We start from the raw sequence: 143324 nt of genomic DNA, 5'->3' as shown, positions 1-143324 counted from the left end.
CCCACCACTCTTCAACTCTGTGTTGGAAGTAGTGGCCCGTGCATCCAAGTTGTTGTTTTTTTTTTTTTTAAATCAAGGGTATAAGAACTAGAAGAGGAAAAGAAAAAATGTCCCCCATTTACAGATAATATGATAGTATTCTTAGAAAATCTGAGAGAGTCATTTATGTGAGTAACATAAATAACAGAAGAATTCAGTAAAAATACCAGGATACGAAATTAACATACAAAACCAATAGTCTTCATAGATACAAAAAATAACCAAGTAGGAGATATAATGGCAGAGAAAGTCCCACCTATAGCAACAATAAAATAAATACTTATGACAAACTTATTGACAAACATGCATAAGGTTTGAAAACTTTAAAACACTCCTGGAAGCTCAAAATGTAAAAGGGAAGGCATCCCTTTTTTGTGGATAGTACCACTGGCCATGGATGTTGCATTCATAAAGATGCTGATTCTCCCCAAGTTTGTTACTTACATTAATGTTATACCAATAAAAATCTCCTGACATTTCTCCTAGAGCTTAATAAATTAATTCTAAAGTTCATAAGGAAAGGTAAACATGCAAGAATAGCTAGAAAAGCCCTGAAAAAGAGGAGCATTAAGGACAGAACTAATCCCAACAGATATTAAACATTCTATACCATCTCTATAATTAAAACAATGTGATATTGGAGCATGAAAAGACAGACCGATGGCACAGAATAGAAAGTCCAGAAATAGATCCAAACACATATGAAGATGCAGAATATGATAAAGATGGCCTCTCAAGCCACTGGGGAAAACGATGGACTTCTAAATAAATGGTGTTGCGACTACTAGGCAGCATTTTCTAAAATGAGTTTGTACTTTTTTTTTAAGGCCTGGTGGCACATGCCAAAGTTCTCCCAAGATAAACCCTAGTTCCCCCGCTAGGACAGCTCTCTTAAAGGCCTGACAAGTGAAATCACATATATATGTATATATATATATATATATATATATATATGGCCTGTGTCGCTCTCAGCTTTCAGCATTTGGCAGGGCTGATCCCAGCTCGTGGCCCACAGCTGTCACTCCCACTTGGCAGGGGTACCAGGGGCTGGCAATGTACTGCCAGTGGGCTCTGCCTTCAAAGCTGCTGGATTTTCCAGCTGCCATGGCACATCCTAGGATTTCTCCTCCTGCCGGGAAAGGGCCTGGTGCCATGAGCTACTGGCCATTCCCCCACAAACCTCGCCTCCTGGGGAGCCAGGAATGAGGGTCCAATAGAGGCCAGGTTTGGAGGAGGGAGCCCAGCCCAGGGGATGGGAAGGAGCCAGGCGAATCCCCACTGACCTCATCAAAGGTGATTTCTTCAGAGTCCCAGTTCTCAATATTGAAGAGCATGACCACTCGGCCATACTTGTCCCGACTGGAGAGGACACCAGGGTAGCCAGCCTCGACAGTGCAGCGGACAGCCTCCAGGGACAGGCTGTCAAAGAGCTCTGGGTACTGCAGCCGGAAGTTCACATAGCCTGGCAGTGGGGGAGCAGAAGAGGCCCCTCAGGGAGCCAGCCCATCCTGGGGTGGCACATGGTGGGCATCCAGAGACCCAGGCTCCTGCCTGGCTCCTCCACCTACATGCTATGTGTAACCCAGCAGGATACTCAACCTTTCCGTGCCCCATATTACCTCTCCAAAAAATAGGACGATAATATTGGCCTATCTCACCAAATTGCTGTGGTAATCAAACAAGATTCCAGGTACAGATGCCATGAGTAAACTGTAAAAACACAAGATGTAATCCTAAATCTAAGGACAATTACTATTTGGTATTTTTCTCTTTCCCAACCGTAGAGGCACAGGTTTCTCAGTTGGGCACAGGGCTAGCTGAGTGGGGGGGGGGGGGAATGACCCCCAGATAAAACCCAAAGCAGGATACAGAGGCCCTCTCTGACTCCAGCGGCACTCCCACCACCCACCCTGACCCATCCTGAACAGGTCCCCGCCTATCTGCGATTGTCTCTTCCACCAAACCCCGGAGGGACCAGGCCCAGAGGAGGTTTGGGGAGGCATTTGCCAAGGGAAAGCCACTGACCTCCTTGCTGCTCCTCCAACACTCCAGGCCCGTTCCCACCACCTAGCCTTCGTCCTTGCTGTACCCTCTGCCCTACTGCTCTTTCCCCAGGCATCTCATTTCCTTCGAGTTTTTCTTTAAGAGTTCTCTTTGCACTGGAGCCTTCCTCGCCTCTTTACCTAAAACTTCGACCCCTCAGTCCTTTGTATCCACCTTCTTTTTTTTTTTTTGCGGTACGCGGGCCTCTCACTGTTGTGGCCTCTCCCATTGTGGAGCACAGGCTCCGGATGTGCAGGCTCAGCAGCCATGGCTCACAGGCCCGGCCGCTCCGCGGCATGTGGGATCCTCCCGGACCGGGACACGAACCCGCGTCCCCTGCATCGGCAGGCAGACTCTCAACCACGGCGCCACCAGGGAAGCCCCATATATCCACCTTCTTTATTTTTCTCTGTATATTTTTATTTTATTTGTCTGGTTTATTATTTCCACCATTAGACTATAAGACCCACGAGGGCCGGCAGTTCTTGTCTGCTTTGTTCTCTGCCACATCCTTTGGCCTAAAACAGCGGTTGGCAAAGCAAAGCAGAGAATTACCATTTGCGGAAGGAAGGAAGAAGTAAGGAGAATCATCAGCCTGCATAGGGCCTGCTCAGACACCCCTTCCCTCCACCAGCACCAAGGACTTGATTTCCTTAAGACACTGGTCTTCATCCCGTGGGCACGGCCAGGATGGTTCTGTCCTTGGGACTCACCCCCAGGGCTGGCACCATCTTCAATTCTACTATGTGTAAGGTTTGGATACCTGAGGGGAGTCAAGCTCATACCCACCTTCCCTGCAGTGCTCCAGAGCCAAAACCTAGGCTGGGCGGGTGGGGAAGGGGAGAGCAGGGGTGAGAGAGGAAACTACCCCAATTTGGGTGACTCAGTTCTGCTTATTGAGACTCAGGAGAGTGGAGAGGCGGGGCCAGACCTCTAGGAATCTGGTCCTGCCAGACTCATCCATTTATTGTCAGAGCTGAAAGGGATCTTGAAGTCTATGTAGTTCACACACCCATTTTACAGGAAAGGAAAAGGAGGCTCAGAGAGAGTGACTTGTATGGCACAGGGAATGGGAGGGAAGTGAAGGAGTCGGTCTCAGTGCCCGGGTGAGGGTCAACGCCCTCCTCGTGACCTTCCCCCCTTCCCCCCTCACTCCCCACCCCCCCGCAGCCTTCCCAGGGCCACCCATCCGGCGCAGGCCTCACCTCTGAGCAGCTCGTAGGCTCGGCCCACGTGGAATTTGCGCGCGCGGATGAAGCGCAGGAAGAAGGCGCTGTCCTCTCCCTGCACCCTCTCCGCCACAGCCACGGCCAGCTCCTGCCCCGAGGCTGCCTCCCCCTGCACCAGCTCCTGCAGCTCCCGCACCGCCTCCTCCCGGGTCTCCTCCCTCTCATTCAGCTCGTCCTTGGCCTGGAACAGGGGTGGGGTGCAGGCACGAAGTCAGGTAGGCGCGGGTGCGGGAGGCTCCTCCAGGTGCCAGACCGGCTGAGGGGCAGAGGGCACGGCAGCTGGGGCCATGGCTGCTCTGCCCACAGGGGCAACTTCTGCACTGGCAGCACCTCAGACTGCCAATTACATTTGGAGAAAATTAAGTCAAACTTTCATCCTGGGTTTGTTTGAGGAGACAGCCAGAGAGCTAAACGTTTCTAATCACAACAGCCTACTGGAGCCCTGACTTAGCACACTGCTAAGTCCTTTAGATACATTATGTTTTTAAATCTTTGCCACAATCCGTCACAGGAAGGTTGTCATCTTATCCCCATTTCTCAGGGTGAGCAGACTGAGGCTGATAGAGGTCAAGGTATTCTTGACCAAGGTCACCCAGATAAAAAGGGGTGAAGCTGAAACTCTTACTCAGGTTGGACTTTTAATCGCTTCACTCTGCTGCCTCCCAGGCTCATTTCTGATCTTTCTAAAATCAAAGATACCAGGCAGATGGCAGCCTGTCCTCTGCCTCCTATTCCTCCCCTTGTCTGAGCCTGGAGAACTCCTCAGCATGCCAGGGGCAGCTCTTTCCTTGGATGTCATGAGGGGGAAAGGCAGGTCTGGGGGAGCTCAGAGCACCTTTCCCTTGAGACGCCCAGGGAGCAGAGATGGAAGCCAGGAGCCCGGGTCCAGCTCAACCCCAAGACAGCTCTGCCACGCTCCACAGAGCACAGCCTGATAAACTCTGAACTGGTTCAACAACTTTCTTTCACAGGTACAGAAAGCAAGACCCAAAGAGGGAAAGAAGTTTGCTCAAGGTCACACAGCAAGTTGGAAGTCGGTCTGGTATTAGAACTCAGGCCTTTTCCTATCCAATGGGGGCAGCAGGTGGATCCCTGTTCTCCAAGACCATTGCAAACCAATGTTCCTCACATCTGAGTCTAGGATGATCCCTGGTCCAGAAGTCCTAGGTCTCGGCATTGGTTTCAGGGAACACTATTGGTGCCATAGTCTTGGAATAGGCTGGCCTGGACATCTGGTCACCCCAACTGCTGCCATGGCCCTGACCTTCAGAATAGCCCCTAGAACAAGCCAGTCCTTTAGGTCCAGAATGACCTGGAGAGCTGGTGCTGGACCCTTTCTACAGGAGAGAGGATGCTATCAACATTCCCCCTTGTTGCCTCTCTACCCTGTCCCTCTGCACGCCCCAGGGCCACCTCACCTTCTGCAAGGTGTGGCGGGGCAGCTGGCTGCACTGGCCAAAGACAGGTCCGTGGTCTTTGGTTGTAAGCCGCTCCAGTTGGGCACGGAGCTCTTGTTCCTCTTCAGGGACCATGCGGAATGTTCCCGCCTGGGCAGAGAGAAGTCAGGAAAAGACAGGAAGAGACCCCCAGCAACCTGAGCAAGCCAGTCAAATGGGTCTGCTCAGACCTTAAACTAGTGCTTTTGCCCAAGCTCACCGTCGAGCTTCCTCCCTTTGGGTGGGGTCAGGGACCACAGAGAGGTTGTAGGGGTGAATGCCCATAACCCTGAGCAGACCAGATGACAGAGAAACAGGAAGGGAGAAAGGGAAGGAGGGAAGGTGGATGGAGGGGAGCCCCAGGGCACAGGGGTACTCACCCCCTCTGACATGCTGCCTCTGGAAGACTCGGAGTGCTCGGAAAATGAAGGACCCCGCTTCTTCTGTCCTGGCCTCTCCAGGCAACCTCCTTCCTAGGAGAGGAAGTCAGGGCTGCAGTGGTATGGAGAAACTGTTCTGTTATTGTCTCAGAACAGTGGATCTCAAACTTTTGAGTGCATCAGAATCACGTGGGGCATTTGTTAGAAATGCAGATGCCTGGGCCCTGCACCTGTGATTCTGACTCAGGAGGTCTGAACTGGGGCCCGGGCATCTATACTTTAAAACAGCACCCCCGGTGGCTCCGAAGAAGGTGGTTCTTGGGCTACACTTTGGGAAACACCCCTTTGAGAAGGAACACACACAAAAATACCTCAAACCTCAGTTCTTAAGATGAGTTGGCCCAGCCAGGGAAAAACTAGGATCAGCCTCCATTCTCAGTTACATGATCACTGCAGGATAAGGCAATCCATCCTCCCATTTGTGACCCTCCTTTTCCAGCCCAAAGGGGCACCTCAGAAACTTTCCAGCCTAGTGGATGGCCCCGTTCCAGTGAATTAACTCTCCAGAGGGGTGGTGGCTAGTTACATAACCATAACTGGGTGCGTGTTCTGTGCCTTGTGATGCACTATTTTCAAATCCATTGTCTGGGAGCCAGCATTATTACTCCCATTCTACATAGGAGGAAACAGGCCCAGGAGAATAAGTGACTTGTCCAAGGTCACACAGCCCTCAATAGCCAGGGATCGGGACTTAAGACCAAGCTGTGAACTTTCCATCAGCATCAAGAGGCAGCCTGTTGTGGCAAAAGTTAGACCTGGGTTCGAATTCTCTCTTCCATTTGCAAGCTTTGTGATTTAACCTGTATATTGGCTGTCTCCTGTAAAAGGGAGATGGAAGTTTATGAGGATTTAATTAAATAATGAACACAGAAGCAGTGCCTGACCACCATAACCAATTTCGTTGTGCACATGACAACCCACTGAGTATTTTTGGAGACAACTCTTCTATTTCCAGATTTTCCCCTCTCCTACCTAAATGTCCCCAGACCCGTCACCACCCTGCTCCTGCCTCTGACCAGGTTTCCGTTGGTCAGTTCTGTCATCTGTTTACTGTTGATTAGTAGCAGAGGTGGGACTTGAACCTATGTCTGCCTGAGACCTAGACTTGCCTTGACACCTAGAGCCAAGACATCTCCAGGCAAACTCCCTAGGAGAGCTGGTGTCACAGAAGACCCTTTAGGGTCAGAGAGAACCAGGTTTGAATCAGGCTTTGTCATTTACCACCCATATGAGCTAGGGCGGTAGGTTATTTAACCTTTCTGAGCCTCAGTTTCCTCATCTGCAAATTGGGGATAATAACCACACCTACCAAATAGAGTTGTAATAAAGATCCTATAATTTCTGTAAGGTACCTAGCACAGTGTTTTGCTCTAAAACATAGTTCCCCTTCCCTTTCTTAGCATCATACTGATCATTACCCCAACTTGCACAGAGAGACTTAGAGGATGCCAGGGAATATCTGAGGATCTCCCATTTCCTGCCTCTCCCACTCCACAGACCCAGCAGGGCAGGGATGTTCTGGGGGCTGTCATCCACCAACAGGAATAAAATCTAAGTCAACTTTCTAGCAGGTAGACTTCCAAATATGCAGGCATATATACAAGACAGACTGAAATACGACTATGCTCTCCCTTGGATTTTGCTGGAAGAGAAAGGGAGAGGCTGATAGAACTCCCTGAGCAAGGGGCTCAGACAGGAGAGACAGTGGCTAGACACCCCCAGCCAGTTAGGCAGCTCATCAGGACAAGATCCTAGATCTTAGAAATGGAGGGTTAAAGTCAGTACAGCAACTCTTTTTAAAATATGCCCAATCTACTAACTCTGATTTTTTAAATATTGATTTATGAGCTGTATACAAGAAAATATACCCACCCCTCACTCCGTGTCGAAGCTGTTCCCTGCTGTCTAGGGTTGCCAGTTAAAATACAGAATGCCCAATTACATGTGAGTTTCAGATGAGCAAAAGTTTTTTTGAAGTGTTTAAGTATGTGCCATACAAATTTGGGACATACTTATTCTAAAAAATATTTGTTGTTCATCTGAAATTCACATTTAACTGGGTGTCCTATATTTTTATTTGCTACGTCTGCCATCAGGTTGGTCTGGCTCAACCTGAAAAATGGCTAGCTGGTTTCGGTTTTTGAGCAGCCTGAGATGTGGTCTCCCCACCGCTGACTCCTCACCCTAGTCCTGGGCTTCCTGGCCCAGCCAGGCCCCTGCTACTGACTTACCTGCCAAGTCAGCGGCTCCTCCTTGGGACACCTGGTGCCTGTGTCCTCCAGGGCCTGGAGGTTGCCTCCTCTGGGGGCGTGGTCCAGTCAGCAGGTTGGAATTAGCGTGTCACAAGGAACTTCTCACGGCCCACAGTTTCCCGTTAAATCAGGCTCACAGGGAGGCCCAGATTGGGGCAAGTGACGCACCAGGGGGGAGAGGGGATCAGCCTGGGCCTGGCTGGAGCCACCTCAAAGCCCTCCTTTGTGTGCGTCTGCTCCAGAGTTCCCGCTCAGCCATGTGGAAGCCGGGCTGTGGGGATGGGATCTGGGCCAGCCCCATACGCTTCTCCCCATCTTCTCTCTCATCGCAGGGAGGTCTGAGAAAGCACACCGCTGGGTAAGACATGCTCAAGATGGAGGGAAATTTTAAATGTGATTGTAGATGAAATGGCGGCTGTGGAGAATCCCGGCCTGTCACCCTCTCCCCAAGCCCAGCAGGGCCTGGCGTGGTCGGGCAGTGAGTGAGGCCAGCTGGGAAATGTAGCTGGTTAAGATTGAGTGTGGAAAGGACAAGACAGGCTGACCCACTTTTATATCCTAACTCCGTCACCTTCTAGCTGTGAGACGTGACTTCACCACTCAGTGACTCAGTTTCCTCCTCTGAGAAGTGGGAATAATTAGAGGAAGTCCTATCTCCCAGCATCTCAGAATGGGACTGTATTTTGTTGTTTGTTGTTGTTTGCTTTTGTTTTGTTTTGTTTTGTTTTTTGGCCTCACCGCGTGGCAAATGGGGATCTTATTTCCTGACCAGGGATCGAACCTGAGCCCCCTGCAGTGGAAGCATGGAGTCTTAACCACTGGACCGCCAGGCAAGTCCCAGAATGTGACTGTATTTGGAGATAGGGTCTTCAAGAGGTAATTAAGGTAAAATGAGGTCATCAGGGTGGGCCCTAATCCAATATGACTGGTATCCTTATATGAAGAGGGAATTTGGACACAGACAGTTACAGAGGGAAGACGATGTGAAGACACAGGAAGAAGGCACTGTCTACAAGCCAAGGAGAGGGGTCTCAGAAGAAAGCAGCCCTGCAGACACCTTTACCTTGGACTTCTAGCCTTCAGAATTGTGAGAAAATGAATTTCTGTTGTTTAAGCCACTCAATCTGTAGTACCTTGTTACAGCAGCTTTAGCAAACTGATGTAAGTAAGTGGGTTGTTGGATTTTTTTCCCAGGTATTTCACAGAGTGTGAGGCTCATGGGAGATAATGGAGGTGGAGGTGAGGGCTCAGGCTCCCCACAGGAAGGAACTATGGAGGCCACAGAAGAGGCTTTGTCAAGCTGGGTGATGGACTCTAGCACAAAAAAGAACGCTCCTGTGCACCAAGAACACTTTCGAGTTGATGGCACAGCCCCGATGGAAGTGAGCTACTGTTCCCACAGATTTTCAGGATGCTGGCAGGCCGCGAGGCCCTGTTTAAAGAGCAGAGCTTTCTATGACATTCCTCTGCTCACAGCTTTTCTCTGCCTCTGCCCTGCCCTTCCCCCCTCCCAAAAGTCACGTTCATGTCCAGTCTCTCTGGCTGGAACAATAGTACCAGTGTGTGAGCAGAGATGCTGCCCTCATTGGCCCAGACACCTGTGCTGGCCACATTGGCGGACTCTGTGGGCTCCCTGGCTCTCTCTGCCAGGCTGGAGGGAGGGAGGGAGGGGGCTTGCATTTGCTGTGCCCCCCATTCTGTACAGTGGCAAGAGCCTTACCAGTGTTATCTCATCCAGTCCTTTCAGATGTGAAGTAGAGAGTAAATTCCCCCTTTCCACAGAATAGGGAACTCAGAGTCAGAGAGGTAAGGAGACCTGCCCAAAGCCACACAGCTGGTAAAGAGTCAAGTCCTGGTATCTCTAAAGCCCTCTCATTATTCAATGCACAAGGCTGCCCCCTTCTCCAGAAGCGAGAGCGACACAGGTGTGACTGCCCAGAGAAGTCACACCTGCCCCCTGGCTGCTGGGGAAGGTGACATCACCTCACCTTCCTGGGAGCAGCTTCAGGGGGCAAGTCTGGTCATTGCCATTCCCTCTTGGCCAGTACTAATACTCCTGGGCCAGGGAGGACCCCAAGGGGTGCCTGGGCCTCAACCCCTCCTTTGAGAGATGGGAAAACCCAAGTCGAGGAACATTCTGCACCTTCCTTAAAATTACCCAATGGTATTGAGTGCCCCGACTAGCATGGGCTGACCCACAGGGCTTGCAGCCACCTCGTGCTCTAAAAAGCTCCAGTTCCTCCGGGAGCCATGCTCATTCCATGAAAAAGAGTCTGCCCTGTGGCAGTGGCGGAGTGAGAGGTGTCCGAGATTAAAGTAATGAGGAGCAGAACAATAAAATCAATCTGTATGCTTGTTGAAAGAATATTTTCTAACTAAGTAGGTTTAACAATATGAGGAAAAAACAGTTGGTGCTTTCAGATGGGAAGTTGGCTTTAGCTCCCCACCACTAAAGAAAAAGATGTAAGTGTTTGCTATGGACTGAATGTTTGTGTCTCCCACCAGATTCTTATGTTGAAGCCCTAACCACCAATGTGTTGGTATTAGGAGGTGGGTCTTCTCGAAGGTGACTAGATTTAGATAAGGTCATGAGGGTGGGGTCCTCATGATGGAATTAGTGCCATTATTAGAAGAGGAAGAGACACCAGAGCTCGCTCTCTCCACATGAACACATGGAGAAAGGCCTCATGAGCACACAGTGAGAAATCTGGCAATCTGCAAGCTTGGAAGAGGGTCTTGACCATGCTAGTCACCTGATCTTGTGTAGTGAAATGTAGTGGAATAACTGAGGACATGGAAAGGAGATGTGACCCATGAACCCCTCGGCAGACCGAGGGCTGGCGAATAAGCCAGAACCCCTTGGCAGACCGAGGGCTGGCGAATAAGCCAGAACCCCTCGGCAGACCAAGGGCTAGCGAGTAAGCCAGAACTGCAGGCAGTCCTGGATACTTTGGGCGCTGATCCATGAAATGATCTCAGTATAATCAGAATGATGGGAACACAAGGAAATGTCCTTGTGCTACTTTAGTATAATCAGAATGATGGGAACACAGGGAGATGTCCTTGTGTTGCTTGTGAGCTCAAGGATGAAGCACAGCATGTCTTCAAGAAAGCCCATTGTTGCTTGTATAATCAATAAAAGCATATGTTGCTGCTTTGGCATTTCTGGAATGTTAAGAAAACAAGTCTTAAGATGTAAACATAGATAATGCCTAAATAAAAGCTACCACAGCAGGACAGACGGTGCTGTTTTGCCTGAGCGAGTGGCAGCCCTCTACTGCTGTTTCGGCACAATTCATCTCGTGTGATGAGCTTACTTTCGGCCCTGTCATTAGAAAACTACAACATCTTGTGCTTCCAGCCTCCAGAACTGTGAGAAAATAAGTGTCTCTTGTTTAAACCATCCAGTCTATGGTATATTTTTATGGCAGTGTTTATAGGAAGGAAGCCGTAGAAAGGGAGAGGTTAAAGACTAAGGTCAGAGAGGGGTAAGTGATAGTAAGTAAGGTTCTTGGTGAGAAGATGGAACAGAGAGGGAGTCATTGCTCCAGCAGAAGTACCAGCCTTGGCTGGGTTGGTCAAACACTCTCCTATTGCTACAGAAAGCTAAAGAGAAGAATTTGTGCGGATGACAGTGAGTTTAAAGGTTTGGTGTAAAGTTAAGCTGACCTGCTGTGAGTAAAGGAGGATATAAGAAAGTTTGAAATAATTCTCATGAAGAAAAAAAAGGTTAAACTTACTAGGGAAGATTGGCTGTGTTGAAGGCTTGAGATTGGTTACAATGACTTCTTCTTTTCAAACTGAAGTATAGTAGATTTACTATGTTGTATTAGTTTCAGGTGTATAGCACAGGGATTCAGTTATATATATCTATATATTATATATAATATATAGCTATAATATATGTATTATTTTTCAGATTCTTTTCCCTTATAGGTTATTACAAAATATTGAGTATAGGTCCCTGTGCTATACAGTAGGTCCCTGTTGGTTATCTATTTTATATATAACAGTGAGTATATGTTAATTCCAAACTCCTAATTTATCCCTCCTGCATCTTTCCCCTTTGGTAAGCATAAGTTTGTTTTCTATGTCTATGGATCTATTTCTGTTTTGTAAATAAGTTCATTTGTGTCTTTTTTTTTTTTTAGATGTCACATATGAGTGGTATCATATGATATTTGTCTTTCTCTGTCTGGCTTACTTCACTTACTATGATAATCTCTAGGTCCATCCATGTTGCTGCAAATGACATTATTTCATTCGTTTTTTAATGCCTGGGTAATATTCCACTGTGTGTGTGTGTGTACATATATATATATATATACCATATTTTCTTTATCCATTCATCTGTCGATGGACATTTAGGTTGCTTCCATGTCTTGGCTATTGTAAATAGTGCTGCAGTGAACATTGGGGTGCATGTATCTTTTTTTTTTTAACATCTTTATTGGAGTATAACTGCTTTACAATGGTGTTAGTTTCTGCTGTATAACAAAGTGAATCAGCTATACATATACATACATCCCCATATCTCCTCCCTCTGTGTCTCCCTCCCACCCTCCCTATCCCATCCCTCTAGGGGGACAAAAAGCACAGAGCTGACCTCCCTGTGCTAGGGGAGGACACAGCGGCTGCTTCCCACTAGCTATCTATTTTACATTTGGTAGTGTATATATGTCCATGCCACTCTCTCACTTCGTCCCAGCTTAACCTTCCACCTCCCCATGTCCTCAAGTCCGTTCTCTATGTCTGCATCTTTATTCCTGTCCTGCCCCTAGGTTCTTCAGAACCTTTTTTTTTTAGATTCCATATACATGTGTTAGCATACGGTATTTGTTTTTCTCTTTCTGACTTACTTCACTCTGTATGACAGTCTCTAGGTCCATCCACCTCACTACAAATAACTCAATTTCGTTTCTTTTTATGGCTGAGTAATATTCCATTGTATATATGTGCCACATCTTCTTTATCCATTCCTCTGTCAATGGACACTTAGGTTGCTTCCATGTCCTGGCTATTGTAAATAGAGCTGCAATGAACATTGTGGTACATGACTCTTTTTGAATTATGGTTTTCTCAGGGTATATGCCCAGTAGTGGGATTGCTGGGTCATATGCTAGTTCTATTTGTAGTTTTTTGAGGAACTTCCATACTGTTCTCCATAGTGGCTGTATCAATTTACATTCCCCCCAACAGTGCAAGAGGGTTCCATTTTCTCCACACCCTCTCCAGCATTTATTGTTTGTAGATTTTTTGATGATGGCCATTCTGACCAGTGTGAGGTGATACCTCATTGTAGTTTTGATTTGCATTTCTCTAATGATTAGTGATGTTGAGCATCCTTTCATGTGTTTGTTGGCTATCTGTATATCTTCTTTGGAGAAATGTCTAATTAGGTCTTCTGCCCATTTTTGGACTGGGTTGTTTGTTTTTTTGATATTGAGTTGCAGGAGCTGCTTGTATATTTTGGAGATTAATCCTTTGTCAGTTGCTTCATTTGCAAATATTTTCTCCCATTCTGAGGGTTGCCTTTTTGTTTTGTTTATGGTTTCCTGTGCTGTGCAGAAGCTTTTAAGTTTCATTAGGTCCCATTTGTTTATTGTTGTTTTTATTTCCATTTCTCTAGGAGGTGGCTCAAAAAGGATCTTGCTGTGATTTATGTCATGGAGTGTTCTGCCTATATTTTCCTCTAAGAGTTTTATAGTGTATGGCCTTACATTTAGGTCTTTAATCCATTTTGAGTTTATTTTTGTGTATGGTGTTAGGAAGTGTTCTAATTTCATTCTTTTACATGTAGCTGTCCAGTTTTCCCAGCACCACTTATTGAAGAGGCTGTCTTTTCTCCACTGTATATTCTGGCCTCCTTTATCAAAGATAAGGTGACCATATATGTGTGGGTTTATCTCTGGGCTTTCTATCCTGTTTCATTGATCTATATTTCTGTTTTTGTGCTAGTACCATACTGTCTTGATTACTGTAGCTTTGTAGTATAGTCTGAAGTCAGGGAGCCTGATTCCTCCAGCTCTGTTTTTCTTTCTCAAGATTACTTTGGCTTTTCAGGGTCTTTTGTGTTTCCATACAAATTGTGAAATTTTTTGTTCTACTTCTGTGAAAAAATGCCATTGGTAGTTTGATAGGGATTGCATTGAATCTGTAGATTACTTTGGGTAGTATAGTCATTTTCATATATTGATTTTTCCAATCCAAGAACATGGTATATCTCTCCATCTATTTGTATCATCTTTAATTTCTTTCATCAGTGTCTTATAGTTTTCTGCATACAGGTATTTTGTCTCCTTAGGTAGGTTTATTCCTAGGTGTTTTATTCTTTTTGTTGCAATGGTAAATGGGATTGTTTCCTTAATTTCTCTTTCAGATTTTTCATCATTAGTCTATAGGAATGCAAGAGATTTCTGTGCATTATTTTGTATCCTGCTACTTTACCAAATTCATTGATTAGATCTAGTAGTTTTCTGGTAGCATCTTTAGGATTCTCTGTGTATAGTATCATGTCATCCACAAACAGTGACAGTTTTACTTCTTATTTTCCAATTTGGATTCATTTTATTTCTTTTTCTTCTCTGATTGCTGTGGCTAAAACTTCCAAAACTATGTTGAATAATAGTGGTGAGAGTGAGCAACCTTGTATTGTTCCTGACATTAGTGGAAATGGTTTCAGTTTTTCACCATTGAGAAGGATGTTAGCTGTGGGTTTGTCATATATGGCCTTTATTATGTTGAGGTAAATTCCCTCTGTGCCTACTTTCTGGAGAGTTTTTGTCATAAATGGGTGTTGAATTTTGTCAAAAGCTTTTCTGCATCTATTGAGATGATCATATGGTTTTTCTCCTTCAATTTGTTAATATGGTGTATCACATTGATTGATTTGTGTATATTGAAGAATCCTTGCATTCCTAGGATAAACCTCACTTGATCATGTTGTATGATCCTTTTAGTGTGCTGTTGGATTCTGTTTGCTAGTATTTTGTTGAGGATTTTTGCATCTATGTTCATCAGTGACATTGGCCTGTAGTTTTCTTTTTTTGTGGCATCTTTGTCTGGTTTTGGTATCAGGGTGATGGTAGCCTCGTAGAATGAGTTTGGGAGTGTTCCTCTCTCTGCTATGTTTTGGAAGAGTTTGAGAAGGATAGGTGTTAGGTCTTCTCTAAATGTTTGATAGAATTTGCCTGTGAAGCCATCTCACCCTGGGCTTTTGTTTGTTGGAAGATTTTAAATCACAGTTTCAATTTCAGTGCTTGTTATTGGTCTGTTTATATTTTCTATTTCTTCCTGGTTCAGTCTCAGAAGGTTGTGCTTTTCTAAGAATTTGTCCATTTCTTCCAAGCTGTCCATTTTATTGGCATATAGTTGCTTGTAGTAATCTCTCATGATCCTTTGTATTTCTGCAGTGCCAGTTGTTACTTCTCCCTTTTCATTTCTAATGCCATTGATTTGAGTCTTCTCCCTTTTTTTCTTGATGAGTCTGGCTAATGGTTTATCAATTTTGTTTATCTTTTCAAAGCACCAGCTTTTAGTTTTATTGATTTTTGCTATCATTTCCTTCATTTATTTCTGATCTGATCTTTATGATTTCTTTCCTTCTGCTAACTTTGGGGTTTTTTTGTTCTTCTTTCTCTAATTGCTTTTGGTGTAAGGTTAGGTTTTTTATTTGAGATGTTTCTTGTTTCCTGAGGCAGGATTGTATTGCTGTAAACTTCCCTCTTAGAACTGCTTTTGCTGCGTCCCATAGGTTTTGGATCGTCATGTTTTCGTTGTCATTTGTTTCCAGGTATTTTTTGATTTCCTCTTTGATTTCTTCATTGATCTCTTGGTTATTTAGTAGTGTATTGTTTAGCCTCTGTGTGTTCCCAATTTTTACAGATTTTTTCCTGTAATTGATGTTAGTCTCATAGTGTTGTGGTCGGAAAAGATACTTGATACAATTTCATACTTCTTAAATTTACCAAGGCTTGATTTGTGACCCAAGATATGACCTATCCTGGAGAATGTTCCATGAGCATTTGAGAAGTGTAATCTGCTGTTTTTGGATGGAATGTCCCATAAATATCAATTAAGTCCATCTTGTTTAATGTATCATTTAAAGCTTGTGTTTCCTTATTTATTTTCATTTTGGATGATCTGTCCATTGGTGAAAATGGGGTGTTAAAGTCCCCTACTATTATTATGTTACTGTCAATTTCCCCTTTTATGGCTCTTAGCCATTTGCCTTATGTATTGAGGTGCTCCTATGTTGGGTGCATATATATTTACAATTATTATATCTTCTTCTTGGATTGATCCCTTGATCATTATGTAGTGTCCTTCTTTGTCTCTTGTAATAGTCTTTTTTTTAAGTCTATTTTGTCTGATATGAGAATTGCTACTCCAGCTATTTCTATTTGCATGGAATATCTTTTTCCATCCCCTCATTTTCAGTCTGTATGTCTCGCTAGGTCTGAAGTGGGTCTCTTGTAGACAGTATATGTATGGGTCTTGTTTTTGTATCCATTCAGCCAGTCTATGTCTTTTGGTTGGAGCATTTAATCCATTTACATTTAAGGTAGTTATCAATATGTATGTTCCTATGACCATTTTCTTAATTGTTTTGGGTTTGTTATTGTAAGCCTTTTCCTTCTATTGTGTTTCCTGCCTAGAGAAGTTCCTTTAGCATTTGTTGTAGAGCTGGGTTTGGTGGTGCTGAATTCTCTTAGCTTTTGCTTCTCTGTAAAGGTTTTAATTTCTCTGTCGAATCTGAATGAGATCCTCGCTGGGTAGAGTAATCTTGGTTGTAGGTTTTTCCCTTTCATCACTTTAAATATGCCCTCCACTCCCTTCTGGCTTGCAGAGTTTCTGCTGAAAGATCAGCTGTTAACCTTGTGGGGATTCCCTTGTATGCTATTTGTTGCTTTTCCCTTGCTGCTTTTAATATTTTTTCTTTGTATTTAATTTTTGATAGTTTGATTAATATGTGTCTTGGTGTGTTTCTCCTTGGATTTATCCTGTACGGGACTCTCTGCACTTCCTGGACTTGATTGACTATTTCCTTACCCATATTAGGGAAGTTTTCAACTATAGTCTCTTCAAATATTTTCTCACCCCCCCCCTTTTTTTTTCTCTTCTTCTTCTGGGACCCCTATAATTCGAATGTTGGTGCGTTTAATGTTGTCCCAGAGGTCTCTGAGACTGTCCTCAATTCTTTTCATTCTTTTTTCTTTTTCTGCTCTGTGGTAGTTATTTCCACTATTTTATCTTCCAAGTCACTTATCTGTTCTTCTGCCTCAGTCATTCTGCTATTGATTCCTTCTAGAGAATTTTAAATTTCATTTATTGTGTTGTTCATCATTGTTTGTTTGCTCTTTAGTTTTTCTAGGTCCTTGTTAAACGTTGCTTGTATTTTCTCCATTCTATTTCCAAGATTTTGGGTCATCTTTACTATCATTACTCTGAATTCTTTCTCAGGTAGACTGCCTATTTCCTCTTCATTTGTTTGGTCTGGTGGGTTTTTACCTTGCTCCTTCATCTGCTGTGTGTTTCTCTGTCTTCTCATTTTGCTTAACTTACAGTGTTTGGGGTCTCCATTTCGCAGGCTGCATGTTTGTAGGTCTTGTTGTTTTTGGTGTCTGTCCCCAGTGAGTAAGGTTGGTTCAGTGGGTTTTGTAGGCTTCCTGGTGGAGGGACCTGGTGCCTGTGTTCTGGTGGATGAGGCTTGATCTTGTCTTTCTGTTGGGCAGGACCATGGCCAGTGGTGTGTTTTGGCGTGTCTGTGGACTTATTATGATTTTAGGCAGCCTCTCTGCTAATGGGTGGGGTTGTGTTCCTGTCTTGCTAGTTGTTTGGCATAGGGTGTCCAGCACTGTAGCTTGCTGGTCGTTGAGTGGAGCTGGGTCTTAGCATTGAGATGGAGATCCCTGAAAGAGCTTTCGCCATTTGATATTATGTGGGGCTTGGAGGTCTCTGGTGGACCAATGTCCTGAACTCGGTTCTCCCACCTCAGAGGCTCAGGCCTGACACCCAGCCAGAGCACCAAGACCCTGTCAGCCACATGGCTCAGAAGAAAAGGGAGAAAAAGAAAGAAAGAAAGAAAGAAAGAAAAATAAATAAATAAAATAAAGTTATTAAAATAGAAAAAAATTATTAAAAATAAAAAGTAATAAAAAAGAGGGAAAGAAAGAAGAGACCAACCAAACCAAAAGCAAATCCACCAGTGATAACAAGCGCTAAAAACTATACGAAAAACAAAAAACAAACAAAAAAATGGACAGTCAGAACCCTAGGACAAATGGCAAAAGCAAAGCTATACAGACAAAATCACACAAAGAAGCATACATATACACACTCACAAAAAGAGAAAAAGGAAAAATATATGTATATAAAATAAAAAAAGAGAGCAACCAAATCAATAAACAAATCTACCAATGATAATAACTCTAAATACTAAACTAAGATAAACATAAAACCAGAAATAAATTAAATGCAGAAAGAAAACCCCAAGTCTACAGTTGCTCCCAAAGTCCACCACCTCAATTTTGGGATGATTCGTTGTCTATTCAGGTATTCCACAGATGCAGGCACATCAAGTTGATTGTAGAGATTTAATCTGCTGCTCCTGAGGCTCCATGGAGAAATTTCCCTTCCTCTTCTTTGTTCGCACAGCTCCTGGGGTTCAGCTTTGGATTTGGCCCCGCCTCTGCATGTAGGTCGCCTGAGGGCGTCTTTTAGGAAGTCTGAGGTCTTTTGCCAGCGTTCAGTAGGTATTCTGTGGGAGTTGTTCCACATGTTGATGTAGTTTTGATATATTTGTAGGGAGGAAGGTGATCTCCACATCTTACTCCTCCACCATCTTGAAGGCACCCCCCATATATCTTTTTTTTTTTTTTTTAATTTTTTTCCATATATCTTTTTGAAGTATAGTTTTGTTCAGATGTATGCCCAGGAATGGGATTGCTGGATAATATGGTAACTCTATCTTTAGAGTTTTCTACAATGACTTTTAGGGTCCCCGTGAACACAGTCACGTGAAGCCTCCAGCACAACCAAAGCAATCCAGATATAGCCACAACAAAGAATATGGCTGGCCTCATACAGGGTTAGGATTTGCCAGATGGGTGGGATGGAAGGACAGACAAGGTGGCAAGTTGAATTCAAGATGAAGGAGGAGTGAGGGACAGCAAAAATTAGAGAATAGGTAAGTGGGAATAATTGAGCATTGAAACTGGACAAAGAGGAAGCTGCTGTCTGAGTAGTGATTCTGCTCAGGCTGTGTCCAGGAGAGTAAGTGGCTGAGGTGACATAGATGAGGAAGTCAGGGAGATGGGAAGAGAAGCACCAAGACGCCTCATGTAGGATGGAGGATCCACCTCAGTTTTGCAGCCACCTAGGGTGACAGCAGCAGAGGGTCACGTGAAGTGGAAGATGAAGAAGAGGCATCTACCTGTCGTCATCAAAGGGGCAGAGATGGCTGCTCAAAGTTTGCTGATTATTTACAAGCCAGAGCAGATCACTAGGTTCACAACTGGCCTGATATTTTCAAAAAACTTTTTTATTTTGTCATAATTTCAGAATTACAGGCCACAAAAATAGTACAAAAACTTCCCATATGCCCTTCACCTAGAAGTTAACATTTTATCACATTTGCTTTACAATTCTCTGTCAATATATACATACCATATTTTTTTTCTAAACCATTTTAGAGTAAGTTGCAGACATGATGCCCCTCTTCTCCTAAATACTTCAGGATATATTTCCTAAAAACAAAACATTCTCTTAATTAACCACAGTATGAATATCCAAATGAGGAAATGAACACTGTTATAATACAATTGGATAGTCCATAAACCTGAATCAAATATCACCAGTTTTAAGGGACCAGTTTTTTTTGGGTTTTTTTGGCTGCTTTGGGTCTTCGTTGCTGCGCATGGGCTTTCTCTAGTTGTGGTGAGCGGGGGCTACTCTTCATTGCAGAGTGCGTGCTTCACATTGAGGTGGCTTCTCATTGCAGAGCATGGGCTCTAGGCGCACAGGCTTCAGTAGTTGTGGTGCATGGGCTCAGTAGTTGTGGCATGCGGGCTCAGTAGTTGTGGTCTGCAGGCTCAGTAGTTGTGGCACAAGGGCTTAGTTGCTCTGTGGCATGTGGGATCTTTGCTGACAAGGGATCGAACCCATGTCCCCTGCATTGGCAGGTGGATTCTTAACCACAGCGCCACCAGCGAAGTCCCCAAGGGGCCAGTTTTTAAGGATTACTTTCCACCCTGCTTCCCCTTTCCCAAGTCCTCTTCCTGTCTTCCAGGCAGGCCTCTGAGAAACAAGAGACGGAGCAGGGTAATGGAACTAAACTTTTTGTTTGTTGTTGTTTTTGTTGTTTTGAACTTTTAATCTTCAAATGACTGCCGATTCACAGGAAGTTTCAAAAGCAGTAATGTAGTTTTAAGTCAAAATTTTCATTTTGAAATTTAACATTTCATTGAAATAATTTAAAAACCTATTTTTCTAAGGATGTGTTCATAATTTTGTACCTATTTAACAAATATCTGAAGCACCCACTGTGTGCCACTTTTCCAGACCCTGGGATTACAAATGGTGAGCTGTTAAACCTCTACCTTAAACCCTACTAAGTCGGAATTTCTTCAGGATGGAGTCAGATGGTTCTTCTTAACAATCCTGTGACCTGCCCACGTAGTAGGATCTTTTTTTTAATCTTAATCATTTCTAAGTATACACTTCAGTAGCGTTAAGTACATTCACATCGTTGAGAAACAGATATCCAGAACTTTTTCATCTTACAAAGCTGAAACTCTATACCTATTAAACAAGAGCTCCCCAATTCACCTTCTCCCCAGCCCCTGGCAACCACCGTTCTACTTTTTGTTTCTTGGAGTTTAAATCCTTTAGATACCTCATGTGAGTGGAATCATACAGTATTTGTCTTTTTGTGACTGGCTTATTTCACTTAACATAATGTCCTTTGGTATCATCTATGTTGTAGCATGTGAAGGGATTTCATTCCTTTTTAAGGCTGAATAGTATTCCACTGTATGGATACACCACATTCTGTTTATCCGTTCGTCTGCCCATGGATGTTTGGGTTGTCTCCACCTTTTCACTATTATGAATAATGCTTCCTTGAATATGGGTGTACAGATATCTGATTAAGAACCTGATTTCAATTCTTTTGTATACACACTCTGAAGTGGGATTGCCGGAGGGAGCTGAAACTATTCTTTTTTAATTCAAAAAATACTTTATTGGTAAAAAATACTAAACATCTGAAACTTCAGTGACTTGTAATCTTTTTGCAATAGTAACATCAACACGGATCACCAGACCTACACTATTAAGTGCTCCTAAACACTAGGCTCCTTATACATGCTACCTTGATTATTCTCTCAAGCAATGCCGCCCTTAAACCCAGGCAACTGGAGTGCTTGGACTGGGTGGGTGCCTCAACAGCTCCCTTCCTAGATGATGAGGAGTCCAAGAAACTTGGAGTGTGAACGCACTGAAGCCCACGTGCCCTCCTTTAGACCATGCTTGGGGTACCTTCCCAAACATCCCCAAGCTCAGTTCCTCGGCCTATACAGGCTCCTTCCTAAGTCCACCCTCCCCAGAGTGGACCTGCTAGTGTGCACAGCATAGTCAAGGGTAGCCGAGGGCAGCTTTAGAGGAGAGACATGGTGTGGATTTTCAGGCTGGGTGTCCACATGCAGGCATATGAAGCCCCTCACACTGCAGGATGGAGTGGGGAATGATAGGGGGCCTCCATTTGTACTTTTCTCTGGACTCCTGCAAATACCAGTAGCTATAATATTATTATCCAAACATGAGCTACTGACAAGGTCTGAAGAACATTTGATTCCAGTGTTGTAAACCTGTTTTTAACTGGCTGTGTTTTCTAGAATCAGTGTATCACTAGCTGACCAGTGTATGGCGTCTAGTTGGTTGAAGCAGATTGGTAAGATTTGCTGCTTAGTAAGGAAGCCTGCACCAGGGTGAAAAACATTGTTATGAATCTAAGTCTGTTCTCTTCCTTTGCATATGTAACACCCATTAGCACTAATGGAAAATACAGATGATACATTCATGCAACAAGGGGAGGCAAGACCCCCTGCCGCAATTGTCAATGCCAGTGGGTAGATGCTCACACAGGCAATGCAATAAGTGCACCTGGGATGCAAAAATGGAAGTTCAAAAAGGCAAATGAGCCCTTTTGAGCTACACAAATTCATGGCTGCCTGGCTCAGTCCCAGAAGCAGCCTGGAAGGGTGGTTTTGTGGGGAGAAGATGAGGTAAAGTCATCTGATTCCTTGGCAAGCTAAAGGATTCCTCTCAGGAATAATCTTCCAGCCCCACTGCTGTGTTTTAGCCAAATATCACAGCTTAATATTGGGCCAGAAACGTGGTAGAAGTAAAAAGTACTTAAGTAGTGTCATAGGCTTCCCTGGTGGCACAGTGGTTGGGAGTCTGCCTGCCAGTGCAGGGAACGCGGGTTCGAGCCCTGGTCTGGGAGGATCCCTCATGCCGTGGAGCAGCTGGGCCCGTGTGCCACAACTACTGAGACTGTGCTCTAGAGCCTGTGAGCCACAACTACTGAGCCTGCATGCCACAGCTGCTGAGGCCCGCCTGCCTAGAGTCCGTGCTCTGCAACGGGGTAGGCCACCGCAGTGAGAGGCCTGCACGCTGCAGCGGGGAGTGGCCTCCACTTGCCGCAGCTGGAGGGGCCTGTGTGCAGCAACGAAGACCCAGCACAACCCAAAATAAATAAATAAATAAATAAATTTATTTAAAAAAAAAAGAAGCGTCATAAACAAGTAGCAGACCTAGGCACCTGAGAGGCATCATTCTCTTCCAGCAGTTATGTTTCTTCCAGAACTGGCCAAATAGATCCATCCTACCCCTGGGAACTGGGAGACAGGCTCCAGACTGAATGCCCCCTGATCTTAGCATTCCTTCACATGCCATCCCATGGTCTCACATTTGGCAAGTCCAAATCTGAAGGCTTCATCATCAACTCAAACTTTCATCCTTCCCTGTGTGTCAGTCAACTGGCAGTATCACCAGGGTGCACCCAGTCACTCAAACCTGAATATTCCTCAAACCCCTCCCATCTCTCCCCAAGGTTGGGCCACGACCACCTATGTCCAGGACAACTTAGAGACTCCTAAGGGGTCTTGCCTTCAACTTTCCTCACCTCCATCATCTCTTTTTTTTTTTTTTTTTGGCTGCATTGGGTCTTCATTGCTGTGCATGGGCTTTCTCTAGTTGCAGCGAGTGGGGGCTACTCTAGTTGCAGCGAGCGGGGGCTACTCTTTGTTGTGGGGGCTTCTCTTATTGTGGAGCATAGGCTCTAGGTGCGTGGGCTTCAGTAGTTGCAGCACACGGGCTCAATAGTTGTGGCACGGGGCTCTAGGGCACACGGGCTTCAGTAGTTGTGGATTGCAGGCTCTAGAGCGCAGGCTCAGTAGCTGTGGTGCATGAGCTGAGTTGCCCCGCAGCATGTGGGATCTTCCTGCACCAGGGATCGAACCCGTGTCCCCTGCATTATCAGGCAGATTCTTAACCACTGCACCACCAGGGAAATCCCCACCATCTCTTTTAAATAACCTCTGCAGCACTCACCTGCCAGAAATATTGTTCTACAAAGTGAATACAATCACGCCCTTCCACTTCAGCTGTTCCCCCACTTGCTCCTGATGTGAAAAAGATTAACAAGCCCCTGCTTTCCCACCCCCACCCGAAGCACCTGCACCTCCCGAACCAGTCAGACGCTGGATTGCTTGTTGCTGTCAGGCCCTTTGCACAAGCTGCCCATTCAACGTAGTACAGGTTCTCGAACCTCTCCTCCATTTCTCTTTGCTCTACTATCAGTTGTTCATTTAACAAATGTTTACTGAGCATTTACTGCTTTGCCAGGCTTTGTGCTAAATGCTGAGATTTTGTATGCAATAAGCCCCCGGCCATAAGAGGCTTACATTTTAGGGCTGTCGACTGAAAGAAAAGTGCGTAACCTAAAAGTTGTGAGTTAAGTTTTATCCAGGTACCTTACTGAGGACTATAGCCCAGGAGACAGCCTCTGAGATAGCTTTGAGGACCTGCTCTGACGAGTTAAGGGAGGAGCCAGGATATATATGAGTTTTCGGGGGTTTTTTTTGGGCGGGGGGGGGGGGGAGATCCATGTAATCAAAGATCAAGATTACTGATCACAAAAAGACAGATATTTCAAGTTAATGACTTAAGTGCTTTCCTATGTATGGGAAGATGCAAGAATCTGGGTTCATTGAAACTTTTCCTTAGATATGCATCTTAACTATCCAAGGATCCTTACATCCAAAGCACAAAATGTTTCCTGTTTTTCTCCATCCTGAGCTCCCCTCAGGCACACTGAGGCCAACGACTGCAGTTGCTACAGCCTTGATCCCTATAGAAATGGAATGGCAGGCAACCCTTTTTTCCTTTACAGGAGTTACACCTCCACTGGCACAAGGAGTAGAACACCTTCCTGCGCCTTCCAGGCACTTCCAGTGCAAAGACCTCTACAGCTATTACTAGATTCATCCCCTTTCTCACTGACCCTTTTCCCAACAGTACACAAGAAGGCCTTAACTGGTCAAGGCACCGTGGTGGCCACACCCAGGCCACACTGCCCTGGCTCACTCTGCGGTCCCGAATTGGAGATCTAAGGCTGCCCCCCCCACAGTGAGTGGGATCGTCCCAGGAGTTTCCCCCTCCCTTCTGCCTTAATGGTACGCCCCATGCGCATGCTCCCGGGCGGCGGAAGTGAGCCGCGGGAGGCGGGAGCTGCTGCTCCCGGTAACGGAAGTTCGGCGGCGTTGGGTTGAGCGGACTTTTTGGAAGCTTTTGGAGGAGGTGAGGCTGAGGTGACTGTCCGGAGGGCCTTCGCGCGTTGCAGGGGCGGTGGGACTCAGCCCCGGGGAGGTAGCGGGTGTGGGAGGACAGGAGGACACCACTTCCATTGTGACGTTCTGGCGTTTTCCTTGGTTTGGAAGGGTCGATGTGCCCTGCCGTCTCCCTCCGCGTTGGTTGGCCCTCCCTGCTCCCCGGGCGTACTACACTCTCGGCCCTCTTGTTAAATTCTTCCTCTCCATCAGCGCTTAGCTCCTACGCCTGAGAAATTTCTCTAAACCTGTTTCACCTTTTTAGCTCGGTCACAGCGCACATCACCAGCTGCCTCATTTTATAGTTTCCCTATTTGTGTTTACTTCTTGCTCTCTGTGGAGCCCCGGCGCAAGACCCGCGGCGTTTCACTTCTGTGGTGCGTCACTAACCTCACGGCCTCTTGACAAAGAATCTGCAGCCACCTATCTGTTACTCATCTCTGGTTTTAGGAAGAATTTAGCAAATGTACCTGCTGAAATAGAGTTCAGCATCTTCCCCTTAGGGCTGGACGTCTCTTTTAGTCGGTATACCTTGTTTGCATTCTCTACTAACACCCAGCCCCTAACAGAGGGTAGCGGGTAAAAGCATGGGATTTGGGGTCCGGAGCTGGACAGACTCGGATTTCAGTTCTGCTTCTACCCTTACTAGCCTTCTAACTTTGGGGATTTGGGGAAATTCCTTAATCTCTCTGAATCCCAAAAGATCTTTATCAAAATTGGGAGTAATAACACAGACCTCATAAGGTTGGTGTGAGGATCAAATTAATGAGTGTAAAGTGCTGGGCCCAGGGTCTTGCCCATTGTAGGGATTCAGTCATTCATTTGTTCAGCAAATATTTATTGGGCACTTTTTATGAGCTAGATACTGTGCTAAGTACTGGAGGTTCAGTGTTAAACAAAACCAGACAGGTTTCCCTGCACTCCTGGAGTTTGAAGTGGAGTGGGAGGTGTAGTTCTTAAGCTAATAATTACAAATGTAATGTTAAAAGTGTGATGGTGAGAGAGATTACAGTTGCCTTGAAAGAATGTAATAGGGGAGTGTTTAATCTAGACTGAGCTTCTAAGGAAGTGTGGATTGAGCTGAGATCTGAAGAATTTGTAGGAATTAACAATAAAAGATTGGCAAGCAGCAGATGAAAGGAGGGGTGTTTGTATAAGTTCCAGACAGAAAATCATGTGTAAGGGTCTGTGGCGAGAGGAACTTGGGGGTTTGAAGGACTGAAAGCAATTCAGTGTGCCTGGAGAATAGAGTGAGGAAGGGGAGTTAGCATGGACCAGACCTTTTTATCCTGAATTCAGGATTTTGGACTGATACGAGAGTAATGGAAAGCCACTGAAGAGTTTTAAGTTGAGGATGGAGATTGAGGGAGGATAAGTCACATAATCTGGTTTGTGTTTCAAAAACATTATTTTAGCTGCTGTGTGGGGGACAAGTTAGGAAACTATGCAGTAGTTCAGGTGAGAGATGATGGTGGCTTTGGAGTAATGTGGAGGTAGTGGATCTCAGAGAGAAGTAGACTTGAGAGATGTTTTAGGGGGGTAACATCATCAGGACTTGGTAGTGGATGTGGAGGATGAAGGTGAAGTGGTTAAGAATGTTGTCCAGGTTTTTGGTTTCAGCGGCTGAGTGGATGATGGTACAATTTATGGAGATTGGAAACACGAAGAAATGCAGGAGGAGGAGCAGGTCTTCTTTCCATCAGTGTGCATTTCCCCCTTCCCATAATACTCCCATAGCTACACACTAACTCCTGTCTGTCTAATGTGCTTCCATTTCACCCTTTCCTTTCTACTCCCCAGAGTCACCACCCTAAGACAGGCCTTTGTCACTACCACTAAAATAGCCCCCAGTAGCCTCTTAGCCTCTGTTCTTCCTCCTTACTCCCTCCCTGCTTTAATCTGCACATTGATGCCAGATTCAGTTTCCTCAAACACTGTTTCAATCTTGTCAGATTATCTTTTACTACAGAAATTTTTGTTGCCATCTATTATTTACAGAATAAAATCTGAATTCCTTAACCTGGCTTTTAAGAGCTTGCACAGTTTAGTCCCACCCTTTCTTTCCAGCTTTCCTACTCACTACTCCCCTACTTGAACCCTCTACTACTCATTTTCCCCAAATAAATTTTTCAGATTCTCTTATGAATGCCTTTGTTCCTGATACTCTCCTTCCCAATAATGTATACCATGTGGTTATCTTGACTGTCTAAATTTAATCCTTAAGTTCCAGTTTAAGCTTTCCTCTGCTGGGAAGGCTTCTTGATGTTTGAGCACACATTTATTTCTTAGCCTTGTTAACTTCTCATTTGTTTTTACACCATTTAATTGGTATAAATGCATTTACAGTGCTGTTGATTTATTCATTTATCTAGTGTTACTTTATTATATGTTATAATATTCTTGTGTATGTGTCAATAATAATTTATTATATATTTGCTATACTGTTAAATGATAGCTTTGTTCTGGGCAGCATACTGGGTAGATGCTTAAAAAAAATGATAAAAATGTGACTTGGAATTAGGAAACCACTTGATTAGACTACAACTTTCTAATAAGGAAATTCCAGGGAATTCTCAAGATTATTTTGGTTTGGGTAAGAATCACCTACTCATACTAGTTGGTAATCCGTAGCCTGTTGAGTACCCACTGTGTACGTAGTCTATAATATGTATGAAATACTCAGTTAACAGGTAGAGAAGGGGAAAAAAATCAAACTTGTTTCCTTCTGGAAGTTTCATCCAGCTCTGACATTTTCCCTTTCCAGTTTCTTGATATGTGCAACAATGGACCAGAAAATTTTATCTCTAGCAGCAGAAAAAACAGCAGACAGACTGCAAAAATTTCTTCAAACCCTGAAAGAAGATGATGTGAGTATTAGGAAGGATGTTCTGCCAAAAGCAAATGTCAAGCATGATAACAAATTCAAGGGACATGTTAGAAAAATTAATTCTGCCACTTCATCTATCCCCCACTCTCCTTAGGAGACAAGGATTTATTTGATAACAACTCATAGATACAAAGAAATGGGAGAGAGGAAGAGATATGCACAACTTAAGGGCATTTATGTACATTTATACAACTGTATTTATTTGTTTGTTTGTTTGTTTATTGATTGATTGCTGCAACATGCAGCATGCGGGATCTTAGTTCCCTGACCAGGGATCAAACCGATATCCCCTGAAGTGGAAGCGTGAAGTCTTAACTGCTGGACCACCAGGGAAACCCCTACAACTGTATAATATTTAAATGACATTTATGCAACCGTATAAGCAAATTAGTACACTTTTTAGTTCTTAGAACAATCCTATTTGAAAGCAATATCCAGACTGTAGTTATTGATGTGAGACATTAGATTTGCCTGTTGATGCTTCATTTATGTTTTTCCCTAAAGAAGATAAGTTCATAAGTAGTAAGGTATTTTGAAATTATTAGTAAAAGTGAAAACCAACCAATTTACATTGTGTCTTCACTATAAGTATATGATTATAAAATGGGACAATAATTACCTTCTGTGTTAGGCTTTCTAATCTTTCTCTCCTGATATACTTCTCCTTATTCCATTATAAATGATCTCAGCTTATTCAGATCCCTACATGGAAAATAATCCCTCCTTAAAATTAACCTTAAACATTAGTATATATGTATAGACAAATTAAGACTTTGAGTATTATTATTTTTTTAATTTCTTTAATGTTATATCTATTTATTTTTGGCTGCATTGGGTCTTCGTTGCTGCACGTGGGCTTTCTCTAGCTGCGGTGAGCAGGGGCTATTCTTTTTTGTTTTGTTTTGTTTTTGCGGTACACGGGCCTCTCACCGTTGTGGCCTCTCCCGTTGCGGAGCACAGGCCCAGCGGCCATGGCTCACGGGCCTAGCTGCTCCGCGGCACGTGGGATCTTCCCGGACCGGGGCACGAACCTGTGTCCCCTGCGTCAGCAGGCGGACTCTCAACCACTGCGCCACCAGGGAAGCCCTGGGGGGCTACTCTTTGTTGCGGTGCACGGTCTTCTCATTGCGGTGGATTCTCTTGTTGCGGAGCACGGGCTTTAGGCGTGCGGGATCTGTAGCTGTGGCTCACAGGCTCTAGAGCACAGGCTCAGTAGTTGTGGCGCATGGACTTAGTTGCTCCACAGCATGTGGGATCTTCCCGGACCAGGGATCAAACCCATGTCCCCTGCATTGGCAGGCGGATTCTTAACCACTGCGCCACCAGGGAAGCCCCGAGTGTTATGTTTTTAAGGAACTTTTTATGTGCTAGTTTTTGTGGTCATTGAAGCTAGGTGCATCTTAATCTTTGTTACCTTATGCTAACTGGGAATTGATACAGGGATGCGCTCTCATTTTTTTTTCTTTGAAATTATCCAGAAATTGCTTTTTGTGGCACTTTTTAAGACAGCCTTTGCATGAGTTGAGAGTTGAATCATCCTATAGACAAGTTAAAATTTGGTTGAAACCTGCTTTCTATTTATTTATTTACTTAGAATTTTTATCTTACCTGCTTCCAAAAGGAATTTGAGGCGGCTTTAACATTACACTATAAAATAAGTAAAAAATAAGAACTAGAACAAAACCCATGATAGATGCTATGAATTACTTCTCTGATTCATGCTTATCACAAAAAGAATTCCTATCCTGGTTTTTGTGAGGATGAAATGAGATACTGTATGCATCTAATAGACCCTCAATAGGCATCCAGTAGACGCTGAATAAATATTAGAAAAGGTCCTTCAGCTCTTCCTATTTTAAGTTTCTTCGCCAACATGAACACAGCCCTCTGAACATTTCTGTTTTGTTAACATTACCTTTAAAAGTTTTGTACCTCGAACACAGGGCTCCACATGTTCTACCACTAGAGTAGAGGGGCACTAATATTTCCCTAATTCTTCCATTAATGCAGAGTCAACTTTTTGGCAGCAATATCATATTACTGTCTCATTGCTCTTACAAGCAACTAAAAACCCCAAGTCATTTTTGCATATAGGCTAAATTTCCTTCATCTCCAAACTTCAATAGTTAGTTCTTAGAACCCACATTAAAATTTTTATTTTAAATCTGTTACTTATCTTTTTAGATTAATTTGATTTCACTCCATCAAGATCTTCTTGTTGTATCCTGATTCTGTTGACCATTGTATTAATCATCATTTTATATCCTCTATAAATTTGATAAGCATTCCAGCAATATATGCATTCAGTCCATTTGATAAAAATGTCCATAGAAGATGTGCTTAAGAGTACAAAATTATAAAACACATAAGTCCATGACAAGGAAGACTGACCTATCCAGCAGTGGGAAAATTTACATTCAAAGGTTTAGAGAGAATAGAGGAATCTAAAAGGGACTGCTAGAATAAAAGTAGAAGTTAATAAAGTGGAGAACAGTAGATCAAATTAATACATAAAAATCCTGGTTCTTTGAAAAATAGACAAAACTATTAACTAATCAAGAAAACAATGGAGTAAGCACAGATATACTAAATAAGAAATGACATGGGGGAAATAACTATTCATATAGAGAAAAATCTCAAAAAATACTAAGAGACTATATATCTACTACAAATATCTACTCTATATATCTACTACAAATCTACCATTATGCAATGGATAATTTCTTAGGAACATACAGTTTAATTAAACTGACCCAATTTGAGATGGAAAGCTTAACCAGATCAATTTCTATAAAAGAAAAAAGTTATCAAGCAATTACTTGACACAAAAATACCAGGCCCAGAGTTTCATAGGAAACGTCTACCAAATCTTTAGAGATCAGAGGTAAGAGATAGTCCCGTTGCCACATAAATTGTTTTAGAGTATATATACTACATAAGAAAAAATGTGCATATATAAGGAAAACTTCCAAGTGCTTTTTATAAAGTATAACATTGATATCCCAAACCTGATAAAGACAGCTTGAAGGGGCTTCCGTTGGTCAAATCTGAACATTGAAATAAGTTCAGTTATGAATTATAAACCACTGAAAAATATAGAAATTTGTGAGTCTGTATTGATAATAAATGATGAGGAGGGCTCTTGCTTACCACAGAGTTAGAAAATCATCATTTGGCAACCATCATGATAAAGATTGGATCAGGCAGGAAGCATCAGTGGATGCTAAATCCAGGAAGAATTTTTTAACTCTTTATTTTGAATTGATTTTAGACTTACAGAAAAGTTGTAAAAATAATAGAGTTTCCACCTGTCCCTCTCTATTGGTGTCTCTTTTTTCTTTACATTTTCTCCCTGGATGATCTTACATTTTCTCACTGAGCTCCACTTTGGCATATTCAGTTATCGATTTGCCATCTCCACTTGGATATCTTAAGAGTAACAGTTCTGAGCGCCACATCAGATCTGCTGAATCAAAAACTGCAGGTGGAGTTCTCTGTTTTAACAAGCCCTCTGGATGATTTAGATGCTTGCTTAATCCGAAATTTTCACCATATCTGTAAATGGTGCCACCATCTACCCAGCTAGTTGCTTAAGCCAGAAATTTGAGTCCTCCTTGATTTCTTCTTTTCCTTCATCATCACACCCATTTCACGCCTAAAGCCTGAGGAAGTCTGTCTTAGTCCATTCAGGCTGCTATAACAAAATACGGTAGACTGGGTGACTTCTAACAACAAACATTTATTTCTCATAGTTCTGGAGACTGGAAGTCCTAGATGATGGTGCCAGTGTGGTCGAGTGAGGGCCCTCTTCTGGGTTGCAGACTTCGCATTATACCCTCATATGGTAGAAGCAGCCTGGGGGCTCTGTGGGATCTCTTATAAGAGCACTAATCCCATTCATGGAAGTTCCACCCTCATACCTAATCACCTCCCAAAGGCCCCACCTCCAAATACCATAACATTGGGTATTAGGATTCTAACACGTGAATTTTGGGGGGACATAAACATTCAGACCATAGCGAAGTCCTACTGATCAAGCTTTCAAATATACCTTCAGTCTACGGATCTTCCCCAAATTTTGATGGGGTTACATCCCAATAAACCCATTTTAAGTTGAAAATATTCTAAGTCGGAAATGCATTTAATACACCTAACCTACCAAACATCCTAGCTTAGCCTAGCCTTACCTTAAACGTGCCAAGAATGCTTACATTAGCCTACAGTTGGGCAAAATCATCTAACACAAAGCCCATTTTACAATAAAGTGTTGAACATCTCATGTAATTTATTGAATACTGTACTGAAAGTGAAAAACAGAATGGTTGCGTGGGTACAGAATGGTGTATCGGTTGTTTATCCTTGTGATCCCGCAGCTGATTGCTAGCCCAGGAAAAGATAAAAATTCGAAATACAGTATCTACTGAATGCCTGTCACTTTTGCCCCATTGTAAAGTTGAAAAATTATAAGTTGAACTGTTATAAGTTCGGGGCCATCTGTACTTTTCTTCATCTTACAAAGTACTACAAACTGAGTACCTTAAACAATAGACAGTTATTTTTAAAGTTGTAGGAACTAGAAGTCCAGGATCACGGTGTTGGCATTGTTGGTTCCTGCTGAGGGCTGTGATCATCTGTTCCGTGCGTCTAGCCTAGCTTCTGGTGGTTTGCTGACAATCTTTAGCATTCCTTGCCTTGTGTCACCCATGGTCTCTGCCTTCACTTTCACACGGCATTCTCGCTGTGTATGTGTTTCTGTCCAAATTTCCCCTTTTTCTAAGGACATTAGTCATACTGGATTAGGGCCTACCCATATGACCTCAGCTTAACTAATTACACCTACAATGACCGTATTTCCAAATAAGATCACATTCTGAGATGCTGGGGGTTAGAGCTTAAACATGAATTTTGGAGGGGAACACAGTTCAACTCAGGACATCGCCCCTGCTATTACCTTGCTGTAGGCCACTATCATCTCTCATTTGATCACTGATAACAATCTCCTAACAGATGTCCCTATTTCACTCTTAAACCCTCCCACAACCTATTTTCTACAAAAGGAATAAGACTGATTTAAAAAAAAAAAAATCTATATATCACTCTCCTCTTTTCTCGTTAGTTACTTCTATTGCATTTAGAGAAAATCTAAGCTTCCTATCATGGCCTACAAGATTCTTATTATCTGGTTCTTGCCCATCTCTCCAAATTCATCTTGTGCCACTCTTTTCTTACTACTCTTCAGTCAAATTGGTCTTTTTTTTTTTTTCAGGCCATCCAATATGCCAAACTCTTTGCTCTCTCAGGGCCTTTGCACATAACAATACCTTTATCTGAAGTGTTCTTCTTTCCTCCCTTTGCATAACTAGCTCTTTCTCATCCTCCAAGTCTCTAAAGAAATGTCACCTACCTCAGAGAAGCTTTCTCCCTGACTACCCTAGCTGAAGTTGCTTCCCTTTCCTCAATTATTGTCTCAGTCTTTTGTTTCTGTTACAAATTTTTTTTCTGATTTTTTTTTCTTGTCGTCCTTTTCCCTCCTGCTCTACTGTAAACTGAGTCAGATTATCATGTTCATCCTTGTATCCCTAACGCCTAGGAAGAACATGTTCAAAGAGAATTTGCTGAATGAATGTATATCCCCAAGAACATAGCTTGATACCTAGTGCTGATTAAATACTTAATAGACATTTGTAGAATGAATGTATGAATAAATTTCAGTCTTGACAACCCAGCATCATGTTAAGATCTACCCTGCTATATGTAAATAAATGTTATTTGTGATACCTGGAGTCTCTGAAGGATATGAACTTGACAGATGTGTGTTTTTCATACCGGGAGTTTAGGTCATTCAGGTAGGGAAATTGTTGCCAGGGACTTGTAGCTTTTTCTTTTCTTTGCAGCTGGCTAATCTCCTTCAGAATCAGGCAGTGAAAGGAAAAGCTGCTGGAGCACTCCTGAGAGCCATCTTCAAAGGTAATAATAATGCCACTTCTATCTCTCTGGATTCATTGGTATATTTGTTTACTTTGGGTGCATATTGCTACTTTTCTTACTGTTTGATGCCCCACTGAGACTTTTCTGTTTTGGGGATTTTACAGAATCAACTAAAGCAGCAGTCTCCTGTCTTGTGGACTTAAATAATTTTGCTAAAGGGGGTTGAAGTGGCTACCTGAGATTGTATTGCTGGTTTTGGAGCCTGTAAAGGATGCACGTCATAAAATCCGCTTTGATTTATTTGTGATTTTAAAATTGTGGAGAAGAGGACTTCCCTGGTGGTCCAGCGGTTAAGACTCCGTGCTTCCACTGCAGGGGGCACGGGTTCTATCCCTGGTCAGGGAAGTTCCGCATGCCCTGCGGTGTAGCCAAAAGAAAAATTGTGGAGAAGAGAGCAGCAATGTTTAATAGTTAATCTGTGCTTAACAAAAGAGGCTAGGGTGCTCTGAGTTTTAATGATATGGAGTATCTTAGGTGACTTATGTAGAGATTCTTAATTCCCAGTGGGGCATATTTTTATTCCATATCTTGAACAAGGGCCAGTTCTACATTGTTGCTGGTTGTGACTCATAGTTGTTTTATAAATTGTAGTAGAATAAAATTCTACAAGCAAAAATTAAAAGTCGCTTTACACTCTTAGCAGGTTATTTTAACTTGGTTTATTTTTCTTACCCCCTCAAGTAAATTGTGTCTCTCCTTGCAAGGGTTCAAAAACACATCTTCCTGTGCATGAAAAAAAAATTTTTTTTGACTCTTTATTGGAGTATAATTACTTTACAATGGTGTGTTAGTTTCTGCTTTCTAACAAAGTGAATCAGTTATACATATGTTCCCATATCTCTTCCCTCTTGCATCTCCCTCCCTCCCACCCTCCCTATCCCACCCCTCTAGGTGGCCACAAAGAACTGAGCTGATCTCCCTGTGCTATGCGGCTGCTTCCCACTAGCTATCTGTTTTACGTTTGGTAGTGTATATATGTCCATGCCACTCTCTCACTTTGTCACAGCTTACCCTTCCCCCTCCCCATATCCTCAAGTCCATTCTCTAGTAGGTCTGTGTCTTTATTCCTGTCTTACCCCTAGGTTCTTCATGACTTTTTTTTTCCTTAGATTCCATATATATGTGTTAGCATACGGTATTTGTCTTTCTCTTTCTGACTTCACTCTGTATGACAGACTCTAGGTCCATCCACCTCACTACAAATAACTCAAATTTCGTTTCTTTTTATGGCTGAGTAATATTCCATTTTATATATGTGCCACATCTTTACCCATTCATCCGATGATGGACATTTAGGTTGCTTCCATCTCCGGGCTATTGTAAATAGAGCTGCAATGAACATTTTGGTACATGACTCTTTCTGAATTATGGTTTTCTCAGGGTATATGCCCAGTAGTGGGATTGCTGGGTCATATGGTAGTTCTATTTGTAGTTTTTTAAGGAACCTCCATACTGTTCTCCATAGTGGCTGTACTAATTCACATTCCCACCAGCAGTGCAAGAGTGTTCCCTTTTCTCCGCACCCTCTCCAGCATTTATTGTTTGTAGATTTTGTTTGTTTGTTTTTGTTTTTGTTTTGTTTTGTTGTACGTGGGCCTCTCACTGTTGTGGCCTCTCCCATTGTGGAGCAACAGGCTCCGGACGCGCAGGCTCAGCGGCCATGGCTCACAGGCGCAGCTGCTCCGCGGCATGTGGGATCCTCCCGGACGGGGCACGAACCCACATCCCCTGCATCGGTAGGCGGGCTCTCAACCACTGCGCCACCAGGGAAGCCCCATGTTTGTAGATTTTTTGATGATGGCCATTCTGACCAGTGTGAGGTGATACCTCATTGTAGTTTTGATTTGCATTTCTCTAATGATAAATGATGTTGAGCATTCTTTCATGTGTTTGTTGGCAATCTGTATATCTTCTTTGGAGAAATGTCTGCTCAGGTCTTCTGCCCATTTTTGGACTGGGTTATGTCTTTTTGTTATTGAGCTGCATGAGCTGCTTGTAAAGTTTGGAGATTAATCCTTTGTCAGTTGCTTCATTTGCAAATATTTTCTCCCATTCTGAGGGTTGTCTGTTGGTCTTGTTTATGGTTTCCTTTGCTGTGCAAAAGCTTTTAAGTTTCATTAGGTCCCATTTGTTTATTTTTGTTTTTATTTCCATTTCTCTAGGAGGTAAAAATTTTTTTAATTGGTTAAAAATTGTAAACTTGCTAAATGACTGTTTTGTAGAAATATCAGAGAAAAGGAAATAATGAAAGATCAAAAGCAGCTGTCAATACATGCTAAGTGACAGTAATAAGAATAAGTGGAAGAAATAAGAGTAATTTCTTTCTTGGGTAGACATACCTGGAACAGATTATCATGGCTCCCACTTCTGTAAATAACCTTATTTTTACCTTATATAAAAACATAGATTTGGAAATCCTAGTTTAAAAGTAGCATGAATTACCAAGTATATATGGACACTACCTCATAATCATTTTAATCCTGTTAAATCAGTGGTGTAAACCAATAGTTAGCTAATGATGACATTTTAGAAAATTGAGATATAATCCACATACTAAAAAATTCACCCTTTTAAAGTGTACATTTTTTGTTGAGATATAATTGACATTGTACAATTCACCACTTAAAATAATGCATTTCAGTGGCTTTTAGTATATTCACAGAGTTGCACACCTATCACCACAATTTTCAAGAATTTTTATTACCCCTAAAAGAAACTTTGCATCCCTTAGCTATTGCTTCCCTAAACTTCTGATCCATGCCAGCCCCAAGAAACCACTCATCTACTTTCTGTCTATAGGTTTGCCTATTCTGGATATTTCATATAAGTGGAATCATACAATATGTGGTCCTTTGTGACTGGCTTTCACTTACCATAAGGTTACTAAGATTCATCCATGTTGTATCCTGTATCAGTATTTCATTCCTTTTTATTGGTGAATAATATTCCATTATATGAATATATCATACTTGTCCATTCATGAGTTGGTGGACAATTAGGTTGTCTACACTTTTGAGCAATTATGAATACTGCTACAAGTTTTTGTATAGACATATTTTCATTTCTCTTTAGTAAATAAGAGTAGAATTGCTGGATCATACGGTAACTCCATGTTTAACTGTTTGGGGACTGCCAAACTGTTTTCCAAAGCTGCTACATCATTTTACATTCCCACCAGTACTGAAATAAGGATGCCCATTTCCCACATCCTCTGTCAACACTTGTTATTGTCTTTTTCATTCTAGCCATTCTAGTGAGTGTGTGTGAAGTGGTATCTCACTGTGGGTTTGATTTTCATTTCCCTGATGGCTAATGATGTTGCATATCTTTTCTTGTGCTTACTGGCCATTTGTATATCTTCTTTGGAGAAATGTCTGTTCAGATCCTTTGACCTTTTAAAAATTGGGTTGTCTTTTTACTACTGAGTTCTAATATTACTTTAAATATTCTGGAAACAAGTCCCTTATTAGATATATGATTCACAAAATTTTTCTCCCATTCTGGTTGTCTTTGCACTTTTTTGATGGTATCCTTTGATGCACAAAATTTTAAATTTTGATGCCTAATACTTAATTTTTTTTGTAGCTTGCGCTTTTAGTTTTATATCTAAGAAGTCATTGCTTAATCCAGAGTCACAAAGATTTATACCTGTGTTTTCTTTTCAAAGTTTTATAGCTTTAGCTTTTAAATTTAGATTTTTGATCCATTTTTAGTTAGTTTTTGTATATGGTGTCAAGTAGGAGTCCAGCTTCATCTTTCCCCATTTTCAATAGCACCCTTATTGAAAATCAGTTGACCATAAATGTGATGGTTTCTTTTTGGACTCACAGTTGTATTCCCTTGATCTAGGTGTCTCTCCTTATGTCAGTACCACACTGTCCTGATTAGAATAGCTTTGTAGTAAGCTTTAAAATTGGGAAGTGTGAGTCCTCTAACCTTTTTTTTTTTTTTTAGGATTAGTTTTGATATTCTGGGTTCCTTGAGTTTCCATATGACAAGATTAGCTTGTCAATTTCTGCAAGAATGGAAGCTGGGGTTCTGGTAGTGATTTTGTTGACTCTATATATGAATTTGAAAAGTATTGCTATCTTAATATGTCTTCCATTAATGAACGTGGAATATCTTTCCATTTACTTAGGTCCTCTTTCATTTCTTTCAACAGTATTTTGTACTTTTCAGAGTACAAGTCTTACACTACTTTTATTAATTTATTCCTGAGTATTTTATTCTTTTTGGTGTGATGGTAAATGGGATTGTTTTCTTAATTTAATGTTCTCAGTGTTCATTGCTAGTGTATAGAAATGCAATAGACTTTTGTATATTGATCTCATATCTTGCTACCTTCCTGTACTTGTTTATTAGTGCTAGTAGTTTCTTCTTTGTGGATTCCTTATAAACAAGATTATGTCATCTGTGAATAGACACTTTATTTCTATTTCAGTCTAGATGCCTTTTGTTATTTTTCTTACCTAATTACCCCAGTTGGAACCTTCAGTAGAATAGAATTGGTGAGAGTAAACATCCTTCTCTTGTTGCTGATCTCAGGGAAATCTTTCAGTTTTATATTATTGAGTGTGATGGTAGCTGTGGGCTTTTCATGGATGCCCTTTATCAGGTTAAGGAAGTTCCCTTCTATTCTTAGTTTGTTGAGTGTTTTTTATCATGAAAAGGTATTGGAATTTTCAAATGCTTTTTCTGTGTCTACTGAGGTGATCATGTGGTTTTTATCCTTTATTTCTATGGTATATTATATTGATTTTCATACATTGAACCACTCTTGTATTCTTGGGTTAAATCCAATTTGGTTATAGAGTATAATCATTTTTAAAATGTTGCTGGGTTCAGTTTGCTAGTATTTTGTTGAGGACTTTTGCATCTGTAGTCACAAGGGATACTGTTCATAGTTTTCTTAGGATGTCTTTGTCTGGTTTAGGTATGAAGATAATAGTGGCCTTGTAGAATGAGTTGGGAAATGTTTCCTCCTCTTCTTTTTTTTGGAAGAGTTTGTGAAGGATTGCAGTTAATTCTTTACATGTTTCGTGAATTCACCAAGGAAGCCATCTGGTTTTGGGCTTTTCTTTGTAGAGAAGTTTTGATTGCTAATTCAGTCTCTTTATTTATAGGTCTGTTGTGGTTTTCTGTTGTCTTTTAGTCAGCTTTGATACTTTGTGTCTTTATAACAATTCATACATTTCATATAAGTTTTGTAATTTATTGGTATACAGTTACTCATTGTATTACCTTATTCTTTTTATTTCTGTAAGATTGGTAGTAATGCCCCTCTTTCATTCCTGATTTTAGTAATTTGATTCTTCTCCCTTTTTTTCTTGGTCAGTCTGAAGATTTTTCAATTTTGTTGATCTTTTCAAAGAATAAGCTTTGGTTTTCTTGATTTTTCTCTATTCTTCTATTCTCTTTTATTTATGTCTGATTTTACTTTTATATTCTTTTCACTTGCTTTGAGTTTAGTTTCCTCTTTTTATAATTTCTTATGGTGGAAGATTGGGTTATTGATTTGAGATCTTATTTTTTAATATAGGTATTTACAACTATAGATTTCGTTCTAAGCACTACTTTAGCTGTATCCAATAGCTTTTGGAATATTGTGTTTTTGTTTTCATTCATCTCAAGGTATTTTTCTAATTTCTCTGTGCTTTCTTCTTTGACCCAGTGGTATTTAAGATTATGTTAATTTCCACATATTTGTGAATTTTCCAGATTCCTTCTGGTATTGATTTCTAGTTTCATTCCACTGTGGTCACAGAACATAAATGATATGATTATAATCCTTTTAAATTTATTGAGAATTTTTTTATGGCCTAATGTGTGGTTTATCCTGGAGAATGCTCCATGTGCACTTGTGAAGAATGTGTCTTCTGTTGTGTGTAGTGTTCTATATAGATGTTTGTTAGATCTGGTGTGTTCAAGTCTATTTCCTTGTTGATCTTCTAATTGTTCTGTTGATTATTGGAAGTGGCGTGTTGAAGTCTCCAACTATTGTTGAATTGTCTATTTCACCCTTCAGTTCTGTTAGTTTTTGCTTTGTGTATTTTGGAACTCTTTTGTTAGGTGCTTATATGTTTATAATTGTTATGCCTTGATTCTTTTATCATTATAAAATGCCTTTTTTGTCTTTAATAGTAATTTTTGTCTTAAAGTCTACTTTTTTCTGTTATTTTTAGAGCTACTTCAGCCCTCTTTGGTTACTGTTTTCATGGTATGTCTTTTCTAAACAATTTGTATCTTTGAATCTAAATTGTGTCTCTGATTGACAGCACATAATTGGATTTTTAAAAATCTGTTCTGCCAATCTTTGCCCTTTTTTAAAATAAATCTATTTATTTTATTTATTTTTGGCTGCGTTGGGTCTTAGTTGCTGTGCGCAGGCTTTCTCTAGTTGCAGTGAGCAGGGGCTACTCTTCGTTTTGCGCGCGTTTCTCATTGTGGTGGCTTCTCTTGTTGCGGAGCGTGGGCCTTAGGCGCACGGGCTTCAGTAGTTGTGGCTTGTGGGCTTAGTTGCTCTGCGGCATGTGGGATCTTCCCAGACCAGGGATTGAACCCATGTCTCCTGCACTGGCAAGCAGCTTCTTAACCACTGCTCCACCAGAGAAGTCCCAATCTTTGCCTTTTGATTGGAGTATCTAATCCCTTTACATTTACCATAATTGCTAAAAAAGTAGGATTGATATCTGCTGTTTTGCTGTTTGTTTTCTTTACGTCGTGTCTTTTTGTTCCTCTGTTAATACCTTGTGTGTTATATGTTAAGTAGGTGTTTTCTAGTGTACCATTTTAATTCCTTTGTAATCTTTTTCACTAATTTTTTCAGTTACTTTCTTAGTGCTTGCCTTGGCGATTAGAACTGACATCTTAACACATTATTGACCGGAGACATATCAATACATTTTTAGAGAGTGCTACAGTTAACATCACCATGAGAAGTTGTTAGAGCTTAAAATTGATCAAGGGTTCATTATACAACTTATGATTGTCATTATCATTCACATTTTGCTCCGTTTGGTTTTTGCTTCAATCTTGTGTATATTATAAATGTAAAATTTTCAAAAGTGACACATCATGAAATTTTGAGTGAAAAATTTTTTGGTGAATTTTATGCAGATACTTTCTATGATTGTCCGAGTGACATATATACTAGTGTCTCAGAAGATGATAGTTCTTCAGAATATAATTCTGATTCAGACGATGTATTAGACCAACAAAGAGACAAAAAACCTTAGTGATTGATTCTGATACAGAAAGTGAAAATGAAATTCATGGTGCAGGAGAATGCTCCTTTGCTTCTATAGAAGAGTGGCTTGAAGACAACATTTTACAAAAATTAGAAGACTTTACAGGTGTGTCAGGTCTAACTATTGAATGTAATAACCCACAAAGGGTTAGTGAAATAAAAGAATTAATTTTTTGGCCGGCCAAAATAAAAATCACCAGCCACATGCATTAGTTTCTGCAAAAATTCCCCTGGGCAATAATGAGTTAATTTATAACAATCTAGTTCAGATTAATACCAGCTTAGATTTAATAGTTATAAAACTTTGCTCTACATGTAGCTTCAATTCTCCCCCTTCCTCCTCTGTGCTATTATTGTCCTATAAATTACAGCTTTACACATTTATTCCCACCAGTGCAGATTTATAATTGTTGTTTTATGCAGGTGTCTTATAAATCAGATAGGAGAGAAAATAATTACAAAGTACATTTATACTGTCTTTCATATTTTCCTATGTAGTTACCTTTACTGATGTTCTCTATTTCATGTGGATTCAAATTCTGTCTGGTGTCCTTTCATTCCAGCCTGAAAGACTCCCTTTAGCATTAGGGCAGGTCTTCTGGCAGCAAATTCTCTTTTGTTTATCTGGGAATGTCTTAATTTCTCCATTTTGGAGGGATAGTTTTTCTGGCTATAGAGTTCTTGGTTGACAGTTTTGGAGGGATAGTTTTTCTGGCTGTTGAGTTCTTTCAGTACTTTGACTATGTTATCCCATTTCCTTCTGCCCTTCAATGATTTTTTAAAATGAGAAATCAGCTGTTAATCGTATTGAGTACTCCTTTTACCAGATGAGTTGCTTGTCTCTTGTTGCTTTCAATATTCTCTTCTTGTCTTTAACCTTTTTATTTAACTGTACAGTTCAGTGGCACTAAATGCAATAATTGCTCTATCTAGAACTTCCAGTATTATGTTGAATAGAAGTGTTAAAAAGTGGGCATCCTTGTATTTTTCCTATCTTATGGAAAAGTTTTCAATCTTCACTTATTGAGTATGATGTTAAGTGTGGGTTTTTCACATATGGTTTTTTTTATGATGAGGCATCTTTGATTTTGATAGTTTGCTATGGTATGTCTAAATGTGGATCTCTTGGGTTTATCCTATTTGGAGTTCTTTGAGCTTCTTGAATGTGGGTTTTGTTTGTTTGCTTTGTTTTTTTGGCTGCACTGTGCAGCTTGTGGGATATTAGTTTCCCGACCAGGGATTGAACCTGGGCCCTCGGCAGTGAAAGCACGGAGTCCTAACCTCTGGACTGCCAGGGAATTCACTGAATGTGTAAATTAGTGTTCTCATTAAAATTGGGAAGTTTTTGGCCATTACTTCTTTTTTCTCCTTTCTCTCTTTCCTTTCCTTCTGGGACTTTCAGTATGTCCATGTTGGTATTCATGACGGGATCCCGCAGGTCTCTGAAGCTCTGATCATTTTTCTTTTTCTTTCTGTCCCTGAGACTGGATAATCTCAATTGCTCTATCTTCAAGTTCTCTGATTCTTTTTTCTGCCATATCAGATCTCCTGTTGAGCCCCTCTAGTGGATTCTTCAGTTCAATTATTGTACTTTTTAATTCCAGAATTTTTGTTTGGTTCTTTTTTATAATTTCTGTCTCTTTATTGATATTCTCTATTTGGTGAGACATCATTCTTATATTTTCCTTTAGTTCTTTAGACATGGTTTCCTTTTGTTCTTTGAACATATTTAAAATAGCTGATTTCAGTCTTTGTCTAGTAAATCTAATATCTGGGCGCTCTCAGGGACGGTTTCTATTGATTCCTTTTTTTCCTGTGTATGGACCATGCTCTTGTTTCCCTGTATGTTTTTTATTTTTTTGTTCCTGAAAACTGGACATTTTAGATGATATTTTGTGGGAATTCTGGAAATCAGATACCATCCCCCTCCCCCAGATCTGTTGTTGCTGTTGTGGTGTTGCTTTTGTTTTTATAGTTGTTCTTCTGAACTAATTTTGTGAAATATGTATTGTTTGTTGTGTATGGGCACTGTTCTACGTGGCCCCTGAAGTCTCTGTTTGGTTAGCTTTGTGGTCAGCTAATGATTTGGCAAGGATTTCCTTTAAAATGCCTGGAACCAGTGAGTTTCCCAGCCTTTGCTGAGGGACCCTGTGCATGTCAGATGCACACCTTCAGTTCTCAGGCAGGTAGCTTATAACTCCTCCTTAGCCCTTCTGCTTGTGTAGAGCCTCAGGATCATCCAGAGGTGAGAGATTAGGGTCCTCTTGGGTGTTGCCTGGCCATACACACAGCCCTTCCCATGTGCACAACCCTAAGTATTTTCATGGCTTCCTAGGTTCCTAGGAATATGTCAGAATGTTTCAGAGTCCCCTCTGCACCTTTCTCCAGGCTTATATTTTACGTTCTTTGGTCAGCTTGTTGCATGCCCAACTGTTATTGCTATCCAGGCAGCTGAAAAAGTAATCACTTGCAACTGGTTTAGACAAATGCCCCTGGTAAAAGATTGCACTGGGCGAGTTCTAAGTCAGGTCAAGTAAAGACAAGTCTTGAGAGTGAAAATTTCTAAGGAATAGCCAGACAGGTCAAATAATGACAGTTATCTGGGAATTGGGCTTTGGTGGAACTCCAATCATATTCTGTCCCCTCCAGAGGCTGCTAGACTGGTGGCTTGTACCGTGAGTGTGAACTGTTGGTTTTAAAGACTACTGGACTGGTGGGGGGTAGGGGTTAGGAGGTGGAATGAGGGCATGTTGAAACACAACAGAGCTTGCTATTCTCACTTAGATTCAGCTGTTTATCTTAAATAAACTCTCCCTGGATTGTTGCAAGTCTGGTTAATTTCCAGAATCCTGAACAAGTTGGTTTTCACTATTTTTGTTAGTGTTCTAGTTGCTTTTATGGAGGACAGCATTTTCCAAGGTCTTTATTACTCTACATTCCTGCTGACATCAATCAGTGATGATGTTTTGAAGTGAAGTATGTTAAAGGCACTTAATTTGGGTTACTGGATCCCAGAAAAGCTCTAAAGTATATTAGAAGGTGTTCCTTCTTCTGCACTATAAAATTATTTAAAAAATTAATGACATGGGTGGAAGTAGAAAAGGTAATGTTTCAGTTTTCTGTCTAAATTAAATACTTTTTCAAAGCTCCTAAATATTGCTGTTCTAGACACCATAGTAATAAGCAGTTTGATAATTCTGTTTCTATATTCAACTACAAAGCTGTTTGTTTTTCCTGTTTACCCTTCAACCTTGTAAGAATTCTGCCTTTTTTCTTTCTTTGTTTCTGTACCACCTGTTTAAAACAATAAGGTTTCCCGTGTTCTGAAGAAGCTGGAGCTCTTAGGAGACTTAAGATATACAGTTGTTGTGTCCAATTGTTGGAATCAGGGGATTTGCAGAAAGAAGTAGCATCTGAAATCATAGGATTACTAATGCTGGAGGTGAGATGGAAAACAAAAACTTTTTTGGTTTTGGGTGGATTTTGGGGGGTTTGTAGTTTGTTGAGGGAGGGAAAACTTAAGTGTGCCAAACCTACCATAGCTCCTGTTTATGAATAAGAACTACTGTTATAAAACAAAATAGTTGATGGAAGAGCCATAAACCATTTAGATGTTTACGTTACATTTCTGGTATCATGGACATGTATCTCTTTGAAGAGTTGGCGTATTTGAAAACATCAGGGAACTGGTGGAAGATCCTGATCTATGAAATCCTTTACAATTATGTTTATACCAGAGCAGAATGATTCCCTGAATCACTTATAGGACCAGTTCTAGGTTTCAATGCCAGTTCTATTAATTCAGCAAAAGAGTATTTCTTAGACAGAGATATCAAACATTTAGATTTCTGCTTAACATTTTCTTAATCCCATCAACTTTTAGGTTCACAATTTTCCAGGAGCATTATTGGTTGAATTAGCCAGTGAGTTTGTTGATGCTGTCAAACAGGGCAACCTAACGAATGGAAAATCTTTGGAGCTATTACCCATCATTTTCACTGCCCTTGCTACCAAAAAGGAAAATCTAGCTTATGGAAAAGGTAATTTTCTTCCAATCTTAGTGGCTTTTACTGTCTTCACTGAATTAAATTTATTCCTCAGTGTATTTTGCATTTCTAGGTGAACTAAGTGGGGAAGAATGTAAGAAGCAGTTGATTAACACCCTCTGTTCTGGCAGGTGAGTCTTTCTTATTAATGTGTAGAACTTTCGCAGGACTACAAGTGACCAAAAAAAGAATTATCATTTATTTTAGGAATTTATACCACTCAAGTTTTTAGTCCATTTTGGTTTATGGTCTACCACTATAAAACCATTTAGTCTGTGATGAATTTTTGAGAGAGATTATTTACTGTATTCTCTGTTCTAAGACTATACATATAGTTTCTATTTACTTGACTCTCCATCTTAACACAGCAGTTTATCCCTATAGCAGTATTTGGAGTCCCAAGGTCCTTAAGGCTGGAAAGTCACCCTACCACTATCTTTTATATTTTTTTGAGGGAGTGAGATGTATAAGTGATGTTGTATCTTTAAACCAGAAATATGAGAATCTACCCTAAGGAGAAATTGCAACATATAAGAAAATCTTCATACATGAACATTTCAACACAGAAATTTGTGACCAACTTAAGCATACAATAATGGAGATATGTAAGTTATGGTATGTAAGCTATGCATCAATAAGTTAAGGTAGATCCATTCCATGTAACTTATAGCCATTAAAAATGAAGTATATAAAGACATCAAAGATGAAAAATTCTTACTAGTAAGAAATCCTTAATATATATATATTTTTTTAATTAATTATTTTTGGCTACATTGGGTCTTCGTTGCTGTGTGTGGGCTTTCTCTAGTTGTGGTGAGCAGGGGCTACTCTTTGTTGCGGTGTGCGGGCTTCTCATTGCGGTGGCTTCTCTTGTTGCGGAGCAAGGGCTCTAGGCACGCAGGCTTCAGTAGTTGTGGCTCGCAGGCTCTAGAGCACAGGCTCAGGAGTTGTGGCACACGGGCTTAGTTGCTCTGCAGCATGTGGGATCTTCCTGGACCAGGGCTCGAACCCATGTCCCCTGCATTGGCGGGCGGATTCCTAACCTCTGCGCCACCAGGGAAGTCCCTTACAGAAATAATTTTAGGAATGAATCAGCACACGTATATTTATCCATTTATTTGTTTTTAATTACACAAAAGAGTTTATTCATTACATTGTAATATACCTTTGATTTTTCATTTAACACATCTGTTCATGTCAGCATATACCACTTTACATCATTCTTTTTAATAGTTCCATAGTATTCTGTTATAATATTTGGCTAGTGTCCAATTGTTAGATTATTTGTTTTTTGCCGATAAATAATATTTGGTTTTTTGCTATTATAAAAAGTGTTGGAATTAACATCCTTATATGTCTAGGTGACCTTTTATAAGCATGTACATGGGATATATTTCTAATAGTAAGTTGGGTGGGTCTTTGGTTATGTGCATTTTTAAAGTTGATAAGTAGTATTGCCAACTTGTCTTCCCAGAAGGATTATATCAGTGTACATCCCCTAAAACGGTATGTTAAGTACTTGTTTCCCAAAATCTCACCAGCACTGAATATCATCAGAGTTTGATTTTGCCAGTCTGATAGGTTAAAAGCTGTTATTTCATTGTTTTAAATGTCATTTCTTTGATCTTGTTTCCCAGTGGTACCAAATCAAACTTGAAATGGCCCTAATTTTTTCCTCCTTACTAATTTTACAAAGTAATATGTAAATAAGTTTAAATGACATAAACTTCCTTTGTCAATTTCTTTAATCAGATGGGATCATCAATATGTAATCCAACTCACCTCCATGTTCAAGTAAGCATCATCATTCCCTTTTCTTTTTATATCCTGCTATGAGAACTTACCTACTAGAAACTGAAATGTAGCAAGGTCAAATACCACTGTTCCCTAAATAAGAGTATCGGTACATCTGTTTTCTGTTACAGAATTTACCCCCACTCTTTTTTACTTTGATTTCTTATTTTAAGTATAACTTTATGATTTTTTTTCCCAAGATAACTTTGCTTAGGTAAGGTTATTGGTCCCCTTTAAGGTTCTGCATTAGAGAAAAATCAAAAGAGGTAGTTATAGTATTCTAATATCTCCCAAATTAGGCTCTGATCTTTAGAATCTTTGATCCACAGGGATGTCCCTCTGACTGCAGAAGAGGTGGAAACTGTGGTGGAAAAAGTGTTGACGATGTTCTCCAAATTGAATCTTCAAGAAATACCACCCTTGGTCTATCAGCTTCTGGTTCTCTCCTCAAAGGTATAAATGAAAAATTTGCTTTTTTTTAACTCTGGTGAAATGACCAGTTAGTACCATTCAGCTTATTCATACTCTTGTTTTATATACTAGGGCATAGATGCTTTTATTTCATGTATGATGATTTGATCTAGTAAAAAGGTCATGGTCCTCAGCCAACGTAAACATACATTATCTCTTGTAGTACCACATTTTGTGTGTGTGTGGTAGTAAAAGGGATAAAGATTTCAGAAAGGGTGGACTATAGGCCCCTTAAAATCTGATATTAAGATGTATTTCAAACTCAATTTCAACATGAAAGTGTTCTATAAATTCTTAGTGTGACTCTAGGTTATAATTTATTTCAATTCATACTTGAAAATCCTTCAAGCTGAAAAGAACTTTAAGTTCAACTTGCCCTTTATGGAGAGACCTTATTTATTTTGTATTTTTTTCAGGGAAGCCGGAAGAAGGTTTTGGAAGGAATCATAGCTTTCTTCAACAGGCTAGATACGCAGCACAGTGAGGAACAGAGTGGTGATGAGTGAGTATCACAGTATAGAAATAAAATCATTTTTCCAAATTCATCTTATTGTTATCTAACTGTTCAGTCCATACCTTCACTTCACAGAATTTCCCTAGTCCCCTTAGCTGCTCAGTAATAAAATTAAAAGAATAATGCAGTCTCTTCAACGCTTTCATTTTAATCTTTCCAGGAAAACAGCAATAATTATTCTGTAAGTTGCAAGCTTAAAAGCTATTTAAGTGTTTACTTTGTGCCGGAAACTATTTGGCCCTAGGACTACAGTGATGAACCAGTCAGACAAGGTTCCTGCTCTCATGGAGATATTTCAACGAGAAGAGAAAAGAAAATAAATAAATAACAAAAATATTAGAGTGAAAAGTGTTATGCATATATTTCAAATGGATGATGTGACAGTGACAGCATAGCTACTTTAGGTTGAGTGGTTAGGGAAAACTTCTCTGAGAAGGTGTTATTTTAACTGAAGCCTAAATGATAAGAGCCACAATATATAGATCAGGAAAAAGCACATTCTCAGTTGGTGGAACAGTTAGTGCAAAGGCAGGACACAGCATGATGTGACTGAAAAAGAGGATGTTTTTTGAAACAGATACTTAACAGAGTGCTTGTTCTGTGCCAGGTGATGTTCTAAGCACTTTAAACCTTACAGCAACTCTCTTTTGCCTCTGTTTTATGCATATAGAAACCAAGGCACAGAGAAATTAAGGAATTTCCAAGGGTTATGTAGCGATAAATTGGTGGACCTGGGATTTGAATTCAAGCAGTTTGGCTGCAGAGTTCGTGCTTTTAATCCTGTTTCAGCCTACTGCTTCTAATCTGGAATAACTTTTAGTTATTTGGCTTGAGCAATTGATTAGAAGGTGGTCTTGTATACTGAGTTAGGAAAGACTGACAAAAAGCAAGTTTAGGGGGAAATAAGCTCAGTTTTGACCATGTAAGTTTGAGATGTATATTAGTATCCCATATGGAGGTGTTGAGCAGGCAGTCTGGGGTTTTAGAGGTCAGGACAGGAGATACAGATTGGAAAGGACTAAAGCCTTCAGACTGGATAGGGTCACCTAGGGAAATCGTGAAGAGAAGAGAAAGAAACCCAAGACTGAGCTCAGAGGCATTCACCATTTAAAGGGAGGATGAGCCAGCACAAATAATTAAGAGGCCAGTGACAATGCCTCAGAAGCTAAGAGAAGAAAATGTTTCAAGAAAGAAGGGGTCAACTGTGTCAAATCTGCTGAGGCTTTAATTAAGATGAAATTTGGTTATTGGTTTTGACAGTGTAGAGGTCATTTGATTATTCTTGCAAGGGCTACAAATAGCATTGGAAGGGAGGTTAGGGAGGGGACAGAAGCCTAATTGAATTGAATTGAACTGGGAAGAGGTAAAGAAGTGGAAATAATGACTATAGACAGTTCTTTCAAGAAGTTTTGTAAAAAGGATCAGAGAATGAGACAGTAGATTTTGTACTTTGTGCCTGCCTCCAGTGATCATATTAGTTCAGCTTGAGTTTTTCTGTTTGTTCATAAGAGCATATGCACTGTTGTCTCTTTCCCAAACTATAGCTCATACCGTTCTGTTGAATCTTTTAGGCTGTTGGATTTTGTTACTGTACCATCAGGTGAACTTCGTCACGTGGAAGGCACCATTATTCTACACATTGTGTTTGCCATCAAGTTGGACTGTGAACTAGGCAGAGAACTACTGAAACTCCTGAAGGTAGCCCCACACTCTTAAGGAGATCCAGGATCTCTTTATGAAACAGGGATGTTTGAACTCAGGCCTCTCTTATGCTGGTTAATGACAGGAAACAAATACATAGAAATATTGTAGAACTACCCTGGGTCTAGAGGATCTCTTTTTTTTTACTTTGAAAGTGGAAGATATGTGATATCACTACATTCTTAAGCAAGTTCTGTTTTAAAACCATACCTTAAGTGTTTTAGTGTTTAAAAAGAAAAAAAAGGGTGAAGACTGTTCAGCAGGAAACTCAAAATTTAACCTTAACTCCATTATTCTATGAGCTTCAGTCTTGACCTCTGTTTCCGTATTTGTGAATTGGGGAAATTGCCTATTTCTAGTAATATATTGTGGGGTTTTGTGAAGCTAAGTCATTCATCATTAAATATTTGTGAAGTAGTAAGATAAAAATTAGAAATGTTTTGAACTCTTTTTAAGTATTTTGCTACATTTACCTTATCTCACTTTCTCACAAGTATAGATTTTTTTCTGAACCATTTAAAAGAAGAAATCATGACCCTTCAATGCCTGAATACTATCACAGATGTCTTCTAAGAATAAGGATTGATACCTTTTCATTGAGTTTTTTGAAGCATCCAGCCCAGTTTTCTTGTGTCTCTCATTGTCAGATTTGTCTTTTTCCTCATGATTAGATTCAAGTTAAACATTTTTGGCAAGAATATGTCATATGTGGTGTTGTATACTTTCTCTTGTTGAGGTCAGCAAACTTTCTCTAAAGGGACAGACACTAACTATTTTAGGCTGTGCAGGTGATACGGTCTCTGTCAGTGCTACTCGGCCCTACTGTTGTAGCAAGAACGCAGCCAGAAACAACACATAAATGAATGACTGTGGCTGTGTGCCAATGAAACTACATGGGCACTGCAATTTGAATTTTATTTAATTTTCGTGTGTCACAGAATATTATTCTTCCTTTGATTTTTTTTTTTTTTCCCCTCAACAATTAAAAAAGTGAAAATCAGTCTTAGCTCATGGGCTGTACAAGAATAGGTGATGGGCTAGATTTGTCCCAGAGGCTGTAGTTTGCCAACCACTATTCTATTGCATTATGTCAGAAGGCTCATAGTATCAGGCAGTCTTAGCCAAATCATTTGATCAAGACAATGACCATCAGTTTTCTTCATTTGCAAAGGTATATGTTTCCTTTTGTAATTAGAAAGTAATCCATGGGATCATAATTCGAGGCATGCGGAAATTCTTTTCCTCAGCAACCTTTCACACAGTGGATTTTGTTTTCCCGTCTACTGATGATTCTTGGCCTAAATCACTAATTATACTCAGAGTTGCAAAATGGTAGAATTAAGATTAGAAAATTTTAATTCTGTCATTTCTTCTACATTATTAGCTGGTTTTCTTCTGTGAAAAGAGCCACCTCCCATTTTTTTGGATATTGTTATGCAGCCAATGAACCTTTTAAAATTCAATCTGCTCGTATGCAGTACCCAAAGTGACCCATATTTGGCTAATTGGATCCTTGAGGTAGGCTTATGTGTCCTTCTAACATGGCCCCATTAGTCTTTGAGCACTTCTGTGGCATAAGCTATCCAAGACACACTTGTACTTTCCGTACCCCATCCTGATTTCTCTAAGGAGCCTTGGGTCCCTTTTGTAGGAAAGGATATTTAAAGACCATGATGTGGGAACTAGCCTTTAAAGCTCCTTTGTCGTCTCTGTATCTGTTCACTCTTCTTTTTATTTAGGTTTACAGTAACTATATTATTGATCTTTTCAAAGAACCAGCTTTATCGACTGTTTTATATTTGTTTGTTGGTTTTCTGTTTTATTCATCTTTGATTTTATATTTATTCCTTTTTTTCTTTTTTTTAATTGATTAATTTATTTGTTTTTATTTTTGGCTGTGTTGGGTCTTCATTGCTGTGCACAGCCTTTCTCTAGTCGGCGAGCCAGGGCTACTCTTCATAGCAGTGCATGGGCTTCCCATTGTTGTGGCTTCTCTTGCTGCGGAGCACAGGCTCTAGGCGTGCGAGCTTCAGTATTTGTGGCACGCAGACTCAGTAGTTGTGATGCACGGGCTTAGTTGCTCTGCAGCATGTGGAATCTTCCTGGGCCAGGGATCAAACCTGTGTCCCCTGCATTGGCAGGAGGATTGTTAACCACTGCTCCACCAGGGAAGCTGTATTCCTTTTTTTCTTTTGTTTCTTGTCATTTCTTTCAGGGCTTAAAGATCTATTTTTTAAGCTTTATTGAGGTACAATTTACATAACATAAAATACACCCATTTGGGGCTTCCCTGGTGGCACAGTGGTTAAGAATCTGCCTGCCAATGCAAGGGACATGGGTTCAAGCCCTGGCCCAGGAAGATCCCACATGCCGTGGAGCAACTAAGCCCGTGCGCCACAACTACTGAGCCTGAGCTCTAGAGCCTGCAAGCCACAACTGCTGAGCCCACGTGCCACAACTACTGAAGCCTGCGCGCTTAGAGCCCGTGCTGCACAACAAGAGAAGCCAGGACGATGAGAAGCCCACGCACCGCAACAAAGAGTAGCCCCCGCTCACTGCAACTAGAGAAAGCCCACGCACAGCAACGAAGACCCAACACAGCCAAAAAAAAAAGAAAAAAAAAATACACCCATTTTAAGTGTGTAATTCATTGATTTTTCATAAGTTTACCTAATTGTGCAACCATCATCATAATTCAGTTTTAGAACATTTTCATCACCTTGTAAGATTCTTCATGCCTGTTTCTATAGATTTACCTTTCCTGATTTCATATAAATAGAATCATACAATATGTAATCTTTTGTGTATGGCTTCTTTCATTTAGCATAATTTTCGAGGTTTATCCATGTTGTAGCACTTACAAGTATTTCATCCCTTTTTATTGTTAAATAGTATTCCATTGTATAGACATATCCATTGTTTAGCTGTTCACCAGTTGATGGACATTTGAGTTTTTACTTTTTGGCTATTATGAATAATGCTGTTGTGAACATTCACATGCATGTCTTTGTGTGGACATATGTTTTCATTTCTCTTGGGTAGATACCTACAAGTGGAATTTCTGGGTTATGTAATACATTTATCTCTCTCTCTCTCTCTCTCTTATATATATATATATATATATATATATATATATATATATATATAAAGTGTTTTTCTTTTTTTCTTGGCCATGCCGTGTGGCATGTGGGATCATAGTTCCCTGACCAGGGATCGAACCTGCGCCCCCTGCAGTGGAAGCACGGAGTCTTAATCACTGGACCACTGGGGAAGTCCCATATGTTTATAATTTAAAGAAACTACCAAATTGTTCTCCAAAGTGGCTACATCATTTTACATATCCGTCAGCACTGTATGAGGGCTCCTGTTTATCCACATCCTGGCCAACATTTGTTACTGTCTTTTTTTTTTTTTTTTTTAATATACCTATTCTAATAGCTGTGAAACAGTATCTCATAGAGGTTTTACTTTGCAATTCCTTAGTGACTGATGATAACCAAACATCTTTTCATGTGCTTATTTAGTTGTTCTGATATCTTTGATGAAATGTCTTTTCAGATCTTTTGCCCATTTTTTGATTGTGACTTAAAGAGTTTTAAGAATGCTTTGTATATCATGGGTACAAGTCCTTTATCATGTATGTAATTAGCAAATATTTTTTTCAGTCTGTGGCTTGTTTCATTTTCTTAATGGTGTCTTTTGAAGCACAAAAGTTTTGATTTTTAATGAGATCCAATTTATCAGTTTTTTTCTTATATAAATTATGTTTTTGTTATTGTATCTAAGAAATCTTTAATCCAAAGTCTTGAAGATTTCCTACTGTGTTTCCTTTTAAAAGTTTTATAGTTTTAGCTCTTATATTTAGGTTTCTGATCCATCTAAGGACTTGTTTTTATAGGATATGTTATACTTTTCAGATGTAAGTTATGACTCCTTTTTGATTTATCTGTTCTAGGCAGGACAGCAAGGAGATTTCGGTAGTGATATATGTCCTTTCAGCATTGCCCTCTTCCTCTCTGTAACAAGAATACAAAGATTTGAGGAACAGGTATTTATGAATGACTTTTTGGTTCCTTCTGTAGTTGATAAAGTGTACAATAGTCTGTTTTTTTAAAATTATCTTTTCCTAAACAATTCCACTCCCACCCTACCAGCGGCATATTCCCCTATAAGAATGTAGGCCCACACTGTTCTCTGTGGGCTGCTTGAAGACTTCTTCAGATACTTGGTTTATACCTCCACTTCCTATTGTGTGGTAAGCCAGGTGGTGAGATGGGAATAAGAGTGGAAACATCACACAGTCCAAGTAGCAAGAATGGGAGGTTTAGCTGGGTATTCATTGCAGTTGTATTATGTTGTAGCTTTCTAAGAAACTGTCCCTGATCAACTTGAAGTTAATGAGAATCTGTTATTTGAAAGAATGAAAATACAAAATCCTTTACCCTTTTTTCTCATATGTGTTTCTCTGGTTGTGGGTAATATTGATTTTTAGCCCTTTTCCTCTCAAGGAAGACCTGTCTTCAGCTCTTTTAAGTTCCCACTGAAAGTCATAATTTTTGTATCATACTCATCAGTGAAACAGTTGTCATAGGGATATGAGTGTATGGCAGCAAGTAGGAACAGTTACAGGGTTAAGATTCTATAGTATGGGCTATCATTTTTTGCTTCATTTTCCTATTTCTTTCATTATATTAGGTATTTGACCTTTTAAAGTCTTTGGTTATAAAAAGCTTTAAGGATCTTCAGCTTCTCCAAGGCTCAAAATTTCTTCAGAATCTAGTTCCTCATAGATGTTGTGTTTCAACCATGATCTTGGAAGTGGTAAAGAATAGGTAAGTTCATGAACCATAAGGTTCATAGGGTATTTAGTGTTAAGATCAGAAGATCCTTGAATCCCAAGGGCTGAGCTCTTGGCCACCTTGATAGCAAGGATACAAAACTGAAGTAGGTACCTTTGCTCCTTTCATGCTATTTCCTTTAATGCTATTACTACTCTATTGGCCTGAGTCTTCATTGGCTTTTTAGGTGAGTAGAAAACCGAGTTTTATTTACTTTAACTGTTGGAGTTTGGGACTGATGGATGGAATTGAATTAGCAGTTTTAGACAATTAAATTAGCAGTTTTAGGCAAATCCATTTTAAATCAAATTGAAAAAACTGGTAACCATCCTGGTTGTTACTTTCATGTTTAATGTTGTATTTCAGAATATACGTTAGCTGTTATAACGGTCTTTACTGTGTCATGCTTTGTCTGTGGTTTGTCTCCATGGTTTGCTATATTTAGCTCTATTGACATACTTTGTGTTTACCTGCAGATACTTAGAGGTGCAGAACATTAATGTACTAGGAAAAAAAATCACCTGTGAACCAATACAACTTCCAGGTTATACTTACCTCCCCTGTTTACCAATCATGTATGAGCTCTTTCATGTTACAGATAAACATTTTGTAGCAAACCGACTACAACTGTCTCCTCCCTCCAAGATGGTAACTTTAGCCCACAGCACACATTTCTCCACTTCATTCTTGTTAAGATTATTAACAGACTATACTTATTTAGACTTCATAATTTTACTGGTTTCTTTGTTTACATCTATCTTTTGAACCTCATACTTTTCACTTGGAAATATGCCATAAGTATATATTTTTTGCAGTAATCCTTTCTGATATGGTTTGTGGATAGTAAACTTTTCATATCTGAAAATGTCTTTGTTTTGCTCTTCCACTTGAACAGTAATAGTTGGACGAGGTTTAAAATTCTGAGTTTATAATCAGTTTCACGTTGTCTTTTTGCATCTAGAATTGCTGATGAAAAGTCTGATGGTTATCTGATTCTTGTATTATTTTAGATAATCTGTTATTTTTCTTCATGGGAACTTTTAAGACTTTATTTTTATCCTTGATCTTCTGAAATTTAACACAATTTGTGTTTATGTAAGTTCCTTTTAAATTCATTTCTGTTTGATAATTGGTGTGCCCTCTCACTGTAAGGAGTCATGTCTTTCCTAAACTCTGTAATGATTTTCTTCTATTTTCTTTGAGTACCGTCTCCCCTTTTTCTCTCTTATTAACTGTTGGAATTTCTTGATCTGTGTGCTGTATCTCTTAATTTTTCTTTCACGTTTTTTATATTTTTGTCTTTTTGTGTCAAGTTCAACAAAAATTCCTTAGTTCGCTCTTCTCAATAATTATTTCTTCAGCTCTGCCCATTTTATTCTTAGGTCCATTTATTGATTTTTTTCACTCTATCCGTCATGTTTTCTATTTCCAATATTTCTAATTGGTTCTATTTTCATAACAGTTCATTTTTTGTTTCATTCTATAATATTCTTTCTTATTTCTCTGAGGATATTCATTAGACTTTTAAAATCTTCTCTTTGTTCCATTAACCTTTTCCCTTAGCGATTAGTTGTCTTCATTGAGTTTGGTGCTTCTCTTTCGTGGTGATACTGTTTTCTTGTATTTGGTGGTTATTGCTTATCTCCTTATTATCGTTTTTGATATTCCCCATTAGTTTGTCTGAGAGTGCTGTATCTTTTAACACATTCTGCCTCTGTGACTTGAGGATAGTGGTAGGGTGTACCAAGGGCTAATCTTCTAGGTGTGGCATTGACTTAATCCTCCAGCATGTTGTCATCCTCTCAGAGTACTGCCCTGCCTCATATGTTTTTTAATGTTCTGTAGTTTTTGGATTTTCTCGGTGTTCTGTCGGTAGAGATTGCTTGCCTACCATTCCCATTACTGTTCATTAAGAAATCCAGAATTGATGTGGAGTGTTGGTTATCCAGGTCAAGTTTGGGAAATATGTAACGTGGCAGAGAATATAGAGGTAAGGTATTTTACTAAGTTTTTCTTCTTAACTAAACTTTGTTTTCTTGCAGTGTTCACAGTTGGGATCATGTTACTCAGGGCCTGGTAGAACTTGGCTTCATTCTAATGGATTCCTATGGGCCAAAGAAGATTCTTGATGGAAAAACTATTGAAGCCAGCTCAGGTCTTTCTAGAATGCCAAACCAGCATGCATGTAAGCTGGGAGCTAATATCCTGTTGGAAACTTTCAAGGTGAGACTCTAGTTTAGCAACCATTCCCTAATAAATAGGGCATTAACTTGGGAGTCTGGGGGACAGGGCAATTTGAGTATGTAGCAGTTTCCCAGAACAGAGATTGGGATAGTAATGGAAACATTATAGACCCAGTTTGATGGAATACTTACTTTCTCACTCTTTATTTATATGAGATTTTCATTTATTCTAATTTCTGTTCTTCCTGACCATGTTTTAGAAGTTTGAATATAAGTTAACTTCCTCATGATTTCCTCTTCTTCCTCTAGCAGTAAATCATTTCTGGGTTTTTAAAATTCCCTTATACAAAAAATAATCTTTTAGGTTGCTGTAGAACATCAAGCTTGAAGAATCATGCTTATTGGTTCATTGTTTTTTGAAGAACCAAATTGGGGAATTTACACTCTTTTAATTCATTACCATATTATGGCTATCATCTCAATCTTAATTTCTGAAATAGCTTTCAAAAATGCATTTCAAGTTCAAAAAAGATCATATCTGAGACTAAACAAATTTGCTTTGCTAGTGGTTTCTCCTAAGACATCTTCTTTACATTCAGTTGTTCACTGTATCTACACAACAAAAGTATCTGCTAAAAATGTTATTTGGAGGCCAATTTAAATGTAAATCTGATGTTCTGATCCAGAACTATGAAGTGAATGCCATATAATAGTCCTTGAGAGTTGTGTATTAGATACATATGACTCTCCTTAACCATAATCTGATTAAAAACATTCTTAGAATAAGAAAATGGTTTTTGTTTTTAAATTAATCTTTTTTAAAACTAAGAAGGTTCCACTTGATTTCACACAGATGTTGGCTTTGCCAAGGTATCTATAGAACATAGAATTTACTAATAATCAAATTATTAGTCCAGGGTCTGAAAGTAATTAGTCTGTATCCCAAAGTTATCGAGTTCAGGTATGAAATTTAACTAAAATTCAAGTAAAAATTCAAAACAGGTTGTTTTTTAGGCAGTTGCTCTGCTTGTAGAAACTGAGGAAGGGCTTGGTGAAGATTTTGTAGGTTTTCAGAAATTTTCGTGGGCTTTTAAATTTTAAAATAAAAGTTGTGCATACTGTCAGGAATATGGACGTTGGCATGTAATAGATACCTAGGTAGAATTATTCCTGTTTGATGCTGGACCTTATGTGTAGCAGTACTTTCATATGATTTCTCTTTTAGGCTAATAAAAGTTTGCCCTGCTAATGAATTGTCTGAGCACAGAATGAGGGTAGAATTGAGTGATTCTTTCCAGATGATTCACATTATATTTGTCTTTGAAATAAACAGTCCAGTTTTACCCATATTCAAACTATTCTTTAATCTGCCTAACATGCATTGATATAATTGTAAGCTGAAGGTCACCAAGGAATATTTTATTGGTTCTTCTGTTCTTTTTAGATCCATGAGATGATCAGACAAGAAATTCTGGAGCAGGTCCTCAACAGGGTTGTTACCAGAGGATCCTCCCCCATCACTCATTTCATAGGTATTGAACTTTGGAAGGGTGGATAAAGTTGTCAGGAACATTTTTATTTAAATGTCATAATGCTTTTGGTCCTGGAAAAAAAATGTAATGATACAGTAGATTGACATCTTTAATGACATCTTTGATTATGATGCCAGTAAAACATAAATGCATTTATATTGTCAAGAAGGAAAAGAGCATATAACTAATGAGTGAAACTTCTGTCTTGCATCAACTTTCTCTCTTTTTTGTTTGAATACTTCTCAGGTGAGTGCTGTCCTTCTGCTGTCACTCACTGACCTCCCGTTCTCTTAACCCTTGACATTCGTTTTTTGTTTTTTTTGTGGTTTTTTTTGGCGGTACGCGGGCCTCTCACTGCTGTGGTCTCTCCCGTTGCGGAGCACAGGCTCCGGATGTGCAGGCTCAGCGGCCATGGCTCATGGGCCCAGCCGCTCCACGGCACGTGGGACCTTCCCGGACCGGGCACGAACCCGTGTCCCCTGCATTGGCAGGCGGACTCTCAACCACTGTGCCACCAGGGAAGCCCTAACCCTTGACATTCTGACTTCAGTACTGGTCTCTTTGGTGACCTCTGAATGTTTTGCTCTTTTAATACGTATATCCTAATGTCTAAATCCACTGGTCTTTTCTTAATCACCGACTTTCTTAATTTCTTTGTCATTCTACACTGTTTACAACTCCCCTGAAGTTGATAACTGTAATAATTTGCATCTTATCCTGCCTATGATCAGTTTCTTTTTCTTCTTTAGTGATTCCTTTTCTTTCTTCTATCCTTAAATGTCAGGGTTCTCCAAAGCTCTGTACTTGACAGTTCATTCTACTTTTTTTCTTTCTTTACAGCTTTACTGAAGTATAATTGAGGTACAACAATGTTCACATATTTAAAGTATAACAGTTTGATAACTTTTGACATACGTATACACCAGCGAAACAGAAAGTATCACCATAGTCCAAATGAACATATCTATCACCCACAGATGTTTCCTGGTGCCTCTTTGTAATTTGTTCCTGCATCCCTCTCGACCTTCCCATCTCTCATCTCTAGTCTGGTCTGCTTTCTGTCACTATAAATTTAAAAAATTTTATGTAAATGGAATCCTACAGTGTGTACTCCTTTTTTTTTTTCCTTTCTTTTTGGTCTGGCTTTCACTCAGCATAATTCTTTTGAGATTTTTCTGTAGTTGTCACACGTATCAATAATTGATTTCCTTTTTATTGTTAGTATTCCCTAATACGGATATAACCACAATTTATCCATTCACCTGTGTGCAGGTTTTTAGGTTGTTTCTAGTTTGGGGCTATCGCGAATAAAGCTGCTATGAACATTAATGTATAAGTCTTTCTGAGGATGTATGCTTTCATTTTTGTATGGAAACATGTTATAGTGGAATGGGTACACCATATGGTAGGTGTAGGCTTTACTGCCAGACTATTTTCCACAGTCGTACCATTTTACATTCCTATAAGCAGTGTTTCTAGTTGCTCCACATTGTGACCAACTCTTGGTATGATCAGTCTTTTTAATTTTACTCATTCTAATTGTGTTTTTGTTTGCATTTCCTCAATGCCTAATGATATATTGAACATTTGCCATGCTTATTTGTCATTTCTATATTTTCTTTGGTTAAATGTCTGTTCAGGTCTTTTGTCCATTTAAAAAAATTGAGTTGTTTCCTTTTTTATTACTGAGTTGTAAGAGTTATTTATATATTCTAAATACAAGTCCTTTGTCAGATATATGTTTTGCAGATATTTTCTCCTGGTCTGTGGTTTGACTTTTAATATTTGTAACAGTGTCATTTGAAGAACCAACATTTTTAATTTATCAGTTACCAGTTCATCAGTTTTGTATAGTTCCTGCTTTTTATGTCATGTATTAAAAAAAATCTTTGCCAAACCCAAGGTCACTAAGATTTTCTCCTATATTTTCTACTAGAAGCCTTACAGTTTCAGCTCTTATACTTAGATCTGTGATCCATTTTTGTTAAATTTTGTATAGGATGTGACATAACAGGGTTCATCTTTTTGCTTAAGGCTATCCAGTTGTTCCAACACAATTTTTTGAAAAGATTATCTTTTCTTCATTGAGGTACCATGACATCTTTATTGAAATCAACTAACCATACATGTGTGAGTCTATTTTAGGAATCTGTTCTATTCCAGTGAGCTATGTGTGTGTTATGTCTTGATTGCTATAGCGTCATGATGTGTCTTAAAAGCAATAGTGTAAGTCTTTTAACTTTTGTCTATTCTAGGTCCTTTGCATTTCCAAATAAATATTCTAATCAGTTTGTCAATTTTTATAAAAGGTCTCAAGTTTTGATGGAGATTGCCTCAAATGTATGGATTAATTGGGGAGAGAACTGGCATCTTAGCACTATTGAGTCTTCTAACCCACGAACACAATGTATCTCTCCGTTTATTTACTTCAATTTCTTTCATCAATGTTTTGTAGTTTTCAGTGCGTGGATCTTGCATATCTTTTGTCAGTTGATCCCTATTTCATTTTTTTGACACTATTGTAAATACTATTTTTAAAATTTTCCATTTCTGATTGTTGATTGCTGTTGTGTAGAAATAGTTGCTTTTTTAATATTGACCTTATATCCTGCAACCATGATAAACCCACTTATTAGTTCTAGTCGCTTTTTGGCAATTCCTTAGGATTTTCTACATAGAAATCACGTCATCTCCAAATCTAGACGTTCTTGATATCAGTGATATGTCTTTTTTCTTTTTTTCTTTACCAGTCTGGCTTAGAAGCTTGCCAGTTTTACTAATCTTTGAAAGAATGAGATTTTAGTTTGAATTTTCTCTCTTTTTTTTTTTTTTTTTTCAATTTCACCAAATTCTGCTTTTTATTATTTCCTTCCTTTTGCTTGCTTTGGGTTCATTTTGCTCTTTTAAGTGATTGAAAAACATCAAAAGAAGAATATATCATGATACATGAAAATTTTAGACTTTAGAGTTCATAAAGTATAGTAGTATTGGAATACAGACATGCTCAGTCATTTATGTGTTGTCTATCTTGCTTTTATACTTTACCAGCGGAGTTGAGTTGGTGTATATATATATATATATACACACACACATACATACATATACCAACTCGTGATATATATATCTATCTCACTTGACCCATTAAGCCTAAAATAGTTATTGTCTGGCCCTTTACAGAAAAAGTGTGCCAACTTCTGGTCTGTTATATTTACCTAGATATTGATATTGCTATTTTTTTCCTTCCTGATGATTGAAGTTTCCTTTTGTTTGTGTGAAGGGTTTTAACTACAAAATCCATTCTTTTAATAGAAGTAGGGCTAGTCATGTTATCTGAATCTTCTGGGTGAACTTTGGTAGTTTGTGTCTTTCAAGGAATTTGACCATTTCATCTTAAGTTATCAAATTTATTGTCATGAAGTTGTTCCGAGTATTCCATTTAATGTCTGTAGGATCTATATTGATTTGCCCTTTCTGACTCCTAAAAGCCATAATTTGCATCTTTTCTCTTTTTCCTGATTAGTCTAGCAAGAGGTTTATCAATTTTATTGATTTTTCTCCAAGAACCAGCTTTTGGTTTCATTGAGTTTCTCTGTTGTTTTTCTGTTTTCAGTTTTATTGATATGTGCTCTTTTTTGTTTTGTTTTTACTGCTACTTTGGGTCAGTCTGTGCTTCTTTTGATTAAAAGTGTATGTCATTAATTTGAGACCTTTCTCTTTTTTTTCAATACAAGCTTTAAACTATAAATTTCCTTCTAAACGTTGCTTTAGCTGCATCCCATAAATTTTGTTTTTTATTTTCATTCCGTTCCAAATACTTTTAATTTCTTTTGTGATTTGTTCTTTAACTAGTGGGTTATTCAGAAGTGTGTTGTTTAGTTTTCAAGTATTTGTAGATTTTCCAGGTTTTCTGTTATTGATTTCTAATTTGTGGTTATAAAACATACTTTGTATGATGCGAATTTTAAAAAATTTATTGAGACTTGTTTTATTCTCAGAATATGGTTCATTTTGATAAATGTTCTCCATGCTATTGAAAATAATATGTATTCTATTATTAGGTAGTTTTCTATAAATCACTGAATTCAGATTATTCAAGTCTCCTGTGTCCTTACTGATTTTCTGTCTACTTATTCTGTTAACTATTAAGAGAGGGGTGTTGAAATCTCTGACTTTGTATTTATAGAAATGACTGTGCCTTTCAGTTCTATCAGTTTTTGCTTCAGGAATTTTAAAACTCTATTATAGGGCATAAACATTAAGGATTGTTATGTCCTCTTGGTTAATGGATCCATTAATTGTTATGAAATGACCTTTTTGTTCCTGGCAATATTATTTACTCTGAAGTCTACTTTGATATTAATATAACCTCTGCAGCTTTCTTTTTATCAGTGTTAACATGGTATATTTTTTCCATCTTTTTAGATTTAACTTATTTCTGTCCTTATATAGTTAACTTGCGTTTTATTATAGACAACATACAATTGTGTTTTACTTCTTTTTATCCAATTTGACAGTCTCTGACTTTTAATCAGGGCAGGCCATCTACATTTAATGTGATTAACATCCGGCTATTTGTTTTCTACTTTGTCTGTTTTTTGTTCCCTTTTTTCTCCTCTCCCTTCTCTCTTTTTTTTTTGCGGTACACGGGCCTCTCACTGTTGTGGCCTCTCTCGTTGCGGAGCACAGGCTCCAGATGCACAGGCCCAGCGGCCATGACCCACGGGCCTAGCCGCTCCGCGGCATGTGGGATCTTCCTGGACCAGGGCACGAACCCGCGTCCCCTGCATCGGCAAGCGGACTCTCAACCACTGCACCACCAGGGAAGCCTCCTCCCTTCTCTTCAATTGAGGTTTTTTGGTTTTTAATGATTCCGTTTTATCTTGCTAATTTGATTAGTTATATCTCTTGTTTTATTTTCTTCTGGGTTGCTTTAGGGTTTATGATATACATCTTTAACTTATTATAGTCTACCTTCAAGTAGTAGCATACCTCTTTACATATAGTATAAGAGCATTACAACAGTATACTTCCATTTTTTACCCCTACTCCAGTAGCTTTTGTGCGTTCTCATGCATTTTACTTCTCTGTCAGTATATTGAATTATATCTACATTGTTGTTAATTTAGCTTGTTTTTATTTTTATTTTTTTTATCTTTGGCTGCGTTGAGTCTTTGTTGCTGTGCACAGGCTTTCTCTAGTTGCGGCGAGTGGGGGCTACTCTTTGTTGTGGTGCTCGGGCTTCTCATTGCGGTGGCTTCTCTTGTTGCAGAGCATGGGCTCTAGGGCGTGTGGGCTTCAGTTGTTGTGGCACACGGGCTCAGTAGTTATGGCTCACAGACTCTAGAGCATAGGCTCTGTAGTTGTTTTACATGGGCTTTGTTGCTCCTCGGCATGGGGGATCTTCCCGGACCAGGGCTTGAACCCATGTACCCCGCATTGGCAGGCAGATTCTTAACCACTGTACCACCAGTTAAGCCCTAATTTAGCTTTAAACATTTATCTTTTTAAGAATTTTTTAATAAGTCTTTTAATTTTTACCCATGTGTTTACCATTTCTGGTGCTTTTTCCTTTGTGTAAATCCAGATTTCTATCTAGTATCACTTTCTTTCTGTCTGAAGGACTGCCTTTTCTTTTCTTATACTGCTCATCTGCTGACGATGAATTCTTTTGTGTATCAAAAAAAGTCTTCATTTCATGTTACTTCTTAAAAGACATTTTCATTGGGTATGGAATTCTAGATTGACTTTTTTCTTTTAGTGCTTTAAAGATATTGCTCTACTGAGTTTTGGCTTTCATCATTTCCAATGAAAAGTCTGCTTTCATTCTCTTTTTTCTTCTCTTTATAATGTCTTTTTTATTTTTAGATTTCTTCTTTTATCAGTGGTTTTAAGCAATTTAATTATGATGTGCTTTAGTGTTGTTTCCTTCATGTTTCTCGTGACTGAGGTTTGTTAAGCTGCTTGGATCTGTAAGATTATGGTTTTCATCAAGTTTGAAAATTCTTCAGGTATTATCTCTTCAAAAATTTTTTTCTGTCATCTTCCTCACTGGTGCACGCGCGTGCGCGCGCACACACACGCACACGGTCTCTGCGATTCCAGTTACACATATGTTAAGTGGCTGTAAGTTGTTACACAGCTCATGGATATCCTTTCTTTAGTGTTTTTTTTTTTTTTTTTTTTTTTTGCGGTACGCGGGCCTCTCACTGTTGTGGCCTCTCCCGTTGCGGAGCACAGGCTCTGGACGCGCAGGCTCAGCGGCCGTGGCTCACGGGCCCAGCTGCTCCATGGCATGTGGGATCTTCCTGGACCGGAGCACGAACCCGTGTCCCCTGCATCGTCAGGCGGACTCTCAACCACTGCGCCACCAGGGAAGCCCTCTTTAGTCTTTTTTACTTTGTGTTTCATTTTAGATAGTTTTTATTGCTGTAAATTCAGATTCCCAAATCTTCTGCAGTGATCTTATCCATTAAAATTTTTATTTTTAGATGTTTGATTTATGTCTTCCGTATCTTCCCTGTCTTTTTTTTTAAAACATGCTTCCCTGACCTATTTTTTTTTTGCTGTGCCACATCTTCTTGCAGGATCTTAGTTCCCCAACCAGGGATCAAACCTGGGTCCCTGGCAGTGAGAGCACCAAGCCCTAACCACTGGACCACCAGGGAATTCCCTTCCCTTACCTTCTTGAACATATATTTATTTTAGTTCTTTTAATGTCCTTGTCTACTAACTGTTATCATTGTGTAATTTCTGATCTGTTTTTATTGATTTATTTCCTCGTCGTCATGAGTTGTGTTTTCCTGCTTCTTTGCCTGATGAATAATTTTGATTGGATGGCAGACACTGTGAACTTCACATTGTTAATTTGCTGGATTTTTTTTTCCTTTGAATATTATTGAGCTTTAAGTTTCTTGGAAAGCATTTAATCCTTTTTATGATTATTCTTATGTTGTGTTATATAAGACCAGATAGCCTTTAATCTAGGGCCAACTTGGCGCTACAATTAAAGCAATGCTCCTTGTATATTATGAGGTGTCTCCACTGTGGATGTTGTGAATATAAACTATTTCCTGTCCTTTATGACCTCTGAGAATGGATTTGCCTACTGCTTGCCTGTGATTTTTTCCCTGACTTAGATTGTTTTTTCATACAGATGCACTGACTAGCATGCAGCTAACATACAAGGGGAGCTACCTGCACATCTCCAGGGCCCTCTTTCCATGCAGCTCTTTCCTTTCTGGTACTCTGCCCTATGAATTCTAGCTGCCTTAGCTTTCCTGAATTGTCAACTCTGTCTCTGTAACTCAGGAAGACCGCTGGATTCTGAGTTTCCCCTCTCTGTGCTACTGCCTAGAAACCCTCCAGGCAGTAAGATGGGGCAATTATTATAAGCCTCTCCTCATTTATTTCCCTTCTCTCAGGGATCATTGTCTGTACTGCTTCTTGTCTGGTGTCTGAAAATTGTTGTTTCATGTAATTTGGCTTATTTTCTTGTAGATGTTTAAAGTGGGAAGATAAATCTGGTTACTCTTACTCCATCCTGGTGGGCAGTGTCTGTCCCTCTTTTTATACATTATCTTACTTGCAGATATCATACCCCTTCTCATGATTTCAGTTATTTTGGTGGGGTCTTTTGTGGGCATGGCTCCCAAATCTTTATGTCAAGACTCCTCTTTCCTTAGTTCAGTGCTTCAATGACTTCATTCCTGCTGGATATTTCCATTTAGTATTTTTTTTCCTTTTATTTCAAATGCAATACTGTTGCCTTCAAACAAATTCCCCTTTCCGTTGTCCCTATTTCTGTTATCTGAAACACGGCTCTGAGTCTCAGAGGCTAGAATTCCTTTTAATCTTCTCAAATACACTTGGTACCTAAGTTCTTTCATTCTTTCCCTCATACTGTTACCTCTTTCTTCTTTTTTATACCCTCCCCCACACACATACACCCATTGCCTAATTCCCAGTCTTATAACCTTGCATTTAGACTACTACCACAGCTTCCTAGCTGGTTTCCCTGCTTTCTTTTTTCTCTGCAGCGATTCTGCCTGCAAATTGCCGCCAGATCAGTATTCCTAAAATACCACTCTGTCATTCAAAACTCACTAATACCTCCTTTCATAAATTACCAGCTCTTTATCCTGGTATTTAAAGTCCTTGATGGAATTCTCTGGCAGTCCAGTGGTTAGCACTCAGTGCTTTCACTGCCATGGGCCTGGGTTTGATCCCTGGTCGCAGAACTAAGATCCCAGAAGCCACGTGCCACTGCCAAAAAAAGTCCTTGACAATTTGATCCCACCTACCTTTCCAGCACTAACTTCCATTATTTACTTTTCTGAATGCTTCACCCTATCTCCACAGATTTCCCCACCATCCTCTGAATATGTCTTACACTTGCCTTTCCTGTACTTTTACTCGTACTTTTCCCTTTAAATATAATAGTTCTTTCCAGTTCTTTGTGCATCTAAATGTTACCCATCTTTTAGAATCCAGCTTAAATTCCTTCTTCTCTTTGCTCTCCTAAAGCACACCATCTCATAATGATCTCTTCCTTTGCGCTCCTGTTTAAACTCTCTCTTTACCATTTGCTAGACAATAAACAATGTTTGGAATTATTAGATTTTTGGTATCATTCTATTACTTCTTTCATTCTTTTAAAATATTTTTTTCTTCACTTCCAGCTAAATTAACATTCTTGAAGGAAGAGAGACCAGGTTTTGTGCTTTTGAATATTCCTTATAGGACCATATTATTACGCTTGCACATAATAGAAATTCATAAATATTTATTTATTTATTTCAGTTTGGAAATATGAAGACAATGTGTGCTACTTATTCAGGCAGTATAATGGGTTTCTTCCTTTCTTTTAGACAGTTTAATTTTTGTAGTCTTATACTATCACCAGAAGAAATTTTACAAGTATCCTGGTTACATTGACCTTAAAGTCTTAATACATAGAATCAGTATCAATGTTAGAGTGTACTTAGAGAAAGAAACAAAAAACTTTTTACCATTTCTTTCTCCATTTTATGTTCCTTTTATTTGAAACGTTTTTAGTTATTTGAGGCAACTGATTATAGATTCTGTTTTTCAGACCTGCTTTCAGATATCATCATGTATTCACCCTTAGTTCTTCAAAGTTGTTCTTCTAAAGTCACAGAAACTTTTGACTATTTGTCCTTTCTGCCCCTTCAAACCGTACAAGGGCTGATGAAGGCAGTGCAGGTAAGTCTTGACTCGTAAAGAGCTCACCACAACTGAGGTTGAACTGCTGAGTGGAGGTCTGATGTATTTCTTACACATATACGTGTAAGAAATACTGTTTTCCTTGATTCTAGAACATAAAACTTTCTATTAAAATAGAGTCTGTTTTCCAAGTTTACCCCCTCTTCATAGTGCTATTCTCTCTCCTTTGATTCAGTTTCAAGTTAGTGAAGTAATTGAAAGGCTCTTAGGAAATTATTTATTGAGGACAATAGGTTTAAAGGTATTCACAACTAGTTTCAATTTAGCATTTCAAAATATAAAATTGTCCTTATTACTAAGTGTAATAAACAATGCAACTTGTTTATAAAACAGAGCCAAACTTTCTTATAAAAGCCAAATGGTAACAGTATTGAGTAGAAATGTGCTAAGGCTAATAAACAAATTGCTGTTTTTACCTACTGATTCTTCCTCTTTCAGCCCCTTCTAAAAGTCAGCTTGTCAATAAGAGACTCCTTGATACTTGTCCTTCGGAAAGCTATGTTTGCCAGGTATGTAGCCTCCCATGAGATCTGAGGAAGTGATGCTTTCTAATGTTACTTAGAGTCCTCTCTGCAGTCATCTCTAGTACAGCCTATTCACAGCAGTCATGCAAATTCCTAACCCAAACTTAGAGATGATAATACCATCTCCTAAAGATACTATGAGATGGGTAATATGTGGGAAGCATTTGTTACTTTAAGGATAAGATACCAAATTAATATCACATTGGCCATATTATAATACACTCATGGATATTCAGAGGAGCAACTAGTAAGTAGCCATATGCTATTTATCCCTATTCTAGAATTAACAGTTTGTTGTTACTCCTTACCCAAAAGCATGTCTGATAGGCCAAGGTTGTATATTGTAGCATCTATAACATGAACTAATCATTGAGCCTCAGTGAGATGAGTGTATCATTTTTCTGCATGGAGGGTTTATAAGGCACCAAGCACTGCACTCCTCTATGAAGAAAGGAAGTGCTCCTTTAAACTCAGAGAAAATCAACAATTTCCTTTGCTATATTTAGTACTTACATTTGAGTTATCAACCCATTGTAGAGCCTTTCAGCACTCTTGTTCTCATTTCCCTCATAGACTTGTCAGCAGGATAGAAGAAAGTATAGATAGTGCCATGAGGTTAAGTAGATAATGCAAAATTCAGCTGAATTCCTATACTACTAATTGCTGTGAACAGCCGATGCCTTTTTTTTTTTTTTTTTGCGGTACGCGGGCCTGTCACTGTTGTGGTCTCTCCCGTTGTGGAGCACAGGCTCTGGACGCGCAGGCTCAGCGCCCATGGCTCACGGGCCCAGCCGCTCCATGGCATGTGGGATCTTCCCGGACCGGGGCACGAACCCGTGTCCCCTGCATCGGCAGGCAGACTCTCAACCACTGCGCCACCAGGGAAGCCCCAATGCCTTATTTTGAGTATATAAATTCAATTTATTTTGCTCTGTGCTTCATTGTTTATACATATTCCTTTCCTGTACAGAACTAACTGAATTTTTCTGACCCAGAAGCCTATTCCTGTGAAATCAGTACTGTTTGGTAACTTCTTCTCTGTCTATTCCTGAGCTAGCCAGCTTGATGCCCGAAAATCTGCAGTTGCTGGGTTTTTGCTGCTCCTGAAGAACTTTAAAGTTTTAGGCAGCTTGTCGTCTTCTCAGTGCAGTCAGTCTATTGGTATTAGCCAGGTAAGGATTTTTTTTCACACCAGCTTGTAGTGTGTGCACTGATGCAGGAGCTGATGATGTGCAGACTCTTTTCTTTTACTCCTGTTCTGGTTGTGCAAATGATCCTGAAACTAAGAGTCTGATGATGAGATGATATCAGCCAACACTTTTTAATGGAAAATTTGCTGTGTGTTAACTGTGCTTTTCAATATGGTAGTCCCCAGCCTCAAGGTGGCTGTTGAACTGAATATTGATTGAAATGTCGCTAGTTCAAATTGAGTGTTGCTCTGTGTGTAAAACACACACTGGATTTTGAAGACTCTGTGTGAGATAAAAGAATGTAAACTATCTCGTTAATAATTTTTAATTTTGATTATGTGTTGAGATAATATTTTGGCTGTGTTGGGTTAAATAAAATATTAAAATTAATTTCACCAGTTTTTTTTACTTTTTTGATTTGACTACTAGAAAATTTAATATTATATATGTGGCTTGCATTTGTGATTTGTATTGTGTTTCTACTGGACAGCACTGTGCTAGACTCTATGCTAAGTGCTTTACATTTATTTTCTCATTTAATCTTCACAGCAATTCTCTGAGGCTAAATACTGTTATTGTCCCCAGTTTTAATAGTTTATTTACTTTGTACATCTATTAAAACCTATAACCTGAGAAAACAAAACATTTTACAGTAATGTGATAATCTAGGTTTTGCAGCAATAAAATTGTCTTTGTCATTTAAATTCAGTAATATACGATTTGTAAATAAGAGACGTATCTGTTTACTAGTTTCATTAAGAATCCTTTATTGCTCTGGTATAACTATACAAAACTTTTGTTTATGACATAGATTAAATATTAGGAACACTGGGTATCATTTATGTATTGTTATTATCCCCAATTTAAGGGTAAGAAAACTGAGATTGAGAGAGGTTAAATAACTTGCCCAAGGTGATATGGCCAGTAATGGGTAGAACTGGGATTTGACCTCAGTCAGTATTAACTTCCTCACTAAGATGCCTGAAGTAAGGATTAGGAGTTCTTGGTCTATAATGGCTGAATTTATTATATGACTCAAACAAGCAGTGTTATTCTTTGTCAAGTCCATATCTGAAGAAAATAAGTACCTACCTCTAAACCTCTCAGGAGTTCACGGAACCAAAAAAAGCTCAATTCTTCTAGCTATTGAAGACATGTAAGGAAGTCTTTTAGACCTTTTATGTAAAATCAAGTTTATTATGACTACTGAATTCTAGAGGCATGAAATAATCTGTGTGCCTTCCTAAGCAGGTGACATTGCCAAGGAAAATCTTAAGGAATAAGGAAGAGTTAATTTTTTTAAGTGCTTGAAAATTCTCTTAGTCCAAACTAGAATAAGAGTGATAACTTATCATGGCCTAATAATGATTATAATGTCTGCCTCAGTCCTGGGTTTTGGCATATGGGGAAAGCTAAATGTAAGGTTCTTTGACCAAGTACATCAGCTCATTTTACCCCCTTAATAGAAACTACTTACTCTGGTAAGATAGACATGAACTGGCCTCTCTTCTTTTCAGGTCCATGTGGATGTCCATAGCCGTTACAGTTCTGTCGCCAATGAAACCTTTTGCCTTGAGATCATGGATAGTTTGAGGAGATGCTTAGGCCAGCAGGCTGATGTTCGACTCATGCTTTATGAGGTAAATCAGCAGAGTGAAGAGATGTAGTACTTCCCTCCCCAACTCCGCTAATAATCCTTTTAATTTTAATAATTTTTTTTCTGATTATCAAAGTACAGTAGATATGCTTTTACTTAATGCAGTTAGGACCAGTAGTTAGTGATGATTAGCCAAAAAGTCGTTTAAGGTGAGGAATCATAAAGAATAGTTAAAACACCTTAAATGTTTTATTTTAATTTGAAATATTTAAATGTACTGTTAATTTACCAGTCTTTTGCTTTAAGGCCAAGTCCTTTTGGTTTTGAGTATGAGTCTGCCATTTGGAACTTCCTGTCTCTCAAACAAACCATAACTTTAATGTATTGCCTATAATTTCAAGTTTTTGCTTATGTAAAGTAGGATAAAAACTTTAAAACACTTCAGATACAGTCTTAGTATAGAAATCTTCTAGATATGTTCAGTTTTTCCCCTAAGTTTTTAGAATTGTCTTACCTCTAATTCATCAGGAATTGGTTTTAGAGATTTACTTTTATTAAGTCTTTCCAAAACATTCAACTTAGTTTTTATGAAAACAACTTCTCGTTTTTTTGTTGTTGTTGTTTTTGGCCATGCCACATGGCTTGTGGGATCTTAGTTCCCTGACCAGGGATTGAACCTGTGCCCTCGGCAGTGAAAGTGCAGAGTCCCAACCACTGGACGGCCAGGGAATTCCCAGAAACAACTTCTTTTTCATTTTGCACTTGGTTTCCAACAGTTTACAGAATGTCTGATTAGATCACATAATTAACAATGATGGTACAATTAGCAAAAGCTGAGAGAACAAATATTACTACTGACTTGTGATTAGGATATAATTCAGCCAGTGGGAACAAAAGTTTGCAGTCATGAGGGATTGCACTACAATTGCTAGCATTTAGTATGCTGTGTACTTCAGCATACATATTTCATAGGATGGAGAGCATTAGATAATCTAGCAAGTAGATTAAGTGGAAGTCATTTCAAAGAACAGCTATTGTAATACTTTTATTTGCCCTTTTTTTTTTTACTACATTTATTTATTTATTTGTGGCTGCATTAGGTCTTCGTTGCACACGGGCTTTCTTTAGTTTTGTCGAGCAGGGGCTACTCTTCCTTGTGGTTTGCGGGCTTCTCATTGTGGTGGCTTCTCTTGTTGTGGAGCGTAGGCTCTAGGCACGCGGGCTTCAGTAGTTGCAGCATGTGGGCTCAGTAGTTGTGGCTCATGGGCTCTAGAACACAGGCTCAGTAGTTGTGGCGCTCAGGCTTAGTTGCTCTGCGGCATGTGGGATCTTCCGAGACCAGGGCTTGAACCCGAGTCCCCTGCATTGGCAGGCGGATTCTTAACCACTGAGCCACTAGGGAAGCCCCTATTTGCCCTTTTTAAAATAACATTTATTGAGCTACAGTGGTTGCAAGGTACTGTACCAGACATCGGATTTTTCAGGTTTATTGTAGAAAATATAGAAAATACAGGATTTTTTTTTTTTTTTTTTTTTTGCTGTATGCAGGCCTCTCACTGTTGTGGCCTCTCCTGTTGCGGAGCACGGGCTCCGGAAGCGCAGGCTCAGCGGCCATGCCTCACGGGCCCAGCCGCTCCGCGGCATGTGGGGTCTTCCCGGACCAGGACATGAACCCGTGTCCCCTGCATCGGCAGGCGGACTCTCAACCACTGCGCCACCAGGGAAGCCCCAGGAAAATATTTTTAAAGATATTATTACTAATCCTAGCACTCATATATGTATATTTATACAAAATTGGAATCATAAGATTTATCTAGCTTTTATCTCTTAATATTATGTTGTAATATGTATTTTCCCATTTCATGAAATGTTCTTTGACACATAATTTTTAATGCTAAAAAGTGTTCTTTGTGTATACAGTGATTTATTTAACTGTTTTGGGTCATTTCTGTTGTTTCCAGTTTTTCACCATGAATGTTGTTGTACCTGAATATTTGACCACATTGCTGGGTTAAAGATTAGAACATTTTAAAGTCTACTGGCATACTCTGGCAAGCATTGAATTTTTTTAATAATTAAAAATATCTTTGTTCAACATTCATGTGTGGTAAAACTCTCAGACGCTCTTAGCAAACTAAGATTAGAGGGGAATTCCTCAGCCTGATAAAGGGTGTCTATGAATCCTACATCTAATATAAATAGTGAGACACTTAATGTGTTTCCCCTTCGATCAGGAACAAGGATATTTGTCCGCAAAATTTTTATTCTTCATTAAAGTGAAGGTCTGATCCAATGCAGCAAGGCAAGAAAAAGAAATAAAGGCACACAGATTTGAAAGGATGAAGTAGAGTTGTGTTGTTCACTTAGTGTACATAGACAATACCAAAAAGTCTGCGAAAAATGAGTTTAGTAAGGTCGTATACAAGATCAGTAACCATGCAAAAATCAATTATAGTTCTATTTTCTAGCAATGAACAGTTTGAAATTGAAAGAAAGCAATATTTATAGTAGATAAAAAAATACTTAAGGATAGATTCAACAAAATATGCACAAGATATGTACACTTGAAGACCTCAAAATAGCTGAGAGACATTAAAGAAGAATTAAATAAATGGAGAGATATGCAATGTTCACAGATGAGAATGCTTAATATTGTTAATGTTTTTAAGTCTCAGAAATATCTGTAGATTCAATGAAATCCCAGGCTCTTATTGTAGAAATTAAGAAGTTGATTGTAAAATTTTTGTGGGGCTTCCCTGGTGGCGCAGTGGTTAAGAATCCTCCTGCCATTGCAGGGGACACAGGTTCGAGCCCTGGTCCGGGAAGATCCCACATGCTGCGGAGCAACTAAGCCCGTGCGCCACAACTACTGAGCCTGTGCTCTAGAGCCCGTGCTCCACAACAAGAGAAGCCACTGCAATGAGAAGACCGCGCACTGCAACGAAGAGTAGCCCCCGCTCTCTGCAACTAGAGAAAGCCCGCGCACAGCAACGAAGACCCAATGCAGCCAAAAATAAATAAATAATTTTAAAATGTATATAATAATAATAAAATTAATGTGGAGTGTAAACCACCTAAAATGAACAAAACAACTGAACAAGTATAAAGTTGGTCAGTTGAGTTTTTTCTTTTTTTTTTTTTAATTAATGTATTTATTTTTTGGCTGCGTTGGGTCTTCGTTGCTATGCACAGGCTTTCTCTTGTTACAGTGAGTGGGGGCTACTCTTCGTTGCGGTGCGGGGGCTTCTCACTGCAGTGGCTTCTCTTGTTGCGGAGCACGGGCTCTAGGTGGGCTTCAGTAGTTGTGCCACACGGGCTTAGTTGCTCCGTGACATGTGGGATCTTCCCGGACCAGGGCTTGAACCTGTGTCCCCTGCATTGGCAGGCGGATTCTTAACCACTGCACCACCAGCGAAGTCCCTGGTCAGTGGAGTTTTCACGGAAATCCCAAGTAATTCAGTGGAGAGAGGATGGTCTTTTCAACAAATGGTGCTGGAACAATTGTTTGTTGTATTGGGGGTCCCCAAAACCACCTCTGTGTTTAAAGATTTCTTTAGAAGGACTGATAAAACTGAGTGTAAATTTGTTCTCATGGCTGAGATTTAGAGTTAAAGGATAGAAAGCAAAAAACAGCAAAGGCGAGAGGCAAATAGGGTGAAGTCCACAGGAGACCAGGTGCAAGCTTCTAAGAGTCTGCTCCAAGTGAGATTGCACAGGATGCACTTAATTCTTCCAGCAAATGAGTTGTGATAATGTATGCAAAGCATATTCAAATAAGTTGTGATAACATATGCAAAGCGTATTCTACTAGGGAAGCTTATTAGAGAGCACCCAAGCCTTTTTATTGGCAGCTGGTCACATAGGCACCCTTACTTAGCACGTACCAAAATTCCTAACTCCCAGAAGGAAATCAGGTTTTCGGCATAAACTATATTGTTTGTACAAACAGTTTAGGCACAGTAAGCTGCTCATTGTTTAGGGAGTTTTATATCAGTATAGGAAAAAACTGTTTACCAGCCAAATTCCCAGCCACCAGCCAAGGGCCAACCTTGGAAGCAGACCTTTCTAAGGATAGCAATCTCAGACCACTGTGTTAATAACTCTTTTCTGCACAGTCATCCATATTCAAAAAAAAAAATCTCAATCTTATCTACCTCCAAATTTTAAAAATTACCTTGTAGCCGCCACCTTTCCCATCCTGCGTGGGGCTGAATGGGCTTCCGTGACGCCCTCTGCCGTGAGGCGTTGGCGATTCCTCAGCACCCTGAGCATTGCTGACTCGTCTTCCTTCGGCCAGAAACCCTTCTCCTTGGGCCCGCGCGGGAGGAGCGGAGCGGCGAGTCCGCTGGCCCCAGTCTCTTTCCCTGGCAGCGGCGGCTTCTTCCGTAGGACAGTATGTTCAAGAGAATGGCCGAATTTGAGCCTGACTCCGGTGGGAGAGTGAAGGGGGTTACTGTCGTTAAACCAATAGTTTATGGTAATGTTGCCCCATATTTTGGAAAGAAAAGAGAAGAGGATGGGCACACCCATCAGTGGACAGTACATGTAAAACCATACAGAAATGAGGATATGTCAGCATATGTGAAGAAAATCCAATTTAAATTATATGAAAGCTATGGCAATCCTTTAAGAGTTGTTACTAAGCCTCCATCTGAAATCACTGAAACAGGTTGGGGTGAATTCGAAATAATCATCAAAATATTTTTCATTGATCCTAATGGAAGACCTGTAACCCTGTATCGTTTATTAAAGCTATTTCAGGGGCTTCCCTGGTGGCGCAGTGATTAAGAATCTGCCTGCCAATGCAGAGGACATGGGTTCGAGCCCTGGTCTAGGAAGGTCCCACATGCCGCGGAGCAGCTAAGCCCGTGAGCCACAACTACTGAGCCTGCACGTGTAGAGCCTGTGCTCCACAACAAGAGAAGCCACGACAATGAGAAGCCCGCGCACCGCGATGAAGAGTAGCCCCCGCTCACCAACTAGAGAAAGCCTGCGCACAGAAACGAAGACCCAACACAGCCAAAAATTAATTAATTAATTTAAAAAAAAAAAAAAAAAAGCTATTTCAATCAGACACCAATGCAATGCTGGGAAAAAAGACAGTGGTTTCAGAGTTCGATGATGAAATGATATTTCAAGACCCAACAGCAGTGATGCTATAATTATTAACAACATCTCGTCAGCTTACCTTAGGAGCCTATAAACATGAAAGAGAATTTGCAGAACTTAAAGTGAAAACCAGAGAAAAATTAGAAGCTGTGGGGAAAAAAACAAACTTTGAAATTGCAGAGCTTAAAGAGAGATTAAAAGCAAGTCGTGAAACTATAAATTGTTTAAAAAATGAAATCAGGAAACTCAAAGAAGATGATCAGACAAAAGAAATATAAACGGTTCTGAAGAGAACTTGTAAGTGAAACTAAAAATAAGGTGGAGTTTAAAGGAGAGATGGACTACAAATACTGCGATGTTTCTTAGAGGAACTGCACATATAGTTGTCAGCCATAGATTTCTCAGCAATGGGGTCAAAGTATTTGTACTTTACAAGCAATCTTTAATGTGAAATATATCTGTATAATGCTGTATAGGCATTTTATCAACCCATTTCGGGGTAGTTCTGTGATACTAAGCACAGTTTTAAAACATTTTTACTGCATTGTATGTATAACTTATCCTTTTGACAGACATCAAAATTTCATTATAAAGTATAACTTGTACAAATTTTGTACTTCCCTAGTAGTTAAATTCGTGGTAAAATTAATGTGTATATTTAATTTCTTAAGTTCTTACCTGCCCCAGTCCCAACTCTTTTGTATCTGATGTGCCCAGTAAGCACTCAATAAATGTAGTTTACAGATGCTGGAAAAAAAAAAAAAATTACCTTGTAATGGATCATAGACCTAAATCTGTTAGGATATTGTTGTTCATTTATTCATCAAAGAGCTTATTTGTCCTCTGTTTGATTCCTTTTAGGGGTTCTATGATGTCCTTCGAAGAAATTCTCAGCTGGCTAATTCAATCATGCAAACTCTGCTCTCACAGGTAAAATGTATTTTATGGATATAAGGGAACAGATACTAAGGCAATTAAGAGGCGATTGACATTCTTCATAATTTTCAAAATATGAAATAGTTCCCAACTAGTGCAGTGGTGCATTGTGACCATGCCTGAGGTATGTGATGCTATTTCATGTTATTTTATTTAAATCACCACTTATTGCCATTATCTGACAGTTATCCCTCTCAGTTAACAGTCTGCATCCTAAGTTAGAAGGACGTTCTGAAGAACCATTTGTACAGAGGCCATCAGCAGCTTTACTTGTTATGTTTATTTCTGAAAGAAGACAAAGAGAGATTTGGAGAAAATATAGCACAATATTGACATTTGTTAAATCTGAGTGACATATTAATGAGTGTCTATTAGGTTATTTTCTGTATTTCTCAGTTTTAAAAAAAGCTTTAAATTATGAAATATTTCAGAGGATTATCAAGATGAGAAGAATTCAACTGGAGAATATCTGCTGTAAATAAGACCTTTTACTCAACGTTTATTCATTAAGAATTTATTTGAATGTTTTTTTAATAACAGTTTAATAGCAGTTTTGTGGTGATATAATTCACGTACCATGCAATTCACCCATTTAAAAAAATATAACTCATATATTTGCAGAGTTGTGCAACCATCACCATAATCAATTTGAGAACATTTTATCACCTCAGGAAAAGAAACCCTACGCCATTTAGCTACCACCCTCTAATTCTCCCATCCTTCCCCCAACCTCCTACCCCTAAGCAATCACTTATCTTCTTTCTGTCTCTATAGATTTGCCTATTCTGGACATTTCATGTAAATGGAATCATACAGTGTGTGGTCTTTTGTGACTGACTTCTTTCACTTAACCTGATGTTTTCAGGGGTCATCCATGTTGTAGCATGTATCAGTGCTTCATTCCTTTTTATGGCTAAATAATATTTCATTACATGAATCTTTTTATATATTGAGAGAGTTCAAGATACTGTTATGTACTAATAGTAATAACAACAGTACCTAACGTTTAGCACTTATAGAAGGCCAAGCAGTTTATGAAGCATTATATGGTGGATGATCTCATTTAGTCCTCACAAAACCCTGTGAAATAAAAACTGTTATCTCCATTTTACAGATTTATATTTTAAGGGTCTGAGAGATTAAGTAATTTAATTTGCCCAAGGTCACACAGTTAATTAGTGGCAGAGCTGGGATTTGAACTCAGATCGTCTAGCTCAAGAGTCCAAGCATGTTATTCTCCTATTTGGAGTTGATTAAGCTTTTTGGATCTCTAAGTTGATGCTTGTCACCAAATTTGAGAAATGTCCACTGATTATTTCATCAAATATTTTTTTTCTATCCCCTTTTTCTCTCCTTTCCTTCTGTGACTTCATTGGTATGTATGTTGGAATGCCTGATATTATTCCACACATCTCTGAGACTTGTCTCATTTTTCCTCAATATTTTTACACTATTTTCTTCAGATTTGATATTTTCTCGTAATCTGTCTTCAAGTTTACTTTCTCCTCTGCCATTTCAGATCTGTTGTTTTACTCTTGAATGTATGTTGAATTTTATCAAATACATTTTTGTATCTATTGAGATGACCGTTATGATTTTACTCCTTTAAGCTATTACTGTGATGAATTATATTATTTAATCTTTTAAAGCAACATGGTGGGGGGACTTCCCTGGCAGTCCAGTGGTTAAGACTCCGCACTTCCAACTGCAGGGGGCGTGGATTCCATCCCTGGTCATCAGGGAGCTAAGATCCTGCCTGCCGTGTGGCACGGCCAAAAAAAAAAAAAAAAAAAATTGCATTCCTGGGATGAACTCAAATTGATGATGATATATTACCTTTTTTATACACTACTGGGTTTGGTATTCATTTAAGACTTTTACATATATGTTTATAAGAGGGAATGGCCTGTAATTTTCATTTCTCGTACTGAACTTCCTTGGTTTAGTATGAGCTTATTAATAAAATGATTAGGGATGTTCCCTCTTTGTCTAGTTTATGTAAAATTTGAAATTGTCTCTATTTCCTTTTTTTCATTTTTTCCCTTAACTTTTTTCAAAGTTATATGTTATCTTTCTTTAAACTTTCAGCTGGATTTTTGGCTTTTGATTTTTCGGACTACACAGATAGTGTGAATTCTACCCCATCTACGTTTGGAGACTGGCTTGTGGTTAGAAAGCCCCAGGAGAGACATTTTTCCCCCTTCACCTAAAGTCAGGGGTCAGTTAAGCAGATACATATCCCTCTACCATTCTCCTCCATATGGTGGATTTATTTTTTAGGTTTATCCACTAAGAATATCTCCTGAGAATTGGAGCTTTATGTGAAGGTTTCTGATCCAACCTCCACCCCATGAGGGCCCTAGGCTTTGTCTTTAATTTCATGATTCCTTTTTACTTTCCTTTTCCTTTCCTCTTAGCTATCTATTTAATAAATATGTCTATATAAAATTTTTAATGCAATATTATTTACTGTTCTTTACCATGAGGATTTCTCTAAACCCTAGTCCACCATTTTGCTATAAATGGAACTGCTCTTTCTCTCCCTCTCCCTCTCCGTCCTTTTTATGCCATTGCTTTGTGATAATCCTGCTAACGAAGCTCCATTTGAAAGTACGGTCTCAGATATGGAGAAATTATTGGGAGGTCCTATACTATTCATCGAAAGCTTTTCAGTGGGCCTTGGACCTGATCCTGTATAAAATTTGTATCCTGGTATATTGTATCTATCAAACTGTAATGATCAGTCCATCTACATTTGCCCATTTAACATCGCAAATTATGACTGAAGGCATAGACCAGTGCTTCCCAACTTAGGTTAGTATGTGGACCTGTAAAGTTCTACAGACTCCAAAAGTTAAAAAAGAGAAAAATGATAACTGTTTTTTTAATGGAAGTATAGTTGATTTACAATGTTGTATTAGTTTCTGGTGTACAGCAAAGTGATTCAGTTATATATATATTCTTTTTCATATTCTTTTCCATTGTGATTTATTACAGGATGTTCAGTATAGTTCCCTGTGCTATACTGTAGGATCTTGTTGTTTATGTATCTTATATACAGTAGTTGGTATTTGCTAATCCCAAAGTCGTAATTTATACTGCCTCTTTTCCCTTTGGTAGCCATAAGTTTGTTTTCTGTGTCTGTGAGTCTGTTTGTTTTGTAAGTAAGTTCATTTGTCTTGTATTTTAGATTCCATATGTAAGTGATATCATATAGTATTTGTCTTTCTCAGTCTGACTTAGTATAATCTCTGGGTCCATCTTTGTTGCTGTAAATGGCATTGTTTCATTCTTTTTTATGGCTGAGTTAACTAACAGTTTTTTGAGCTCTGTTATGTGCCAAGTAGTATTTGAAGCTCCTTACATGTGTTAGCATGTTTAATCCTTATACGAATTTATACATTTATATTAATAAATATCCTCATTTCACAGATGAGGAACCAAGGCATGGATACCTTTATTGAATTAATAAGTGGTGGTACTGGGATTTTAGACTCAGCCAGCCTGACTCTATATATTCTTAACCTTCAAGCTATACTGAAAATGCTGATTGCCTATACAAATTTAGGAATTGGTGTGAGAGAGTATGATGTTTTATAGGAGAGGTTATGAAGTGGAAATAGGAAAGAAGATCTCAGTTGGTACAGTACCTAAAGCAAGGGCAAAGGATATGGTTGAGTCAAAGCAACACAAATTTTGCTGCAGTGTTCTTTGGACAGTTGGGAAATAATGTCTTAGAAAGCATTAAAGGTGCCATTAGCTTGACCCGCTAAAAAAGTGAAAAACATTCATGAGCCATGGTATCTTTTTCCTTACCATACACAGTTAAAACAATTCTATGAGCCGGAACCTGATATGCTGCCACCTCTGAAATTAGAAGCTTGTATTCTGACCCAAGGAGATCAGATCTCTCTACAGGAACCACTGGTGAGACTTTTTTCCCTCCTCCCAGAACCATTATTTTTACTCTTAAGTAAAACTATCAGCCCTGTTGATATGGTTGATCTTCAGAAACAGATACCTTCCCCTGTGAAGCGCTCTTCCTGGTACTCCCAATGAATTTTTACTCTTAACTGCTTATCTTTTCTGACCCATCTTCACCTTGGTTTTCTTGGTAAGATATCTGCATGTCAGCACTTTACTAAATCAAGGCATCCATTGTTTCTCCCAAGGAGCATTTTATCTCCCGTTTATGGCTCCTTGATTACATATACTAAATAAATATACTTTAGAATGGAGAGAAGGAGGTCACCCAGAAGCAGATGAACCCAGGGGACCTGCTTCATTAGTCTGGGGTATATGATTTAGGCTGAGCTAGAATTGGCATTCTGTCGAACCTTCAGAGGAACTAGGGCAGGTTGGTTTTCTATTCTAGTTGTCTAGCCTCAGAAAGAGAAGAAAAGATAAAAACTGAAACTGTCTCATCCCAAGTGACTTATAACAGATGTCCTCAGCCTGGATCAGAGATGCTAAAGATTGGTCTCCCAAAGATTCCCTCCACATAAACCCCTATCTTTAGAATAGCCTCTGTGACTCAAAGGAGCTAGAGAGGATTTAATTTCACAGCCTGGCTCCATGGTGTTCGTACCAAATCAGAGGCAGCACATCTGATGTTGCATTCTTAGGTGTCAGCTACTTATGAAGCCAGTGCCTTTGGGAAAGGCCAGAAAACAATGCCTCTGTTAGTTCAATTATTTTTTTTCCAGTTTTGTTAATCCACATTGACTTAACTTGTGATGCTAATGAATAACTTACTTTAGCCTTATAGATAAGGATTATTTGTTGATTATCAACAGCTTCATAGGTTATCCTTTAACAAGAATATTCAATTATTATTTTCTTCTGCAGGATTGTCTGCTTTGTTGTATTCAACACTGTTTGGCCTGGTATAAGAGTAGAGTGATGCCCCTACAGCAGAAAGAAGAGGAGGAGGAAGAAGAGGGATTCTACCAAGACTTAGATGATATGTTGGAGTCTATTACTCGTAGAATGATTAAGAGTGAACTAGAGGACTTTGAACTGGTAATTGCTAAGTCTCAGCTGTGTTGAATAATGGAGGTTTTTAGTAGCTTATTAATTTTATCTTCTGTTTTTTAGGACAAATCAGCAGATTTTTCTCAGAGCACTGGTATTGGCATCAAAAACAATATCTGTGCTTTTCTTGTTATGGGAGTGTGTGAGGTTCTAATAGAATATAATTTCTCCGTAAGTAATTTCAGGTAAGGTATTGCTGTGACTCTACTTGTAGTTCATTTTATGTGTGTGTGTGCGTTTTTGTTTTTTTTTTAACACTAACAATATGCTAGGTATGAGCAGACCACAGACCATACACTATCTATTAATGGATATGTAGCCTAAGACCAATCTATGTTCTTTCTACCAGGGAACACCAAAGCATATGCCAAAGAGGCTGGTGAATTTTGTCCCTCCAGCAGGCTTTAATGTATTCAAAATTCCCCAGACCCTGAACATAAGAACTCCTGATTTTAACAGAGAAATTTTGATTGGTGGTAGTATTGAACTTTCATTCTCTGCAGTGACTGGTATAAATAAGGGAAGAAAAGAAATAACCCAGATTGGTATGACCTGGGAGTGCTATGTTAATGAAGATCCATTCATTTGTAATATTGGGTCTAAAATATGACATCTAAAGAAGCATTGTGATTTCTTTATTACTGTTTGTGAAAATAAACCACAATATTCTGATGCTTGTCCTTGGTGGTCTCTTTTTCTTTTTTACACAGTAAGAATAAGTTTGAGGAGGTTCTGAGCTTATTTATGTGTTACAAGGAACTCTCTGACATCCTTAATGAAAAAGCTGGTAAAGGCAAAACTAAAATGGCCAGCAAAACAAATGATAGTTTTTTGTCCATGAAATTTGTGTCTGATCTTCTCACCGCTCTTTTCAGGTAAGTTTCTAACAGAGTGCTTAAAGACAGCAGTGTGGTGAAGATAAAAATACCTACCCAGGCTCACTGATATTACCTAGCTTGGATTCACACAATTCTTAGCACATATACAGTAAGAAGTAAGGTAGGAGGTTTGTAATTTTCTTGAAATGAAGGCAGAACAATCCTGCCTCGTCATTAAAGAGATACTTTGAATTATTAAAGGAAAAATCAGAAACATGGACTAGTGAATGAAAAAATAGGATGAATTCCAACAATGTGTTCTAAGAAAATCAACCTGAGTAGCTCACACACGCTAACAGATAAAAAAAGAAGAAAGAAAAACCTGAATTCAAAAAAACAAAGGGGCTTCCAGAGAAAAACCTGAATTCAAAAAAACAAAGGGGCTTCCCTGGTGGCGCAGTGGTTGAGAGTCTGCCTGCCGATGCAGGGGACATGGGTTCATGCCCCAGTCCGGGAGGATCCCACATGCCACGGAGTGGCTGGGCCCGTGAGCCATGGCCGCTGAGCCTGCGCGTCTGGAGCCTGTGCTCTGCAACGGGAGAGGCCACAACAGTGAGAGGCCCACGTACCACAAAAAAAACCCCAAAAAACAAAGGAACAACAACAACAAAAAACCACTAAAGAAAACTAAGACATTTAAATTTCATCAGAGTTAAAGGAGTGGGGGAGGGGGAGAAAGTGAGGTAACACTGAGAATGATATTTGTAGGACAGCCATGGCAGTGACTCTGGCATGGGCTGCTTAGAGTCTGTCATTTAGAGCTTGCTCTGTACTATTACCCTGAACAGTCTCTAGAAAACCTAATTCCAGGTCCCAATAGCTGTAGAGGAATCTTTCTCTTTTTCTCTCTCTAGGGACAGTACCCAAAGTCATGAAGAGAGCCTGTCTGTTCTAAGGTCCAGCAATGAGTTTATGCGCTATGCAGTGAGTGTGGCTCTGCAGAAGGTACAGCAGCTAAAGGAAATGGGGCATGTGAGTGGCCCTGATGGCAAAAACCCAGAGAAGGTCTTTCAGAACCTCTGTGACATAACTCGGTAAGCCCCACTCACCCTTAGAAACTGTTTCCACTTGCTGTGGAGTCTCCAAGAGAAGAAATTGGGGGTGGGGCTGAAGGTGGGTTTGAGGTTGGGCATTGCCCTAAAGGTGAAAGTGCAGTCACTATATTGGGTTCTTTTTCCTAGTCATATTTTGGTGTGGATTGTTAGTCACATATAAAACGTTTTTCTATTACCAGGAAGTAAAGAGGGATATTACATAATGACTAAATAATTTATCAAATAGACGTAACAATTTTAAATGTATATGTACCTAACAACAGAGCTTCGAAATACTTGAAGCAAAAATGGATAGAACTGAAGGAGAAATACACAAATAATTATCTACCTCTCTTGGTAATCAGTAGAAATAGATAGAAAATCAGGGAGGACGTGGAAGACTTGAACAACACTATCATCCAGCTTGATTTAATTGACATTTATAGAACATTAAATAAGTTTCAAAATACACGTTCCTTTCATGTGCATATGGTACATTCATCAAGATGGACCAATATTTTGGGCCATAAAACAAACTTAACAAATTTTTAAAATAGAAATCAGCGTGTTCTCTGACCACAACAGAATTAAACAAGAAAGCAGTAACAAAAATATGCGGATAATCCCCGTATATTTGGAAATTAAATGCATTTCTAAATAACTCATAGTCAAAGAGAAAGTCAGAAATTTTAAAATATCTTAATAGAATGAAGATGAACATTTGAGCGTGCCAAATTTTGTATGGTCCAGCTAAAGCAGTGTCTAGGTAGAAATTTAGAACAATCAGTGTTTATATTAGAAAGAAATCTGAAATCTCTAATGTAGGCTTTTACATTAAGAAAATAGAAGAGCAGGTTAAAATGAAAGTGAGCAAAAGGAAGGAAGTAATAAAGACAAAAGTAGAATCATTGAAAATAAAAACAGGGGCCTTCCCTAGTTGTCCAGTGGTTAAGAATCCGCCTTCCAATGCAGGGGAATGCAGGTTTGATCCCTGGTTGGGGAACTAAGATCCCACATGCCTCAGAACAACTAAGCCTGTGCTGTAACTACTGAGCCCACGCACCACAACTAGAGAGAAGCCCATGTGCCGCAATGAAAGATTCCACATGCTGCAACAAAGATCCTGCGTGCCGTAACTAAGACCCAATGCAGCCAAATAAATATATATTTTTTTAAAAAGAAAGCAAAAACAATAGAGAAAATGAGACCAAAATCTAGTTGAGATCAATAAATTCAATAAACTTTAGCCAGACTGACCAGGAAAAGAAGACACAAATTACAAATACCAGGTATATGAGGAAGAGGAGACATCACTACTGATTCTACACATATTAAAAATTCATAACAGAATGTTAACTTTATGTCAATAAACTTCATAACTTAAACGCACAAATTTCTTTAAACCTCACTCAAGAAAAAATAGGTAACCTGAGTAATCCTATCTCTATTAAAGAAATTGCATTTGTGGTTCAAAATTTTCCCTCAACAAAAACTACAGACCTGCATGTCTCCACCGTTGAATTCTACCAAACATTTTAGGAAATAACACCAATTTATGCAGACTCTTCCAGAAAATGGAGGAGGGAACATGTCCCAACTCATAAGGCCAGTGTAAATTACCCTGATACCAAATCCAGCCAAAGACATTAATAAGAAAAGTACAGACCAAATTCTCTCATGCATATAGATGTAAAAAAATTAGCAAATTCATCCCAACAGTTTATAAGAAGAATAACTTATCATTTAAGTGGAATTTTTCCCAGGATGCAACGTTGGCTCAAAATTTGTAAATCAATCAGTGTAATTCACCATGTCAACAGACTAAAGAAAAAACCATATGTTCATCCCAGTAGATGCAGGCAATCAGAACTCAACATAAACCATGATAAAATCTCTTGGCAAGGGCTTCCCTGGTGGCACAGTGGTTGAGAATCTGCCTGCTAATGCAGGGGACACGGGTTCGAGCCCTGGTCTGGGAGGATCCCACATGCCGCAGAGCAACTAGGCCCGTGAGCCACAACTACTGAGCCTGCGCGTCTGGAGCCTGTGCTCCACAAGAGAGGCCGTGATAGTGAGAGGCCCACGCACCGCGATGAAGAGTGGCCCCTGCTTGCCACAACTAGAGAAAGCCCTTGCACAGAAACGAAGACTCAACACAGCAAAAATAAATTAATTAATTAATCAACTCCTACTCCCAACATCTAAAAAAAATCTCTTGGCAAACCAGGAATGAAAGAGAATTTTCTCAATCTAATAAAGGATATCCACAAAAACCCTATAGTTAACAGCATACTTAATGAAGAAAGACTCAGTGCTTTCCCCCTTGTGCTTTCACCACTACTATTCAAAATCATACTGGAGGTGGTCCTAGTCAGTGCAGTAAGACAGGAAAAAGAAATAAAAGACAAAAGATTGAAAAAGAAAGAATAACACTGTCTTTATAGACATAATTGTCTACATAAAAATTTCCAAAGATTTATTTTTAAAGCCACTAGATCTATTAAATAAGTTTAATAAGATTGCAGGATTCAAGGTCAGTTTTTTCGAAAACTGTATTTTTAGGTACATACTAGTGGTGAACAACTGGAAATTGAAATTTTAAAAACTACCATTTACTATAGTGTCACAAAATGAAAACTACTTAGTGATAAATCTCAAAAACATGCAAGATTGATGTGATGAAAACTATAAAACATTAATGAAAGAAATCAAAGAAGTCCCAAGTAAATGGAAAGACATACAGTGTCCAGGGATTGGAAGATTCAGTGTGTCAAGGTGTGAATTATTCCCAAATTAATCCATAGATTCAACACAATACCAATCAAAATCCTATCAAGCTTTATTGTAGGAATTGACAAGATTATTCTAAAACTTATATGGAAAAGTAAAGGACCTAAAGTAACTAAAACAAATGTGAAATAAAACAACAAAGTTAGAGGACTCCCACTATGTGATTTCAAGTCTTACTATAAAGTTGTTGTGTTTAAGGTAGTGTGGTATTGCTAGAATCAATGGAACAGAAATAGATGGTTCAGAATTGATCTACACAAGCATGGTCTTGACTTTTGACAATGGAGAAAAGTCTTTTCAACATGTAGTTTTGGAACAGTTGGACATGAATATGTGAAAAAATGAATCTTTTATCCATTTCTCATGTTATATACAAAAAGTTGACTTGAAATGGATCGGAGACATAAATGTAAAACCAAATATTGTAAAACATCTAGAAGACAGAAAAGGCTTTGCAACCTTGTTTTAGGTAAAAATTTCTTAGATGAAATACCAGAAGCACAGTTGATATTTTTTAAAAATTTAACTCTGTTCTTTGAAAAACACTCTTAAGGAAATGAAAAGACAAGCCACAGATGAGAAAATATTTGCAAAACACATGTCTGATGATGGACTGGTAACCAGAGTATATAAAGAACTCTTAAACTTGTTAAGAAAACAGTCAAATTGCAAAATGGGTAAAATACTTGAACACTTTACCAAAGAAGATGTATAGATGGCAAATAAGAACCCAAAAGGATGGTCAACATAATTAAACACTAGGTAAATGCAAATTAAAATCACAATGAGATATCAGTAAACACCTATTAGAATGCCTAAAAGTTTAGATTGACCATACTAGAGTGTTGTCACGGATGTGGAAGAATTTGAACTCTTACACACTGTTGACAGAAATGTAAATGGTGCAACCACTTTGGAAAATAGTTTGGCAGTTTCTTAAGAAGTTAAGCACACACCTACCATATGATATTCCCACCCCACTCTTAGGTATTTACCCAAAAGAAACGAAAGTAGATGTTGATACAAAGGTTTGTATATGGCAGCTTTATCTGTAACAGCAAAATCTGGAAACAACCCAGAAGTCTGTCAATAGACGGATGGATAAATTGGTGAATGGACAAGCTGTGGTACATCCATACCCTGGAGTACTACTCAGCAATAAAATGGGACAAATTACCAATACATGCAGCAACATAGGTGAATCTCAAAAGCATATGCTGTTAGCAAAGCCAGATTCTGAAGGCTGCATAATGAATGATACCATTTTTATATGATAGTTTGTAAATAGTAAAGCCACTGGGACAGGAAACAGACCAGTGGTTGCTTGCAAAATCGAGGAGAAATAATTGATTACAGAGGAGCACGTGGGAACTTTTGGGGTAATGGAAATATCTTGATTGTGGGGCTGAGTACACAACTGTGTAAGTTAGTCAAAATTCATAGAACTATACATCTATAGGATGGGAATTTTACTGTATGTAAATTGTAGCTTAGTGAACCTGACTTTGAAAATAAAATCACTTTTCCCCAGGGTCTTGCTTTGGAGATACACTTCAATTCCTACTTCAGTGGAAGAGTCGGGAAAGAAAGAGAAAGGAAAGAGCATCTCACTGCTGTGCTTGGAGGGTTTGCAGAAAATATTCAGTGTTGTGCAACAGTTCTACCAGCCCAAGATTCATCAGTTTCTCAGGGCTCTGGGTGGGCATTTCAATTTTGATAGATTGGCTCTGAGTTTGTCTTTCTTAACCAAACCTCTTAATTCTAGTTGTTAACCTACCAGAGGACACCTGAGAAGTCCTAATGTTGGTAAGGAGTGACATCTAGTGGATTCAGAATTGACACTTACTGGATTACATTTATCCAGTGACTGGAAAATGGAATATAGTATTAAGAAATTGCAGAATGTTAGGAATATAATCAAATCTGCCTCCAGACTTTTTTGGCTTCCTAAAATTTTAGTATGAAAAGGCAAAAAAAAAGCCCAAGCCCATTTCAAAGAAGATAGAGTTCTTTTCCTTTCCTAGATGCCACAGATAAGGAGGAAGAGGTGGAAGTCAGTGTCACTCAAAGAGCAGCATTCCAGATCCGGCAGTTTCAGGTGAGAAGCCTGGGAAACTGCAGTACTTTGTGAGGGTCCTTGGAAAGGGACTGTTAGCAGGGCCAGCTGGTGAGAATGGGCAGACAGTGAGCAAGTAGAACAGGAGTTTCTTCTGGGTCATCATTCAAGCAACAAGACAGAGCTCTTAGAATGAGAGAGAATGCATTTAAAAGGATTCTAGGAAGGATGTGTATTTAAGCCACCCCAACCTGCAGGAGTCATTGCCTCTAAGAATCACCGTTTGAGCTGATGCAGAGAGATAGCCAGGAGCCCATTAATACATGCAAATGTAATTTGGCATTGTCCGTCAGATTGCATAAAGACTGGACAGTGAAGCCTATTAGTTTCTTTTTTAAATTTATTTATTTACGGCTGCGTTGGGTCTTCTTTGCTGCCCACGGGCTTTCTCTAGTTGCAGAGCATGGGGGCTACTTTTCGTCATGGTGCACGGGCCTCTCATTGTGGTGGCTTCTCTTTGCTACGGAGTATGGGCTCTAGGTGCGCGGGCTTCAGTAGTTGTGGCTCGCAGGCTCTAGAGCAGGCTCAGTAGTTGTGGCTCACGGGCCTAGTTGCTCCGCAGCATGTGGGATCTTCCTGGACCAGGGCTCGAACCCGTGTCCTCTGCATTGGCAGGTGGACTCCTAACCACTGCGCCACCAGGGAAGTCTCTCCTATTAGTTTCTAACCACTAGTTGTCACAATATCAGGATCTTTTATCACAGAAGATTTCTTTAATACATAATTTTAAAGTTCCTATTATATGCCAGGGACTGTTCCAGGTGCTGACGATATAGCAAGGGATAAAAGAGACAAAACCCTACCTTCACAGAGCTTACATTGTAGTGGGAAGAGACTAACAGACAAAATACAGTGTTTCAGGTGGTGAGAGAGAAACAGGGAAGGTGTATAGGGAATACCAGCACTGGGGCGTGGTCTAGCCCTGAGGTCAGTGGATGGGCTTCAGGGAGTTGCGAGCCACCCAAAACTGGGTGCACGGGAATTCCCTGGCGGTGCAATGGATAGGACTCAGTGCTTTCACTGCCATGGGCCCGGGTTCAATCCCTGGTTAAAGAACTAAGATCCCGCAAGCTGTGTGGCACGGCCAAAACAAAGAGAAAAAAAAACTGGGTGCACAATTCATTCCTGATGTACATTTGGCAGGGGGTTGGAGAAGGAGTCCATAGTTCTCAAGAGAACACTTAGAATCAGAAACAGGGTAAGAAACCACCTATTCAATCCAGGTTTATTTTCAGCTTTTATCCTCTTGGATTTTTGGTGTTTTTGCGGTATGCGGGCCTCTCACTGTTGTGGCCTCTCCCCTTGCGGAGCACAGGCTCCGGACGCACAGGCTCAGCGGCCATGGCTCACGGGCCCAGCAGCTCCGCGGCATGTGGGATCTTCCTGGACCAGGGCACAAACCCGTATCCCCTGCATCGGCAGGCGGACTCTCAAGCACTGCGCCACCAGGGAAGCCCCAGATTTTTGGTGTTTTTGAATCCTTTCTGTCCCAGCCTTAGGAATCTCCAGGTAGATGTCTCTTCTCCCTGTTAGTAATATGTTTCTGTGTATACTTTTCCTTTCTCAGAGATCCTTGTTGAATATACTTAGCAGCCAAGAAGAAGACTTTAACAGCAAAGAAGCCCTCCTACTCGTCACTGTTCTCTCCAACTTGTCCAAGCTGCTGGAGCCCTCCTCCACTCAGGTATGAGTACCACTCATTCACTCCCACTTAGCATCCCTCAGAAGGCAGGGAGTATTACGTCCTAAAGTATATATCTAAATGTCTGCTTGAAATCTGGCTTATTTAAAATAATATATTCAGTTATGCTTCTGAATTAATATAAGATGTATAAGATGTACCTTTCGCAACATAGTGTTTCTACCATGTTATAATTACTGCTTTTGTTGGTTTGGCCACTGTCAAGGGTAAACAGTAAGCACTACAGAAAAAATCTTGTTTATCTGTGGAGTTCAGCCTTCTTAATGTGGGTTTTTCCCCATTCTTGGTGTTTTCTCTTCTTTTCTAAAATGAAAGTATGTTAATTATCAAGAAGGTAGCTGACATTCAGCAGTTAACTTTGTCATCAAGGTTAGCTGGTACTGAGTTTGGGAGAGATTCAACAAAAGGTGATAAGTCAGAAAGCATGATCATAGTCCTAAAACAGAATCAGTTCTGCCCAGATACGTTTTAGGTATATGTGTATGGGTCTGCACACATACACGAAGAATGTATGTACCCACATGAGCATTCACACATACAGAATAAGAGAAGTGCCACATTTTGTGGGTCTGTTCCATTCAGGAGTGATTTCCCTAGAGGATGATAAAGAGAGTCCTTGAGAGCCTAGGGCTGTGTGGTTCTACCACACCTCTTTCCTGATCTGTGAGGAGACAAGTTGGAGTGCTGAGATGCAAGCCTCCTTGTGTAAGGCCTTGCTTTAGGAAGCGCTAGCCAGACCAGCCCTGTGTGTTATGGTGTTTGAGCACTGGAAAGCAGACTTGATTTTCCTGTTGTCCTAGTTCCAGGTAGCCCAAAGAAAATCCCTTTTGTTACTTATGTCATCCTAGATCCAAACAACGCATGTGCACTTTACTTTCAGCTTCATTCTTTCATATTGCTACTTTTGCTGCAAGGAACCCAGGATTAGGAAGGAAACATGGACAGAGAATTGGAACATGGTGACATCTGAGGGAAAATAAATAGATTTGGAAAGGCTAATATAAACAGGAACTTTTTAAATTTAATTTTCATCACGTACCCCCTCGTAACTTCAGGTAGTCTGTTTAAATTTTTTTAGTTTAATTTTGAATGGGTAATAAAGTTCTATGATTTGAAAACCAGAAATTATAAAAAGATTTACAGGAAATGGTCTCCCTTCTATTCATGTCCTCCATCTGTTCAGTTCTTCTTTTCCCCCGATAAGTAAATAATCTTCTTTTAGTTTCTTATGTAAAGAGTTTTTTATTCCTATACAGCAATATGAATATAGATTCTTATTCCTGACCCTACCCTCTTCACACAAAAGCTTGTTCAGCATCCTGCTTTATTTATTTGTTTCATTTAATACTGTATTCTGGAAATCAGTATTCTACAGTAATCACTGTATTCTGGAAACTTTTTATATCAGTTCGCAGAGAACTTTCAGTTAGCCTCTAAATTGATCTTTTTCCCCAACAGATCAAAAACTAGATTCTTTTTTTTTTTTTGCGATACGCGGGCCTCTCACTATTGTGGCCTCTCCCGTTGCGGAGCACAGGCTCCGGACGCGCAGGCTCAGCGGCCATGGCTCACGGGCCCAGCCGCTCCGCGGCACGTGGGATCTTCCCGGACCGGGGCACAAACCCGCGTCCCCTGCATCGGCAGGCGGACTCTCAACCACTGTGCCACCAGGGAAGCCCCAAAAACTAGATTCTTAATCATTGTTTTACTCTTAAGTATCACTGCATTTCAGTGCCTTTGTGGCTGAAAGCCTATCCCAAACAACTGCTGAAGCAGAAAGCTGAGTGTGTATCTGGCAACATAGGACCTACTATCCCAAGACCTTAAGCTTCCCTGAACTCTTTTCTTTTTCTTTCTTCTTCTTCTTTTTTTTTTTTTTTTTTATCCCTTCTCTCTTTTAACCTCCTGTGGCCTCTTGGCTCCTAATAGCTAATTCAACTATCACTATGGCCAGGATCTTACTCTCCTGCACCTCTGTTAGCTTACTATCCTTAAAGATGTCTCAAATGCAGAGAATGTGGGGCATGGGAAGAGGAAAAAGGGTACTTTAGCCCTGGACGGTGGTGGGAGGGGCAGAGGACGCTCAAAGGGTAAGAGCCCAGACCCCAGGACCTTTGGCCCTTAATGAGGGCATTGAGAATTGAGTCATATGCTATATTTGAGAAAAGTATCAAGAAGTCTTCTCATAACTTTGGACTTATTTTTATGCTATTTTTAGTAGATTACTACCACTTTAGATCCAGGCACGTGTTTTAGCAGGTGATTTGCTTAGACTTGGAAAGGTCTAGGGCTCTTTTAGTCTGGCAACACCTAGGTCTGTCTTTTGGCATGTTTCTGTAATATCTGAATGATCTCTAGTTTGTGCAGATGTTATCCTGGACAACTAAGATTTGCAAGGAAAACAGCTGGGGTAAGTTTCCTGACATGTTTCCTTTTAGGCTTTATAGAAAATCATCACCACCAAACAACATTTAGAAAATTCACCAGAGTGGCCAAAATGAAAAAACCACACACAATACCAGTACCAAGTGTTGGTAAGAATATAGAGCAGTTGAACCTCTCGTTCGCTGCTGCTGGAGCTGTAAGTTGGTATAACCACTCTGGAAAACTGTTTAGCAATATCTAACTACTAAAATTAAACATATGCTTATGATCCAGCAGTTCCACTGCCAGCAAAAATAGGTGGAAGAATTCTCACAGCAGCACTATTCTGATAGGCAAAATCGAACCCAAATATTCATCAGCAGTAGAATGGATCAAGGGATTGTGCTGTATACACACCGTGGAGCACTGTAATGAGAATGAACAAACTCCACTGACACACAACATGGAGGAATCTCACACACATAACATTCAACAGAAGACAACAGACAGATAAAAGAGTACTTACTGTACGATTCCATCTAGATAAAGTTCAAAATCAGACAAAACTGGATTACACTTACAAGGCAGAATAGCAGTTTCCTTGGTGGGGGGAGGGGGCAGTTCTGGGGTGCTGGTAGTGTCCTGTTTCTTGACCTGTGTGCTAGTTATGCAGTGATAGTGACTAATAATGGGAAACATCTCCCTTGTTTGGACTCGTGGATAGAAGTGCACCTTTGTGGGAGAGCTGCCTTGATTGGAGTGTGTGCAGCACAGGGATATTGTGCCTGAAATATGACGAGCTACATGTTCCAGTTAGGCACCCCACACCCCCCAAAGGACTGACTTGGATTATGTATATTTATATATATATATATATTTATTTATTTATAATATATTATAATATATATATTATATATGTATATATTATATTATATATTATATATATAATAATATATATAATATATATAATATTATATATAATATATATAATATATTATATATATATTATATATAATATATAATAATATATATTTATATAATTATAATATATATAATTATATATAATATATTATATAAATATATATTATATATATAATATATTATATTATAATATATATAATATAATATTATATATATTTCTTTCCTTCCCACTCCTAGAGGATGCCTCATTTTGCAAGGGCTTGATGAATTTGCTCTTCAGCCTCCATGTTTTGTGTAAGAGTCCTGTGACCCTGCTGCGTGACTTGTCCCAGGATATCCATGGACATCTTGGAGACATAGACCAGGTACCATAGTGAGCCTTTAATACAACACCCTGAGTTGGGGATAGAGGCCAGGGGAACAGCCTTACTGTCATATCTCACCTCTCTTTCCCTCCCCAGGATGTAGAAGTGGAGAAAACAAACCACTTTGCAGTGGTGAATTTGAGAACAGCTGCCCCTACTGTCTGTGTAAGTGTTGATCCCCGACCCTTTGGAAATAGCCTTGTCTTACCTTCCATTTTATTCCCTGTGAAGAGTGAATTATAGTGGCTCACCTCCTGAGGCCTGTAACCCACCCGCAGGTGGCCATGGTTATCATATTACAACAGCAGCTATGTGCAATGAGCCATGCCAAGCATTCTTTTCTTTCACAGTTACTTCTTCTGAGTCAGGCTGAGAAGGTCCTAGAAGAAGTGGACTGGCTAATCACCAAGCTTAAGGGACAAGTGAGCCAAGAAATTATACCAGGTAAGTTAACTAAAATCTGAACTGGAGGACTGCATAAAAGCAGATACCCTGAGCTCTGTTTGTTTGTGCTAGATTTCCAAAGTAATGAAGGAAGTAGAAGGTAGTGTGCCTTATGACAACATGATTATTAATGTATTCTGCATGATGAATTAAATACATGCTCATTTTCCGTACAGACTTCCTAGTTAATGATGTTTTGTTGGTTTCTAAATCTCTTTCACTTGAACTAGAAAATAAGGCCAGTTGGGTTTGAATATGCCAGTTTCCCTTCCTTTCAGAAGAAGCCTCTTCTCAGGCAACCCTACCAAATCATCCCATTGAGAAAGCCATCATCATACAATTGGGAACTCTGCTTACATTTTTCCACGAGCTGGTGCAGACAGCCCTGCCATCAGGCAGTTGTGTGGACACCTTATTAAAGGACCTTTGCAAAATGTACACCATTCTTACAGCGCTTGTCAGATATGTGAGTATTGGAGAGACAGTCACTACTATCATTCTGTCCCACCCAGCCAGGACATTACCCCCTGCTGCAGAATGCCCCTGTGCAGAGAGCTCTTGCCTACATCTTTGCAAGTGATGGTTTGATCAGTAGGTGACAGCCGTCTCCACAGGCCCAGAAATAACAGTTGAGGCATAATTCTAGATCTGTTTTTAGAGGCCCTTGTTTCTTTAGGATATGAGTATGTAGCACCTGATGGAGAGTAAATGCCTCTTCAAACACCTTCTAAGACTCAGTCTAAACTATAGCTATAGAACTTAATCTGATTCCAATTGCACAAAAAATTAGACTATTGCAGACCAGTCTGGGCACTGACAAGGTGTTTGTTCCTTTAACAAGTGGGTGTTAAATGCCTCACAGGTCAGGTACTAGGGTAGGGAATAATTATTTTTAAAAAATAAAAGGCATAACTTGCCCTGGGTTTAAGTTAATGCTTCTTAGTATCTGTTAACAAGAAACTCTTTTTGTACTTGCAATATTTTGATTCTCAGCAGACATTCAGAGAGTGATAAGAACTAGGTAATTTAGTTCTGATTCTAGCAACGAGCCACATTAAATACTTAGAAAGGCACAGACAACCCAAGAAAGATAGTAGACCACCTCATACCATGTACCCAAACAGCAGTGTGGCCATTTCTGAGAAGGTGCAGCTCTGGCTACAAGGTATGGCTACTAAGCTTCTGTGGTAGAAATACTGAGAACCTCTAATCTTTATTGGCTTTTTCTAAAGCAAAAACAGCAAAGTCATTGGTTTTCTAGATGCAGGGACTACCAGCCTGAAGGATTTTTAAAGCAATAAACAGAAGAAGTCAGAAACAGAAACCCTTTATTACCTGCTGTCTGGGAAGCTTTGGAGCTTAGAGGAGGGGAAAAAGGAAGCCTTGAGTCTAGGATTCTCCATGAATAAGGTAGCTTATTTTCTTTTCCCTCTCCAGTCAGAGCAATAAGTCATACTCCATTTGCTCACTGAGTCACTACCTGTAGTTTCATGGGACATTTATATAGGAGGGCATGCTAAATCTTGGAATCTTTTGTTAGTATCTCCAGGTGTGTCAGCACTCCAGAGGAATTCCGAAAAATATGGAAAAGCTGGTGAGTTGAGAATGCCTTTCCTAGGAACGGGGAAAGCATCTTATTCCCACAGTTACATTGATTTCCTTCTCCTTTGCTGCAGGTGAAGCTGTCAGGTTCGCACCTGACCCCGCTATGCTATTCTTTCATTTCTTACATACAGGTAAGTGATTCAGTCTGTACCAAAATGCATCCTCAAGTAGGAAAGGACTCCTTATATTCCCAGGGGACCACTAGGTCAACTGAGCTAAGCGTATATAAAGTTTCTTCCCTACTTACAGTAAGCCAAAGGTGCCCATATGAGAACAAGCCAAGGTTTGAAGTCTTTACAGCAAGGAAGTCTTTATATAAAAAAAAAAAAAGTTTGATTTGGAGAGAGAAGGCATTTGATATGTGTACACTTGGAGCAGGGGAGAAACAAACATGCTTGGGCCCAGTGACTTGGTTTATTTCTGGGTGATTCCAAATCCATGCCTTTGGGCATCCTTTGGGAATGTAAGTAAAGTAGCAACCATAGTGAGAATGAATGAGGTGATGCATGGAAAGTGCTTAACACAACATCAGGCAAGTGTTCTCTAATGTTAGCTGTTCTAAAAAAATGAACGAGGCCTTACAGCATCATTTCCCAAGCTGAACTCTATGGAACGTTTTGCCAAATAGTAATATTAGGTATTAAAAACACCAAGAACAGGACTTCCCTGGTGGCGCAGTGGTTAAGAATCTGCCTGCCAACGCAGGGGACATGGGTTCGAGCCCTGGTCCGGGAAGATCCCACATGCCGCGGAGCAACTAAGCCTGTGTGCCACAACTACTGAGCTTGCGCTCTAGAGCTCACGAGCCACAACTACTGAGCGTGCGTGCCACAACTACTGAAGCCGCATGCCTAGAGCCTGTGCTCCGCAACAAGAGAAGCCACCGCGATGAGAAGCCCGCGTACTGCAACAAGGAGTAGCCCCCACTCTCCGCAACTAGAGAAAGCCCACGTGCAGCAACAAAGACCCAACGCAGCCAAATAAATAAATAGGTGAATAAATAAGTTAATTAATTTTTTTTAAAATTAAAAAAAAAAAAAAAAAAGACCAAGAACAGCTAGTTAAGAGGCCAAGCTGAGACTTGAACCCAAGTACTTTGACTCTACAACAGGGGTCAGCAAACATTTTCTGCAAAAGGCCAGATGGTAAATGCTTTTAGGTTTTGCAGACCATACAGTCACTGTCACAACTAAACTCTGCTGTTGTAGCATAAAAGCAGCCATAGTCAATACACAAATGAATGAGCTTGGCTGTGTTTAATAAAACTTTATTTTAAAAAACAAGCAGTGGGCCTCTGGGTTGTAGTTGGTTACCCCTTGCTCTAGAATCATACTTGGTACTCACTGACATGTAAAATGTTGGGAGGTTTTGGGGTTTTGTGTTTGACCCCATTCTCAAGCTCTTCTTCTGCTTATCACCAGGCACCTTCTAGACTATCTTTTTTTCTACATTACAGAAAAACCAGTTTATGTATTCCCTGGATATTTCCCCCCTTCTCGATTCATATTTGACTTAAAGCCTTACTTGACGAGTCAGCTGATCCACAGGCAAACATTTTTCTCTTTGTGAGATGTGCTTAATGAGTGACCTTGGGCAAGAGCCCACATGGTTCCACTAACTCCAACTTCTATCTAGAAATCTGGATTGCATTTGCCACATCTTTCAGAGAGCTGTTTATTCTCTTATAGCCCCTTTCTTTTTCTCATAGCCTTGGATCTCAGTGGGAAGAAAGCAATGAAAGCCATTGCTCCAAAACCCTTAGCATCCTGCTCAGAACTGTATACCTTTAAAAGATGCTTCTGGGCTTCTCTGGTGGCACAGTGGTTGAGAATCTGCCTGCTAATGCAAGGGACACAGGTTCGAGCCCTGGTCTGGGAAGATGCCACATGCCACGGAGCAACTAGGCCCGTGAGCCACAACTACTGAGCCTGCGCGTCCGGAGCCTGTGCTCCGCAACAGGAGAGGCCGTGATAGTGAGAGGCCCGCACACCGCGATGAAGAGTGGCCCCCGCTTGCCACAACTAGAGATAGCCCTCGCACAGAAATGAAGACCCAACACAGCAAAAATAATTAATAAACTCCTACCCCCAACATCTTTAAAAAAAAAAAAAAAAAGCTGCTTCTCTTCCAGCTACAATTTTAGTCCTACCTGAATCAGCAGAAATGGGCAGTAGATGGGGTTGATTTAGGGAGTTCCAACAAGCTGCCATGTTGGGTACAACTTTTAGGAAGATGGCTCACTTCCCATTTGGTCCACATGAGTTCTATCTGTGGCTGATACTCTGCCCCTCCCTTAAAAAGTCTTCACCCTCTACCCTGCCTTCCAGGGCCAAAAGCAAGTTTCTTCATACCAGCATCTCTGGGATCCCTGCATTTTCTTATTTTCCAGAACATGCCGTGTGGACCAAGCCTCCTGCCTTTCATATAGCTCCAGTAGTATAATTTGTCTCCATTTGCAGGTCTCTGTTTTTAATTTTTTTCCTTGTCATGTGGAACGTGGTAATGTTCCATTCCTGGAGGGCACAGAACTCCCCTTCAGGTAAAAGGTTCCTGTTTGTGTACCTCACACTTGGGTGGTCTCTCCTGACTCATGTCTCAATTCTCTTCTGCTTTATCAGAGTCCTGTTCTTCTTGGTTCCCTTTCTTATTGGTTCTTCCTTTTTCCAGGAGCTCTTTATTCTCTAATTATGTACAACATAGGGAAATAAGTGTTCCTATGACCTTTAAACCCTTCTGGAGCATGTAACCACTTGTCATGTAAGATACATCGCTCCGGGAACAGCTTCTCCAGCTTCCTCTTCTTTATGCAACCCAAATTTAGCTAACTTCCCAGTTGGGAAACACCTATTCCTACTTAACCGTGACAGTCCTTTTGTGCCTCACTAGTCCCTTGGCTGCCCTGCTATAGTAATGGTTGGTCCTGCCCTCACTTCCATGTGCTAGATGCATCCAAGAGCAAGATGGTAAACCTCCCAACAAAAAATAGAAAAATGAGGATTATAAAGCGTCCCAGAATGCTTCCCACCTTCCGGCATCTGCTGCAGGATAATCTCTTCACCCAGACTTGGTCCCCCTAAGAGTTCCCCCATACTCCACTGTAATCATACTAGAAATTTACCACTAGCCTGCCAGCTCTACAGAACAATCTTCAGGAATGACAGAATTTGTTTCTATTTCTTTAGAACAAGAAGAGTAAGAGCCTAAAACACACAGGAGAAAAGAAAAAGGAGAAAACCGCTGCTGGGCCCACAGCCATGGTAAGCTGCTGACAGTGATCAAGATGTGGTTGCGGGGACTTCCCTAGCAGTCCAGTGGTTGGGAATCTGAGCTTCCACTGCAGGGCGCATGGGTTTGATCCCTGGTCAGGGAACTGGGATCCCGCATGCCGCACGGCGCGGCCAAAAAAAAAAGTGGTTACTGATGAACCTTGAAAATATTAAGTGAAAGAAGCCAGTCAGAAAAAAACTACATAATGAGTCCATTTATATGAAATGTCCAGAAAAGGCAAATCTAAAAAGACAGATTAGTGGTTGCCTAGAACTGGGGAGTGGGGGGAAGGGGGGTGTTGGAGAAACTGGGAAGGTGACTGCTAAAATGGGTGTAGGATTTCAGGGCGGGGGTGAAAATGTTCTAAAGTTGATTATGGTGATGGTTACACAACTCTCTGAATACACGAAAACACACCGAACTGTACAATATAAATGGGTGAATTATATCTCAGTAAAGCTGGGGGGGAAATGTTTGTGTATGGCTCCTTCTCAGCTCATGGACTTTATGTTCAGATGGAACATCTTTTCCCTCTGAACCAAAAAACATATACTTTATTCAGGAAGTACCAGAAAATCTTGAGCTCTTTCTTTAAAAATAGAAATAGCTTAGGATAACCATTGCGAAGGAACTGGTTTTAGGAAAAGTTAATGAGTGCAAAAGGTGCTCCCTAAAGGATGTGAAACAGTTGGAGAGGGTACAGGGAAGTGGGTTCTCTAGTGCACTGCTGGCAAAGGTGAGAAACAGTATGTGGCAATAACTGCTCAATTTTAGACCTATACATTCACACACACACACTCTTTACTACAACAGTTGCATTTTTAGGATATAGAAATTGTAAAGGCCTATGTACAGAATAGTCCTAGCAGTGTTGTAAAGTAAAAGTGAAATACTGGGAAAACTAAGATACCCACTAATAAAGGACTGGCTAAATGGGTTTATAGTACATTTATACTGCAGAATACTATGCAGACATGAAAAAAATACAAATCTAAATGTTCAGATATAGGATTCTCTCCCAAGATAATGTTAAAAAGAAAAAAAAAAGATGAAAACAATGTCCTCATTTGTAGTTTCAAAGAATATATATGGAAACATGTCTATATACTTAAGAAACATATGGAAGGATCTACAAGTTACAATTCAAGTTGAGGGGAAAGAGATGTATTAATACCAGCAATGAAAACTCATATGTAGACCAGAGAGAGGAAATAGAGGTAGTGTAGAGTGGGCTCATTGCTACAAGAATATCAAGTCAGGCAACCAAGAATCTACAAATGGTCCATCCCTCAGCCAGTTTCTAGGTAACAGATATTTAGGAATTATAAATAGGAGGATTCATTGCAATCTCCATTAGCATTTAGGTCCTTTGCTGAGAGTGAACTGTTAAAAAAATCTTAATTACTGGTATATAAGTAAAACTGCATTTGATTGGAAGACTGACTAGCTTTCTTCCAAAGCCATGAGCAGTTCTGCTACAGACAGCTTCAGAGGACTTCAAGAACCCTTGAAGGGACTTCCCCGGTGGCGCAGTGGTTAAGAATCCGCCTGCCAGCACAGTGGACATGGGTTTGAGCCCTGGTCCGGGAAGATCCCGCATGCCACGGAGCAACTAAGCCCGTGTGCCACAGCTACTGAGCCTGTGCTCTAGAGCCCGTGAGCCACAACTACTGAAGCCTGCATGCTACAACTCCTGAAGCCCGCACGCCTAGAGCCCGTGCTCTACAATGGGTAGCCTCCACAATGAGAAGCCCCCGCTTGCCACAACTAGACAAAGCCTGTGCGCAGCAACAAAGACCCAACGCAGCCAAAAATAAATTTATGTAAAAAAAAAAACACCTTGAACCCAAAACTTAGGTCTTCTCTTCTTTGCCCTGTAGGCCAGAGCTCTTCGGGAAACCAAGCCAATCCCTAATCTCATCTTTGCCATTGAACAGTATGAAAAATTTCTCATCCACCTTTCTAAGAGGTCCAAGGTAAACATACTGTTTTCTACCAATTCCATTTACCCTGTGAAGGGACCTGGCAAACTGAAGCAACACAACTGCAGTGGGGGAAAAATCTGCAGTTCTTTTCTGTTTCTGATGGCCTGAATCCAAACATTCATGGATTCAAATGGGTGTGTGCCTTCCTAGAGGAACTGAAGGGTTTGTCAGAGATAGTTTAGGCTGTCCTGGGCAGGACCTATCAGTAGGAAAATGTGCCCATGTTTACAATCCTGTCACAGGTGAACCTGATGCAGCATATAAAGCTCAGCACCTCACGGGACTTCAAGATCAAAGGGAACATCCTGGACATGGTTCTTCAAGAGGATGAGGATGAAGATGAAGAGGTCAGTGCCTGCTTCTGACTGAAGTGCAGCAAGCCCTAGCCACCCTTTCTAACTGGGGTTAGCAGCCTGTCTGGGGGCAGCCACGGGTTAGTGGAGGAGCAACAACCACAGAGAACGGGCCAAAAGGTGGTCAGACAAAGATGAAACAGGCTCCTCAAGAGAGGGGTTGTAAACTTGGAACCATACCCAGTTGCCCGGGCTTGTATACATTTTGGGTAGACATTTCCAGAAAGGGGGTGATGAAAACAAGACCCCTTTCTGTGGGTCTTCCCCTGTGATCTTTTGAACCATTGGAAAATCACGAGCCTAAGCATTCTGGCTCAGAAAGCAGTTTACTTCCTCTTTTATCATGCCCTCATTCGAAGGAGGGCCACTCTGTGATCAGCTCAGGTTGTCATGCCAGTTTCTTATCCTCCTTTTGCCCTCTGATAAGACTAAAAGGGAGAGGAACAAACCAGTTACATACAGCAGCACACCGTGAGCCCTATAGCATCTCTGAAGCAGAACTCAATGTTTCCTTACCTCTAGTGCCTAAAATTTCTTATCACCTCAGGTTTGTCTAACATAAACTGGGAGTTTACATAAAACACCCTGGATTTCTAGCGTCTCAAAAATTTTTAACTTACATTCTTCAGTTTATCACACTCCAAGCCATAATGCACCTGGCCCCATCCACTCCCTTTGCCTACTAGGCATTTGAGTTCAGGGGAGTTATGTAGCATCTTGATGCCCCTTCTCTGTCATCTTGTCCCACGCATGTCCCCAGGTATAACAAAAGCCCAAAAAAAAGAAGTTAGCACCACCTTACTCTACTGTAGAACTCTTCCCTTCTCCAACATAATTACCTCCCAGGAGTGGGAAAGGGGAGAAAGCATGACTAACACAGGCTTTGATGAGAAGATAAAGGATCTTTGTTTTTATTTCCACTGCCTCCGAGCAGGCTTATCACATTTAGAGCGTTACTTCTCTCCCCTAGGGCACTGCATCAGAGCATGAGGGACAGAACAAAGAACCAGCCAAGAAGAAAAGGAAAAAATAAATGAAACGCCTGAGTTAATGTGAACTTTGGGGCTTCTGCTTTCTTTTCACCCAGCAAGCAACAATGCCCCCTTGTCCTACAGCCTGCACCAGTGTTGGCATCTTGGTTCTGAACTAATTGCACCATCAGTTAGAGGCAGTCATTCTTGGCAGGTCCTGCTACTGAAAAATGGCTGGCCTTAGGCAAGCCCTTTTGCAAAAAAGCACAGCTGAAAGCCTGAGTTTAGGAGCCTGCACTGCCCCGATGAAGCTCCACGGGAGCAAATACAGAGCCTCCAGACAGAGCTATGGTCCAGGCTGGCTTCATTTTTCCAGGGAGCCTTTGGTGAGTTCAATTATCTGGTAAATATCCAGTGCTTCACCTGAAAAATAGTGCAAATTGGTTAGGATGCTTCCTCAAGAATTGTTAACTCACAGGTCAGAAGTGAGAAAAGGAACTTAATTAATGTTAAGGTCAAAAAGTACGGAAGGGTTCAGAGTAATTGCCAGGAATGGTAATGTTACATTTGGGGGGGATCTGTTTTCTTTTTTGTATAAAATAAGTTTATCTTAGATACATAGAAAATAAGCTTTTTGATTTACTTGTTTGGCACTCAAAGCACAGTTTTTTCACTTAAGAATGTACTTTGACTTTATACAGTAAATCTTCAAACATTTCCGTTGTGGTTGAAGAGGGAAGGGAACAGATGGAAGAAACCAGAGTTTCAAACATTCCTTCATTTACTGTGAACAGCTTTCTGGAAACACATGCCTTTGTGATTTGAGCATCATGCTCACTTTGGAGCCAGGGCACATTATAAACTGAAACAGCCCAGAACACAGCACAAGAAGTAGACTTCTTATCCTCTGGTGCCCCAAGCTTCGTGTTGTCCAAGACCACTTTCTATGCCTAACGTCCTACGAGTGAGTAACGAGGAACAAAGGTGTTTGTGCTCACCCTCGGGAATCCCGTATCTCCTTTCCATCCCAGTTGGGTTGGAAGGGGTTTTACAATCCATTGTCACTTCCTTCCTGAGGCACTGGTCGATATCGACTGTACTGAAAAAGGCGACTGACTGGGGCAAGTCATTCAGACCCAGCTTGTAGGCAAACATGCACCTGAAAGAGACCCGACCTCCTCTCACAGTCATGTCCCTGCTGTGAATCCAGGAGAGATGACCTGGTATCCGTAAGGCAGAGCCTCCCCCCAGCCAGCTCTGTTCACTTAGCAAAGAAAGCTGAAGGGCCAGCACTGCCCGCTATCCAGCAGCCGAACACCTCCCGCTGAGACACGTGCAATTATGGACTCAAAACACACCTTTTTTTTTCCAGTTTGGTACACTTTATTGATGTCAAAATTTCAATTATTGGGCCAGAATTTGAATATATGAGGATTTTCATTAGCTCTGTTAAACATAACCCCCCCCCCCAGGAGATGATTAAGAGGGCAGCGGAGACAGTGTTGAGTATTGTAAAACATCCATTATTTACCCATTAATCAGGATAGATCATGGTTCCCAAACTGGTTCTGGGGCAGATCAACATGAAACTGTAACATCATTAATGTAACCATATAAACTAGGAATTTTACTACAAAAAAAAACACAACTCAATATATAAAAAAATATGTTTTTAAAATCACATTTGAGTTTCCCCATTAACAATGTTTTCTGTCAGTATTCAGAATAACAAACTTCTGGCACTTAAGAATTAACATTTACGAATGGAAGAAAATATCTCAGTTTTCTACGGGTTGAGAAAAGCCTCTGTCATTTTGATTTTCAAAACAGAAAGGTGTGTTCTGAGGGGAGCACAATTTGAGAACTACTCTTGGAACAACTGCCCTGGCTTCTACCTTCTCACCACCTCAGTGATCTAGTCTTGGTATATGACACTTTCAATCCCCCAAAAAATTTTTTCTAAAGGTTGAGGCCAGTCTTTTTTAAGACTGCTACAAGTTTTAAAAATCAGAGAGAAAAGTGGGAACATTTATTTCTGGGGGGGATGAAAATTCAGATCATGCTCAGCCTGGTCCAAGCCCCACATATCTGGTATATAGTCATGCCAGAGAGGCCACGGGCCTTGCCTACCTGGTCAAGAGGTTGGTGATCTGCAGGGCAAGGGCAGCGCGGTAGCGGTCCTCCTCCCGCACCAGGTAGCGAACCTCATCGTGGATGCTGATGCAGAAGCGCCCATCAATGGCAAACTCCTCAAACAGCCACTTCATGGCCACAAGCATGAGGTGTAAGTAGTCCACAGCGGAGCTCTGCACCACCCAATTCACACGGCTGGTCATAAACTGGGGAGGGAAGGTAGGCACAGGCGAGAAGGGTTAAACCACATACCAGTTCACTAGAGTAGGAGGTAGTACAGGAACCCTGCCCTCCCTGCGACCCTCTCCCCATGTTCCAAGGGTAGTAGGATACCTCCCCCTGGACAGCAGAGGGCTCCAGGGCTCGGGTGATGCGGCAGCCCAGCACCGGGGTACGTGGTGTGTCAGACATCGCAATGCTCTCCAGCTTATTGAACATTTCTGACTCTGTGCCCCCCATCCAGGCTCGTTCAGCAACCACCTCCCACTTCTTCCATTGTGATCTGGGGGGCAAGGAACAAAGAGAGGGCAAGCTTTGTCTTTTAGCATCTTAGAGCTAAAAATAAAGCATCCCAGCTTTCCCCAGGCCAGCCCAGACCCGCCCTCCATCCTTAACACACAGACAGTTCTCACTTCCTAGAAGCTTCTCTCTGGATCTTGCGTAGATCCTGCAGGGAAACCCAGCCATCCTCGGTCCTGTCCACAGGGAGGTCCAACTCCCTCAGCAGCCACTCGCCCTCATCTGACAGCCGATACCTTGGGGGGGGGGGCGGGTGCAGTGTCACAACTGTCATTCCCACGGGAACGCCTCTTCTATGCCAAACCCTGGGCTAGGAGCGTTCAATCCCCTCTCCACTTCCACAACCACCCTGGGGTCGTGCCTTTCCCCTACAAGCTCCACTTCAGAGGGGGAAAAGGCTCAGAGATACTAAGTGACTGTGGGATCACACAGCCAGGAAGAGGTAGAGCCTAGACAGGAACCCAGGATTCTGGGGACTACATGAGGGTAGCCCAATAAAGGACATACTCCAACAGGAGAACCACTACTGTTATTATTGTCCTAATGCCCTAGACACTGCACTGCCCCATGACCAGCAGGTGGCATGTAGTAGTCCAGAAGGCAGCAAGAGCTATCACCCCACATTGCGGGGGGGGGGGGGTGCGCGTAGGGGGGAATAGAACAGGCTACTCCCTGAAAGGGAGAGGACAGAAGACAGAACCTACAGCCAGGCCCGACTGACCCTTCTCAGTCCCCACTGCCCCAGACTCCCAGCTTCAGTGCAACTTCAGACATCACCAGGCTCGTCTCCAGATGGCTCCAGAGCCACGCCACTCACCTGTTCAAAGGTGCACCAGGGTTTCCCCACCACCCCTCAGTCCAGACTCTGTGAGGCCAGCAAATGTTTCCACAACTAAGGCCCAACCTCTTCTGTCGTCACTGCCTTGCCTCCGCCAGCACACACCGCCCACGGTGCATGCCACCCCCAACCCCATGTCCTCCTCTCACCTCCCTGGACAATACTCGGCTCCCCTTTTCTGCCTTTATGCAGTTACTACTGAACTGTTATCACTTAACTTTTAGTCTTTCCATGAGGAGGTCAGCTAATTAAACGTGGACACCGTGTATTATACCCACACAAGTTGTAAAGGCACCTCTCCTCCCTCACACTCGATTCAGGAACCCTCCTAGGAGGCTGCTGAGGCCCTGAGCAAACAATAGGTACTATGGGCGGAAGCAAACTGAAGCCTGGGAAGGCTTTCTCCTCTGTCAAAATCAGTTTAAAGTCTCTGGTTTTCCATAGGCCCTCCTGTCAGCTGTCCTACTAAACCGCCTGCTGCACTTGCTCTCACTCCCTGTAGGCAGGTGAGTTTGCAACCCCCCGTTACTGTTCACTCTGCATGACCAGAGCTCTGACAGCATAACAAAAGCACAGCTTTAACTCTATGAGGAAAACTGAGCATTAAGCAAGCAGATGTCACAACCCAAGGACAAACCACCCTAGAACTAGGTCACAGCGGTCTGGAGGAAGAGGGGCCAGGTGAGGACTCACGTAATGGGAAGAGGTAGAAAAGAATGGGGCGGTAAAGGTAGTAAAGCAAGCCTGAGGCCCTGGGGTAACGTGGACGGGAGAGGCACCCTCACCTGCGGAGGCCCTTGGTGACCGCATACATCTGTCGGGCCTTCTCAGCTGCCTCCTGCCGCGTGAGCCGGTGGTTGAACTGCATTAGCAGGCGCTCAGCGAAAGGCTGCCCGGCCCCGTAGATGCGGCCATAGTTGAAGACCTTGGCGTGCTCACGGCTGATGCCCACTGTGGCAGCTGTCTTACTGTGTAGATCGGTGCCCCTGCTCTTCCTGCCCTGCAGTGTCATCCACCCAAAGGCTGTGCAGCCTGGGGGGCGAGGCAGGAGTGAGAAAACAGGCTTCAGAAATAATCCTCCTGGCGAGGCATCAGGCTGCCACCGCTTTGCTCCGGCCCCTGCTCACCATGCATGCCGGCAAAGTGGGCATCTCCAAGCACAGCTGCAATCCACAGCTCCTGTGAGTCCACATCAGCACCCACGAGGATGTAGCCGGGTGGGGCCTGCACCATGGCCTTCAACTCACTGCCTACTCGGTCAGGCTGCAGGAAGAGTGAGGTCAGCCCCGACCTAGATACCCCAGTACACTCCTCCCACCCATCCCTGGAGCCTGACTAGACTGAGAATGCTGGAGCCCTTCCTGAGGGGATGGTTTTAAGGAATGCCAGCCAGCAGTGCCCCAAACTCCACAGTTCCAGGTAAAGAATCCCTGCTCCGTGCCTGGCTCTATACCCAGCCCCATCTAGACTCCACAATAGCTGTGCCTAGCATGCCTTGTCAATGTCTGGCCAGGAGCAGGTGCCCAGAACATATTTGCTGAAAAGCTGGATGAGTTGTGAAGCTAGATTTGAACTTGAGTCCTGCCTGACCCAGATCTTAGGTTCCTTTTCATGCTCCTCAGCAAAGTCCCTCTGCAACCCCAGCTTCTAGACACACAGGAGAGAAAGGGCAGGACCAGAGGTGCAGAGGACACATACCCGGGCGTTGCTGGCAGTGAGCCATGTGGGCTCTACAGCCCGTCGAGTGATGGTGCCAGCGGTCACAACCTGGGGCAGGATGGCCCCATAGCGGCCTTCCTCATCATAGTGTGGGTGCCTGGGGGGAGGACATGAGGCTCAGCAGCTTGCTTGGGTCCTAGGACCCGCCCCCGTTTTCCCGTTCCCACAACCACTTGCCAGGACATACCTGGTCACAGCACGGGGCAGAGCTGACCTGGGCAGCCACACCACCATCTGGGAGCTATGGGGACAGACGGGTTGCTCAGCACAGCCATAGGGAGCACACACTCCATCCCCCATCACAACACGGCCCTCATTTGCCCAGCTTTGGGGGTTGCTGTGCCCCCTCCTTGCCCAGCCTCAACCCTTCTCCCACTGACTTGACTCAGGGTGGGCCTAGCATCTACCGTCTAGGAGCATAAGCCACCGGGAACTAGCCAGGCATCTGAGGTAGCTTCGGCCCCCGTCCTGGAGTATCCATGAGGCACCCAGCACCAGCCCTGCCACCACTGCCTTTTCCAGGCTCAGGGCAGACTTTACCAACCCATCACAGCACCCTTCTCACAAGAGTGTGCCGCTGGCAGCCACAAACCCCTCAGAACTAGCCTTCGACCCATTTGCCATTCCCAGCCTACAGGACCCACTCCCAGCCCCCAACAGAGCTTACAGGCTACTAGCCCTCCATGGAAGGGGCCACAGAGCTGGGAGGGGCCGCCAAGGTCCTACAGTACCCCTCTTTTTACATAACAGGGAAACTGCAGCTGGAGAGGGAACGAGCCTTGCCCACGGTCCCATGGCACCAGGACCACAAGCAGCCAGGCCTCTAGACCAGGCTGTCCCTCCACTGCAGCACAGGCTGTCAGGGGCCCCTGGGTGGAAGGCAGGGGAAGGGATCCCAAGACTGCAGTAACCCGGCCAGAGGCACGGACAGACAGCATGTCTCTGCCCTCCCACAGTGACCCACCTGATACGTTTATGGGCATTCCTCCAAAAAGAAATCATTTTGTTGATTTCCAAGGCACGGGGCCCACTGGCACCTCCTGGGCCAGCCTGCAGGGTGCCGTCCTCCATCTTGGGCAGGAAGTCTTTGGCAAAGGGGCTGCCCACATTGCAGCTGTTACCATCCTGAAGAGAGCAAAGGAAGCAGGGGCTGGAGGCACATAGCAGACCCCTAGCTGGGGAACTGATGCCCTGTGTGCCTGGGCTCTGCCCATCACTGAGCCCACAACCTCAAGCAGAGCGGTCTGGGGGGCGCGCGCGCACACGCGCGCGCACACACACCCACCCCTAGCTCCGCACACGCGCACGCACACACACACACACACACACACACACACACACACACACACACACACACCTAGCTCCCCTCACAGTAACAGCCATCAGTCAACAGATCCTATCATGTACCAGATGTGGCACAGACACCTGACATGCCCTGTGTGTCATTTAATTCCACCACCATGCCCCTCACCACCCAATTTTCAGAAGAAAGACAAAGCCTCAGAGAGATAACAACATCTGTCTGAGATCATACTCTGCGCCACTACTACCAGCATTCCTGCAAAAAGGGAGTCTCCCTGTTTGAGTCACTCCGGAGGCCTACTGTGCGCCCTGAGCACAGCGAGGACACCAGGACACATACCTTGTGAGGCAGCTTGAAGAACCAGCAGCCGGGGATATCCACATCATTGTAGGGTCCGTTGCCATGGTGATAAGCTGGCTGGCTGGCTTTTGGGCCACCAGCAGCAGTCTGTGGGGGCCACACACCTAGATCAGGCCCTGCTCCAGCACCTGCATTCAGCGAGGGCCATGGGGTAGGGGGTGGGAAAAGGGCCTGAAATGGCAAGCAGGTAAGCTGGGAAATGACAGGATGGCTATGAGGTCTCAGGCTTCCTCCTTGGCCTCCAACAAGTATGGGGCCACCCAAAGGCAGGGCAGCCATCTCCCAGCTCCCCAAGATCCTGGGAATTCTCTGGGGGGAAAGAGCTACTTGGGCACAAGAGGAGGGCCCTGCCACCCAACACCCACCCAGACAACCCCTGAGCAGGTGCCCAGCTCACCAGAGCTGGGGGTTGACCTGGAACTGCCACTCGCAAGTTCTCCATCCTGGCCTCGGCCTCCACTTCTAAGCAGCCCATTTCTTCCACCTGGATGGGCCCAGGTACCAAGGAAGTGAAGCAGAGGGCTGGCTTGCCCCAAATCCACCACCCCTCCCTGCGACACACAGACAGCCCAGGACAGCCTGAGGTGGACAACTGAGCGCATCCAGCACCCCGCCCCCACCCAAAAGGCCACCCCTTCCTTGAGGGAACAGAGCCCCCTCCCCAGAGCTCAGGCTCAGAGCCCGCCCTCACCGTCTGCCACATGGTGCTGCTGTCGGTGAGCAGGAACTCCTCAGCCAGGTCTGCCTCCTGCGGCTCCAGCTGCTGCTTCCCCTGTTCAAGACAGTGCTTCCTGTACAGGGACTCGATGGCTCTGCGCAGAGAACAGCAGCAGCAGCCTCTGGTTACCGGGTGCCCCCTCCGGGCCAGGCAGCTCGCTGGGGGCCTTCCGCGATTCCCTCCGTTTAGCCTCAGAATCAGCTCTGGGGCGGAAGTGGACAGCACTTCCCCTGGTTCATAGACAGGGAGTGACAAATTGAAAATGACAGCACAATGGTGGCAGGCTGGGTTTCGAGGCCTGGGCTGACTCAAATCTAAGCGCTTCTCCCCAGAGCTGCCACCTCCCCGGGAAAAGGTCTGGGAGCCCAGCAGTGGGAAGTCAGGGCTGGGCCCTGCCCCAGGCTGGCTCCTGCCCGCTCATCCATCCTTCAGGTGCAAAGGGGCAGACTGATCCCTGCCCCTCTGTCCTAAGGCCCCACGGGTGGTTCAGGCTGCCCCGCAGAGCCAGGACTCTCAATTCTGGGCCACTTCAAGTGCTATGGCTTCTCCCCAACACCTGCCTGTCAAAAGCTCAAGGGTTTGTGAGCTCAGACAAGAAACTGACTTCCCTAGGCCTTTGTTTTGCCAACTCTAAAATGAAGATAACCACGGGACTGCCTGGGAAACAAACAAGGGAAGCACTGTAAAACGTTTATTAACACAGAATATAATCAGTGCTCAATAAATTACACTCAAAAAAGGGGGACAAAGCTCATCCCCCGTCACTTCCAACAGCCCTCCCTCTGCACACTCCTGTGAGGGCAGCTGGGCTGCCGGGCCCAGGAGCAGGGCCTCAGTCCCACCCGCTCCAAGCACCACACCCTCAGCCCCACAGGGCTCTGAGGTCCAGACAGAAAAGGCAGCCACCAAACAAAGAACTAGAACCCAGACTCTCAGACCCGAGCTCTTTCCACTAGCCTGAGGTGGGTTTGGTCTCTCTAGCCAAGGGGAAGGGGTGCCTAGCCTCCAGCCCCTTCCTCCCTGAGCCAGAGCCTTACGTGTAGGGGCAGGCCACCCCAGCCGACGTTAGGCCGCTGCCTGGTGGCACCTTAGCCAGGTTGTCCCGCCGCCCGGGCACCAGGTATCCCCAGCCATGCCGCTCCGAGTAGTGCAGAGGGAAGCCGTCCCAGGTCAGCGCCATGAGTTTAGGTGTGACCCGCATCTGGAGACTGAGGAGACTGGGGCCTGGGGTCCACGCAGGGTCATCTAGCCGGGGACAGAGCTTCCGATACCACCTATGCCCCGCCAGAAGAGAGCAGTGTCATGGTAGTCGGGGGAGAACAGTGTGTGACGGCAAGGGCCCCACCCGCTCTCCAAGACCCCAAGGCTTTCTGGTGACCTCGGCCTACAGTCACCATCCCTTCCCTCTGGGATACAGCCAGGACCCCCACGGAGTCCCCTAGAATAATTCGAATATCCCAGAAGGAAAGATCCTATGTCAGCCCCCCTGTACTACTCAGAAGTCAGGACCCACATGCATAACCTAGGGCTGGACTCCTTCCCCAGCTCCATTTCATGCAGGGAGCAAGTAGATCTGCCCTCCCACCACTGCTCTAGAGGCACACCAGAGCCTTCAGAGCTCCATCCCTCACGTGCTGTTCACCGGAGCCAACACAAGGGTGAGGCAAGTGAGGCACTCAGGGCACAAAATTTAAGGCGGCCTCATCTCAGGCAAATGTAAAGTTGGCACTCTGCTGTTCACCCTGGCTGCCCCTATTTTCTCATCTCTGCCACTCTATGGGGTGTGAATGAAGGGTCACCTCCTCAAGGAAGCCTTCCTTGATTTCCCCAAGCAGAGTCAGGCACTGCCTCAACACTGATGACTCTTCTGTCTCATCATGGATATAAACTCCAGCTGCGCTGGCTGGTCTGCACAACTGGCTCCTCCCAGGGAGAAGCTACTAGAAAGAAGGAGTTATGTTCCTATTTGTACTCTCAGAGGGTACTGTGAGGCCCAGCACACAGCAGGTGCTTAGTGCACTTGTACCGCTTAAGTCCAGTGACCCAGGAGTCAGAGCAAACTAGTGAGCAGGACTGGAAGACGGCAGGAACAGACGGCAGCAGGTTAGTAAGGGCCCATATGCACATCACCCCCTGTGCTGGGGCCCAGAACAGAGGTGTCCCAGGGTGGAAGGAGGGGTAAGGATGGCCGCTGGACATGTTAGGGAGACAGGGCTTACCCTGGGTGCCCAGGAAGGTGCTGGGGCCGCTTGGGCAGGAGCTCTGTGGTCCCCCTGAGCTGCTCCAAGCAGGCGCGGGCCATGACATCTCGCTGAAACTCCTCCTCCTCACTGGGGGGGCCAGGGTCTGCACAGGGTCGGGGAGGACAATCAGGACCAGAGGAGGGTCTCTCACAAAGGCCTGCCCAGCCTACTCATGTCCAGAAGGCCGGAGCAACCCCTTCCAAGGGACCCCCCGGTCCCAGGACCTTCCCAGGGTCCATCCCTGCCCCACCTCCCACCCATGTTCCCCACCTTCCTGATCCTTGGGATCCCCAGGAGCCTTGGGCCCCTCGACAGGCAACTTGCTGGCTGCGGCCGGCTCCTTCGTCTTCACCTTCTTTGCCTTCTTCTGCTTAAATTCCTGCAGGTCCCACTCTAGGTCCCAGAGCCAGGGATCTTCTTTGTACCTGCACAGCCAGTCCACCAGGGCAGGGCTAAGGCCAAGCCGAAGGCCAGCCCTCCCACCTGCCCATCCCCTGCAGGGGGATCCAGCCGCCCAGGGCCTGGCTACCTCTCTCCTGAGAGCAGCTGGCAGGCATCGTTGGCCAGGTCCATCAGTGACTTCTTCATCTCCCACTGGAGCTCCTCGTAGGTGCTCTGTGCCTCCGCCAGGTAACGCTCCCAGTTCTGGTTGACGGGCAGGTAGGAGACACCCATCTCCAACATGCCAGCCAGAGTCACCGGGTGGGGACACCTTGAGGACAAACACCAGGGCTGCCATAAACGACCACAGGAGGCAAGGCTTTGGCCCAATCCCTGGGCCAGCCTGGCAATCCTCAACCCAACCACCCACGTCAGAGAGACGGGTTGAAACCCCAGTTCTACCGTCTCCCAGCCATGAGACCCTGGCTAAGTCACTTCATCTCTCTGAGCCTAAGTTCCTTCATCTATAAAATGGGAATAATATCATCCCATCCTCAGGGGTAATGGGGGGAATGACAGATCACAAAAATGAAAATGGCTGCCATTTGCTGAGTAATGACTAAGCGCCAAGCACTGTGCTACAACCCCCCACACACAAAAGATCATACAAGAACCTCACAACTGTAGTCAAGTATATTTGTGTATGTTTCACAGATAAGAACATCGAGGCTCAGGGAAACCAAGTAACTTGCCCAAGGTCAAATGAGTTGGATAGGATAATTAAGATTAGAACCAGGTCTGGCTGACGCTTATGACTCTGACCACATCATAAAACTGACTCACTAGCAAACATAACCAAGATGGATGTGAAGTCCTTGGCTCAGGATCTGGGTTCAGAGACGGTGCTTAGCAAACCAGGGCCACGCACATGAAACAAGCACAGCCTCAGCGCCCCCCTCCAGGGCCTCTGTAGAAACCCCAGAGTCCAAGGCCCAGGTGGCCACCACTGGACAGAGTGGCTCCATGCTCTCAGCCCAGAAAGGCTAAGGCCCCCAGCCTGAGAAAGGCCCAGCACCACCTGGTTACGGTGGGCCCGGGTACCAGGAACCCACTGACCCCCATGGGTTCCCAGAGGGGCTCTCCCTCACCTCTCCAAGAAGAGCGGTAGCTGCTGCTGGAAAACCTCATAGGTGGCCCACACGTCCTGGGCACAGTACTGCATCAGGTCCTGGCACAGGCGACAGGAAGGCGCTGGGTGGGCAGCCATCCCACTACCACCACCAGGCCTCTCAGGGTCAGGTCTGGCAGCTACACTCCCCAGGGTCACTAGGGGTCTGCCACAGCCCATGTCCCCAGAGCCCCTCTCCACCACCATACCTGGAAGTTCTCACGGATGTCCTTCATGCTACCCTTGACAAACAGCTCGCGGGGCTCCTTCTCTAAGCGAGGCCCCCCCACGTAGAGGCTGTGCACGTCTGCCAGATTATTGACACTGCTGATGTCCAGCCAGTCCCAGGATGAGATCTGGAGGCCAGAGCAAGGGACACGGCAGATCAGCTCAGTCTCAAGCCAGACAGGCCGGCCGGGGATGGGGGCCCCCCACAGTGTGCTCTCACCGCTGGGCCGTTGGCTTTGCTCTGGGATTTCTGGCCTCGCTGTGTGGGGTGCCGGGCCTTGCGCTTGCCCTGCTTGGCTGCCATCCACAGACTGCGCTGGAAGCTGCTTAGGCCTGAGATGGCCATGTGCATGCTCATGGTGTCCAGGAAGCGCATGTGGGAGCCCTGAGGAGGAGGCTGCAGCTGAGGGGCCAGCCTACCCCTGCTTCGGCACTTTAGCCCACCAGCCCCACCTCAGCCTCCCCTCCCAGCCCACAGCCTCCCAGCGCTAAAGAGTGTCTTCATGCTTGCTCACGCTTGTCCCTCCACCTGTGAGGGGCCTGCCTTCTCAAACCCTAGCCACGCTTGAAAGCTCAGGCCTGGTTGAATCCCAACACACAGGCCTTCCCAGCATCCAGCAACAGCTCCAGGGGCACCTTGGGAACAGAGTGGCCAAAACGAGGCCTTCCAAGCTATCAGGCTCGGCCCCCAGCACTGCCGCTCAGAAGCTCTGTGGCCCTGGGCAAGTCAACAAGGCTGTCTGAGCCTCAGCACACTCAGCTAGAGGCTAAGGCTACTCTCACCTGCCCTGCCTTTCTCCTAGGGCACTTTTCACAGAATTAAGAATTGCCACAACTATGGTTCTGAGCGTTTGATGTGTGCACTGTTCAAACCCTCTCAACAATCCTATGAGGTAGCTTCCGCCATCTCCCTCTCTTTACAAATAAGGAAACTGAGGCTCAGTTTCCTTAGTTGTAAAAGGGATGTTAAGAGGCTCGAGCTGCTCACCAGTGGCCAAGGCAGGATGGCAGCCCAGGCCGTGGGGCCCACAGCCTCCAAAGACCCACGCTAAGCTCTAAAATGCCGCACAGAGATAAGGGCCATTAGTACCCTGTGACAACTCAGGTCCTGTGCCAGGCAGACCCTAGGGACAGAACAGCTGGGTACAGGGATCACGGGCAGGGCTGGTCAACAGGAGGCCCTGTAGCTTCTACAAAGGCGATGGAGGCACTGGCCAGGAAAAGCAATGCCTTCCCTAGCCACTGAGAGCAGGGCTCTTAGCCCATCCGGTGCCAGAGCCTGCATTTGGCCCCATGAACCATACCTGGATCAGGTACTGCTCCCTGATATGGGCCCGGTCGAAGCACACGTTGTGCCCCACCACTAACTGCTCCTGCCAGTCTCGCTGGGTGGGGCCGCCGGCACTGGCAGGGACCTCCAGGGGAATGAGGTCAGCCGGCGACAGCTGGCTGGTCCAAGAGTAACGCTCTTCCACCAGCCGCCGGCTGCACCAGGAATACCTGAGGGAGGTGAGAGGCAGGCAGGTTCAGCACGAAGGCATTCAAGTTCTATCCCACAATCCCCACTGCACACCTACCACCACATGCCAGGCCCTACGCTAGCAGCTGGGGGTACAAGGGAGACCACGGGGTGCTCCTAGAGCTAGAGGTCGGGCGGGGTGCTGCCCAGGTATGTGTTGGGAGTGCGGAGGAGTTACAAAAGCCTCTTTACTTTTCAACCTCCACAGAGAGAAAGGGAGCTAAGTGCCACAGTCCCGGGGGTCCCAGATGGGCATTCAGCCCGGGCCATCAAGGTGTTTGTTACGCCCAGGGCTCACCAAGTCTGCGCTTGGCTCTGAGGTGTCTTAATGACCGTTATCTATCCCTCACGTTGATAAGCACAAAATGGCTAATGTTCAAAGTGCTAGTAAAGAAGAGAGACAATTATAATAAAACCCAAAGCGGAATTTTTTTTTAATTCAAAGTGGCAAAAAAAAAAAAAAAAAGACAAATGCTGCACACGTGTACAGGATGAATCATCTGACGGCTGGAAAGATTCTGAAGGACAAAGAGCAAATCACGCACCTTGTAGAAGGTGCTCTGTCTCTGAACAACCACCCTCAGTGAGAGACCAGGGAAAGTGCCAGAATGGAGGAAATGTATGCACATGTGCTAGGAAATATGTGCTAGGGTTGGGGTGGGAGGGGCAGGGGATGAGTGCTGCCTGTTGGGGGCCGGACACTGATTCAGGAAAAGGCTGGAGTTTGCTCAAGATCCACAAGACTAAGTGCGGGGAAATGGCTGCTGAGCAAAAGCCTTTTGTGAACCACAGATTACACCAAAGGGTCAAGGCCACTCAGCATCAAAGTGAGTGACGAGGCCACATGTGTGGCCACCACAGCTGCAAACAAGCTGCCCGTTTCCCTTATGGCGGGGAGGAGGGGTTATCTGCCGCAACAGATACAACAAACATAAAACTAGTTTCTTTGGGGGAAGGGGTTACCAGCAAAAAGAGGTTCCTAGTGTTAAACCTGGTAAAATCTAACTCACGCTCCAAATGATGGGAAAACGCTCAGGGACTCAAGTTGAAACCTCCTCCCCTTTCGATTCAACATGTCAAAGCCCTCAAACAAACACAACACAGAAGAAAAGGCTGAAGGATGTCAAATATTTGAGGCTGTGGTGATGACTGGGACTTTAGTTGCAATAAAAAGCCAGACTGTTGTCAAGATCCGGGTCTGCAGCTGTACATGAGAACCATCTTGTTAAATTTATTTGTGATAAAAAAAGAAGAACGCCAAAATGCAAACACCTCTGGCAAATTTAAGATGAGTCAGGACCAATGCCGTTAACACTACACTTTTCCTGTGAATCTTAGATCGGTGTTGACAGCCTGTGTAATGTCCCTCTGGTCTGATGACCAAATCCCTTACCAGCAGCCTTCGGGAAGCTGCCCTCTGGGCCATCCAAGGCTTTTCCCTCCCACTGGAAACTGCGGGCTGCTCAGGAACCTGATGTTACGCAGCCACGCGGCAGGGATGTGCCCAGGTTAAAAGTGGACTGCTGTCAGGGTCCCATCTGGCACCTCCCACCCCCCGCCATAGTCAGGCTCCCAGAAGGAAGGCCCCAGCATGAGCCCAGTCCTCAGCAATGACTTCTGCCGCCAGGCAAACTGCACAGTGCCCCCAGTACCACCAGCAAGAATGGAATGAGAATGAGAGGAGGATGGGAAGGACAAGGAGAGAAAGAGATGAAAAATTAGGAGAGGAAGAAGGAGGAAAAGAAAAGGGGGACTTCAGGGAAATTGGCCAAGAATGACCAAAAGATCAAAAAACAAGTCCTTCTTATCACTGGTTTCCTAATTTCCTTTCAGCCACCACAGTCTACTTTACTTTCTCAAATGATGGACAGCATTCCCTCTATTTTGACCATCAAGTTACACAGTAAGCACTGAGATTCTCATCTTAACTGGAACTACATCAATGAGGAATCATCTAGTTTTGCTCTTTTCAGCCGTTAATGCCTACCTTATCTATTTAGCCATGCTTTCACCATTTTCAACTGCATATTTAACATTTCGCAGCTTTCTTTACAAAGATGTAGCTTCCAATAGGAATAAAGAAACTGCCAACTTTTTTGCTGGCCATGCCTGAAAGCATTAAGGTTGTAAATAGTATTTTAATCCTGGAATGAAGAATAAAAAAGGGGAGAAAAGTACTGCCATCATTGTTTGAAAAAGAAACTTGGGTAGCACTTAGAAAGTTATTTAAAAAGAAAAGAGAGATTGAATATACCTTTTGGGGACAAAAATGCCTGCAAGCCTGCTTGGAAGGCTCGGGGAAGGAAGCAGTTTCTCAGCTGGGGGTGGTCACGGGTGGGGGGGGCGGTTTCCCGAGGGGAGTGGGTATTTGGAAACACTGAAATGGGTCGGGGCTGCGAGGATTTGGTCTGGCATTTAAGGGAGCAGCTGGGGATGCTGAGTGTCCTATACTGCCTGGGCCATTCCCGCAAAAGGTAGGTTTCTCCTGCCCAAAATTACCAATAACATCCCCAAATGGAAACACTGTTCAAATGTCTTGGACTAACTTCTCAGGAAGCTACTAGGGCAAGTGGGAAGGCACCAAATCAAGGTGATCTCAAGTGGTCTCCCAGTCAGTCTCAAGTTCAACACACGTGATTCTCTGCACAGCCCGTATTACCACGTGACATTTGCTTGGGTGTTGTTTACTACCCACACCTTCCTACCAGAAAGTAAGGTCTGTAAATGCTGGGGTCAAGGCTTGTTTTAGTTCACCACTGAGTCCACAGTCCCTGGAAATCCACCCACCAAACACATAGTGGGAGCTCACCAAACCATTAAGCTGGGCCCCCCACATGTGCTCAAGTCCCCTGACCCCTGTCCGTACTCACCAGGCCGAGGGGGATATGGCCACCGCCAATGTGGGGCAAGTTCCCTCTGCCAAGCAGACCTCCACGTCGAACACCAGGGCCCGCTCCTCGGGGATGGCCACGGGTTCGGCCTCCCCCGCGGGGCCGTACCGGGTCCAGCCCTCCGCCCAGGCCCAGCTCGGGGGCCGGGGGGCCAGCTGGGCCTGCAATAACAAGTTGGCCGCCTCCAGGTAGGGCAGGCTCTGCTTCTGGGCCAGGAGGCGGAAGTGCTGGTCCAGGCTGCCCCCGTAGAGGGGCGGCAGGCGCAGCTCCACGTCGGGCAAGGGCGCGGCCGGCTGCCCCCAGAGCCCGTGCTTCTGCAGGTGCTCGACGCTGCGGCGCACCGCGGCCTCGCCGGGCATCTCCCCGCCGTGCCCGAAGATTTGCTCGTGAAGCCCTCTCGAGAGCATCTGGATGTGCAATGGGTTGTGCCGCAGCTGCCCGCCCTCCGAGGACGGCACTGGCCGCGGCGGCGGCTGCGGCTGCCCGTCGCTGGGGACGGGGCCGGAGGCGGAGCTGGAGACCCAACGCCCCGGAGCTGGAACCGGCCCTGGCCCGACGGTGGCGCCGGCCACCTTCCTCCAGAGCAGGCGGCTCATGGTTGGTGCAGGGAGCCCCCCGCTGGGAGTCAGCACACCTGGCTTTGGGCTCCAGCTTGGCAGCTTCTACTGGCTGAGAGACGTGGAGAGAGACACGTCCTGTCTCTGTTTTCCTGTCAGTGAAATGGTTCTGACCATGCCTGCCTTCCACCCACAAATCCTAAAGGAGACAGATGATATGCAGTGTTACTAACGACACACGTAACATGTGTGATATTAACAGCCATCATTCCTTAAGCATCTTCTGCGGCCCAGGCAGTGTGCCAGGCGCCTTTAGGTACATTTTCTCAGTGAATCATCACACAACCTTGGGAAATAGCAACACCCCTCCTGAGGAAAACTGAGGTTCACGTAAGTTCATCAGGGAAGGTGAGAGACGTGGTTAAGAGGGCAAACTCTGAATAGGAGGACGCGGGTTTGAATGCCGGCTCTGGCTCTTACGAGACGTGTGACCTTGGGCAAGCTCCTTAGGCCCCAATTTCCTACTCTGTAAAATGGGGTTACGGATTCTACCTGTCATACAGGGCTGCTGTTTGGGTGACACAGGGCGAACACGCCGCGCGGCCCGGCCCTCGGCAAGTCCTCGGCAAATGGTGGCTGCCTTTATCACAACCGCCGCAGCCCGAGGGCCTAGCGCCTTTAGGAGACAGCGCCCGGATTCGAACCCGCCAGGTGGGCCGCCGTCCCGCGGGGCCCCGACCCACGCCTGAGCCCGGGCCCAGCAGGCCGAGGGCGCCCTGCAGGGGGCGTCGGCAGCGGCCCCCGCGCTCCCGGCCGCCCGCCCGCCCGCCCGCTAGCCTGAGCCCGGCGGCCGCGCCGCGGTGCGCCCTGGGACCAGCCTCCGCCCAGCTCAGGGCCTCGCTCCCTGACTGGAGAGGGAGGGGCCGCGCCGCCGCTCAGGGACCCGGCCTCCCCTCAACTGCGAACCCGCCGGAAACCTCAGTCCGCCCGGTGCTTCGTGGTCTGCGGCTCCCGACCCCAGGCCGGCGACGCGGCGTCTCCCTCCGCGCGGCCTATGCAGCCTCGGAGTGGCGTGTGGCCTGCACCGAAGCAGTCCGCCTAGCTGGCAGCCGCAACTTCCCGTCTGCGCCCCGCTCACTCCCGCCGCTACCCGAGAGGCAAGAGGGAGACTCCCAGCGCGACCAATAGGAGAGCCAAAAGTGGACCGGTCCGCCCGCGGGGTGGGGAGGAAGGACTTCCGGGTGGGCCTTCCCTGAAGAACTCTGGGAACCAAGGTCCAACCTCCCCTGCTCAAGAAGCAGATGGATTCGTCCTGGGCAAGCCGGTGGGCGGTAATAATACTTTTTAGATTGTCTAAAGAGGGTGAACCATCGAGCGGCCGCGTGGCCTAATGGATAAGGCGTCTGACTTCGGATCAGAAGATTGCAGGTTCGAGTCCTGCCGCGGTCGTAAGGGGCTGTTTATACTTTTTGCCTTGTTCCTTCTTGGGAATTAAATACCGGAGCTGTACGAAACGCTGTCGCCGATTACCACCTCACGTGGAAGTCTAGGAACGCCAAGATCTGCCGAAATAACTACCCCCACACTCCACACCCAGTATGTCCCACTGAAATTGCTCCCTTACTTGCCCTGGGGGCGGGAGTAGTGGTATTTTTCTAAAATGTACCTTTCGGGCTCATACCCCCACGCTGGTAGAGTGGGGGGGGGGCATCCTACGCGGAAACCCCGATTTTAAATCAACTGATAAGTGGGAATAACAAAGATTCACGTTTGAGGGGAACACCCTCCCTCTCTTCATCCTGGGCAATTCTGATGGGTAAAAATACTGCCTTTCGTTGAACCCGAATCCGCCACCCGGTAGATTAAGCCCTCGCCCCGGCGCGTCCGGCTCCCCCGCGCCTGAGGAGCTACCAGAGGTTGCCTTCCAGTCTTTGCGGGCTCCTATCTCTGCATCCACCCCCTGTTGCTCCAGGTGCCTCTGATAAACTGCAAAGCGCCGCAGAATAAGGCCCACGTGGATAACGAGAGCCTGGGAGTTGGATGCTGGAGACCCAGGAAAGCAAGGCTCAGAGAGATTTGAAACAGACCTGACACAGCTGACTAGGGACAAAACTCAGGCCTCACAAAAAGTGGGCGCCCACCTCCCAGGCCGTGCGTGTGCCAGGACACCGTGAACTGACTTGAAAAACCGACTTCGGTATTTTTCAGGGGTGTGGCTTGGGGATATCCAGGGAAACACACTCCTCCGCCTGTCCTGCGGACTGATCCCGCCCAGAGAGGTGGAGAGAAGCCCCAGACCAAGGCTTGTGAAGGTTGCACTGGCGTTGAACCTAGATCCTTCCATACATTTCCCTTTTCTTTAAGTATGAAATATTCTTTATACATTGTTCTAGATGTATTTAATATACACACAAATGTATTTTTTTTTCTTTCTTTTGGCAAAAAATACAAGCAAATGAAAATTCAGTGTCTTAAAATCTGGGCTTTTTCACATAACCTTGTACAACTGATATTTAACAAAATGCCGAGAGAAGAGGTTCTCGGTTTAAATCAGGGACTCCCTAAATGGGGAAAACATTTTCATTATTTCTTCTAATCTCCTACTGCAATTTAGCATTTCCTTCAATTATGAGGTTAGGCTACCAGCCACCGTAGTATCAGCAGCACCTGGGGCTTTGTCCCCAGTAGCAATCACAGATATGTCCATGACACATTACAGTTGCGCAGATTTTCCAAAATATTGTTTACACTCATCTGTACTTCATTTCTTCTTTATTTTAAATTGGGGTATAGTTGTTTTACAATGTCGTGTTAGTTTCTACTGTACAGTGATAAGTATCCCTTCTTTTTTGGATTTCCTTCCCATTTAGGTCACTACAAAGCACTAAGTAGAGTTCCCTGTGCTATACAGCAGGTTCTCATTAGTTACCTATTTTATACATGTTAGTGTATATATGTCAATCCCAATCTCCCAATTCATCCCACCCCACCATTTCCCCCCTTGGTGTCCATACATTTGTTCTCTACATCTGTGTCTCTATTTCTGCCTTGCAGACAGGTTCATCTGTACCATTTTTCTAGATTCCACATATATGCATTAATATACAGTATTTGTTTTTCTCTCTCTGACTTACTTCACTTTGTATGACAGTCTCTAGGTTCCTCCATGTCTCTACAAATGACCCAATTTCATTCCTTTTTATGGCTAATATACACTCATCTGTACTTCAGAATAACAGTGTGGTAGGCCACTGCCCTGATCTCCTTTTTCATGAGTTAACCAAAAAATTACATACTATATCATCTATTTGTTTTTTCTAATATTTCATTATCTTTGTTTTCCTTTGTAATCCTATGTGTTTTATGCATTTAAAAAACATTATTCTTAGAAGATGTCTATGGTACAAAAAAGCTAAGCTCTCTTGCCCTACCTGAATGTCACTTCCGGGGATGGTGTTGCTGGACCTGCCTGATATCCATTAAGAGAACAGCCCTCCTCATAGGTTCAGTGTCAGGAAATGTCCAGCAGGATGCCTGCGCCTCCCAGAATGTACTTCAGGACAGTCTGATACCCTGGCCCTGGAATTAGAATCTTCAGCAAGAATAAAACTGATTGACACTGATTCCTGCTGAGGGAGGGTACCCGGAGGCATGAGCGCTTCCTGCCCAGCTGCACTGTTTCCAGGGTTTTGAGCCCAGCTCCCCAACCTTCCCTCCCGTCTTTTCTGGGAGCTCCTGCGGGAGTGTGTCCTTCTAGAAAAGTCTATTTTTACTAGTAATACCTGAGAAGCCACGTACGTTTCCCTACAATTCCCTGGACCTCTCCTCCCACATAGCAAGAGACAAATTTATTAGGAACCCCCTGTCCAAATTGAAACACTGTACTTTTTTGGAAAGCATGTACCTCAGTTGTAACAAAAGCTGATTTTTTTTTAAATCTCCCCTTCCACTGTTGTAAATGCCCAGGAAGACTGACCTTGTGTCTCACTGGATGCTCTGCTCCAGGCCCTGGCTGGAGCTTGGTAATAACAACCAGCACTTATTAGATGTCAGGTTCTGGCATCTAATTGATTAATCCTCGCATTGACCCCTAGGATAGAGGTACTATTATTATCCCCTTTTACTGATGAGGAAACTGAGGCACAGAGAGGTAAAGTAGGGCACTTAAAGCCTGACAGCGGATAAGTGGTAGAGCTTCCCCAAGATTTGAACCCAGGGAGACCTGCTCTAGGGGCAAGGATTTCAATAACTGCGTTACACAGTAAACACCCACTCACCCTGAAAGCTGAGGACCCCAGCTCCAAGGTTATGTGCCAGACATGGGCTGGTGCTGGAGATGCAGGCTGGTGCAGACTCTGCATCACTGCTGCTGACTAAGGGACTCTTCGGTCACGGCCTGCTCCTCCAGGGTCCCTCTAGTGAGCTTACTTCTTGGTGACCGTTTTCTGTCGTGTTTGCCAAGCCCAGCTTCAGCAGTTTCTGCCTCAGAGAGAAAATATCACTGTTCTACCTCTATCAAAAGCTACCACTGCCAAATGAAACAGGCTAAACATTTTAGGGTACCATCTGCTTTAATCCTCTCAATAACCCCTTTGGTACTATTGGTACGTAGGTACTATTATTATTCCATTTTACAGAGGAAAAAGGAAAAAGTCTCCAGTAACAAGTATGAGGTTGACTCACTTATCCAAAAATTACACAGTAAGCGCAGGGCCTGGAATAGGACCCAAGCACTGTATGATTCCAAACCCACCAGGCATTTCTGCAAGCCCACTAAACACCCCATGTGAGAAAGGGAGTCTGAGAAGACAGAAAGCCAACCCTGATCCTGGGTTTGCTACTGGCTCACACCAGAGTGACTGGCGTAAGATCCCAGGTCATGCTAATAGCTGCCCCAATATTTGTCAGAAGGCAACACGAGTTTATTTTTATTATTTTTTTTAACACTTTATATTTGTATCTGAGTGATACAGGTCTTTTTTTTTAACTTTTTCTTTTATATTGGAGTATAGTTGACCAACAATGTTGTGATAGTTTCAGGTGTACAGCAAAGTGATTCAGTTATGCATATACATTTATCTATTCTTTTTCCAATTCTTTTCCCATTTACATTGTTACATAATATTCAGCAGAGTTCCCTGTGCTATACAGTAGGTCCTTGTTGGTTATCCATTTTTAATATAGCAGTGTGTACAACATGTGAGTTTATTAATATTTTTCATGAGTCTTCCTCCTTTGTGCTTGACCAGTGGGACCCCCAAGGGAGTTGAACAAGAGGAACAGGATGAAGAAGGGGGGAGGGGAGGGGTCTTTTAACCAAATATTATTTACCACGCAGTTCATAAGTCTCCTTATCTGTAAAATGGGGACGTTATAGCACCAGCACCATGGAGTTGCTGCAAGGGTCAAATGAGCTCTACGTGTAAAGCATTGAGAACAGCACCCGGCCCAGAGTAATCGCTCACAAAGTGTAAGGTGTGATTATTCTTATGTCAGCACCTCCATAAAAGCTGTGCCAGCACTATGAGCACCTCCAGGGCATTTGTCCCTGAAATAACCACACCTGCGCTACCGGCCTTCAGAAAGCAGAAGGCGACCATCTCTTTTGAGCTGTTTCTAGCAAAAACACATGGGAAGGGGAGGGCTCGTTTGGGGTCAGCTCCTGCCGTGCCAGGTCTCCATCTACCACCTGTGGGATCAAGTTGGCATGTGTGTAAAACTGGGGATGAGAGGTGTGGGCTATTTTCAAAATGTGCTTCATATTTCAGAGGGGTTATTGTTGATGTCAAACCTGTGTAGTTTAAGGGAAAAAGGGAATTAATGGAAATGCAAATCATTGGTCTTGTGGATGAGAAGCTTCCTGACCAGAAGAGACCGTGCCCTGTCCATTTGTGTGTCCCTAGCATGGAACCTGGCACATAGAGGTGGACGCTTATTGTCTCCCTCCAACCCACCCCACCCCCAGCCAACACCAATAGTCCCTTCCTGACTCCTGGCCAGGGCTGAGGAGCTGACTCAGTCCCCACAGCCAGGGACTGGGCTTATTAATGAAGCCAAGCCAAGCAGGCATTCCACCAAAAAGTGAACAGTATTTCCTTACCATCAAATAGCCCGTCAATGTTGAAATTTCCAATGGCAAGAGCCCCTTTTTGCTTTAGCTCATTTGGGTTGATTTCCTGTTGTTTGTGATGGAAAGAACTCTCACGGATTAAGTACTCATTAAATATTTGCTGAATAAATGATCGAGCTTTTCGTTTTTTATCTCTTTAGCTAAATTTCACCGAAGTAAATTTCACCAAGATAAGACGAGGCCATACACAAGATTCTCCACAACAACTTATGATACTGGAGATATCTCTGATACAGAGAAGTATTTAAAAAGAAAACTTGATTTATTTCTACCATAACTTGAAAACTATCACATCATAAATATAATTTTAATATATACAGCTATAGAATACCTAAGTTATATATTAAATATACATTGAATGTATAATTCAACATATAAAATTTAAAAATAACAGACACCAGCAAGAAATTGAGCCGGTTTACAAAAATCCACACCTGAAAATAAGTTCCTCCCTCAGAAGAATGGAACATTATGAACACTATATAGTAAGGAGACACTCAGTTAACATATATTAGTTTAAGATAAAGTTGAGGTTTTTGGGCTTCCCTGGTGGCGCAGTGGTTGAGAGTCCGCCTGCCGATGCAGGGGACACGGGTTCGTGCCCCGGTCCGAGAAGATCCCACATGCCGCGGAGCAGCTGGGCCCGTGAGACATGGCTGCGAAGCCTTGTGCGTCCGGAGCCTGTGCTCCGCAACGGAAAAAGATGAGGTTCTTGGTCAATAAGACAATTTCATTCTTAAAACGTTGATGTTAATCAGCCCCAAGCCATCTCCATCCACATGTGCATGCCACGAGAAAGGCAACTGAACTGGCTTCTCTGATATACATTTGCATACTTGTACATACTTCACATACTAAACAAATGCCAACTTCTGGAAGTGACATTTCTACAAATCACTGAAAAAAAAGTCCCCACAAGGATCCATCCTGGGGGCCATGGCATCAGTGCAGTGTGTCCTTCCAGACAGAGAAGGGCAGAACCTTCAGTTCCTGAGGGATTGAAATATCCATGGGCTCCAAGCCCTGGCCAGGGCCCTGTGGCCTGTTTTGCCAGCTGCAAAATTGCGAATCCCATGTCCTAATCTATTAGATCCCGCCAGGCCCGGCCTGGCGAGCAGTGCCCCCTGTGGGATGAGCACAGCACCACCCACGGAGCCTTGACCTGCAGTGACTACTCCGCCCACCCGCCAGAGATGGTAAATGGGTTTCTTGCCATTTGTTTGTCACTAGAGATTTTAAGCTCAAAATATAGGCTGTGGGATAAAAAGAAATGCATATTTCTCTCCTGCAGAGACATTTCCTTAAGGTGCGCTAAAGTCTAAGCACCTAGAACTTTTGTGGAGATTGTCTTGCTCTCCTGTTAAAAGGGGACAGACCCCATCCCATCCCAGGTACAAAAAAGGTTTAAGTCATTCATTCATTGGGGGATAAATGAGAGCAAGACTCTCTGAGATCAGGTGTTTACATGTAGGGGAACATCCCAGGTATCCTGCTTCTGGAAGAAAATGGTCATCTTGCCTCGGCATTTAATTGTCAGGGTTTCGAGACAAGATTCTGTCTGTTGTCCTTCAGGGGAAATTGTAATGTCTGGTAATTGTAATGTGCCGTTCAGTTTAGATTGGTCTGGTTATTTACTTATTTAGTCCCTCCCTGCTTTGTTCCAGAAACACTTTCAGGTGGCAGAGGTTCGTTTCAATCACATAATCATTACCGTCGGAGCATAAAGCCAGGAAGCAGCTCAGGTTGGCTTCTGGTGGGGTCAGTGGCCATGGGCGGGATCCTGCCAGGAGGCTCACAAAGGCCTGCCATGCCCAAGGCCCCACTCCCCAGCAAACCAGCTGTGCTCCCCTGGCCACAACTGGCTGGACTCAGGCAGGTACCTGAGTCAAGGTAGCTGTGGACCAACCAGGTCTGAAAGAGACTAAATGTCGATGAGGTGACGCTTAGCCCATGGGGGTGATCCAAATCAGATGGTGACCAAGCGTTCTGATTGCATCCTCTTTCAGGAAGTGTGCAGGGGCCATGAACATTCTCATCTGAGAACACAAGATGCCCAAGGTCACCAGAGCTACTGCTGCACCCACATGGAGATGAGCCTGGAAGGCCATCCCAGCCTGGGAAGCTCAGGCAGCTCTCCCCATGACATTGGAGTGCCACACTGATGCAAAGTTGAAGACGTGGCTGTGATTGTGGCAGGATGGTCGCTTTGCTAGAGGCCCAGTTCTGGAAGTCATTCTGGAGGCCCAGCTGAGAGCCCACCCACCAGCCCTTCCAAAGATCTGTAAGCACCTAATTCCCTATACTAAGTGCCTTTTGTATTAAAATATCTGGAAAGGTCTCTGTTTCCTGAAACTGAACCTGACTGATGCCAGGACCCTCCTCTGGGCTCCCAGAGCACCGTGTGGTGTGGATCACATGGCCATGGTGGCTTAGCTTCCCCCCGCCCTCACCCACACACCCACCCAGCTGTGAGCTCGCTGAGAGCCATGTCTGGTTTCTCTCGTATCCCCAGCACCCAGCACAGAGCCTGCAGGAAGGAGGTGCCCAATCCATATATGTTGCGCGAACCAATGAATCTCCCCAGTGAGAACAAATTCTTTTTCACCTTCATACCCGTATCATTCAGAGTAGGAACTAGGAAACACTCTGGTTATTTCAAGCAAAATGAGATGTGGTACAGAACTTCACCAGCAAGAATAAAGATGGCTAGAAGGGCTGGCATAGTGGGTGTTAGAATGTGATTTGCTTCAAGGTCACGCCACTGCAGCTGGGATCTGGAGCCAGATTCTAGAGGACAGGAGGCCACTGTTGCCACGGCTACCACCGTTGCTGCCACCACAATGCAAATTCAGTGACTAGAGAGTGACACACCGAGTTGGGCTGCGGCAACAGTCTTGTCCGCCAGAGCTGGTCTGTGCTAGGGCCACAGGAAGACGGCCCCTGCCTCTCTTTGGCCTCTCAAATCTCTCATGAGTGTATCTCACAGGCAGAATATAAATCACACCCAGAACCATAGCTGCAAGGGCATCTGGGAAATGCACACTGGCTCCCAGCACTGAGGGCAGGGGTTGTTTCTTCATTACCCTGGGCCTGGCTCATGCTCAGAAGACAACAAGTGCTCCATCCATGTTTCTGGCCAAGTTCTCTGCCAATTTCTGTGGGTTCCCAAGAATGGGGATCTAGGAGAGGGACTTCCGGGCTACCCTTAAAAACTGCCAGCAAATGACCAGCGCTCCCTGACCCCTACTCACAGGAAGGGAGAGGCCGCAGGGAAGAGCGGTTGAATGCCTGGGCCTGGGGCCTGAGGCACCTCAGCTCAGCGACCGGCAGCATCTTGGAAAGCAGAGGACACAAGCTAGCAGGAGGGCAGGCCTGGACCAGGCAAACAGAGGAGCCCTGGGGACCTTGCTGAGGAAGCCTGCTGGCTCCAGACAAGGCGGATGCCCAGTGTGAGGGCCCTGGGCAAGGTGTGTAACCCCAGGAATCCACAGCGACAGGGATCAGCTGCCCCTCCTTGGGTTTGCAGGGAGACTCAGTGACTCCCAGCTGGAAGCAAAGGCCGCTGAAGTGTGACTGGGCTCCGAGAGGCAGGACCCCAGGGGAAAACTGTGCCCCCACTGCAAGGGTCAGAGAGCAAAGGTGGCTGCTCTGACCCACCAGCACGGGGCTCCTCACGCCTCAGCTATCAAGGTGGGTGGGATTTGGCTGTTCTGATTCGGCACCTCCGAACCACAGTGGGTCGGTGTGTGTCTGGTTCCTTCAGCAGCCCACGCCTGGCAGAGAGCAGACTCTGACCACCCAGTCCAGGTGTCCTAGCCTCCTGCCAGTCCTGGGTCTGATGGGCTAGGAGGAGTCCTGGGGGTGGGGGAGGCCACGATGAGGCCAGCCCTCCGGATTGGAAGCTAAGCCCCAGCAGGGCGGGGTGGGAAGGGGAGGGCATCGTGGAAGCTGCTGACACACTCCAGCCCCAGGGTCACCCGTGCCTCTCCCGGGGTTCAGCTTGGGAGGACAGAAGGGCAGGGGAGGCCGGGCCCACCAAGAGGCAGGCACGCCCCCAGGGCCAGATGAGAGCAACGAACACTGGCTCTTGGTCCTCTCTGTGACTCCCCTCCACCCTGGAAGTCCTGAGGGGAGCTCCAAAGGCTCTTTGCCTTCCCCAGAATGCAAGAAACTGACACCATCGATGACCACCTCCAGGGGGCGGGGACACAGGGAGACTTTTCACTTCAATCCTACGGTAGCTTTTGAATTTGGAATGGTGGACTTGTTATTGGTCAAAAAATCATACATTACACTAAACTTTACAAAGAAAAAGAAGTCATTTTTCTCCCTCTATACGTTATCTACTTCCATGTTTAACACACATTCACCTTGACCACAGGGGACAGTCAAATCACTATGGTTCCTCAGGCAGGACCCTCGGTGTTACTGCTCTCCACCCAGCCCGTGCACACACCCTGCCGCCCACAGGTGGTCTGTAAAGAGCTGCAGGCGCCATCTTGGCCACAGGGACAGATCTAAAAGTGGCAGGTGAGCCAAAGGGGCCCCATCAGGCTCTTTGCCTGGGATATTTTTAAACGGTAGCTAGAAGAGAGGGTCAGGTGTCAAATCTGCTGCAGCCATGCACCTGTGGTGTGTCGAAAGCTAGTCTGACCCGCGGGGAGAGGAGAGGAGAGCCGGACAAGACCCCAGTGACGTCAGGTTCCTGTCATCCCTTCCCTTTCTGCAGTTTGGCTGTGTGAGCCAAAAAATTCCCCCTTTGTCTGCCAAAACTGGTTTGAATCAGGTTTCTGGTGCTTGAAGCCAGAAGAATCCTAAGTGACTGGCCTTCCCTTTTGTAAAATAAAGGGGCTAGACAGGCTGGTCTCTGGGGTTCCTGGTGGCTTTGGCATCCGGGGTCCCTGTGCCCTGGAGTGAGCCGGGGTCTGGCCTGGATGTGACATAGACCATTCCCCTCCATGTCAGGCAGAATGGTTCATTCTTGGGACACTGCATTCAGGAGGATGGGCCAAATGAAGAAAAGGCATTTGGCCACCTTCTCTGGCCCTATCCTGCCATTACCTACCCTGCTGCTGGGCCAGCCAGCTTGGGGGAAGTGGACACACAACCAAAGCCTCTCCGAATAGGGAATCAGAGCATGTTACTGCAGATAAACCTCACAAGCCATGACTTACCCCTTCTAGAGATGAGGACACTGAGGCCCAGGGAGATCCAGCATAATTTGCTTGAGGTCACATAGCTTAGACAGGTAGAGTCAGGATTCAAACTCATTTTTTTCATAGACCTCTACTTGGCATTGCCACAGGCCTTCCAGGTCCTCTAGCCAGACCCACCTGGAAGGGAAGAGGAAATCCACTCTTTTCCAGGGGCTTGGCCCCCAGGGGCCCCGAAGCAGCACTGACTCCATGGATGTCAGCAGGAAGTGTCAAGGTGAGAGGCCTGAGCCAGTGTAGGTCACGTCCAGCACTACGTGGCCTCAGCAGGGGACCTCTGAGAACTGCCATCGCTCATCTGTAAAATGGGGAGAAATGCTTCCTTTGCCTCCCTCACGATCAGGTGAGCCCTCAGGTGTGGAAGCCTCAGGACATTGTTCAGCTCCCTGCCTTCGTCAGAGTTCTGTGTGCCTTGTGGGGAGAGCTGTGGCCTCCCACATCCCCTGGCCACAGCCCATGCCAAGGGCCACCTCCTGGGACCAGCTAGGCTGCTTCCACTTTATCTCTGCATGAGAGACCAGGGCGGCAAATGGAGTTAACAGGGGAGGTGGAAGCTCAACCGCTCCCCCCACCCCTGCCTTTTTTTTTTTTTAAGCAACTAATATTTTTTTCTGTTTACCACCCGCCTACACCAAAACCCCCCCGCAGACTAATCATAGAAATTTTAGAAAATATATCTTAATCAATACACAGTCAACACTCATTATTCATGGATTCTGTATTTGTGAAGTCACCTATTCTCTAAAATTTATTTGTAACCCCAAAACCAATACACACTGGGATTTGCACAGTCATTCTCCAACGTGGGCAGAGCCAGGAAAATTTTGAGTGGTGGAGCTCTGGCGTTTCCAGCTGAGGTCCAGCAAGGCAGCATTCTGCCTTCTTGTTTCAGCTCTCAGATGCCAGACAAGTGTCCTTTTGGCAGTTTACGCAGGGCCACTTTTTTTTTTTTTCACATCTATACGCTTTTTGTGGTGATTTCGCTCTTTGAAATGACCCCCAAGCCTAGTGGTGAATGAAGTGCCATCTGGTGTTCCCAAGTGGAAACAGGATAAGGTGGACCTTAAGGAGAAAATACGGCCATTCAATTAGCTTTGTTCAGGCATGAGTTATAATGCTGTTGACCCTAAGTGCAACATTAATGAACCAACAATATATATTAAATAAAATGTCTTTAGGTAGAAACATCCCCCAAACAAGGTTATACAGCTACCTGTTGATCCACTGAGAAAAATGCGGTGACCTGAGGCTGGCAGGAACCCAACCCCGTGTTGCCCTAGGAGCGCTGGTTCAGCCTTCGCTTCTTCCCCATTTTTGCAGGACTTTACAGAGCCTGACTACTGAATAATGAGAATCACCTGTTCACTAATCTAGAGGGAGGGCGTGATATTCAGTTCAATGAAGACTGAAGGTTGCACAGTACTGAGTATAGGATGATCCCATATTGTAAAAAGTAAAATAAATAAAGCAAAGTTAAAACAAACAAAAAAAAAAGTCCTTCACCCGTGTGTTTGATGTTTGCTGGAACTTGGAATAAAGAGTGGAGAGGTTCAACCTGACTTTCCTGGGTGGAGGGAGAACAAGGTGTGTGTGGGGGATGATGAAGTCTTTTCTTTATACATCTCTGCCTTGTTATGAGAGGCGTGTGTCACTTTCGTAATTTTTAAAAGTTTCATACAACAGAAAAAATCAGTATCCCTTTCTCCTGGTGGCGCCACCTTGTGGGCACATCTGGAATTACTGACATTAGTGATCCTCGCTCTGACAGGTGTCAGCCGGGACCCCAGCCCTCAGCCCCAGGTGCTCCTCAGAGCGTCTGGGGACATCTCACATGGGTTCAGGGACAAGTCGCACAGTTTGTCAACCCATCGAGGCCTCTATGCATGCCAGCTGGCCCCCAGCACGGTACCCTGAGAGCCTGGCTCCTCTGATGGGAAGATGGAGAGCGGTCATTCCCCAAGCCACAGGGAACTTTGAAGGGTGGTCAGCGTGAGTGGTTAAAAGCTGGGTTCTTAGCACTGTGTGACCTTTGATGAGTTACTCAACCTCTCTTGGCCTCAGTTTCCTCGTCTGTAAAATAGGGATGCCAGGGGTACCTATGCATCAAAATCAAAGCAAACTGCTTGGCAAATACCTGGCCCCTTGTAAAGACCATGAAAGCTAGCTATTATTATTGTTATTACAGAATTTATAAACTTTCACAAGATTCCTGTGATGTTGTGATTTATAAGAAATGAACATTTGGTCCTTATCCATGCTTCCTGGCTCACAGCTCCCAAAGCCCTTGGAATTTCATGAGCAATAAAAGCAATGGGAACATCTTTTGCTATAATACTTGGTCTCCTTTCCTCAGTTCCTGAAATCACTTCAGAGCTATAAAAGTGAAATGGGTGTCTGATCATTCACAAGCCCCTTTCCACCACAACTGGCTTTATGTTAATGAGGCGACTTGGGGAAATCCTCTAAAGACAGGGAGCTGGTTGACAGAGGAAGCAGCCCTGAATAGACGGGTGGAACTTTCAGTCTCACAGTCAATTTCCAGGGAGGAGAGAGAGGCTGGAGGTGGAAGCAATCACCAATGGTCAATTAATTAATCAATCATGCCTGGGGCTTCCCTGGTGGCGCAGTGGTTGAGAGTCCGCCTGCCGATGCAGGGGACGTGGGTTCATGTCCCGGTCCGGGAGGATCCCACATGCTGCGGAGCGGCTGGGCCCGTGAGCCACGGCCGCTGAGCCGGCGCGTCCGGAGCCTGATGCAAATCATGCCTATGTCATGAAGCCGCCATAAAAACCCAAAAGGAGAGGGTTCAGGGAGTTTCCAGGCTGGTGACCCATAACCCTTCCACATGCTACCTTGCCAGCCCCCAAACTCTGCAAACTTCACAGGGACAGAGGCTCCTTTATTCAGGGCCTCGTCCTGTGTAACTCTTCATCTCGTTGTTGATTCACATCCTTTAATATCCCTTGTAATACACCAGTAATCTAGTGAGTAAATGAGTTTCCTGAGTTCTGTGAGCCACTCTAGCAAATTAATCAAACCCAAGGAAGGGGTTGTGGAACCTCTGATTTATTTCCAGTTGGTCAGAAGCCTAGGTGACAACATGTACTTGCAACGGATATCTGCAGTGGAGGGTGGTCTTGTGGGACTGAGCCCTTAACCTGTGGAGTCTGATGCTATCTCCACAGTGTCAGATTGAGTTCAATAACAGGACACCCAGCTGGTGTCCAACAATTGTGTGCTGATGTGGGGAAACCACTACACACATTAGACTTGGTGATCAGAATCCTGGTTGGTGGGATTGTGGAACTAGAATTGTAGTTCCCAAAGGTCACATGAAAATACCCTTCTGGCTGTAAGTCCTGTTAGTCCACAAGGCCAACCCAGACTGTATGAATCCCATTTAGACCCAAGCTGCCCCTCACCACCACCCCCATACTGACAAACAAAAAGAAGAGAATTCAAAGGGCTTCCCCAAGCCCATCACCCAGAGATAATCACTGCTGACGCCTTGGTGAGTACACTTCATGAAGTTGGTATATTTGTACTTTTCACTACATGCAGTGGACCTACACCCGTGGCTTTCACCTGACACTACAGAGTGATTATTTTTCTGTGCCCGCAGGTAATCATTTACACAAGAATACACGTGACTGCCTGGACACTTGGCTGTTTTCCACTGATTTCTCGCTTCACTTGGATTTCCTCACTCCAGATGGTTTATGTGGATCTGTGGGCTCTGCCAAGGTGATGACTAACTGGTCAACAGGGCTGGGAGGTGCCCCTGTGGCACAGAAGGATGGCATTGCTGCATTTCAATTTAGCTGAGATGCAAACACCCACAGACGCCACCGGCACAGGCTGCTGGGAACATGGCCCTGATATATGCCACAAAATCTCTCCTGATCTAGAAGCGTATATCTAGAACAAAAAAGTCTTTGGATAGATGAAAATAGGCCTTTGGGGAGATACGTCTTATGACCTGCTCTAGCTTGGAGTGAGATGATGCCTACTGCTGTCCCTGGCTGGCCACAGAGCAGGGACAGGACAGGAAAAATGCAAAAGAACAGAGCCTCTCTCCCCAGCCAGGCAGAAATCGGGGCCAGCATCAGTCTGGAGCAGTCTGAGTTTCCAGGGTGAATGTGGGACTTGATGGCTAAAAGGAGCCGATGGCAGATTTCTGAGCATGTGTGAGGCGGGGACAGGTGAGTGTGGATCAGGGAATGACAGCAGGTCCCTCAGGGAGCCACACCAGGTTTCAGGGAAGGAAGGGGGCGTGGAGCAAGAGAGTCCAGTGACCTGGTGACCAAGTAAGACCTGTGGACCTGGACCGCATACCTTAGGACATGGATGGGCAGGGTCTTTGCATCGTGAAAACCCCTCTGTCCCAAACCCACACTGGCCCCAGCAAGCTGGAGTTCACCAGCCAAGATGGGAAATGGGGGTGGGATGCAGCTCATCCATTATGGGTTAAACTGTGTCCCCCACAAATTCATAGCTTAAAATCCTAACCCCCAGTACCTCAGAATGTGTCTGTATTTGGAGACAGGGTCTTTAAAGAAGTAATAAAGTAAAAATGAGGTCATTAGAGTGGAATCTAATCCAATTTGACTGGTGTTCTGATAGGAAGAGGGGATTAGGACACAGCCAGCACAGAGGAAAGACCATGTGAAGACACAGAGAGGAGAAGACAGCCATCTACAAGGAGGGAGGCCTCAGGGGAAACGAACCCTGATTTACTAAGTGCCAACTCCATGCCTGGAACTGTGTGAGGCACGTGCTCGCTGACAGGGAATCCACTGCTTGTACTTAGAGCGCATGCTCAGATGACCTCTACAGCACAAAGAGCTGGGCCACTTTGTTTCCTTCCCCTTCTTTACACACAGGATAGGATCGTGATTGTTGGTATTCTTTGGGGTGGCTATAGAAGGCTGTTGGAGGTTAAGCAGGGCCTAAAGCCACCCCTTGGCCGACCCCTCCTGCTGGTGGCTGGGCCCCCTGCCTTTTTACCCCGTTTGGCCCTCCCCCAGCCTGTCCAGTGCCCTCCACCGTACATTCACCCCCTGTTGAACACCAGAGGTGGCAGCCAGGAGCTCGCCCACTCTATGGGACAATGAGATTTCTCAACGTTTTTCTGTGATCGCTTTTTTTTTTTTTTTTTTTGCGGTACGCGGGCCTCTCACCGTTGTGGCCTCTCCTGTTGTGGAGCACAGGCTCCGGACGCACAGGCTCAGCGGCCATGGCTCACGGGCCCAGACGCTCCGCGGCACGTGGGATCCTCCCGGCCCGGGGCACAAACCCGTGTCCCCTGCATCAGCAGGCGGACTCTCAACCACTGCGCCACCAGGGAAGCCCTCTCTCATCGCCTTTCAACAGACATAAACATCTCTTGCTCTCCCCCACCAGTTGCACACACCATTGAGAATCAAGATCTGCTCCACAGGCCCCATCAGAAAAGAAGATTTAGTCCACCTTTACTTTCTATGGTTGTCTTGCCTAAACAATGCAGGATTTCATTTTCTCAAAAGGAAATTATTTTTATATATTGGATATATAAAAATATACCCAATGATGGATATATTTTTTAGGATGACATTCCTCCTCACCTAAAGGTTCTGATATGCTTCCCTTCCCCCTGCAATAAGTAACCCTGGGAGGAAGGACCAGGGCACCCCCTGGAGTAATGCAGTACCCAACCTGCACAACTGTGCATGGTGGCCCTGGCTCAGCAGGCAATCCTAGCTGAACAAGGTTGCTCTACAAGCTGTCAAAACTGGACTGTCATGGTGCGGGGACCGCAGTCACCAAGACAGGCAGAGATGCCTGCAGAGAAGGAGAGAGACTGCCTGCCTGGCTCCTTCTGAAGCCAGAGCAGGGACCTGAAACTCCTTGTTTCAGGCCTGAGGAAGGTATTCAGGCCTTGGCTGGCATCCCTTGGCCTTAGCTGGGAGGGTGACTTCAATCACCAAAAGGGACGGAGAAGCAGCCAAATCACAAGGGCTTGGCAGAGAGAAAATCAGGGCATGAAAGCAAGGAGATGGGAACCAGCAACCTATTAAAGGCTAAAATCAGGAGGGGCCTTCACAGTCTGGACACATAACACACAAGCTTTAACACAGTTCCTGAAGCCCCAGATGAACTGTAGCCTGAGGGCATCCCTCTCTGGTTCACCTATCCTCTTGGCTCTGTTTACATACCTCCAACAACAGGGAGCTCACTACCTCAAGCAGTAAGCCCATTTCTTGTTTGGGCAGATCAAGTTACTGAAATCTCTGACTTGTGTAATCCTAGAATCTCAGAATGCACTCCGAAGGAGAGTGGGGCCATTGCTATAGTAAAAGCTGGCGGCTAGCACGGACTGATCACTTATGTTCAAGCGTTATCCTCAGCGCTATCTAACAATTGTCCCATTCAATCCTTTCAATAACCCCCATGAGGAGGGAACACCACTAGCCCCATTTTACAGATAGAAAATATTCAGGTGCAAAAAAGTTATCAGTTGCCAAAAGTCCCACAGCAAATAAGTGATGGGTGGAGATGAGAGCAAGGACTATAATGTTGATCTCAGGCTCAGGGTCCCCAGGGGTTATGCTGGGGAGCTCCAGCCCCCTCCTTGGCAGGTGCCACAGAGGTCAACACACATCTCCCTGGTGATGCCAGGAACGGCTCTGGAGTTGGCCACCCTGCTCCACTGCCCTGTGGCCTCTACTCAGTTGCTGAGCTGGGGTCTGGAGTGGCAGGCCTGTCCTCAGTGAACCTTTGGGATTGGTTCCTGCCATTGACCTGCATGTCCCTGGGCTGTTGGTCCCCCCCACCACCACCCAAGACCTGCACTGCCCTGGCTTGCCAGCCTTCCTGTGGTGGACCCCGCCGTGGTGCTATCAACATAAAGCCTGCCCCTGGCTTGGGGCATGTATTAGTCAGAGTTCTCCAGAGAAATATAACCAATAGGATAGATATATATTAAGAGATATAACATATATCAGAGAAAGAGAGAGAGGGAGAAGGAGAGGGGAGAGAGAGAGAGAGAGAGACATGTATTTATAGATATGAGGGCTGGCAAGTCTGAAATCCACAGAGCAGGATGGCAAGCTGGAGACCCAGGGAAGAGTTGATGCTGAAGTCTTGAGTCCAAGACAATCTGGAGACAGAATTCCTTCCTCTTCAGGGGACCTCAGTCTTTTTCTCTTAAGGCCTTCAACTGATTGGATAAGGCCCACCCAAATCATGGAAGATAATTTGCTTTACCCAAAGTCCACTGATTTAAATGTTAATCACATCTTTTTTTTTTTTTTTTTTTGTGGTATGCGGGCCTCTCACTGTTGTGGCCTCTCCCGCTGCAGAGCACAGGCTCCGGACGCGCAGGCTCAGCGGCCATGGCTCACGGGCCCAGCCGCTTCGCGGCATGTGGGATCTTCCCAGACCGGGGCACGAACCCGTGTCCCCTGCATCAGCAGGCGGACTCTCAACCACTGCGCCACCAGGGAAGCCCTAATCACATCTTTTAAAAATACCTTCACAGCAGCATCTAGACTGGTGTTTGACCAAAAAACTTGGTGCCAAGGCCTGACCAAGTAAACACACAAAATTAACCATCACAGAGCAGGTCCGGCTTCTAGATGCATCCCATGCCGTTCTGCCTGCTCTTTCACAGTCTTGCCTTTCAATGGCCAGCATCCCCTTGGGTCTCCTCTTTCTAGGCCAACCCCTTCCCCAGCCTCTACTGTTTACACAGCTTGAGGACCAAAGTCCCTAAGGCCCTGATCACTCTGTCAGTCAATGTCCCTTTTAAGTTAAGAAGCCATCTTTGGTCAGCTTCCCCCAAAGCAGACCCCAAGGCAAGCATCTGCGGCTAATGAAGTGCTCCAGGAGAACTGGGAAGGGAGTGGGGGAAGCAGGACCGGGGAGGGGTAGAAGCCCAGCAAAGATGGGATTTCCAGCAAAGTCCGAGCCTCAGTGTATTTCTGCAGAAGGCCCTGGGATGTGAGTCACACCTCAGAGTTTGTCCTTGAGGGAGCTGGGCTTTCGTACTTCTGCACAAGATATCATCGGTTACAGGCTGCTCTGGGGCTGGAGTCGAGGCATAAACTCCCAGGCACTTCAGCCCTTCAGTATGCAGCTGACGAAGTTCCAGTCTTCTTTTTTTTTGTTGTTGGTTTGTTTTTTTTTTTTTTGCGGTACACGGGCCTCTCACTGTTGTGGCCTCTCCCGTTGCAGAGCAATAGGCTCCAGACGCGCAGGCTCAGCGGCCATGGCTCACGGGCCCAGCCGCTCCGTGGCATGTGGGATCTTCCCGGACCGGGGCACGAACCCGTGTCCCCTGCATCGACAGGTGGACTCTCAACCACTGCGCCACCAGGGAAGCCCGAAGCTCCAGTCTTCTGAAGGAGCTTGCAGGTGCTTGCCCTGGAACGTCAGATGTTATGAGAGGAATAGGAGGGGAGCTGGATGGGGACCCAACAGTGTCCACTACAGCGCCCACCTGAACACAGTGCCCCAGGGTGGTGTGACCACACAGCTCTGGGAGACTAGCACGAGGCTGAGCCTCCTTGACGGCAGGAGCCGTTTCTTTACCGCAGCACTGCCTGGTCTGTGTCCCCTTTTCAAGCAACATTTGGGAAATTAACAGAGGAAGGAACAAAAGTTATATCAATTAGGCACCTGCACAAGAACCAGAAACCACTCTGACATGTTAAGCGGAAAAGAATTTCAAAGAATTTAATGTAGAGAATTAAGTAATTATAAAACTGCTGGAAGGACTGGGGAAGCAGTTGGAGGCTAGACTTGTAGGAGTGACTCTCAGAATGCTGCAGAGCTGGCCTGCCAGAGGAGCTACACTTCCACCACTGTCTGGAAGGTAGGAAGTTAAGAGGTGGCCCATGGAACTGTTGACTTTAACAACACCCTGCTGCGGTTGGGATCCAGGAATCAAATAGTCACCACCCTTAACTATGAAAACGCCTATAGATTCTCAAGAAGCAGAAGACTGTACACTGGAACATGTTGCTGGAAGTCCCACATCTCCGCTGCATTGCTCAGAGTTGACCGGAATATGGCCCTGGCCTCACTTCCGCCTTGAAAATTGCTTCTATCCAGAATATGAGATGCCAGGGAGTCTGGATAAAGTCGTTTTAGCTTTCCAGTTTGCTTGATAGGAGGGGTTTGGGTCAGGGAGCTGGCAGGGGCAGAGAACAGAATCCTCCTCCAAGCAGGCCAGTGGAAAGGGGTTTATTGCAAGACTCTCCTGGGAGGGGAGGGGCAGAAGCCCTCTGAGAAAGTCTCAGGCACTCTCTCCCTGGAGCCCCAGAGCCTTCTCTCTGCTGACCTCTTTACCCATCTGCTCCATTCTCCTCTCAGCTTCTCCACTCCCTCATCACCTGGGCTGACACAGCACTGACTCCGTCAGGCTCATGCAGACCTTCTCAGCCTGGTCTCACTTCAGTGCTCAGGAGAGACTCAGGTTGAGCCAGGGATTATTCCCGGTGAGCCAGTGGCCATGCCTGATAAAATCAATGGATCGTCACGGGGAGGAGAGAATGCAGGAGGTGCAAACATGGCCACTTAGGCCCATCTGGTCTTTTATCTGAAGGAAGATATGTCTGGGTAAGGTTTTATGGAGGAGGTGAAATTTGCCTAGAATCTAAAAGATACTCCAGGGCTTCCCTGGTGGCACAGTGGTTGAGAGTCTGCCTGCCGATGCAGGGGACACGGGTTCGTGCCCCAGTCCGGGAAGATCCCACATGCCGCGGAGCGGCTGGGCCCGTGAGCCATGGCCACTGAACCTGCGCGTCCGGAACCTGTGCTCCGCAACAGTAGAGGCCACAACAGTGAGAGGCCCGCATACTGCAAAATAAATAAATAATAAATAAATAAAATAAATAAATAACCTATAAAAGATACTCCAGAGGGACTTCCCTGGTGGTCCAGTGGCTAAGACTCCACGTTCCCAATGCAGGGGGCCTGGGTTCGATCCCTAGTCAGGGAACTAGATCCCACATGCTGCAACTAAGAGTTTGCATGCCACAACTAAGACCCGGTGCAGCCAAATAAATAAATAAGTATAAAATACACTAAGTGTATAAAAAACAGAATTATAAAAAAAATTTTTTTAAATAAAAGATACTACAGATTCAATGCAATCCCTATCAAATGACCAATGGCATTTTTTACAGAACTAGAACAAAAAATCTTAAAATTTGTATGGAGACACAGAAGACCCCGAATAGCCAAAGCAGTCTTGAGGGAAAAAAACGGAGCTGGAGGAATCAGACTCCCTGACTTCAGACTATACTACAAAGCTACAGTAATCAAGACAATATGGTACTGGCACAAAAACAGAAACATAGATCAAGGGAACAAGATAGAAAGCCCAGAGATAAACCCATGCACCTATGGTCAATTAATTTATGACAAAGGAGGCAAGCATATACAATGAAGAAAAGACAGTCTCTTCAATAAGTGGTGCTGGGAAAACTGGACAGCTACATGTAAAAGAATGAAATTAGAACACTCCCTAACACCGTACACAAAAATAAATTCAAAATGGATTAGAGATCTTAATGTAAGACCGGACAGTATAAAACTCTTAGAGGAAAACATAGGAAGAATACTCTGACATAAATCACAGCAAGATCTTTTTTGATCCACCTCCTAGAGTAATGCAATAAAAAAGAAAAATAGGGCTTCCCTGGTGGCGCAGTGGTTGAGAGTCCGCCTGCCGATGCAGGGGATGCGGGTTCGTGCCCCGGTCTGGGAGGATCCCGCGTGCCGTGGAGTGGCTGGGCCCGTGAGCCATGGCCGCTGAGCCTGTGCGTCCGGAGCCTGTGCTCTGCAACTGGAGAGGCCACAACAGTGAGAGTCCCGCGTACCGCAGAAAAAAAAAAAAAAGAAAGAAAAATAAACAAATGGGACCTAATGAAACTTCAAAGCTTTTGCACAGCAAAGGAAACCATAAACAAGACGAAAAGACAACCCTCAGAATGGGAGAAAATATTTGCAAACGAATCAACGGACAAAGGATTAATCTCCGAAATATATAAACAATTCATGCAGCTCAATATTACAAAAACAAACAACCCAATCCAAAAATGGGTAGAAGACCTAAATAGACATTTCTCCAAAGAAGACATACAGATGGCCAAGAAGCACATGAAAAGCTGCTCAACATCACTAATTATTAGAGAAATGCAAATCAAAACTACAATGAGGTATCACCTCACACCAGTTAGAATAGGCATCATCAGAAAATCTACAAACAACAAATGCTGGAGAGGGTGTGGAGAAAAGGGAACCCTCTTGCACTGTTGGTGGGAATGTAAATTGATACAACCACTATGGAGAACAGTATGGAGGTTCCTTAAAATACTTAAAATAGAACTACCATATGACCCAGCAATCCCACTACTGGGCATATACCCAGAGAAAACCATAATTCAAAAAGACACATGCACCCCAATGTTCATTGCAGCACTATTTACAATAGCCAGGTCATGGAAGCAACCTAAATGCCCATCGACAGATGAATGGATAAGGAAGATGTGGCACATATATACAATGGAATATTACTCAGCCATAAAAAGGAACGAATTTGGGTCATTTGTTGAGGCATGGATGGATCTAGAGACTGTCATACAGAGTGAAGTAAGTCAGAAAGAGAAAAACAAATATCGTATATTAAGCACATATATGTGGAACCTAGAAAAATGGTACAGATGAACCGGTTTGCAGGGCAGAAATTGAGACACAGATGTAGAGAACAAATGTATGGACACCAAGGGGGGAAAGTGCCTGGGGGTGGTAGTGGTGGTGGTGGGATGAATTGAGCGATTGGGATTGACATGTATACACTGATGTGTATAAAATTGATGACTAATAAGAACCTGCTGTATAAAAAAATAAATAAAATAAAATTCAAAAATTAAAAAAAATCACAAGGAAATACACCAAAAAAATAAAAATAAATAAATAAATAAAAGATACTCGAGAGAGGAGTATTACAGGCAGAAAAATGGTAGGTGCACACAGAGGCAGGGAGTGAGTGGTGCTAGAGTCTGGGCCTTGGGGAAATGAAGACATCTGGGGTGGTGGGAGTGTCAGGGACACAGAGAAGGGGACACAGAGAAGGAGACACAGGTCAGGTCACAGGGGGAGTTTGTATGCCTCTGAGAAACATGGGCTTTTATCCTGAAAATAGTAGAACCCCACTGAAGGATTTTAAGCAAGGAGGAGATATGATCAGACTGGCATTTTAGAAGGGTCCTCGTCCAGAAGCGTGGATGACACATTGGAGGGGGCTGAGTTCTGAAGTGGAGCCCCAGCCAGAAGACCTCTGAAATCATTCGGGTGAAAGAGGAGAGTTGGAAGTAGGGTGGCACACATCCAAAGCTGAATACTGGCTCCAGCAATTTTTAGCTGTGTGGCTTTCAGCAAGTTACCTACCCCCTCTGAGTTTTGTCCCCGGAGGCATATAGTAGGAGGTCAGCACAGACTTGTTGAATGAATGTCAAGAACCTATCAAAATGTATGACCAGAGAGAAAGCAGAACACCATGCTGGGGTGGGCAGAGTTGCTCCTACCACTGGAGGTGTGAGCCTAGGGGCAATCTCAAGACTCTCCAAACCCCAGGGTTTGCCCACAGATCCCATCATTTCCTTTGCCCATTTCTCATTCACCTTTGAAACAAGAGGCCCTTAGGCCTAATGAAAAGTTTTTTGTTTGCTTTTTTGGTTTTGTTTTTTAAGTTTTCTGAGGTCCTACAGGTATGAAAGGGACTCTGCCTGAAAGGGAAGCTGCAGAGGTGGGAAGGGCGAGGCTGGGAAGTGACTGACACTGCCATGGAGAAAAGGGGCACAGCTTGCCTGGCTACAAGAACCCTTGGGAAGGTCCTGAGCCTGCCCTGCCCACCTCAGTCTCCATAGGACCTTCCTAAAGGAGGCCAAGGTAGCAGAGGCCCAAGTCCTAGACAGGAGAGGAGGTGAACTTTAGGCTTGCTGACTGGCTGCCTCACTGGTGTCCCCATTACCTAAGTGCCTGTTTCCTGACAGGTGAGAGGACCCCATACACATGAGCGGCTAATCTGCATGAAGAGGTCTAGAGGAGCTAGCAGTGAAAATAGATGCCCGGTTCTCTTTAGGCTACTGCATCTTCGTCCCCTCTACCGAGACCCCAAACCATCAGGCAGGCGCCCCGCGGGTCCAGAGGCTTCTCTGCTCAGGCGGGAATGCACCTGTACCTTCCAGGAACGTCCGCCAGAGGGCGCTGTTGGACAGCGCGCGGAGCCGCGCTCCTGAGGGCGGCGAGGTCAGAACAGTTAACAGGAGTTCCCCGGACGGAAGCAGGAGGGCTTAGGGTGGGAGACTGGAATATCCTCAGTAAGTCCTGTGTCCTGTAGGAGTCCTGTCGTTGTACGGCCAGGTCTTAGGGGTGCGCGGGCTTCAGCCTCCCCAGCT

General features: G+C 43.3%; 3 protein-coding genes, 1 non-coding gene and 1 pseudogene across 9 annotated transcripts in view; 3 read left to right on the top strand and 2 right to left on the bottom strand.

Moving 5' to 3' along the window:
- Positions 1-7806, bottom strand: part of RLBP1 (retinaldehyde binding protein 1) — a 10227-nt gene extending 2421 nt beyond the window's left edge. Inside the window, exons 1-6 of the mRNA XM_089906226.1 lie at positions 7649-7806; positions 7419-7488; positions 5128-5220; positions 4730-4858; positions 3288-3492; positions 1323-1501 (exon numbers count right to left, since the gene is read on the bottom strand). Coding sequence (XP_089762352.1) covers positions 1323-1501; positions 3288-3492; positions 4730-4858; positions 5128-5220; positions 7419-7488; positions 7649-7806 — 834 coding nt within the window. The remainder of the gene's footprint in view (positions 1-1322; positions 1502-3287; positions 3493-4729; positions 4859-5127; positions 5221-7418; positions 7489-7648) is intronic.
- A 16426-nt stretch (positions 7807-24232) lies between these two features.
- FANCI (FA complementation group I) lies at positions 24233-103607 on the top strand. 6 transcript variants are annotated; one of them, XM_022564061.3, is made up of 39 exons: positions 24233-24302; positions 27096-27198; positions 33113-33185; positions 43764-43894; positions 44336-44492; positions 44572-44629; positions 46251-46292; positions 46622-46745; positions 47180-47265; positions 48849-48975; positions 52934-53026; positions 53674-53810; positions 55859-56039; positions 57444-57531; positions 66623-66753; positions 67213-67283; positions 68356-68470; positions 70006-70128; positions 76056-76124; positions 79956-80057; positions 80979-81152; positions 81228-81349; positions 81875-82039; positions 82897-83076; positions 87398-87564; positions 87891-87964; positions 89550-89666; positions 92043-92094; positions 93207-93334; positions 93431-93499; positions 93685-93778; positions 94060-94244; positions 95319-95372; positions 95455-95514; positions 97711-97842; positions 98566-98640; positions 100531-100626; positions 100878-100982; positions 101959-103607. In XM_022564061.3, the coding sequence occupies exons 2-39, from the start codon at positions 27115-27117 to the stop codon at positions 102019-102021; spliced, it is 4104 nt and encodes a 1367-aa protein (XP_022419769.1). In that variant the 5' UTR covers positions 24233-24302; positions 27096-27114; the 3' UTR covers positions 102022-103607. The 6 variants fall into 6 exon arrangements, 4 of the variants coding, with proteins under 4 accessions (XP_022419769.1, XP_022419770.1, XP_089762939.1 ...); XM_022564062.3 differs by having other exon boundaries at positions 94057-94244; XM_089906813.1 differs by lacking the exon at positions 97711-97842 and having other exon boundaries at positions 94057-94244.
- Positions 70135-76048, top strand: LOC111169691 (YEATS domain-containing protein 4-like; annotated as a pseudogene).
- POLG (DNA polymerase gamma, catalytic subunit) lies at positions 101871-119689 on the bottom strand. Its single transcript, XM_022564065.3, has 23 exons — positions 119514-119689; positions 117959-118735; positions 114874-115069; positions 113790-113954; positions 113551-113697; positions 113322-113401; positions 112322-112504; positions 112063-112217; positions 111769-111895; positions 110587-110823; positions 109523-109643; positions 109229-109315; positions 108811-108918; positions 108133-108293; positions 107356-107409; positions 107148-107265; positions 106577-106712; positions 106235-106481; positions 104725-104847; positions 104426-104594; positions 104090-104298; positions 102958-103118; positions 101871-102382 (listed from the first exon to the last, which is right to left on the bottom strand). Exons 2-23 carry the CDS (start codon positions 118573-118575, stop codon positions 102324-102326), a joined length of 3660 nt encoding a protein of 1219 aa, XP_022419773.1. The 5' UTR covers positions 118576-118735; positions 119514-119689; the 3' UTR covers positions 101871-102323.
- Positions 119690-119912: 223 nt separating this feature from the next.
- Positions 119913-119985, top strand: TRNAR-UCG (transfer RNA arginine (anticodon UCG)). Its single transcript has one exon. It is a non-coding gene; the product is annotated as a tRNA-Arg (tRNA).
- Positions 119986-143324: the final 23339 nt, after the last annotated feature.

Source organism: Delphinapterus leucas, chromosome 2 (genome assembly GCF_059928025.1).
Source record: "Delphinapterus leucas isolate spDelLeu-1000000601 "Yukka" chromosome 2, BTC_Dleu_Yukka2, whole genome shotgun sequence".
In the NCBI taxonomy this organism is placed as follows: domain Eukaryota; kingdom Metazoa; phylum Chordata; class Mammalia; order Artiodactyla; family Monodontidae; genus Delphinapterus; species Delphinapterus leucas.
Note: the sequence above shows the minus strand (reverse complement) of the source record. Positions and strands in the feature narration are given on the sequence as shown.

Bases quoted from the DNA above. Each gene is read 5' to 3' on its own strand.
- POLG (XM_022564065.3), bottom strand. From the start codon at position 118,575: ATGAGCCGCCTGCTCTGGAGGAAGGTGGCCGGCGCCACCGTCGGGCCA. The intron at 110,824-111,768 runs GTAAGCCCTGTC...GGCGGGGCATAG, and splicing joins CACCTTCCTGGGCACCCAGG to GTGGTATCGGAAGCTCTGTC. The intron at 109,644-110,586 runs GTAAGGCTCTGG...TTCTCTGCGCAG, and splicing joins GGGGTGGCCTGCCCCTACAC to AGCCATCGAGTCCCTGTACA.
- FANCI (XM_022564062.3), top strand. From the start codon at position 27,115: ATGGACCAGAAAATTTTATCTCTAGCAGCAGAAAAAACAGCAGACAGA. The intron at 93,779-94,056 runs GTAAGTTAACTA...CCTTCCTTTCAG, and splicing joins GAGCCAAGAAATTATACCAG to AAGAAGCCTCTTCTCAGGCA. The intron at 97,843-98,565 runs GTCTCTGTTTTT...CTATTTCTTTAG, and splicing joins TAATTTGTCTCCATTTGCAG to AACAAGAAGAGTAAGAGCCT.